At 41.1% G+C, this 144179-nt stretch overlaps 2 protein-coding genes across 2 annotated transcripts; both read left to right on the top strand.

Annotated features, from left to right (window-relative positions):
• Positions 1-32612: 32612 nt before the first annotated feature.
• Positions 32613-56733, top strand: RRP15 (ribosomal RNA processing 15 homolog). The gene is made up of 5 exons (XM_032989460.2): positions 32613-32702; positions 36038-36312; positions 38215-38312; positions 39136-39337; positions 56124-56733. Exons 1-5 carry the CDS (start codon positions 32624-32626, stop codon positions 56274-56276), a joined length of 807 nt encoding a protein of 268 aa, XP_032845351.1. The 5' UTR covers positions 32613-32623; the 3' UTR covers positions 56277-56733.
• A 13877-nt stretch (positions 56734-70610) lies between these two features.
• On the top strand, positions 70611-135739 carry TGFB2 (transforming growth factor beta 2). Its single transcript, XM_032989496.2, has 7 exons — positions 70611-71568; positions 112132-112295; positions 126660-126792; positions 126913-127023; positions 129407-129581; positions 130155-130308; positions 132196-135739. The coding sequence occupies exons 1-7, from the start codon at positions 71226-71228 to the stop codon at positions 132352-132354; spliced, it is 1239 nt and encodes a 412-aa protein (XP_032845387.1). The 5' UTR covers positions 70611-71225; the 3' UTR covers positions 132355-135739.
• The last annotated feature ends 8440 nt before the right edge of the window (positions 135740-144179 follow it).

The raw sequence follows: 144179 nt of genomic DNA, 5'->3' as shown, positions 1-144179 counted from the left end.
TGCCAACTTTCAACAGAGAGTGATTTCTTAAAGTCAAGTCATAAACCCTAAAACTGGGATTTCATGGAGACACTATAATTTATAATACTTCTGCAGTTTTCAATTATTCAGATGCTCATGGCCCAACAAATTGAATAATGAATGGTGTAATGAATTGAACCCTGACAAGATGATAACAGAAAATATTATTAGTCAATACACAGCGGAACCCACTTACAGAAAGATCCTCAAAGAAATAACTTGTTTGAAGGACACATTTTCTCTTGAAATCCAAAAGACTTTCAGGAAAATGTGTGCAGGAGTTGCCATTAACAAATAACCGCTAAAGGCATAAACCTGCAGAACAGTATATTTCTAGTGACCGAACTGTGAATCATAATCATAAATAGGCCAGTTATATTTTCTGTGGATGTAGGTTATGCATTTCATTATTGCTTTTTTTTTCCTCCCTCTAATGCCACAGAGAGAGAAAAAGAATGGCCATATAAATTCTTAAACACTTTAGCTGCAGGCTTAGCCTTGGAGGTGTGATGATATTCCACAGATGCTAAAGCACACAAGTCTTAACAGTATTTAATACATTTGCATCAACACTGCAAGCCAGAAACATAAATAATAAAAATGATAAATATACTATTCAAAAATGGTGATAGGTAATGCACGTTTATCTCCCAGCTAGTACTTAAAGGAGCAGTGCAGGCAGCCAGCAAATGCTGTATTTAAAAACAATGACACAGGTTTAAAGGAAAAAAAAAGAAAAAAAAAACAAAACAAAACAAAAAAAAAAAACCAACCAAAAATCAAAACCAGATTAAAACAAAACGCTATTCTGCATCGGCAAAGAGATAGGTAACTTATCCTACATTTTGAAATTTTATGAGACATTGACCACTGCTTCAAACTAAGGTAAACAACACTGCCATCCCAAGAACTGACCCCAAACTCTGCTGAAAATCAAAATAAGCCTTTTATGGCAATTTTGAAAATACTGGACTAGCTATAAGAGAAAAAAAAACCTGACTCCTGTTAGAGTAGATTCAATGCAAAGCCAGTTATTTGTGGCATGTTTTGCTTGAATCCAGGGTTGGTCTTCAGTGCTAGGTCAACACTTTTACTGGGTTCACCCCAAAGACCCAAATAGCTGTAAACACTGGAAAAGCTGGAAATAAACTTAACAGCTAAAGACTGTTAGTGACTGCATTTTCGCACTACCTATTTTGATTTGGCAAAGAAAACTGGATGGTATCAGAAGTCCCTGAGCTTAGTTACACTGGGTTTCCTCACAAGTTTGGACATTTTAGTAAATACTCAAATTCTTGGGCATTCTCACGCACAGTGGACTCTTACTGCTTCCTTGTGCCAAATAATTCTACCTCATGGGACTATTAGGAAAGAGGTGTGCTTATTTGTTTGAAATAGTGAAAGAAACCGTCCATTTCCAGCATTCTGAAGAAAAACCCCAGTAACCCAGGCACCGGTGGCCAGGTGGCACAGCCTGCCTTTCAGGAGCATCTCCAGGTGCTCTGTTCCTACACAGACACCTCTAAAGTGCAATGACAGCTCATCAAAAAGCTACATTTATTGGGAAAATAGACCTGCACTTTGGAAGTCTCCAACGTGGGCACAGCTCCCACCACATGCAGTTCCCAGCTCGCTGCCCTTCCAGAAGCTCTCACGCTCTCACATTTGTATAAGCTCTCCCTGGACCACCTCCATAAAAATCCATGAGCTGGGTTACAGTGTACAGTGAGCCCAGACCACACAGGCATGCCCGTCCTTTCTTATAAACTTAAAGGGATGTAGTCAGCTCTCAGCAAATAGAAGATCTGTTCTTATGCCACGGAGAAATTCAGATCTCTAGTGTAATACTGTAAATCCATAATTAACTATATGGATGGAAGAAGTAAAAATATACAAATATCTGAACTGTGTGTATATGATTTTTCTTCATTGATTTCCTCTCATAACAGAGGGAAAACCAGGCATATCTGGAAGTTCGGACTAACACTAGCATAGAAAAGGCAAGTCTGTCTTAAATAATTGCCTTTGAAAATGAGATGCTCTATTAGAATCACTGTAATTACACTTAAAAATCACTTACATTTTTATTTCAGCATTTTCAGTACCCTGTTGGTAGTAAGTAACCTCCAATCATAACCTAAACATTAAATTGCACCCTTTGCCTTTCCATTTTTCTTCAGAAATTGTTTTTTTAACAGATCTGCCTCTGCCCTCTTTCTATGAACATTTTTTTCTAGTATTTAACTCATCAGTTGTGGCAGCTTGCATTGCTTATCAACTCCAATATCCCATTATTGAAATAATGATCTAGCAGTAAAAACACATTGATTTGTGTTTACTGTTAATATTTTACAGCTTAAAGCACATTTTTCTAGCTAGAATAATGATTTGCTGCTCTATTCTGTCATCTTATCTCATTCTGAGTAGTTCCAATGAAGCCAATGGGATGGTTTACTTAGTATGGCAAGACTTAGTATAGTACAGGGATATGATTTTTAACTAAAGAGAGAAACTTTTGAGGAATTTTAAATAACTTATCACTATCATCCTTAAGCTCAACTGCTATCGAGGGCAGTGGGAATTGCCTCAGAGAAAGCCTAGTAACTACTTTTATGCAGGCTGAAACTGCTCACCTTCCTGCATTTTTCTTCCCCACAAAATAGCCATGAACTGTGGTGCTAAAAGGAAAGATGTGCAGGGTCCTTGCAAAGGATATGGGAAAGCTCTTTGCTAAAGGCTGACCTGGAAATAGTCTATGCCTCACTTGAAGATGAGCCTCCTGGACACAGGTTCAGCTGTTCTCAAAGGGATGCTTCACCTAAGAGGTATCAATTTCAGCATTGTGCCACCAGTCTAATTTTGGTATGCTAGAGCTCTGCCCCTGCGAGTTGAGGATTTTAAGGGAAGATTTAAAGTCCTTTTAAGGAACATAGCATATAGAAAACGTCAGCCAGCTACTGTTAGAGAAAAATACTGATAAAACTTTTTTTCTAGTGGTATTTTCTTCAACTGTGGCCTGTGTTTGATATTCTTCAGAATTTTTTTTTACTAGATTGCTTTTGTGCCATAAGTCTCTTAACAGGAAAAATACAGCTGTATCTTCATCACTACTTTGTATTTCTCATCCTTTGTCTGGTAACTTTCTAAGAAATGCATTTCATTCGTGAAAAAAATCAGTCATATATGGATGGTGAAGAGCCCCAGGCAAGTCTGTTGTCTTTAATTTCTTGATCTGTATAACGTGTACTGTCTGAGTTCATTAAATAGTTTGGGTTACTAACAACTCAAAATTTTAATAAATTTATCATTTGTTTCTATGCCTTAGTTCACACACTAGCAGTAATAGGCAAGACACTAAAACACTGGTAATATTTAAATTCTGTTATGATTAGTGCTCCAGTATTCTCCAAACATGTTGGGCTCTCCAGATGAAAGACATCATGTAATTATAAAACTGCTATTTTATGATAGTTTCAGCTAGCTCTGTACAATAAATCTTCATCACACAAACTTATCTCAGCTCCTCTTAGGGCTGGCACAGCTTGCTGCTGGTGTTTCAGGGTATGCCTCCCGCAGCGGCGTGGGAGTGGTTCAGTGGTTCTCACCTCCATGCATGCCACCGAGCAACATGCAGGCAAGCGGGTCATGCTGAAGCTAAGAAACAGATTATCTGCATAAATACACAGATCAATATGGGAATAACTTCTAATTCACATATCAGGCTTCTAATGCTCAAAATAGAGGCTCTCTTGAAACTTCTACCCTATCTATCTTCTCGAAGACCTAAAAAAATTACATGAACCCCGTATCAAAGCAGACTGGGTCAGAGCCTCTGCCAGATCCCAGCTATGTGAATTACATACTGCCACTTCAGACTGTTGCCCGAGTGCCTCTCCCAGCCATTTCAGGCAGACACATGCCTCTCTTCACACTTGTCCCCAGGATGCTGCACCATGGGGCCGGGCACAGCCAGGTGCCCTCAAGTGCCCTCATAGCGCTGGGGAAATGTCTCCTTCACTCGTTTGAGGGGGAAATGCTGCAAAGCATGCAGGGATCCCCATGAAATGAAAAGGCCTGTTAAAGTGTCAGATGTTATTTAACATCCTCTTCAACATGTTGATTTTTATATTGCTGTAAGGAGAGGTAAAAACACAGAGGTACTGGGAGATGAGGAGTTACGCTGCAAGTACCAAAGAAGGATGAGCATCCTTGCTCGGAGCCAAACACCAAGGCAACACCTATGGGGGACTCAAGAGTCGTGCTGGGGGGACTCTCCAAGGAGCTCAGGAGCTCACTTTCTTTGGTGGAGCTCACCCTTGCTTTGGACACTGTTTAATCACCCCTATCAAAAAAATTTTTTTTTACTCCAAGAACTCCTAAAGATAATCCAAAGGGTATGCGTCTTGTTATTATTTCAGTAAAACACACACACACTGATGCTTGCACTTGCACAAAAGAAACAACAAAATCAGTAACAGTAATAAATTTCTGGTGCAAAACAAATTGAAACATGGGATGACAGTTTAAGATGAAGTATTTCAAAGAAAAGATTCACTCTTTCTTCTACAAATCCACTCTCAATCCAAGTTTTTTCCTTATCCTATGCCTCCCTCTTCCAATAACCATCCTCATTTACTGAATGGCAGTTCCAGTAGCCTTCAAAACCATAGCACTTGTATGGTAAGTCAAATTCACTTAAGAAAAAATAATGGGATTTTGGGGGGCTTTTTTTTTTGTTTTGTTTTATTTTGTTTTGTTTTGTTTTGTTTTGTTTTGTTTTGTTTTGTTTTGTTTTTTTCTGAGGATAGATACAAAAAGGCATTTTCTGTAAATACTGAGGGTGCCTCTAAGTAGATATTTTTAACTGCACACAGTCCTAATATGACTCAGCACACCAGTGAGCATTCACTTCTTGACTAGACCAGATTTTGCTGTCCTTGCCCTCCAATGGTGAGGAAACATGCCACTGATCCAGAAGCACTGCCCTCTCCAGGAAGACCCTAAGCTTCATTCAAGCTTAAATGTCAAGTAAACCTGGTGCTGGCATTTTGCACAACTATTAATATTAACTCAAGAGCATCTAACAACCTGATGCATGTAATTTATCACAAAGCTAAAACATTTCTGTAGGTACTTTTTTTTTGTATTACTGACACATCACAGGTAAAACCAGTTGCTTACACAGCAGAGTTAAAAAAATGAAGACCCCACAAACAAAAATGTAAGCATCATTTAAAACTGCAAGAATGGCTATAAATACTGTGAGATTGCCTTTCTAATTGTTACAGAAAAATGAAATGCTAAATCATGTTTTATTAAACCACAGCTTCTCCAGAAGCTTCTCTTCCATGAGATTGTCTCATGTTTCATTTTACGTACTCTGAAAACACTGCTGGAATTAAATATAAAATAGGGAAGTTTGGGGTTTATTTTAAATCATGATTCACAGTTAGATTTACTAATCCAGTTAAAACTGAATCACTTCAGCCTAATGTATAAAACAGTTTTATCTAACATGCTAAGAAAGACCAGGTCGATGAACACTTTTGACTTACAGACTGTACTGATCTGATCTATTAAACAGACAGCTCCACTCAGTGAAACTCTGGTTTTGAATGGATTCCTTTATTTTTGGATACAAAAATCTATAATGTCACTCAGAAAAGCCTTTAAGAATGCGTACATACAAATTCAAATGTTTATATATAGTCCTGCTGGACTCAATGGGATTTAATGTACTTAAACACCTGCACCTATGGAGTGTTTTGCTGAATGAGGGACGTACAAAATATTGACATCTGGATTAAAGCATAAGCATCCATAAAATGCATATCTAAATCAAAACTGTAGCACAGTTCTAACTGCATTAAGCACTTAGATAACCCTGTGTACTTGGAAAATTCCATAAGGTGAACATATACCTGGCATATAGCAGCAGATCATCCAGGATTAAGTGTCTTATGTATCTATAGATCTGATACTGAAGCAAAGTCCTATTTGGAAGGTCAAAACTTGGACAAGTACAATAGTTCCAATGTCAAGAAAGGCGGCTTTGTAAAATAATGGCACATGCTACATAACATAGAATTTCGCATTTGTGGAACTGCTTATGTTGGGCATTCTGTGGGGGTGGGGGGGCAGGTGTTACCTGTGCTATGGTTTGTGGGACCCATCTGAGGCCGAGGCATTGCAGTGCTAAACACTGTACTGTAGAGAGTCCCTGCCATAAAGAATGTATTACTTAAATAGGCAAGAAAAGGATGGTAACAGTGGAAATAGAGACAAAGATAAGCAGTTTTGCCCAAAAACTCAGAGCAGACTTGTGCCATGGATGTGGTTGGAATCTGCCCGACTGGGAGAGGGACATGGAAATCTGATTGACAACAGTGTTAGTATTGGGAAAAGGATCAAAGGGAAGGGCAAGTGCCTCCAGCTTCCCCAGAGTCTGGCTCACAATGTGAAGGTGTGTCCCAGCTCTCCCAATCAACTTCCCCAGGTAATACAGCTGAACCATCCCTAAACACAGTATCCTAAACTATATTTCTTAGGGGGAAAAAAAATAAAGAAGGCAAGGAAGTCCTTTAGGATTTCACAAGGAATGCAAATGTATAAACAACTCAGCAACTGTGTAGACTGGTCCCAAATAATTCAGAGATGAATTCATAAACCTCATGGCAGTCCTCTCTTTGGGGTATAAATAACCATACTTGCTTTACAGATGGATACACATCTGCACAGGTGCTTTCTCGAGGCCAGATCCTGAGGATATTAACGCTGTTTAGCACTTTAAGGATGCAGAACCTCACCTACAACAATTTATTGGTGTTACAGCAGAGCTTGGACTGGTCCATAGGACCACCACCTACTCTAGCTACTATTCCCCTGAATCAAACCTACACAGCAAAGAGAAGAAAAAACTGATTCCTACTGAACACTGAATGCAAATCAAGCCATTTGCAAATAAGCACTCAGACCTTATCCAAAATGAATACACTTCTGTACTGGGTTTGAATGAGTGGTGGGGTTTTTTGGTGGCAGGGGAGGGGGCTATAAGGGCGGCCCCCTGTGAGAAGCATCTTGAACCTCCCCCAGCTCCAAGTCAGTTCCACCTCTGCACCAAAACTGAGCCAACCAGCTGCACCTCTGCGATAACGTATTTAAGAAGGGATGTGGTGACAGGCAGTGGGACTTGTGAGGAGGAGTTGCTGCAGCTCCGTGAACACCAAGGTCAGTGGGGGAATGGAGGAAGAAAGGAGGGGGGAGGTGTGCCGGAGGAGAGACCCCCCTGTATCCTGTGGTGAGATGGCAGGGCAGCTCCACACACACACCCCCCGCCTCCACCCATGAAGATCTGTGGTGGAGCAGACATTGATTTATGGTCTGTGTTTTTTGCCTGGTTGATCAAGGTGCTGTGCCCGAAGAAGGCCGGGGTCTCATGGGAAAAGATAGCTCTGCTGCTGTAATTCAGCGCTGGGAGGATTGCAGCATGTGGGGGTGTCCCACGCCGGAGCAGCTCGGGAAGGGCTGCAGCTGTGGGAGGGGATCCAGTTGGAGAAAGTTAGTGACCCATGACGGAGCAGTGTGGGGAACGCTGCGGCCTGTGGGAGGGACTCACGTCAGAGGGAGTTTGTGGAGGACTGTCTTCTATGAGAGGAGGACCACGATGGAGCAGGGGGAACAAGTTCCAGAAGCTCCCCCCACTGAAGATGGAGGAAGTGGGAGCACTGACTGCACCCCCCATTCCCTGCCCCTGCGCCACTGGGGGGAGGAGGTAGAGATATCGGGAGCAGAGCTGAGCCCGGGAAGAAGGGAGGGGTGGGGGGAAGGTGTTCTCAAGATGTGGCAATGCTTCTCACTGTCCTACTCTGTTATGTGTTGTTAGCGTCTGTAATAAATGTATGTTCTTTTTTTTCTTCCCCTAACGAGTCTGCCTTTTGCTCATGACCATAAAGGGGGATTTTTCCCTATTCCAGTCCTATCTCTAACCCCAAGCCTGGCTCTCAGTCCTTTCTTATTGCCAGAATAGAAGGGGAGAGAGTGACTGCATGGTGTATGGATGCCAACCAGGCTCAAACCATGACAACTTCCTTTCCCAACCCCCCACTCTCCCAAGTGGAATATTGAGACGAGAAATATCCTTTCTGGAGTCTTAAAAGTCACTCTCCTATAGTTGAAAGCACTCTATCTGGCACAGCAAGCACATGCATTGTGCTCTTCACTTGTCATTTCACCCACTTGCACCAGACAAAGCCTCCTCTTGTCATAGAGACAAAGTCCAATGCTGAAGGACTCCAGCTTGAAGAGAGAAGACCATTGTGATTTTTGTGGGACTTTGAACAAACATTTAACATCCTCCCTTATTGCTCTCCCAGGAGGTCAGACTTTAAGAGAAGTCAGTGCACCACAACACACAAATGCACTTGCATATTTGAGATCTGTTTAACATAGGCACACAAAAGTCCCTGGGATTTTTAAATCGTAAAATAAACAAGAAACGTGGGGGAAATCAGAGAAAAACTCTCTCTCTCTGATCATTAGTGTAAACCCAGTTCTTGGCACATTATGGAAAATTAGTAGCTTTTAAGAAAGGGCTTTTAATTGCTTAATCTAAGTAATGTGGACAATGGCATACGTGTTTTATTTTAGGGTCTATCTAGCCCACTCAGAAAATGTAATGGACCTAATTTTCATTTAGTATAGGTCTGTGCAGTTCCTAAAACATCTAAATGGCTATTAATTTAATCAGGTAATTTAACTATAGCTCTAGAAAAGGCCACCAGCTAGTTGTCACGCAATGATTATGAGGATGACATTTCTATCCCATGATGCCAGAGGCAGACTTTGATACATCATTTTCTTTTTGAAGGTTAAACTCAGATAACCTGCCTTTGGCATTTAATTAGCTACATATTAAACACTCTTTTAATAATAAAATGATTAAAAATTTTATTGCTTCTCAAATGAGGCCCTTTTAGATAGATTTAATGACTTGGTTAGAGCACTGTAGTTTGTGAACCAAACCTTAGTTAGACCAGTATATAGTATAATGATATGCTTTACAGCTTGCAAAATCTGTATTTTATTCAAATGACTGCCATAATCATTTTGGGTAAAACTTATAATGCATTCTTCTGTATTTTTAAGTATAAGTGTTAAATGTCATTGAAAAGTAACAGAGAACCAACCGATTTTGGGATTTAAAGAAATGATCAAATTCAGGTATAGTTACACTAAGCTGCAGTAGGATTAATGTACTGTATTTTATACAGAAATTGTTTATCCTTTTAAAAAATCATTTTTCACAGTTCAGTATCTGTAAAAAAAAAAAAAAACACATATTCACCTAGCAATGATAAAAAAGCGTGAAGTGGCTGACAGTCTCCACTCTTTATTTGGTATAAAAATGTTAGCAATTTAATGAAAACTGACACAAAAAAGATAATATTTTTCCCATTCCTGCATGGTAATAACAGTGTCATGACTGCAAAATAGCTGTAAAGATAATAATTCCATGGGCTGTGCCCACAGAGCGAATAGTACTATAAGGCAAAGCAAGTACATGGCATTTAAGAATATATATATTTTATGTCTGTGTGCATATAGATTTCTCTCTATACTTAAACCAAACAAGTACCTTATCTACAGATTAAGGTATTTATTAAAAGCTCAACTTTTTCCAGCCAGGAGTTTGGCCCACCAAAATCCCATCACCTTCACAGCCAGAACTAGGTCATCTCCTCACAGGCAGTTAGTTACTGGCAGGGACACATAATGTAGGAATCAACCTACCATCCAGTCCCCCTAAAAGTGGTCCCTTAGGGAAGAAGTACATTGTCAGGACAGCTGGATAAAGAGTGAAGTTCATCTCCAAGTCTGTCAATCTAGCACTTTTCATGAGCATAAAAATGAAGGAGAAAAATCAAGAGCAAACCAAATGAAGAACTGAAGAGTATTATCTTTTAAACTGTACTGCTTTGTTCCCAAGTCTTTGAAGGATTCCTCATCGATTTAGACCCTTCTAGAAAGAAAAGTCTTCCCTCAACATCTACTCAACCCAGTCATGACAAAGTAAAAGACAATGAATTCTTAAACACTCCCTTTACAGGCAGGTAGGACAGATTATTTCCTTTGCCAAGATCTATTTGAAAAGGAAAAGGGGGAGGCCATCAGGATTGTGGTTATGCCCTTTTAATTTTCAAACTGCCTTAGTCCCTGTCCAGACGTAAATTAAGAAAATCTAGAAGTTACTCTGCTTACAGTCTCAGCTGAGGACGCCACAGGGAGTAGAGGTCTACTTCTCTCTGCTTTTCCCATGTCTCCTGTGCAAGGGTAGGCACGCAGCGGTGAAGTGTGCACCAGTGTCCTTCTCACCACTGACATCCACACAATTTTATATCTCGTGTTCAATACAAGAAACCACATATCTCAGGAGTCAGGGCAGATGATCTTGTTGGGGCCACAAGTGTGCCAACAGACTCTAATTGCCCCGATCATCCTCTCGTGCACAGTGTACCTGCCTTTGTGCCTTGGTGGTACATTTGACTGGCTTGTCCTTGGACTTACTTTCTAACCACAGACTTGCCTGGACTGTTGGTTGACCCTGGTTGCTGTTGCTGGACTCAGTCTGCTCTTCTTGTTCCGGTACTGTAGGGGTGAGAAATCCTTGCCCAGGCTTTTCTTGTTGTTACCCTTTCCTCCTGTCTCATCTGCCCTTGGGGAGAAGCCTGCTCCCCTGCTGCTCCCTGACAGGTTGCTGGTGAACACAAAATGCTGGGTTTTTTTAGTTTGTTTTGTTACTGGGTACCTCTGTACGACATAACGTGGAAATAACCAAGCAAGACCGAAACAAAATGAGTTCAGTAATGAAGCCAGCATAGTTGTATTGGAATGATGCTTTTAAGGGGCTAATACATCTCTGTGAGAAGCCTGGGCAGCCTGGCTCTGGTTAACTGTTGAGAGTTACTGTAGATGGCTTCATGCAGCATTATGCTGGTGTATGGACATTCCTAACATGCTCTCTTTCAGCTTTTTCAGGCCACACCTCATTTCAATTAATTAAGACTTCTTCATGCCTCATTGTGTGATATGGCTAAAAGGGTAAGAGGTGCTTTGCACCTCATTTGATGCTTGCAGCATGTAACCCACAAAATGAGATCAAACTTTAGAAATGCTGTCCTGAAAGACCAGAGGTGGTACCATATAGCATATATACATTTTGTAGCCTGGACAAAAGCCTTGCCAGAGAGGATCACTGCAGAAATGTTTCTAGAAGAAACTGCAGCAAATACATCAAGAGAAAAAGATCAGGGTTTCTGTTCTTGGGCAGTTCTTATAAAGGCAAATAGAAAGCATGTAAAATGCTACCATTTCAATATGCCTCCATTTTACTAAGCCACAGGGAAACAGAACCACACACCAAGAACTGAAGGTTTTGGAGTCTATTTCTTCTCATACTTAGAGGACAGATTGCTTAAAGATAGTTTATCACTGGGGTGATGACACCTTGCTGCTTTACACTGCCCTTTTGTGAGGGGTGGGCGAAAAATAACCTCCCCAAGTTTGTCTCTAAGCATGTACAGATTTCAACATGAACTCAAAAAGAAAGATGGTGGGAAAGAAGACAGGTCAAGGATTTTCCTAAGTACTAGATCTACAAGCATCTCAGAACAACAACAAAAAATTAGTCTTTCTAGATTTTTTTTTCAGCAGCATCCATTTTAACCATGCCTTCCAACAATGTTATCCTTTCCATGGTGGTTTTTGTTTTCTGTTTTGTTTCTTCTCTCTTGGAAGTTGAATCTTCCCTTTCAAACCATATAATTCTGCAAGCTATTGCTACTTTCAAGCAGAGGAATAAAACAAGCAGCAAATCTGTCTTAAAATGCAAATGCCCTCTTCCAGTCATGCGTGTGCCTGCTCTGGGAGCATGCCCACCCTCTACAAAAATTCCTAGACATACCAGCCTTCATATTCTCATTTTTCTTTGTGAATAATGACTATCCCTTTTCTTATGTTACACCTCTGTGCCCAGCTATTCAGTTTCTGCTTTTCCACAGGGGAAAAAGCGATGATCTTAATATCACAGGATGATATTGCAGTATATTATTTTACTATGTATCTATGCTGCAAGCGAGCTACTGAATGAAGAAGGTTCAGGCAACACCCTCTCTCTTCTTACTCCTGTTTTGAAAGTATGCAGATTTTTCACTCCTTGAATACTACGAAAGGGCTTCCTAGTGTGGTAGATTACATGGCCAAGAACTAAATCTATACTCAAGCACAAATTGTTAGCCCTGTTGTGCCTCTTACAGTGCCCATCAGGACTAGCTGATGTGAATACAGGTTAGGAATGGTCCTCCAGTAATGCCACCAAGCAGATACTTGGGTATAAGCCTGACTTCAGGAAAGACAACAGGAAAACTGCCTGCAGTGATGCTCATGTTTCACTCTATTCAAATATATCAGTTATAGTTAACTCCAGCTGGATGCTAAAGCTATTTTATTAAGTGTGCTGTATTAATGGTTAAGCCAAGGCAGTTCCTTGTTGCAATGAGATAAGCTTTTCCCTTTCTCCCAGGCATGTGATCCTACACTCTCCAACACCCTATGGCATCAGATCATCATACCAATAAACAATTTACTTGGCAAAGAGAAAGCTTTCTGGTTGCACAGTGAGCTGTGCTGGTTCACTATGGGATCTGACAAGCCCTAGAGCTGTCTTAAAGGCACAAAACTGACTGGGACCAGGATGATCCCTTTCAACAACAGTGAGCCTTTCGATGTCATCAAATTATATCCTAAATAGGCATTGAAACATAGAAAAAAAAAAGTCTCTAGCACCACTCTAGTAGAAAGATGAAACCCAGTTTTAATTTGCTGAGAAAAGGTAGTGATCTAACTTTGTACAAATTAAAGGGTAATCACATAACAAGACTTCCAGTTTTCCAGCAGTATCATATGCTACAGAAGATATCAGATAATACAAGCAATGTGATTTGGCTGTACACTTCATAATTTAGCCCCAAGCTACCTGTAAAGGAGTAGCAAGTACAAAGTGGAGCTGGAAACAAAACACACTGCACGCAAAAGCTATAGGAATTTCAGACATTCAAAAACACATTTCTAATGAATAGAAAAACCCACCAAACCAAACCAAAAAAAAAAAAAAAGCTCTGTATGTAATTTTATAAATTCATTCCCTGACTGAGAACTGGCAAACTATTTGTTAGAGAAAGGACACTAATAGCACCATGCTAGTAACAATCAAAGATACAACACTTTAAAATAAAAAAAAAAATAAAATAAAAAAAAAAAAAAAGGAAGATGAGAGCTCCCATAAAAAAGTTTGATGACAAATTTCTTGGGGTAAATGGAATCTTCCCTTTGACTTCAATGGGCTTTCTGTAAGCAGTCAAGTGACTGAATTTAAGAGGTGTTTTTTAGCTAATATAACTGGAAACAGAAAATAGAGTGACTAGACTAGAGTTGTAGGCACTCAACTTCAAGTTTTCAACCAGGATTTTGTATATAGCATTTTTTTCTTAGTCTGTTCAAAATATTCCAGAAACATACTGAAAATCTGAGCAGTTCAATAATTCAGCTAGTGCACTGAGTGCTAACTGGTAGAAAAAAAATTCTGGTAATTCTGGTAATTACCTTTGAACTTATTGTGCATCTAATCATTGGGAGAGATTCCCAATTTATCGCCATAAAACACATAAATTTAAAAACAAAATAACCTTTGAAACCCTTGAGATCAGTATCCCATCATTTGAAGAAGAGTATTTGGTTTCCTACCTCATTTTTTATGAATAGTAAGATCGCCTTCCCACTCTTACAAAACTTCTCATACTTATATTTGCTTACGCTTTTCCTTTAGGAAGTAGAAAATTCCTGAAGTGGTGAAAACCACTATCGTCTTGATATACCTACTTATAAATAGGAAGTCCTGTAAAACTAAACATACAGTTTTATTCTTCCTTTAGATCTTAAAAAAACAATAGATACAACACACAGAACTGTAAAGAAAAAGTAGTCAATGAAGAAGCTTCTCAAATCAGAAAGATACACATGGTTTGACTAGTAAATTTCAGTGATACTTCTTAAACAATCTCAAGTTACACTATTAGTTCAGCACTATTTTTTGTGATTTGAAATGTTTGAAGAGAAGTCAAGAAGAGACAATAGACAAACAAGCATGCATTTTTACACTTCAGTATTCTTTAGCTCTGAAGTTAATAATGAGGGTTAGTGGCTTTCAATTTCTGGGCTTTTCTAGGTACATTTTGGCAAGCTGTTATGAAATTTGTTTTGCTTTTCTTTTAGATAATTTTTTTATGGCCAGCACTAGAAAGAAGCTTACTGCTAGTTGCAAGCTCAGAAGAGAAATACTGGTGTGGAGTTCCACATGCTTACAGCATGTAATGCTTCTGGCAGACTTAAAAAAAAAAAAAAACAGGAAAGCTCTGTATTATTCAGCTTTTTATTTTCATGAACATGGAACAAACATCAAAAAAAAAGGAAAAATAAAAACCAACAAACAAACAATAACCCAAAACTTCTTGTTTCCCCAAAGCCACCTGAAAAAAAAAGAGCATTTCTTTTATATGAGCCTGAACTTCAGAACTTCAGGCTCTGGTGGCCATAAGAGCTTCTATGGGTTAAAGGATTACCATGGGAAAAGGAATCAGGATCTGCTATCTTGGAACTAATCCATTTAACCCTAAAATTACTTTTTCTCTTCAAACTGGGTGGAGAGTTCCTGCTGAAAACTACTTCAGTTCCTACCAAAAAGTAGTTGCATACTTCCATAAGAATCCATATTTAATTTTGTGTTACTTTTCCTACTATTCTGTGTATGAATTCAGAATTACGTGAACAACTTTCTCTTGAACCCAAAGTAGTAATCATGATCTGAGACAATGGAGTAATATATTCTCTTTCAGCATATACCTTGGCCTATGCCAGAAAGCACATGGTCCTTTTGTTTTATTCCTGGCTTAACATTCAGAAAAGTAAAGAATTGTTCACTTGCAAGTGTTTCAAATCACTAGGCATACTTTAATCATACAATTGCCTTGAACAGAAGGATGAAAGACCAATAGTGACTTCCTTTGTGGTAATCATGTCTTAGGAGTGGCATGGAAGTGATTAGTTTTCTGCTGATAACCCCATCCACCAGTCTTAATATCTCTTTACCTCCAAGACAGTAACTCTGAAAAGAAAACCTTTCCATATGGGTTACACATTCTCAGTAGTAGTCTACTGAGCTCAGCTGCTGTGTTCAGTCACATATACAAGATGTAACACTGCATTTTCATCCCTGAAAATTCTTTGCCTGTAGCAGCCTCTGTTGCAGAAGAAAAGTTTGCTATGACTAGTAAAAGGGAGGTCTTGCTCCACTGAGGAATAAATTACAGGTGTAGAAGTCCCAAAGAGAAAGTGCCACCATTTTTTTGTTAATACAAATTTCCCACAGACATGTACATCTTTTCCTGTGTAGGATTATGGCAAGGATTCTTAGTTTTACAAGATTAAGTAAAATCCAACTTTGCCTAATGACTGCTACCTGCAAAGCATGGGAGCTTTCCTTTCTTTACGAGAAGTACTTGAAACGTTATTCCCTGCCCACACAAACCCAAACCCCAAAGCTGTTGTTTCTCTGCACACTTGCTGCATTGCTGTATCCCCTCAAGGACAGAATCTTGGGGGTTTCATGTAATTTGTATGAAAATGTAATGCTTTCTGGCTCTTTCATTTATGTTATGCAAAGTCAGTATTCTCCTCTCCAGAATTTAAAGCATACCCAGTGAAACTTGACAGGTAAGGGAGGGTAGGTGGAGGAAGGTCTTAGAGGTCTGAGAAAGTGAATATAATTTACAATGCCTAAACCCATAAAATCTCATTAAATATGTAAAGCCAGCAGAGCTACCAGGAGAGGAAACTAGGTAGGGCTGGCCCCAAGCACGGAGGATGTGCTCCACAGAGACTCCCTGGTGACCTTCAGTGGGGAGAGGACTCTGTGTAAGTGAGCTTCCCCGCACCGTGGCAGAAGTTCTGTGTGATGTTCTCCAGCAAGGTGAGCTGCTGGGACATCGCTCTGTTTCCCCTCCCACTTGGTCAACAGTGTACAAATACACATCCAAATGCCACACTTCATCCATCACGGCACTCCTTTGCTCGGGAGTGATTGCTAGGGTGAATGAGAAACCATTACCCTGTTGCATAAGATTTAAAGACAATTTCTGTGAAGTATCCATGAATTTTTGCAGTTTCTGCTATGAATTTGATCATCTAGTGTTTTCAGTGTACAGTCAAGATGTAGGAAGTGTAGCTGGCCCCTAAACTATGATCGACCCCAGCCCAGGAAAGTCCATCATTGGGTAGACTTTATCCTTTTGTGTCTCATGCTGGTTCGAAATCTTTTCCCAAGTTCTCCTAAACCAATTCTAGCAAAACCATTATTAAAACAGTAAGTCAAGGAAGTGCTCTATTTCAATAAACAGATTTTTCAGAAAAATGCCATTTTTGAGCTTTCCAAAGAATATCACACTCAGTCTGCAGATGGGACCCATTTCTGCGATTTCAGTCGGAGCAGAGTGTGCTTAAAGACCCCAGGCAACCAGACACCTGCAGAACCAGATCCTAGACTTCACAGATTAAATCATACATGCGTTGGTCAAACAACACAGAACTGACTCCAAAGATTTCAAAATGCCCAGTATTCTTTAAAAGTAACACTAAATGCATATGATTTACTATGCTACTAATTGAAATCCATCCTTGTGCATTTAGTTCCTTACTATTTCTTTCCCTCCCGACCCCTCCCTCCCCCTTTGCTGTTTGGGTGAAAAAAAAATAATGCACCATCTTGAGCATGGCACTCAGCTTCCCAGCTTTGTTAAGGATATGAAAAACAAATGCTCAATGTAACTGCACTCGGCTCTATGCAGCTCTCTAAAATACAAATCCAGTGAAAGAGCTGTCACAAGTCTTACTGGAAGTATATTAAAAAAAAAAAAAAAAAAAAAAAAACAAACAAAACCAAACCAAAACAAAAACAAAAACAAACCCCAAAACTCTGGGGCTTTTCCTTTGCACGCTTCACATCTAATCAATTTACAATGTGACAGTATTCCTAGAAAACCTTCTTTCTCACCATATAAAGGCCTGGTATTCAAGCATTTTTGAGTGATAATTCAATAGGATTAAATTACACTCATGTGACAGCTCAACCTCACTAATGAGGTACATTTCAGTAAACTGTTGACAGAACTGTCTGGAAGGCTTCTTTAATTTACCAACATGTAACAACATGGGAAAAGCATTAGTCAACTAGATGAAGATGAATAAGCATTGGGGTCTGGGGGCATTTTACATTAACACATGACAACCTAAAAGTGTTTTTGTCACTTGCTCTATTTAGCCCAAGGCAGTCACTGAATAACTGGTACCTGTTAGCATGATTGACTTACCAAAGCAACAGAAGGGATTATATTTACGAATGTCTGTATGGAAAACACGCCAGAGAAATGTCTGTTTTTTCTTAAAAGATAACAGTTGTTTTGTGAGAAGATGTCTTACAGCTACAGCCAGGCTGAAAGAATTTTTAAATCTCCTAAAACAGCCTGTCAGAGTGCTACATCGATTATTTCAGAAGTTCTTTAAGACTACATTTTTTTTTAAGCTTGTTTAAAACATATAATTCCATACAGCTGTTGACTAGCAATAGTATACACATTTTCTGCTTAGTACAAGGTTGTCAGAGAAAGAGAGAAGGATGCAGAGAGACTCCATAGCTTCCAGTAACACAAAACAACTCTTTATGTATATCAGTTTCTACATATATACTGCCATTAGCATGCTTAAATAGAAGCTGAGGGAACTGATCGTATCATTAAACAGGGAAACCAAAATGCATATGAAAGTGAAGACAAAGCAATGCCAGTAACTTTAAATGTGCAGCTTCCTGTAGGTGTAAATCAGCGTAGGCAATTTTAAATGTGTGATGAAAAGTCTCTTGCCTGATGCACTCAAGTGATGTATCTGCTGCACTTTTAAAACTAGAAAAGTTAAATACTTGCAAATAGCTTAAGACTTAAGCAAAACAGGTTGCACCATGACTTATGGGAAGTGGTCTGCTGAAGGAAAAGTCCGTCTTCCTATTTAATCAGGTTGCATATTTAATGAGGGGAAAAAGGGTATTTATTTTATATCTCATTATCACCTGGTGTAATGCTCACAATTTTGTGTGAGTTTACTTCCCTAAGAGGGATTTTCTGATTCAGAATTAAAACATCCCCTGATGGAGGAGATAAAAAGACAAGAGAACCAGAATACAAGTTTTCCAATATAGTGGAAACAAGGTGAACATCCTAAAATAAGAATGTGGTTGAGGACTGAGGGGAGGTAGAAAATTTTGTAGGCTAACCAAAGGAGAAAAATTGAAAGGTTAAATTCACTTGGATGGGAATCAGACCCCAAAACTACATAGCTGTCCGATTACACTGAATTTGAACAATGTGAAAAGAAGAGAAATGAGAGGGGTGTCAATTAACGTTGCCATGAGTAAAGCTGATGAGGTTAAGTGATAGATAACCACTGAGTCTTTTAAAAGATCCATCTTTTCCCATTCGGATTTGTGCTAGTTTGCTGATATCTGTGGACTATCACCACCTTATTTTTTTCCATCTGTACTGGCTGTACTACCTGAACTCACCACTTCTTTTATCTGTTCCTAATTCAAACAAGACTTAATCTCACCACTATAATCTTATTGTCTGTGATCACAAAATCAAAAATCCTAGTTTTAATACCAGTTAACAGCCCTTACCAGTCTCTTTAGCATTTCAGACTGGTAAACATGACTGAACAAAAGCAAAAGGGCTACAGGGGCAACATCTGAGGAGTAATATACATGCCATAGTCTGGGGCTCAGTCCCCTCCCTTTCGCCTCCCTGTCACTTATACACTGACACCCCTGGCTCTATACAACAGCAGATCCATGAAATAGCAGTCACAATATTAAGGATGATTAGAGTGTAGAGTAACCTACACTCTGGTCCCTTCACATCTATTATGAACAACTTCCTACAAAAATAAAAATACTGATGTTCTGCTGCTAGCAGGCACTTTCTTCAAGCCTCTCTGTCCTCCTCCGTCAGCTCTCCCTTCTCAGCTCCCACTGCAACTCTGTACAGCTGCAGTGTTGGTGCTTTGTATGGGCTGTGCTCTCCTTTACAGCAAGTAATGAGAAGCCAAGAACTTTGACTGCATTTGTAAAACTGTTTTGAAAATGTATAGAGAAATGTCTCAAATGACAAATATCCAGAAGGAGGAACAGGGGAGGGGAAAGGTGACTGTCATATAGAGAAGGGCTCATTTAAAATTGCTTCTGAAGACCCTTGCACATTGTAATCCCAGTGATGGTTGACTGAAAGCACTGATGCCACAAAAACAGAGTAGGAAAATAGATGCATGCTGTGCCGATAATGTATCTTTTTTAAGAGTTTGAGTCTCTGGGGCTAAAAAGGGCTGGTGCGTGACTTTGTCTCTCTTTCTTTCTTTCCTCAACTCAGATGCAAGTGTATGTATTATGCAGCAGGCCGAAACCTCTTTATCACAAAAGTTAACTTTTTTCCATTGAGTTTTACTATTTCCTGGAAAGGGGAATTACTTACACAGCTTTCATTACTGCAGCACCAGAGTAGCTCACAGTCCTGGTGCATTCATCCTCACAGAACTATTTGAAAAAGGGGTAACACTCTTATCTACATTTTTTATATAGCAGGACTTAGGCTCAGAAGCTGATACATTCAAACTCAGTGACTTGCCCAACACTACATGAACTTCTCTGCCATAACAAGGCCCTGAACTTGGGTCACTCAGGTTTGTCTATATGGAAAAATCAGCAATTGAAAGAGCTTTCTTTTCAGACAACCGTGCTTCTGAAAGCACGTAATTCCCTTCTTAATTGGTTCTTGGGCCTACCAAATGCCTACAGCTGCCAGATGACACCTTGAATAATCCTCATGATGATATGATCAGGCATATTAATAAGTCTATTGATGGCTTTAAGTTTTTTTCCTGTTCAGCTATTTTATTATTCATAGTTTCTAACTGGGGTGTAATCAGTAAGTGAGACTGAAAAGGCTGGAATGCACCAGCTAGCCAGGAAAGGGCTAAGAGCCTTATCATCCAAAATACCAACAGAAGTAATTTGCCTAGCCTGTCGAAAACACAGGGGTTTGGTTAAGTTTTCTTAAAGCACTAAAATTTCCTAACTGGTCACAAGCTTTCCATTATGTCTGATTTATTCTACTTTGAATCAAGAAGCATTTGCAAATTCAATAAAAATATCAAGGGCAGGATTGTATCCTTAGGAATAATTTCAGCTAGTTTCCTGGGGAAATAGGCAGGAATCTTGTAAAGTTGTTCCTGCCCATGAATACTTGACCACATACAGAAACTACAACTACATTTGTAAGGAGACGTGCTCTTTCAGAAACCAGAGTTCATGGGTTTCCTCCCTATTCCATTCTACCAAAAATACTTGGAACAAGTAGGACGTAAAAAACCAGTCTGATACTCTCTCTAACGAAAAGCAGCTTTTTCTGTGTTTATCCCATCCACTGTCAGAAAGACATAAGAAGGAGGGAAAGTTAAGACAAGGACTGCATGCTCGCTTACTTCTCAATGACACAAAGCAACGTCAGAGCATCCATGAACTTCCTTAATGGGGCAGTATCTAGGAACATCCATGGAGTATGAACTATACCATGTTTTACTCACATATCATGACTTCCTCAGGCACAACAAATGATGCTAGGGAAGTGAGTATAGCCGAATGAGCACAAAGGCCTAGTCATACCTATGCTCTGTGAGTACATCACAGCCATCCAGAAGTAAATTCACCAGTGGGTTAAATTTACACTTCTCTGGCACATCAACAGAATGACTAAATTCATAGTCAGCATTGTTACCCTTTCTCTACAGGTCAAGAAACTTGTCAGTGCAGAACAAGTATGATACTGAAACACCAGGAGGTCATGCACACACAGTGTGGGCTTGCTGTTAATGCTCAGCACCTCCAGCACTGTCCATGGGGCACAGAGCGGAACTCAGCCCCCTGCCTCACTTCAACCCATAAGGGAAGGCCAGCAATGCCTCATCTTCCTCACAGTATTATTGTACCGTTCCAGAGCTGGATCTTGTGGCTATCTTCTCCGTGTTGAAACATCCACAAGTTATTTATTTACTATAAGCCCATCGCTATCCTGATGCTTTTGTTCAGTGAAGAGTCCCCTAAGTCACTGTATTTTTTCCGAAGGCTGTAACACAAGTACTTTACCAGTGGCAGTGCCTTCTGGTGGCAGTATCTGCAAAAATTGCACTTTCCCAGCCTACAGGCAACTGCGAGAAACGGCAGTCAGATCCATCCTCTCCTGTTTGGCTCCAGTTCCCTGCACACGAGACCCATCCCTCTCTCTGCTGACCACCGGTAACCTCTCGGGCCGAGGTGCTGAGCTGAGCTGGAGGTGCCACACTTGCCCACAGGGCAGCTGCCCACCAGTGTGGCTCCTGCCTGCAGATGTGGGCCTGATCACCTGCGGAGCCACGGCCGTAGGTAACACCCACGTGAAGGCATCTCATGGCTAATGCACACACCTGGTGCTCCCTTGGCATCCTCCATGGGAAATGGCTCAGGTCCTAACTTGTCCTTCAGAACGTGTCCTTGCTCACATCTGTGCGGCACCAAACACAAGACAGACAAGAGGCACCATCCCAGAATAAATTGTGATTGTCCTAACAAGTACAGCACCTACCCTGAAAAATCCACATTCCTTGCATTATGTGGCCTTGACTTGCCCTGAGACAATAGCTGGGTGGGCAGAGCATGGATATCATCCTCCATCTCTCAGCTCAGGGAGAAAAGCGTACCCTAAGATGCTATTACTCCGCTCTTCCAGCTCGGAGCACTGACAATTCCAGGTCTCCTGCCCTTATCTGCTACAAGATCTGCCAGCCAAAAGATGACACACATGCCTTGTTATGATAAATTGCTTAATTACAAGTTTGGCAATATGTAATACTTTGTATTTGCTATTATCGTCAAAGCAGAAGAAAATGGAAAAAAACATCCATTACCCTGAGAAAAAAAAGTCCACTGTTACCATAAATTTCTGATAAAGAAATGAAGTAGGTTCAAGTTTAATCACACCAGCAGTAAATCAAATATCAAATTTAAAACAACGAATTACAAAGAGCCTCCTCACAGTCACTTAGCATTGATAAATTAGTAATGTAATATTAAATTATTCATATCTTTTTTTTTTTCCTTAGGACTATAATGATATACTGTACACAGCACTGATAATTTACTTAGGCTGAGTCCATTCATTTAATTATGCTGCTAAACTTGGTAGGCCAATTGGTCATCATGAGAGTTTCCAGGCAAGCTAATCACAAATATATAGAACATGTCCCTTATTGTCCCCAGCGGCTAAGTGCTAAAATGCTATTTAGTGCTCAGAAGGTTAATGTCCTGCTTATGTAAATTGTCCAATTTAACATTCAGCAGCAGTATCATAAATTCTGGCTCCAGGATTTCATTAAACGTATGTTCAAACTAGTTGACCTTAAAGGTTAACAAGCACAAGTTAAACAGGACAATTATTTAACTCGCTTCTTATCAAGAGACTGAAGTGCTCTAGCCATTTAATAGTTATGCATACTTCACAATTAGAATTCTTAAAAGGTCTCTGATAAAGCAGCAGGTCATGAATTTTCATAAGGATGTCAGATAATAACTATTTATCTGCACTTGTTTTTCTTTCTTATAAACTTAAACTTTGATCTTAACATTCAATTAGAAATGATTCCACAGAGAAAGACTAGGTGACTCAAGGAGCCTGTCTTCACATTAATTTGAATCTAAATTAAGCTTTAAAAACATTGCATCCATATTGTCTCCTACAGAAATTAATTCAGAAGTTAGCGACCTATTCTTCGTGCAAAAAACGCTTCAGCCTTTCAGCGCTAGACAATCAAAAAACACTGAATGCCAAATTATTACATCAGGCTAGCTATTGCATTTTTATGTAAATCATGGGCAAAAAAGTCTCCCTATACATCGTGAAATAATTTGTATTATACACAATCAACTTGCCTCTTACTGTGTTAACCAAAGATGAAGACAGATTAGCCGAGACCATTTCTTTTTCACACTGCCCTATTTCTCACACAGTCTCTCTTCCTGAGGCTTTTGTGAAATATGAACAACAGCAGCTCCTGAAAGTGGCTGCCACAGCCACCGCTACCCATGGCAGCGGTGATGCATTGAGAGCAGCCCCTCTGCTGACATTTCAAATCCCCAACTCACAACTTCTAAATGCAACAGGACCAAGTTGTAGCTTCAGGGATACATTAAAACAGTAAACATAGACAAGAAATCTCAGGAGCTGACAGTAACTATATTCCAAGGAAGTTGTAAGAAACGTTTTTATTATTTTTCAAGCTCAGCTGTATGAGGTGATTTTATTTTCAGATAAAATAGCAACTACAAGCAGTTTTATGTTTATAAATCATGCAAGTTCCACAGTATTTTAGAAAGAAAAAATGGGAGAGAAATCAAGTTGTTATTTGAGATAAAATAAGTATTTTCCTCTTTGCATATGATTATGCTTTCACCCAGCACATAATATGAGGAATTTTTCAGTGCAAAATTTTAATCCTGAGGGTGTTTTTTGCAAAATAGGACCAAATGACACTTTGGGGGTACAGCTTATTTTTTTTATTTTCCAGTAATACCTAAAACAAATGCAGGTCAGTTGGAGTAAGTCCATTAAGATGGGAAGTTGATGGGACATTTTTTAGTATTTTATTTTAAAAGTTTCCTATCCTAAAAGGGTCAGAGAACTACACATTTAGGCAGTCAGAACAAATAAGAATAAAGTTACATCATGTAAGCCTCAAGGGGAAGGGACTAATACGCTGTAAGAGCTGCTACTTGCAGTACATTTAAACAGTCCAGGTAAGTATGACACATTCTAATTTTATGAAATTAGCAGATTACTTTGGTCTGGTTCACCACAGTTTTGTTTCCTAAAAGCACCATAATTTAATGATGGCAAAGCAGTAGATGAATACTCATTCCTCTTTCTAAGGGTTACAGAAAACATTGCAGAAATAAAAGAATTTTTCAGCATCCTGAATGTGACAGCATTTTATGACCTCATAGGTGGCTCTTTTTCCAAACTTCATCTTTTGAATTCTGGCTTCAAATTCTTCCTGAAAGAGGACATAAATAAAGCTGAATGGCTAATGGACTAAAAACACTTATGATCAGGTTTTCATAACGAACATTATTAATGACTTCCTTTGCACATGCACTGACATATAGTGCAATACTCATTTCTAAAGTAAGATTTAGAGCCCTATTTGCAATAAAAAACTAACAGATGCTAATAAAAAATTAGACATTCCATTACATAGCTCCACACAATGGATTTCTATTAAGGATAAACAGAAACATTCTATTCTAAAGGCAGAAAGAGCTTCCATATAGCTTCATCAGAAACTCACACATGTACGTGGGATCCACATTCATCTTCTCAGACAGACATGGGTACGTTTCTTTTATTGCTATCAACAGCACTAAAAAATTTGGGCCTGTTTTTAAGTAGTAATGCACACATACATCCTACCATCCTGCTTTAACTCCTCCTAGAATTGTGAATCTTCACACCTGAAAAATCTTCACCACCAGAAGACACTGCGCAGACTCAACTAGGAGGAGATTATGGAAATGCTAATTATAATACGAAGCGGGGATAGGTGTTGAATATGTATAGGCGTATTGCGAAATATTATGAATATGTAATCATTTGCTCTATAAATCTTAGGTAACAGCATCCCACGTTGGGTACACAATAGGAGGAGTTATCCCCTGTGTACCTCAGCGCTGAATAAACATACCTACTTTACAATCTATCAGATTGTGGAGTCTATTTCCGCACGTCAAGGTTGAGAGTGGAGATTACAAACATGGGTGGTTTCTTGCAAAGAGAATAAAGGTAGCAAAGCCTATCCTATAAAACATGGACCTGAGAAGAGCAAAGTAGATCCAAGCACTGTTTGCTCTGAAATGTGACAAACAGCTACACAGGTTCAGCCAAGCCCCTTGTTCCAGTCAGTAACTTCATTTACAGAAAAATTGCGACCCAAGCTTAGTTAACACTAGCATTCAGATGAAAGCTGAAAGAGCAATTTTACCATAACATGTTTGTCTATTAATAATTCCATCATTACAGTAAATCACTAGAGGTTTACAGGCAAGAAAATGAACTTCATCATTAGTAGTTATGATTTTGCACAGGGAATAAAAACACAGTATGAAATCCTGTCTTCCCTGAACGTAGCAGGACATCTGCTACTGAGTTCAGCAGAACCAGGAATTTACCCACTTGTCTTTTATTAAAGATGAAAGACTTCTGAAGCACTTTGAAAAACAATCAAAAATGTTATCTGGAAGTGTGCCTATTACAAGAACATAAAGAGAAGAGAACTTGATGAAAACAGATTGGAGGATGAATCTCTCCAGCACCCATCTTAACAGCACAGGCTTCTTGCTAGAACTACCTCTTCACTTCTCCATGTCCAAGCTTATGTAACACAAGACTTTAGGTCCCTGTAAACATGTTCCAGGCATGGTAAGACTCTTGATAGATCTCATCTTGTTTAAATGAGTCTTAACTATGGTTGTTAGACAAGTTCTCATTCAGCTGAAGGAGTATTTGGTGGATTCACTGATTTGTAGATGATCTCCACTGTGAGGAGGAAGAATTGATTTTTAGAAATAAATTACTTTGCAGCAATACATCTGAATGCAAAGTTTAGTTTCCTTTGTTTAAAGTGTTCTTGTGACCTTACTACTAGCAAAGTTCAGGTTCTTATAAAGATATCATTACTTGAAAATCTGAGAGTACAATAGGAGACCAGTTGTAAACCGATTCCCATTGCGCTTCAGCTGTCAGGAGGAAAAAAATAAAACTTAATCATTTTACAGAAGATTTGCTGACATGAGAATCATGGCTTCTCGTCAGCACTCAGGTGCAAGTAGCACATCCCAGTCACAGCTCGCGTGCCCACAACCTCATATATTCAGGCTTCATCAAGGTAATTATGCACATGCTTAGTAAGCATGTGTTTCAAGCTCACAAGGACTCATGGAGAGATTTCATGTGCTGAGAGTTCACAGGTATATAAGAGTCTTGCTGAATTTTAGGGATTTTAGAAGCTTTTTGAAGTCAAATTTTATTTAGTTGGTTTTACTGATTGGAGTAGGATAACTTATGCAATTAGGGGTTATTGAAGGTAGGTGTACCAAAATCTGTTATTAAATGTAATGTAAAAATAGATGCCGTTGCTGATCTTGTGCAAACCGGTTTGAAAGTAAGGGTCAAGTCCAGTTAAAAAACAGAATTTTCCTGTCTTAAATAAAATATATCATGAAAATTTTAAGCTACTTTAGCATGAAATCTTTCTTTAGCTCTTACACCATTGTACAAGGGCATTATCTCATCCTCCTCAATTATTCCAATACAGTTTTTGGCTAACTCTTCTGCATCTCTATTTTATAATGACTTTTATGGCTGATGTGAAATCACTGCAGGGAGGCTTCACCTGGTTTTGTGAAGACTGTTATCATAATTACTGAAGTAGATTCAAGAAGACTGTACAATTTGAGATAATAATTAGGCATAATTTTAACAGATTCAGGTAACAAATAGATTAACCTTTTAAATAAAAATGTATATAAACTTCCCTGACACTATGCTGTAGTAATAAATGACTCATCTTTTACTTAATCACCTTAGAGAATTATCTTTCTCTGCAGTTTGTTGCTTTATAACTTGTGAGACATACACGTTGTCAGAATTTGCAGGAACTGTCCCTGCACAACCCTCAGTGCATACAAGCTAAGTCACTATTCTGGCAATTTTGTCACTACTGGAGGCTATTATTATTATTTGGGCATTAAACATTTAGGTTATCTTCTACTACAGACTGGCTCAAGCCACAGCCTCTCTCGTGATTTCCAGAAAGTGGGAGACAACTTTCTAAGCTTACCTATGCTTTTCTGCTTTTTCATATTTGGATGTCTGTTTTTCTTCCCTTTTCTAACCATTACCAAAAATTATTTAAAATTATCAGATGTGATGAATATGGCTGACAATAATTTAAATTAAAAAATAACCCCCCAAAGCCTTAAAAATTTGGGTAAAATATTCATTGATGGTTTTATTCTCCCATCTGCCCTCCTTGACAACTCCTTAAACATTTAAAATCTACTCAGGAGATAAAACCACATTTTTGGGGCACAAGCTCTTTTTCTCATTTGCTCAGTGTAACTCCAGCTAACTCCTGTGATTCAGGTATTGATAAAATGGAAAAAATCTGACATGAATTTCTAAAACTCTAGTTACTAGTTTATGTTTTGAACTTGATCCTGTCAGGTAATATATCACTACCATAATTTATTCCTATGAAATATAGGAATAAGAGTGGTTATTGAGCCGGAATGAATGAATGGAATTAGTGAAGAAGAAACAGAGAGGAATTTAAGATTTAGGTACCAGGTACATTAAGGCATTTTATCTCTTCTTCATTTTCTCATATTGGCGTGGGAGAAAATAATAATTACTCCTCAACATGACATAGAAACTTTACATATCTCTTAAACCAGGAAGCTGTATTTCAAATGGCACCATGGTATTGTTTGAAGGCTAATATATAATAATTAAAAACTACATGCAGAATAAAGTGTGTCAAATAGTATGGATAGTTGCAAACTCAAGCACTTAAAGTTAGAAAAACACACATTTAAGATTACCCAGCATTACTCCATGCACACACAATGTGATAACCTGCTATATTCAATGGGCAAGATTTCACAATTTCTTTTTAGCATCATTTTTCAGTCCATAACTCCAAGCCTCACAACCAAACCCCTCTTCTTTCTTTTTTTTTTTTTTTCTTTTTTTTAAAAAAAAATGTTCATGAGAGTTTTTCTTCTTGGCTTTTATATGGTTTTCATTGCTTAGGTATCTAACAGTTATGTAAGTATTCAGCTAAGTCTAAAAACATACAGTCATGTGCACAAATACAGGCATAAAGGTTTGAAAATGTTGTATTTGCCCCTCTTTGTCTCCCTCCTAAAAAATACATTAAGATTTACTTCACTAGTGATTGTGAGGCTCAAGGGCCAAACGAATACCGATGGAAAGAAGTAGGAAGTTTCCACCTGACCTTGCTGGGAGCTAGACTAGAACTTTCATGAGGCAAAACATTTGCAGAGGACCAGGTAGTATTTTATTATGATTTATTAAATGTCAGTTTATATGAGTTTTATTGAATACGAGATTAGAGCAGTAGTTATTATATGACAGCAGAGTCTTCTGTGATTTACTCATGAACTGCTCTTCTTCCTTCATCTGCAAATACCCTGCAGAGTCAGGGGGAAAACACGGCATCAGCTAAACCAAAGAAATGGAAATGAGAATACACGTTTAAATCTTGGGGCACTAGAGAGCTTTATCATGCTCATCTTCTACCTGGTGTTATTGATCTCTTTTAGCGCGGGAATCAGGCTGTGAATATGACCTACAAAAGTGGCAAAGATTTTGAACTTTATTATACTGGCTTGGGATTCAGCCTTCATTGGAACCGAAAGGGCAATTGTTCAGGGGATATGTGTGAGTCAAGGCAATTTGTCCACAAAGTGAAGAGGAAGAGAGCGGTAGCAGCCGTAGGGGAAAGCCGGGAAAGAAAACACAGCTGGACAGATCAGAAACACCGAGCTGTTCAGTTGGGATAATAAGGGCTCAGTACTAGGCAAGCTGAGGATGAAACACGGAAATGTATGAGGGATGCTACAATACTCAATTCTCAAGGATGCCAATAACAATTTTTAGCACAGAACAAGGGATTACATTAGGAATTATCACACTGAAATTATTTTTTTCATTTCTATTCTATTTAAATTTAAGCATGAAGAACTTGATCCAAAGGCCACTGGAGGCAGCAGGTCTCTGCGTTTACTTCCACACCTACACAGTTAAGTCAAAACTGGACTCCTATCTTTAATGCTCTTGGTGGCCTGCACCCAGGATACCCGAGAGGCTATATTCTGGGATGAAGATCACAGCTGATAACTACAGCATGACTGAACTTTTCAGAGTCAGGGTAATTCTGTCTGCACAGGCAAAAGTACCTTTGCACAGAGTGAGACAAGTCTGTGGAGCACTTTCCCACAAGAATTAAGGATAATACAAAACTTTACTACCTTGTTTAAGAACAAGATATGTTCCTCTGACCTTGTTTTCTTTTACATAAACCCACTGCACATTTGGATGTGTGTCTCTGCGTTTGTGTTGAAATGCATCAGGCAAACTTCTCTCCTAGAGACAAAGTGACAACAGGCACATGGCAGACATCGGTCACTTTGCTTAGCACACTGCTGGGATCTATGTGTTCACTGTAACTCTAGAACAGATCAGGACAGAAAGGAGCTCTACCGCTCCAAAGAGAAACCAAATAAATGTTTTGTCTTAATTTTGCTGCTGCTGATATTTTTGTAAGGAGAAATATACATTAACCACTTCAACTGGGCTGTATCCCAGTATTGTTGATAGTTAAAGCCAAAAAAACATTTAACACATTTAAAATCTTAGGAAAAAAATATTAGAATTGCAAATCCATGTGCCATCCTTTCTACAACTTTTTTTCAGACATTGGCTCTGTTGCATCCACAGATCAAAGCTTTGTGCACTGTTTCATTAACCATGGTTTTCCTACAGACCTGTAGGTGCAGAATGGTAGCTTGTGCCTCTGCTGCTCTTCAGACACTGCTGACAGTGATAAACTGGGAGGTAACTGCTTTGTCTGGACTGGAAAGATTCTGTAGGGTGGTTGTATCTCCAGCGTTCCTCAGATCGCAATTTCAATACAGAGAAACATTCAGGCCAGAGTGATGGGAGACAATGACTGTCATTTGAAATAGGGTTTGGCAACAGAGTTGCTGACAAATGCTTCAGGGTGATGTTTGTGGGGAGAAGTATGCTATCATAGATGTGACTTGTTATTTCAGTCTGAGGGAAGAAGGTTCAGACCCATCATTTATTGGAACCTATTACAGGACTTAAACTGGTGATTTTGACATACTTCCAAGACAAATATGCTACCAAGAGTAAGACATGTTCAGTAAGGTGCGTGTGCTAGGAAATGAGGATTGTAATTGCCGTACTGGAAGAGCTTTTTGTCTATGCAGTTTAATAACCTTCTCCTAGCAGTGTCCCTTCTGACACAACGTGATTCAGAGATGAATCATACCAAGCAAATGGTAAGTGTCTTTATCATCGCATAGCAGACTTGACCAAGTGGTTAGTGCTTATTATTGGCAGACACCCTAGGATTTGAGCCCTACAGTGTAAAACATTAGGAATTATGCCTCATGTAAAGCTTGGGCCCCTTCATTAAACATCATGGGGATGTTTATGGTTTCCTTCCTACTCTGCAGATCATAGCAGAGGCCCCAATTTTTCAGCACAGTGTTTCTCGTTGCTTGCAACAATGAATTAGACTGAAATTCTTTCCACACAGCCCTGCTTTGCAGAACAGCTTTTGATAGAAACAGTAAGTCCAATACTGTTTGTCCTTAGCCGGCACTTAACCAAGACGTACATATTTAGCCTTTGTAATCTTTCCTTGTGAAAGAGTTTCCTTGGCCATGTAATAATTTCTGTAATTCTTTTCTGACCTCTCTCTAACTTCTAATTTTTCCACCTGATACTGTGGTAGCAAAAGGAATTTGCTATCTTGGCTGCCACCCACATCATTAGGAAAAAAACATGGAATGACAGAAGTACAAAGGCAAGAGACACTGAGAGTGTAGGGTAGTGACAACAAATATTTAATTACAAAAATACAGGGTGTAGAAATTAGATAGCATTGTAAAGATTTTAAAACCTGCAAAATACTGAAGAATACTCTACATGTAACATTTTCCTCTGTTATTTTTTTCTCAGACACCATCATACGATAATTGAACTTTAAAAAACAGTTGGAGAGCATTAATATCTAGCTATAGCATTGCCTTGCACCTCATTTACAGTATAAGCCACGATTCTTTAAATACATGTTTATATATACAGGCTCTCTAAGGTGTCAGTGAAGGTGCAGAGGAGTGTGCTATTTCATCCATATAATCATGCTAAATGATTATGACCTAAACCAGCAACTGTTTTGGGCAAATCTTCTCAGATATACTACTAGCTAGACTCTTATCTATAGACATACTTTTCAATGACAAAGGTTATCTGTACTGCAACTTTAGGGCTCCAAGGAATCCTGGAGCTTCTGCCTACCAGCATATTTAATTTTTACAATAACAGCAGTTCTTGCTAACTAACTTTTGCTTGTTTAGTTTAGAGTGTTTTTAAGAAAGAAGTTGCCTAAGATTTGCTTCTTTTACAGTTTTGGTGTTATAGCTGGTGCTTTTTCAAGATGTACTTCCCACAGACTCATTAAATTCAGTAATTGGATGACTGGTACTATTACAGTCTGGTCTTAAAATGTGTGTCCATTTACTGGCTGCAAAGTGACAGAAATTAGTGTCACTAAGATAAGAAATTCTCTAATCTAAGGTAAAAGATTTTTTTTTCCTACACATTTTTGGTGACCAAGGAGGTTTGGGCTCATTCCTTTCAGAGATGTTAGCTAGCGCAGAGCAACCTTGAAGACTGGAAGCATCCTCCCACGTGCATCCTCAAAGGATGTCTCTAGTGTAGAAAAGAAGTGTTCAAAATAATATGCGGCATCAGTTCCAAAATCGTAAATGTTTAAGAGGTTGTAGTAAATGTTCACTCGTCTTTTTTTTATTATTTGGCTGAGTGAAAAGCCAACAAAAGGTAATTTCATGTTTTCATTCCTCCCCATGTTAAAAACTGTCCTCCTTTAGGGCGTTGAGGCAGTGTTTGAAAGCATGTCCATGTTTTCTTAGGGACATCAACACCGTGAAAGCGAGACTTCATCTTCCCACCACCCAACCTACAGTGAACACAGCACGAATTTATTTCTACCCTTGGCGCGTTCGCAGTGGCTGCCCGAGGCGGATGAGAATAACCGGCCTGAGCTTCGCCAGCTTTGAGCTTTTGCGGGCCACTCTCCACGCTTCGGACAAGAAGGGCTTTCTCAACACGTGGGAACCCGAGGCCACGGACCAGCATCTGGGCGATGATGACCCCAAAAAGGCCATAACAGCCTGAGGGGGAGAAGCCCTCAAGGTCTCGCTGGGCTTTGCCCGGTGCTGGAAGTAGCAGCCGCCTGACACCGACGGACCTCCCGGAGCCTGACGGAGGGGACACGCCTAGGCAGGCCTCTCGACGTGATTTATTTTTTTTCACTCCTGCAGCTTGTTCAGTAAAAAAAACCCCAGCAGGCCCCGCCTGCTTTGTCCCGGAAACCGCCGCCGCTCGCCTGCCCGGAACCTTTGGAGCCGGAACGCGGTTGCGCGGAGCGGGGGCCGGGCGGGAAGGCGGCCCTGATGGACGCTGGGAAGATGGCGGCCACCGTGTCGGGCCCACGTGGGCGCGGGGTTGCGGCGGGCGAGGAGGCGGACAGCGGTAACGGCGCTGCTTCCCCGGTGGCGACGGGACTGGGGCTTGGGTCCCCCTCTGCTCAGACGGGCTTCTAGGGCCTCGCCAGCCCCCACGCCTCTCCTCTCTACCCCTTCTGAGCCCGCCGGTGGGCCGCGGGCCCTCCTTTCTTCCTCTCCTGCGGGGTCGGAGCCGGGGGCTGGGCCCGGCTGGCGCGGGGCGGCGGGAGCCTGCCGGGGCCGCTGCCCGCTCTGGGGGGGGGGCAGCGGGGCCGGGGCGGGTGGCGTTTCCGCGGTGCTGTCGCTTTCGGTGGCTCTGCTGTGCCGGCGGCAGCTCCTTTGTTCTCTGGGCCCACCCGCATACCCCCCGCTGCCGTGTGGCGCAGGGGTACCCCTTCCTTGGAGTGGGGGGAGCGGTTGGGCAGAGCTCCGGGGTGCGGGGGGCTGTGTGTCTGTCTGTGTCCGTGCGGGCCGGGGAGCTGCTTCCTGCTCTGAAGGAAACCGGAGAGACACGCCGGTTGCAGTAACACAGAGTGTAAACACGCTCGTACTCCAGCCTTTACACGTGATTCTCCACTCGTTTTTTGCCACTTTGTGTGTTGTGATGGTATACCTAACTAGTTGTGATCTCCTCTTAATTATAAAATGTAATTGGATTTTTTTTTTTTTTTCCCCCCTCTCTATTTTGGGAGATGTCAAGGTTGTGGCCATTTGGAGCCGTAGCTCACAGTGGTTCTGTCTGGTTTGAGGGTCAGAACTGAACCCAAGGGGAAGCTTTGTGTGGGAGCTTCTTTCAGAACTCATTTCTAAATGACTGTTGTTTTTAGCAGTATGTCTACACCTAGATCACTGAGCAAGTTTAGAAGAATAAAGTGTAGAGATGCGTATCTCTACCCCTGCCCCATTTAGGATTTTTTATATTAAATCTGTGCCAGGCTTCAATCTGCAGTTCAGAATAGAGCCCGAGATCCTAATTCTGATAGAATTAATCTACTTGATTTACTTTGAAATACCTTTGCTTTATCTCATGGTGTCAACAGATCCTCTGATGTATTAAAGAATAAGTCATGGCTGGTTGTTGAAGCCCTGTTCATCTTTCTGTAACTGTTAAAAGCAAAATGTTGTTGGTATTATCTAGCACTATCCTCCCATTTTATTGGCAGAAAATATTATGTAAAGGAGACTAATATGTGCTTTTTCAATTTGCCTTTTTACGTCTCGTGTTTTTGATGGCTAACTGAAAGTTGGCCCTAAGAAGTGTGTGGAATTCAGGTTTGGACTTTTGGTAGCTGTTAGTTCCTATATGTATACAGCCACAAGTAGGCATTAATTCCTTGTTTAAACTAGATAGCAATATTGTAGCGCGGACAAAGCTTAGGGGTGAAAACTTGACAAATTGTTTTACATGGAGGAGCCAGGATGTGGTAACACTTCTGTGTATTTACATGGAATGGTTTGAAATTTTTTTTTTTTTTTTTTTTTTTTTTGTTGGAAATCAGGTTATGGAGACATACTGATATCATAAAGAGGATGCCATTAGTAGTTTCTGAATGTGTTGAACAAATTTGCCACTACTGAATTTCCAATTTATAGTAAGGACTGCTGGAAAAAAAAAAAAACAAAACAAACCAATTTATCCTGTGTGGAGCGTGACACAACACTCCGTTCACCTTGGTCATAGTAAAAATCATATTGATACAGATAATGAGCAACCATTCAGTAACTATTTCTCTTCCACATTTGTGATGTAAACATTTAATCTTGCTTCTTTCCGTGATGATATAACTGAATGATCTCTAAGCCTCTAAACATGCCTGGGTGTTAGAGGATTTGTTTTACGTTGGTTAACACCACTGTTTTGCTGCTCTGTTAGGCTTTTTTGCTGGATCTAAAAGGCACTTGGAGAAGGCAGAGTAAAGAGTTAGTCTTGCAACAGAGTATATGTTTAAGTAATTAAATAGGCAATTCATTGATAAGGAATGTCATTAATAGCTGTCTGCATGGTTTTATGGAAAACAGATGTGAGGCAGTCCTGACTTCATTCTCTTCATGATTTGGTTGATAAAAGGTAGTTCATGGGATGTAGTAGTGTGCTTTACAAAGTAAAGCATTTGGCTCAGTAGTACTTAACACTGTGATTTTAAAATACTCTTCAAAGTAGTGTGAGTGGTAGGTAGATGACAAACAGTCAGCTGGTATCTCAGAGTTGGTGGGATTTGTCCCCATGCTGGTGGGACTGTGGAGGTGTCAGAAATCAGCTTCCTTCATCTAGCACTTGATTTGCAGCCTTGAAAGTTGTATATAACGTAATTAATTTAAAATTTTCAGGTGACACAAGTATTAGTGGAATGGTAGTTAATAATGACAGGACACTTGTATGCTCTGCTCTTAATTATGTGGTAAAATGGATCCACTGAAATAACCAAACATATTTTAGCACACCCTAAACTTGCAGCCTGTTTCATTTAGTTAATCATCTCTGCAGTTAATTATTTTTGCTATTTGACTCACTGAACAGACTAAGGAGGGAAGTGGTAGATTCTTTATGTGTTTGATTTGCTGTCTAGGTGGCTGTTCTCCCTAGTCTTGCTGATGCATAGTTTCAAACTTCACTATTTAAAATTCTTTGTTTTTCATTTTGAAAGGGGCATAGTGTAAGGAAACTTGAATTTGGGGGTGTTTTATTTGTGTATTGAGAACTTGAGCAGTTACTTATACCAGAAAAGCTCAGTGCCTCTGGTGTCTTTTGATCTACCTGACAACTCTCTTGATCCTTTATTTCCCAAAGCAGTCTCCCCTCTGTGTTCATGATGTTTAGGTAATAGTATTTTTGCTGGCATTGTTTTCCTTGAGCAGATTTTGCTTTCATGTAAGAAATTCCCCCCTTACCTCCAATTTAATCTGTGTGGCTGTTTGCATTTAAACACTAGATGTCACTGTTGCAGCTTGTATATAAGCATGTACATACATACATATCTGCATACATATGTGTGTATATATGCATTTATAAATTATAACTTTTGAACTGGAAAATACAGGGTCTTTTTCCCCAAACTTGCCACTCCTAAACATCAAAATATTAATTGATCTAATAATAAATTTCCAAGGCTGCCTTTTCCCTTTTACCCAACCTCTTAAATCATTTTAAATCATCACTGAGATGAGCAAGGACTTGCACTGGATACTTTCTAATAAATTCATTATGGTGGTGTATTCCTGCTTGAGGAATTAATTGTAACAGCAAGCAGTACACAGCCCTGAATTTAGATAACATTTACATATGGAGCAAATTAGTAAGGATCTATCACCAGCTTAGAAACAGAACTCCTGATACTTTTTTTTGCTCCCTTTTTGTACCCCTAGATTCAGAGTTAAGCTCAGGACTTCCAGAAGACAGCTATTCTTCAGGAGGTGAAGCCCTGGATGGTGATGATGAAGATGAAACAGCAGCCCTTGGCCGTGTGGTTGAAGAGGCAACAAGCTCCAAATCTGGCCCAAGTGCAGGCTGGGCAGATGCCATGGCAAAAGTGCTCAACAAAAAGATTCCACAAAATAAGTCTACCATCTTGGCCAAGAATAAAAGACTGGAGAAGGAGAGAGAAAAGTTAAAACAAGAAAGGCTGGAGAAGAGAATGAAGGTGAGAAAAAGATGCAGTATTTTGTTGTGCAGTCACAGTCAGGGGGATACATCCAAGATCCCCTCAGTGGGGATTTGGGCGAGTGCTCTGAGACTGTCTCAGTTTTGGAATCCCTCCTCCACAGTGATGTCAAATGGCTTCAATTTTTTTACTTTCCAGACAGTCACGCTGTAGGGCTTTCTCCCTCACTGCTTTTTCTGGGCCATCATCAGGCTGTTCTTTGGCAGCAGAACTGTTCCAGTCTGTCAGCTTAGGGTGTTTTTGTTGTTGAGATGGTGAAAGGATCTGCTTTAAGCTTAGTTTTCTAAATGCTGTTGTTAATTTGGGGTATAATTCATTTTGTCGGCATTACAAGTTGAAATAGTTCTCTCTCATCAAAAGTGAGAGGGAGAAAGAGAAGAAAATTGCTTTCATTTAAATTCTGCTGCAACTTCCAAAATCAAAGGCCTCTAGATTGAGATTGCAGTAGTCATTGATGTGGTTGTGAATCATTGTTTGCTTGTCTCGATGATTTTCTTGGTAGGAGTTTTCTATTACAGCGTCCGTGCCCTAAATTGCTTCTGGTTCTGAAACTGTTATGAAGGCAACAAAACTATGTTGGCAGTTAAGTCATTTGTTTGTGTGTCTTTAGTGGAACTTTTAATTCTAGGCTGTGATTGATTTACCTTCAGGCTAAAAATACATTAATAGTTCTAATGTCTTATCTTACTGGTTCTGTTTCAATAGGATGAACAGGTTATCCACCTGACAGTCTGGGACATGCTGTGTTTAGGCCACGGCCTGCCTTTTAAATACAGAGAGTTTCAGTACAGCATCTGCTCAGTTATGGTTGTCCTATATACCTGTTCTCATCCAGTAAATATGTGGGAGTACTGCAAAGCAGAGGTGGGCTGCAGGTCCCCAAATTGACTTGTTTACCCTTAGAAAAACTTGAGAACAGTCTGCCTCCTATTAATTTCTTGCTGCTGGAAGCTACAATAGGGCAGTTCTTTTGATAAAAGCCCAAAATTTGGCCATAAACTCACAAATTTGTAGTTGTCTGCCTGGAATTATAAAGATGAGGACTCTGAAATTCCATGAAAGACTTCTTGCATAAAACAGACTTGATGCAACATCACCAGGCCTAGAATACTGTTAAATTGTTGAAAGCGGTAGGACAGAATATTTCACTACCTTACTTCTGAATCAGAGTCTGGGAATATACAGTGTTCTCCTATTGTAGCAGAAAAAAGCTGTTGGTGTTTTGGCCCCTGGTAATGGGAAAGTGGATCAGTTTGGTTTTGAAAGAGCTTCAAAAATCAGACAAAAATCAGTGTTGTGCAGAGGAGTTGTTCGGTAGGCACTTGTTGCTCTTCCTGATGTTTGAGTTCTGCTGGTTACAGACTTTGCCATGTGTCGCTGTTGGTTACAAGCTGTATCGTGATTAATTGAGTGGGGGAAGTCCAATTCCCAAGGTTCAAAGTGTGACATACCTGTCTTGATAGACCCAGGATTTTATTATGTATAAATTTCTCTGTGATCACCTTGTGAAGTCTTGTAGTGGAAAGCTGTCTTTGAATAATTTCCTTGTCCGTAGTAGTCCATGTGAAAGCATTTGAGTTCTTCTAGACTTGTTCTGCTTGTCTTGAGCTAGAGGTATCACCCTGGTGTGACTCTTTCCTAGTTTTTGTAACAGAAGGCAAGTGATTCTTTGAGATTTGACTCTGGCCCCTGGTGTGTCATTGCAGGAGAGTTGCCTCACACCTGTTGTCCAGCCCCATATTGGAGCTCCCCTAAGCCTCAAACCAAACTGAGCTTTGTTGATTTACTTTTTTTTTTTTACCTCTTGCTACATACTCTATCAGAGTATGCTGCATTCTCAAATGCTGCATATTGTTTCACATAACAATATTTATAATGCAGCTTAATAAAAGGCGGGAATGGGAAATGATGTGCCGAGTGAAGCCAGATGTTGTCAAAGACCGAGACAGAGAAAGAAATCTCCAGAGAATTGCCACGAGGTAAGAGTTTTTTCTGAATGCTTTCCTTAACTATATGTATATTGCAAAAAGGAGAAAAAGGGGAAGAAAAGGCTTGCGCAGGTAATCTGTTTCCAATCAGATTGAACTCTTAAGAACTGACTAGCCGGAGCCGAGTGGTTTATATACAGGTCTGCATTGTACAGTATCAAGTTCAACAAAAGATTTCAGAAGCTTTATGAAAGAGTAAAAATTTAGATGGGAATGTAATGTTTGCTTAGCAGAAGTGCTTTGTTGGATCCCCTCATTTTGGTAATTTAATTCTTTAATAATGCAAAGCAGTTGTTTCTACTCCTGTTTTTTCCTCCTCTGCAGAGGATTCGCCAGATCCACTTCTGTTAAGTTCAGTTGCCTGTTCTGCATTGTGGTAGTTTGGTCTCGCAGAACTAGTTGGATACCTTGATGTGCTGTCTGTGTATCTCCTTCCTCATTCCACTGCCTTGTCCCCCTACTTCAGCTGCTCTTAAGATCTTGCTTGAGGAATTTAATAACTGATTATAGGACAAGTAATATGTTTCTGGGAATGAAACATGCTCTTGCGCTGATCTCAGTGCCATGTTACCATGCTGACTTTAGGGTCTGAATAGTTATTTGTGGATTTGTTTGTTACTGGTTCCTAGCAATAAGTCTTTTGCATTGTAGTAAATGTTACTTCCTAACTGATTTGAGGTTCTGCATGACCATTTTGGGGAGCCAGAAGTCATCCATCGTCTGCACTGATTAGTTGCTTTGATAGAGGGTTCATTTCTTTAAAGGGAACTTGAGTTAAAAACTTCTTCTTTTGTTGTTTTTTTCCCCACCCCAGAGGTGTTGTACAATTATTTAATGCTGTCAGGACGCACCAAAAGAAAGTTGATGAGAAGGTGAAGAAAGCTGGGAGCTCTGACAGGCAACGTGCTAAACTGCTGTCATCTGTTTCAAAGAAAGATTTCATCAATGTTTTAAGAAACATGGAGGGTGCTAAAGGAAGCAAGAGTCCTGCTGGAAAGGCCACAAAAAGTAAACAGGTAGGCTTTTTCTGGGAGAAAAAAAATGCGTACAAAGTACCTTCTCAGTATAAGTACTGTCTGTTAATGTGCCTGCTCTTCAGAACAGATGTTATCCAAGTGCCTGGGTTTTTTTGAGACTACTTAAGAAGGGAGCAAGTAACTCTTAGCCTGTTTTCCCTGTTTTTTGAGTATCAGGGTAAATACACTGGAAGTTATTCTGATAAGACATCAAGCCTTGTGTACCAATAACTTGGTTTAGCTATGTGTTTAAAAAAATAATACGAAAAATTGGATTTTTTTCTTGGATTTTGCACCAATCATGGAACAAAATGCTAGATTTTAGTGGGCTGTGCCGTTCAGCATTTGGCCAATAGTAGTTATCAGCTCTTTAAAATTGCTAAAGGCATGGGGGCTCTTCATCTTACGCAGTGTATTCCTTGTGTGTACTTAGAGTTTTGGGCATTTCAGACTCACTTTCTCTGGATGATTATGGTATCTGGAACTGGAAGGCTTTGTCATACAATTGAATACTGCAACAGAAGGAAACTGAGGCATATTAAACATTATATGCAGGCTTTTCTTTCCCTGATTCTGTGTGTGTGTTAGGCTGATGTGCCTTCATTGCTGTTACGATGTTTTGGAAAGAAGTATTTTAACACATTCCACTTTTTCCAAACTTGCTCAAGAGAGACACAGTGTAGTTTGACTCATCCAAATCTTTATCGGTTCTTTCAACTCACCAAGTAGCTCAGGGTTGAAAACAAGTTGCTCAGACATACTCTTTCTCGTATTTCAGAAGCTGCACATTTTTGAAGTGTATTTGTGTTCAGGTTTGAACTTTGTGCTTGGTAGTGGGTGGAATACTTCTGTTGGCCGAGACTCACAGCAGTTAACTAAGTGCTTTTCTGTGCCAGGAAGAAATACTTTAATCAGTTGGGAGACAACAGTTTGTCATATGTTTTTTGTTTGTGTGCACTTGGGGAGCATGCTGAAACACTGCCTGGCGTGAAGAGCTCATACAATTTTCATGCAAGTGTAACATTAAAGTATTTCTTAAATTCTTTGGATAATGAGAACAATTTAGCTCGGTGCTGACACTTTATTTCTCCTTAAATAATTCCAGCTTGCTTGTGTGGGTGGGTGGGGGCCATGCACGTGTGGGGTTTTGGTTGTGTGTGGTTGTTTTTTTGTTTTTTTGTTTTTTTTCCCCCCTTACCAGGAATATCAGAACATTGTAGGGATAGCAGGGCCAACTGTTACTGTAGTAGACATTGAATCAATAGCTGAGCAAAAACTGGGACCTTTTTTCTTTGTGTCAGATTGTAGCAGAGCAATTAACTAATTACTTCATCAGAAAACATACATTTTGAATGTTTCTATACAATGCAAAAAAAGTCTTATTTTGGCAGCATCAATAACAGCATATTTCCATAAAAGTGCTATGGAGATGCTTTAGATGCTGGCTGGTTAGTGTCAGTTTTGAGTATTGATGTAGGTGCTGCTTTCACATTGCTTTTGAACAAAAACTTCACATTTTTTGGAGTTTTTTTGTTAATATAAGGCTATACTTGTAGATTTGGGTTTTTTTTGTTTGGGAAAAGGGGTTGGGGCTTTGGGTTGTTTTTTTAAAGTAGCCATCTCTGCTTGGATAGACCACCCCCTTCCCTCTCTCCCTTCTTGCATTTGTTTCAGTGACTCTCCTTTTAGTACTGAACCAAACTCTTTAATAACTGCTTTTCAAAGCTGTTCCTATTCTTATTTTCTCTCAAGAACATATTTTACCCATTTAGCAGGCTCCCATCCTTGTAGTTGTTGATGCTTGAGGTTGAGGCCAAAATCTGATCTTCAGTCTCCTCCTCAGAATTACACTAACATTTAGCCACTGAGCAGTACTGCTGGCCTTCAGTGCTGTATCTCTGCTTCTTGGTCTTTGAGGGTTTTTCAGAGGGTAGTAAGCAGGAATGAAGCTTTTGGGTGGTGAATTCCTTGCAGTTGGAGTTTGGTAGATTGTTTGTGCCATCTGAAAGCTTTTGTTTGTTTTGTGGGGTTTTTTGTAGCAGCCTGCTTTCTTTTTAGCAGTTGAGAGTATGGCGTGTATTTAATTTTTTAAAAAGAGGGGAGAAATACATTTATTTATCTCAACAAAAACAATGGAGGAGATGCCAATCCCAAACTCCAGGCAGTCTGCCATCAATTAAAATGTAGTCCAGAACAATAAAAACACTACCCCACCCACATAAAAGAAGCAATCATCAGGAAGAACAGCAGAATAAAGTTTTACCAGTGAAAGCAAACATTTCTTGTCTCAAGCTTTGTGCTATGAACTATGAAAGGAGACTTGACTATTTCTGAGAATGGGCAAATGCTTTTTCTTACTCTGCAGTTGTTTTTGAATACAAAATTTGCTGCCATATTTTCGAAAGTTTGGTGGCTTCTTCCAAATGTCAGGGGTTGTTGAAGAAACCCTTTATAAAGCTCTGTTGTGGTTGACTATTTAGTCAGATATATGTATGAGTGAGAAAAAGAAACTAAATACGCGGTAAAGGCCCATCTGTATCAGTGGGATTTCGTGGTAGCACAACCACTTAAAGTTTGTTCTCTATTTCCATCAGCTTCATGCATTGATGGGAAGGACGGGTAACCTGTGCCCTGTGAGAACGTTGTTTATAGTCTTTGTATACTTTAGCCATTGGCCTAAATAGTACTTGGGGAACACCCACCCAATGTAGCTATGAAAGAAAGACTCTAAGGCTGTGAAAATTTTCCTGTGCCATGTGAAACTGTAGTCCTTCTTGGGGTTTTGTGTGCCCAGATGGGAGTAATTACTTTTCTGAGCTGGAGCCAAAAGTTTTACCTTTCATATCATTAGCTATTTATCAAGGTATTTCTTAATCCTTGCTGAGCCAGCTGACTTGTGTAATATTTTTCCGTTTTTTTCCAAGGTACTGTACGTGATACTTGCCTCTGAGTAAGATCATCTGTTTTCCCTCCCTTCACCACCTTATCTGAAAGCCTTGCAATGTGGGAGAAAAATGTATTAATTTTATTAAAAAAAAAAAAAAATGTTTGTTGTGTGGGTGGTGTTTGGGGAAGCATTTATTGGGAGATATCATAGTATGGCTTGGGTTGGAAGGGACCTTAAAAAATCATCTCTTCCAACCTGTGCCTGCCATGGGCAGGGACACCTTCCACTAGACCAGGTTGCTCAAAGCCCCGTCCGATCTGGCCTTGAACCCTTCCAGGGAGGGGGCAGCCGCAGCTTCCCTGGGCACCCTGTGCCAGTGTCTCACCAACCTCACAGTAAATAATTTCTTCTTTCTAACTAATCTAAATCTACCCTCTTTCAGTTTAAAACCATTGTGCCTCATCCTATCTCTACACCCCCTGATAAAGAGTCTCTCCCCAGCTTTCCCATAGGTCCTCTTTAAGTACTGGAAGGTCACTACAAGATCTCCCCGGAGCCTTCTCTTCTCCAGTCTGAACAACCCCAACTCTCTCAGCCTGCCCTCTTAAGGGAAGGGCTTCATCCCCTGATCATCTTTGTGGTCCTTCTCTGAACTGGCTCCAACAAGTCCATGTCCTTCTGATGTTGCGGGCCCCAGAGCTGGATGCAGCACTGTAGGGGGGTGTCTCATGAGAGCAGAGCAGAGGGGGAGAATCCCCTCCCTCGACCTGCTGGCCACACTTCTCTTGATGCAGCCCAGGACAAGGTTGGCTTTCTGGGCTGCGAGTGCACATTGCTGGCTCACAGTTTTCCATCCACTGATACCCCCAAGTCCTTCTCTGGAGGGCTGCTCTCAATCCACTCATCTCCCAGCCTGTATTTGTGCTTGGGATTGCTCCGACCCATGGGCAGGACCTTGTACTTGGCCTTGTTGAACTTCATGAGGTTTGCACGGGCCCACCTCAAGCCTATCCAGGTCCCTCCGGATGGCATGCTTTCCCTCCAGCATGTCAACTGCGCCACAGAGCTGGGTGTCGGTGAGCTTGCTGAGGGTGTGCTCAGTCCCACTGCCCTTGTCACCAACAAAGATGTTAAACAGTGCTGGTCCCAACACTGACCCCCGAGGAACACCATTCGTCACTGCTCTCCACTTGGACATCGAGCCGTTGACTGCAACTGTTTGAGTGCAACCATCCAGCCAATTCCTTATCCACCGAGTGGTCCATCCATCAAATCCATGTCTCTCCAATTTAGAAAGAAGGATGTTGTGCAGGACAGTGTCATTTGCTTTACACACGTCCAGGTAGATGATGTCAGTCATCTCACATGAGAGCTTTCGGTCTTGTTCAACACAGTCCTTCCAGACCAGATTTTAATTTCAGTATGTGTTGGTTGTATCTTGCAGCTTCCCACCTGTTTCATACTATAAGAAACATTATTAAACTACCGGTTGTAAAAAGGTACATATCAGAGATGTCATCTTTCCAGCCCTAGAGGCTGAAGTCCTCTTTTTAGAAGAAATATAGAAGTAGGTAGTGGCAGTAAAGGATTCCTTGCAGGAATCCTTTGTTTTCTTTAGGTCTTGAAGAAACTTCTGGGTGCTCTTAAAGTTATGGGTTAGGGAAGTATCTTTGCTTTCAGGGTTGAATGAAGTTTCTGATCAGAGTTGCACATACATGTTGGCTGATGTAGTGAATTACATGAGGTCTTGAAATCTTAACTGTAAGAAACAGAAGAAATTAAGAGTTAACATTCCCTGAACAGCCTCAACTCTTCTCTCTTGCTGCATGTCAGTTACAAGAGGGTTGTTCAGTACCAGAAGCTCTGGTCTTGACTTTTTCTTGTCATTTATGCTACTCCCTGTAATGCATTACTTCTGGGTAAAACGTTTTCTAGTAACATATAAGTAACTGGCATGAACGTTACTTTTTGTGGCAGGCGTAACCTGCACTCATCAACCTTGAATTTTGAATTTGGCCTTTGTAGCATGGTTTCTGAATCCCCTGTGTTTTCTTCAACTTGTAAGTTTTCTTACACCAGATTTGTTGGAGAGCATTTCAGTGGTAGGAGAGCAGGATTTCCTCATCTATTTCAGTAACCTTGGTCCAAATTCTGCAAGGTAGTTTTTCTGTAAACTGTGCTGACTACATGACTTGGGGGTAAAATTTGCTTCCTGTGTTGTGATGGCATCTGGAAATAATTGATGTATGGGTCTGAAAATAGTACCTATTCTAAAATAATTTATTGATGGGAAGCAAGATGAGAGGAGAATAATAAAAGTGCTATTTCATATCAGCTATTGCTCATATGGGACTTGAAATAAAATGCTTTTCCAGAAAAGTTCCTTCTGCCTGAAGTGTATTTTATAAAAGCTCCTAGTGTTTGGTAAGTAATTTGTAAACACAGTGATTAGAGTCAGGTTTTTTGTAGGTTCTTCTTTTATTCATAGGACTTGTAATTTTCATAAAAATTGTAAGCAGTAGTTTGAAGATTGTTCAAGGGGACGAGGAGTACTACACTTCTGACTTTGACTGCTGTTCTTGCTGGGACAGCAGAAGTGGCAAGGGAGCTTTAATTTTTCAAGTTAGATGGGGGGGGATAGAAATGTGCTTTCCAGCTTACAAGTTACAGTCAGATAATCTAACTTATGAGAGTGACTGCCTTCTTTTTCTTGCAGCTGCATAAGTACTGGCCATTGGCATGTTGATCAGCTTTTTTCCAGTTTCTACAGTGTAGAAATGGGGAAGGGGAGGAAAAGAAAGGATTCTTTTAATCCATATACCTGTTTGGAGGGACAGCAGTCTGAACAATTGCTTCAACCAGTTGTAGGAAATAGCTTGTTTCTGAAGTATGGATGAAGGCATAGACAACTTCTAGAAATTTGGTAAGGTGTATCAACACTTCTTTTAAAAGGAAACCTTTTTTCTTAGGTGATAATGACATTGCAGAGTAGCAGAAGCTTATTACTACAGCTGTTGTGTGCTGGTTTTATAGAACTAATTGAAGGAGTAACCAGGCGTGCATGTAATCCAGCAGATTTGAGGGGGCAGCCAAGTATTAATTTAGTTCAGCTGCAGCCAGAGTAGATGTGTTCTCCCAGTTTTAATAAATGTCTTCCCATCACGTCACAAACTTTTCATTTGGATTCCTTTATAAGTCATGCATTTGTATTTGCTTTTCCCAAATATGTGTGTATTCTCTTGAAGGTCACCTCATATATGTTTAGAGCTGATGCTTCTAATGTAGTTTTTGGTTTTGTACCAAAATATTGCTGACCACCTAATTGTATGCTGTATTCTGATTTTTATCCTTAGGAATAAATGCAGTGCAGCCTGACACCAGCTTGCTATATCCTAAATTTCTTGTGTTCTTTAAGGTAAAGAGTTGTTGTGCAGTATTAGTTGTTGTTCGATAGTGACAGTTTTACTTTAAATATGTTTACAGGAGGATGTATTGACTTACCTAGTTTGGGTCATCAGCAGGGTTAGGTTTTTAAGATGTACAAGCTCAGTTCCCTATCTGTTGCCATAGCTGCTAACACATACCTGTGTTAATATGGGGATGGAGGTCTTTGTCAATATTTAAATATGTATTTGATTGATAGATATCAAGAACTTGACACTGTGAGTTCAACTCCAGATAAGAGGATTAAGGGCTGTGTGATGGCTGTATTTCACTAGGTTCACCCTTTTCCCCTGTGCTTTTATCCTGAAATTTCCCTTTCTGCTGTCTTTTTCAGGTACTTGATTGGAAGTCAGGAAGGGAAAAAGACTGTGATTTTGCGTTCTGTTTCCATCAACCTCTTTTTCTTCATCCTCTTCATGTTTTATGTTCCTGAAGGTTCTGCACCTGAGGGGCAAGCACGCAGCCCGGTGTCCAGGTGCCTGATGCAAGAGCAGCCCTGACAGCTGCTCGCACAGAAAGGCCAGTTCCCTGTTTGTCATCACGAGTCGTGCATGGCCCAGTTTAATGCTGTCCTCCATGATGCAGATAATATGTGATAGTGAGGACAGATACTTTACGAGAATTTGGATACAAAATGCCTATTGTATCTACTTAAATGATGACCTCAGGTTTGGAGACGGCAGTCCTCCAGATGTTTATAACTTGGCTGGATCAGGGAAAATGACCATGGAGATAGCAAAAGACATGTTCGCAGCTCCAAAATACATCCTTAACTGATTTTTAAGTTCAAAAAGAATGAATGATGCGAGGTTTTAGTGGATGCCTATAGGAAATGTCTCTTTCTTCCTTAGAGCTATAGACAAAATATTTTAAGTTTGTCTTTCTGTGAAAAGGGATGAAGTGATTTTAGTTGAAACATCACAAAAGCCTTCAGAATGAAGCAGTTGAAGTTTGGCAAATTTTGTATGCGAACATAAACAGGGACTTGTGATTGAAATGTCAGGCAATACTGGGACAGCTTCATCTGTCATATTTCAGAGTAACTTGCCTTGCTATTTGATTATTAGTACAGAAGGTACTGTTTTCCCAGAAGATGTTGCAAGACTTTTTTCAGCAAAACTATGTCTAAAACAACCACATTTGAAAAACTTGTGGTATACATCTTCTTTTGATCTTCCTGTAAGTATACAAAGCACAAAAAGTCAAATCCTATTAGACTTTTATCTGCTAAATTGAGTTGGAAGCCTTGTAAAAGCAGCTCTCCACTTTTGGCTTTGTTTGCAGCTGTTATAGGCAGGGCAGTGTACTTAGAGAAAAATATATCTAAACGATTCATACAGTTTTCTAAAAAAAATGTTCTCTGGAAGTAAGAAAGATTAGGTGGAGCTTGTCTATCTGAACCAGTTTGTTTCCCCTGCTTGAGCATTTTCTATGGGAAATTATCTTGAAAAGTGATTCCCTTACTTTGAAGTTTTATTAAGGTATAAAATGTTCTGATTTCCAGAGTGTTGAATTAGCAGATGTGTATTATAAATGACCTTTGTGGGCACCTACTCATTGGTTTATCTTAGTAAATAGACTTTTCAGGAGTGGTGGGTCAAACTGCTTCCAGCTTCCGATGGTTAGAGGGTTGCTGAATTCAGTACTTTTCTATGGGAAAATCTGGCCAGTTTTTAATGAGTGCTTGAAATGTACTGAAAGCTTAGAAAATACCGTGTTTTGGGGTTTTATAATAATAGTAGGTTTAAAAATTACACTAAAGCTGTCTTCTTGGAAAGATCTGACCTCTTTTCAGTTTGTTGCTGAACCCTGGACAGTGTTCTGCATGTGGTCTGTGTCATTTCTTCTCCACCTGCAGGCATTGGGAAAACTCATACAGAAGTGTAGAAGGAGATGGAAGGGTCGGAAATGCAGAGAAAGGGTAAACAGATGGCTAAAATAGGGATTGGGATTGCAGATAGTTTACATGTTCCCTCTTCGGTTTTAAACTGATTTTAGAAAGCGGCCTGGGAGTTTTGAGGGGTATGGTCTGTTCTTTAATGAGCTTGCCACTCACCCACAACCATGTGAGGGGAAATTACAGGAATATGACATCAAAAAGACTTGGATTTTCAGACATTTAGGATATGTTGCAGAAGCTCTTTAAGTAAAAACAGGGGCAATAAGGGTAGAGAGGATTAGCCAGACAAGCTGCTTAGTAGTCATAAAAACTTCAGTATTTCATATTTAGTAATAAAAATGCACAAAAGCTAATTTGTTTTGTTTTTGTTTTCCTCTCTCCCCCTCCTGCCTCAGTTTTTTACATCCCTGTACTTTTTTTGGGACTCAAATGTAAGTGGAAATCCTTGGTCAGGAAGAGGAGGCTTTTTATTAGCCCCGCTTCTTCCTCATCAGCTACTCTGAGAGATGATTTCTTAACTGCTGGACATGAAGGACTTGGTCATTACTGTAGCCTTCGTTATTTGAGACAAGCTTTTGGGACTCACTGTGTTATGCCTCTTGCTGAATCATAATGAAAAACAGTGGACAATTTAAGCATCATTTGTAGGAAATAATCTGAGTCACATTCAGATTATTCAAAAATATGCAAACTGCTAATTTATTCTAAAAAAGGATCAAAAAATGCTGCAAACAGCTGTGGGCCTGAATGTTTCCTTACTGTGCCAACAGGCAAGCTTTTCTAAAAACCTGGAGAAAATTTTAGGTGCCCAGCTGAGATGATGCATAAGTGTCTTGCATAAATGGGTGACATCTGAGAAAAATCTGTTGTGACTCGAAAATGTTTGTCTAGACAGTCGAAAGACATTAGTACTTCTGAGAGATAGCACGTTTAAGGCCTTAGTCTTGACTGGATGCTTTTTACTAGGAACTCTTGCTGTATCTGCATATTTTCCAGATACAACTCAATGGTTTGGGAGCCATGCAACTTGCAACAAGGATGTTGTGCATCTGTGTAATGTTTAGGCTGATCTTTAAACTCTGTCATGTCTTAATTATTGCAGGAAATACACATTAAGAAATGTAGGACCAGCTGATGGAGAGAAGTCTTTTTTTTTATCACTTGTAAGAAGTTGTGTGGCATTTCTTTCAGGGTTGAAATGCTAAGTATCTAGAAAAGTTCTTTCTTCCTTTATTTTGAATCCTGTCCAAATGGAAAACTTCCCAGTTCATTATTTTCCTTTTAGGAATAACAATGGAAACTGGTAACGAGTCATCCATATAAGTTTGCTCTTGGTAATTAACCAGTATGCTTTTTGGTACAAAATGAACAATATTTTGCAGACTGGTTACTTGAGGCTCGTGATTAGCTAGCATGGAAAGCTGTTCTTTCTGACGGACGGCATTGTCTTTTCCAAGTCAGAATTATGATTCAGCTACTCTGAATACCAAAACTTGCTATACAAATTTTTGTCTGATAAACAATGAAAGTGTAACATACGTTGCTTTAAATACAAAAGTCTTGATCATATGTTGTTTTCAACCACAATACTCATTGGGTCTTTATGTCAAGGATTAATTTATGTTAGTGCTATGCAGTCTTTGCTCTAAGGATCTTATCCTTCAAGCAGATGAAATACGAAAGCAGTGTGGAGACTTACAGATGAAGAAAGGGTAGGAGTAACAGGTGATGGTTAACAGTATTACTGTTAACTAACAGATAGATAGCAGTACTATTAAGACAGTAGTAGCCAGTATGGTAGGCATACTAATTTCACCATCAGTAGTGTAACAGCTGATAAACAGGCATTGCAGATGTGAAGGTGAAAACATGTAGATGAGTATGATGAAGCAGTTTTGTTTTTACAGGAGGTAAAAACAGCTATGACTGAAAATGAGCAGTGATGGCATACTGAAAGTGTATACTGTCTGGAAACTTTCTGTCCCAATGTGTTGCATGATAGCCTAATACATGGAAAGTGCTATTTCTCTCTTTCCAGGTTTCTTCTCTGTAATAATTTGCAGTCTACCTTGAGCTAATTTTTATTCGGTTCCTATTTAAAAATGCTTACTTATGGACCTTTTTTCTTTTTTGTTAGTGGAGTGTTTTGGCTTGACAGTTGGAAAGACAGTGAAGTAATTACTTGATATTCACAATATTGACATTTTTTCTTGTATTTTACAGAACATGAATTATAAATTACAGAATATATTCCACAGGGGGAATTGTTAGTATGGGTAAAGGTAACAGTTCATACATGTGTTGTAACTTAACTAGAAGATTGTATCATTAGGTGAGGCTTATTTTCAGGTGAGGTTTTAATTTATGAGTTTTTATTTTCTGTGAGTAGCTCCTGGGTGTAGCATGCCCATGCTGTTTGTCATCTCATTAATATGTGTAAAGGGAATCTCGATGCCAGTATGGCCAGCCAGTGTTTTGCAGCATCATGTGGTCAAATTCCATGTGCAGTGGAAGAATTTCCAAGACGGCTGCTATCAGAGCTGGAACACAGCACGGGCTGAGGAGTTCCAGAGCACCCTGTGTGCAGAAGGGCCCTGTGTTACACTTGAATTCTTAAGAGTTTTGCTTTTTCTGACAGAAATACTGATCTATGAGATTTCTGATGAACTAATGCTGAGGAAATCTGTTCTCTCATAAGATCTTTCTGTGATTCTTCTTTGCAAGTGAGCATTTAATAACAATGCTAATGATTTTTCTTCTTTGCTTAAGTCCAGATGATTGCTTATTTTTAGAAATTCTGTAATTCAGTTCTGACCCCTCTAAGGTTGGGGCATGTTGAAGCCTCTGTGTGCCAACCCAAAGCATTCCTTCTCATTCACACATCCCCAGTTGTAGTAAACCCTAGAGGAGGATGAGAAGATGGGGAGATTCCTCATGCAAGTCATTAAGCTCTGGGTGGTCTTCTGGCTGTGTTTAAAATGAAAATCAGTATTTGTTGTGCTTGTAGTAATAATTCCAGTGTGTTACTTGCAGAGAAGTTTGAACAGGAACATCAGGTTTCAAAACACACTGTAAAAAAAATGTAATTCTTAGATTTATTTACTAGAAATGCTAGTGCAGATTCTGGTGTGCACAAGAGACCTTGTGGTCTGAGTAAATCTCCTGTGCCGCTGTTGATATCCACAGTATAGTGTCACTTTGAATATACCAAGGCAATTTAGTTCAGTCGGTCTAATTTCTCATTCAGAGAGAGGATGCAAATGAGTATTGAATAACTCTCACCCTAAGGTATAAATGATTGTACAGAATTATGCTTCAGCAGAATAGACTTCTGTTGTACGGCTTGCATGTTCTGCAAGCTTGAAAATGCTTCCAAAGTGAGTTGCTGTAAGACTTCAGCTCAGAAGTTTGAGATAGTAGCAATATAGGATATAGTCTCAGTTTCCAGATCTGTGGGTATTTGTTTGGGTTCAGGAGTACATCAGAACCTTTCTCATAGTCAGGATCTCACCATAATTCAAACCAGACAAAGTGACAAGCACCACTGATACCTAAAACCAAGTATCATTTTTCTGTAAAAATCATTACATTTTGTTTTCTGCTTACATTGCTCCTTTAGATACTTAGTTGCAGTTTTCTTTATTTCTTCCCAGCCTAGAGGAACCTTATTTTCTTAACCTGTGATCTTGGATATTCCTGAAAACAAATTTAGGAGAAATTACTATGCTGGTGTTCTTTGTTTTCCATTTCTTCACCATCTTCTACCAAGAGATGTTTTTGAATTTTTTTTTTTTGAGATTTAACACACCTCAGTGTATGCCTATGGTGGGTATTTTTTTGAGCTAGGTTTAAATAGACTTGCTTGGAGATAAGAAACAGAATAGCAGCAGTCATTCAGAGCAAGATGCAGACTAGCAGGGAAGGTAACTGTCAGATATATGCGAGAATGCATTTTGGCAGTTACTCTTTTAACTTCTTCGTCATGACAAAAGCCTCCCTGTATTTCAAGGTCTTAGATGTTTGTATTGAGTAAAACGGAGGAACCTGGGGGGGCAGTTCAAATTAATTAGACGTGTTAGAATTGTTTTCTCAGGGCTTAAAGTTGTTGCTTGAGAGATATTTATGTTAGAAATTCCTTCCCTGACAGGTACAAATAAACGTTTATTGTATGTGATGGTAAATAGAGAGATGCCCCTGCAAGCTCTGGCATTTCATCTTGTGCATGGAGCAGAGGCGTGGGAGCCCAGTGTGCTGATTGTAATTCCTAGGTCTGAAAAAATGTTAATTTGTTAATACCCTGCAGCTACTGTCTTCCGGACACAGGCTGTAGGGGAACCTCTGCAGTAATGTAGGTATGTTTGCTGTTTTGCAGATGCAGGAACTGGGGTATGTTCAAGTGACACGAGCTAGTGGAAAGCAGAGTGAAATGCCATCTTTAATCTGCGCACTCGGGTTTCAAGACACATCTTTTAATGCTGTTACTTACCAATAAAGCATTATGGTACTTTGGTCTGCTTATGCATAGGGTTCTGAAAAACTGACAAACTTTCCTGCCCTGGTTTTAGGATGTTGCTGTGCCAGTAAAGCAACACATGTAAATGACAGCAACCTGTGACTTAAACTGAATTTAATTCCCTTAAGTTTTCAAAGGAAGCAGGCTTTGCGCTAAGGCGCTTGTTTGCAGGCTGAAGCAGCTATGTGCAGTTACACATATCCTGGTGCTGCTTCTGACAACTTCAGAAGGGGGTAGAGAGGATCAATCTCCCACCTGAGTGGCAGTGCAGCTTGCCACAACTCCAGTGTTGAGTTTGGCAGGTCTCAGTGGAAGATACTTACTGTAATTTCATTTATTAAGAGTGAATTATGTACCCCAAAGTTGTGCAGTGGTAAAGAAGTGAACAAAACCAGGGAGGTTCCTAACTTGACCTTGATCATATAGCTGCTGCTGATGCCACAGGGCTTTCACAGACCAATTCCTCCAGAAGCATCCAGGAGGCAATTCCAACCCACATCCTGCAACAGATGGCTGTTTGTTCTAGTTGACAGACCTAAGCTTTGTTGGTGGGTAGGTGGGTGGTTTTATTAGGACTTGGCTAAGGATTTCAGTTCATCTTGTGCAGATTTTAGAGGGTATGTCCTCAAACCGGAATTAGTTTGGGAAGTATGTCCCCACTACAGAGCCCTACTTGCGGCAGACTTGAGCTAAGGCTGTACTAGCTTAGATGGTGCACCAAGCAGGCAAGATGGTGTTTGTTTTATTTGTATGATCTCATTTCAGCTGGACAACTGGTCTGTCCCAGCAAATAAGTATCTACACTACCGTCACCACACTGTGCATTTTGGTCTCTCTTATTTTCAGCTCATGGTAACAAGCGCATCACAATGTACCAGTGACTCCTGAGATACTTCACAAACTGCTGCCTCAGATCTTTTGAAATAGGTTGCCACACCTTCAGCCAAAGAACAAACCCATCCAAAAAAGGAGAGGAGAAAAGCAACACAGGAATTTTTCACTCCTTGCCTTACTAAAGGATCCACTTCATGTAGGATTACACACTAATATTTATATAGCCTGCTTTGTTTTTGTTGGGGATGTTCAAAGGGGACTTCAGTGTTGTAGTGAAATGTGGGAGATGTGGATGAGCAGCTGACTGGAAGTTCAAAAGCAGTTGTATAGAATGAAAGCTGGTTTATTTTCCACATGCCAAGAATCAGTTTTGTTTTATTTAGATGAAACCAGATTATGGCATTGAAAATCCAAGTGTATTAACATTCTTACATAAAGCAAGTTGGGAAGCGATGTTACAGTTGAACTAATTGTTAGTTATACAAATAGTCTTGCTGCATATTTTCTTAAGACTCCAAGAATGTTTTGTGATACAATACGTTTGGGGAGTTTTTATTCTGAGGGGAAAATAGGGCAGTAAATGACTTAGGAATGAAGATATTAAATGTGGGGTTTTCTTCACTTGAGATCACGCTTAAAATTGATTAAATATTTGCTTTCAAGCATTTAATCTTCATCTTTGAGGCACAGACATGCTACCTCTGATTTTCTTCTTCATCTTGTTGTAAAGCTCTATTCAAACCTTTGTGGTGACTTACATAGTGAGTAATGCTATGTAGGATCAGCATCCCTCTTTTGTTGAGGTCCTGCTTTTGTCCTGTTGTTCGCTTGACATAACCAGAAAGAAGGGCTAATGATTGCTGAGTAGTAGCTTGTGATGAATTTGAGCGCTGGGCTTTTCAAACCCTGAGCCTTTCACTGTCATTGCTGCCAATAATTACTGCTTCTGTACTGTTCAAAAAAAAAAAAAAAAAAAAAAAAAAAAAAAAAAACAAAAAACAAAAACCCTGTTCTGCGCATCTCAGGGAGGAAAAAAAAGGAATCTCTGTTGGTTTTATTATTATTGAAAATAATAAAATCGAATTTTTTGTAAGGAAGATGGGATTTTTCCATTTAGGTATTTCAAATTTAATGTTGTGGCGTGTTTAAACAGTGATTTCTAAAAGGTCTGGGTTTAAAAAAGAAAAAGCTTCATGACTTTTGTAATCTCTTTGACCTTTTTCTACTCTGCAAAGGTAAGCATATAAAACAACTGAAATACATTTTAAAATGGGGAAAAAAATAAAAAGGTACCCTCCCTTTGTGTCCCAGAACATAGTACCTGTGTTTGTACTAATACAAATTATTCCCATGTGAACATCTTAAGGTCTGTCTAGGGACATAGTTTATCTGTAACTCTTTAATTCCAGGTAATTGATTACCCTGTCTGAGATGATTTCAGGCTTTACTGGGTATAGCATTTGAAGTGACTCACTGCAAGAGTGGAAGGTGGTTAGGAGTCATACCTTGGGGAAGAAGGGGGTTGCTGGGATGTGAGAGGTACTCTTAGGAGTTGGCATTAATGAGAGCAGCTGTGAAGACAAAAAAAAAAAAAAAAAAACACAACCCAAAACAAAACACAGCGCAAACATCTTGAGGAACAGCTGTAGAGTTTCTCTTTTTCTTGAACTGGGGCCTGGGAAATTCCTTTTGGGAAGGAACGTGTTAAGACTTGTTACCCTCTTTTTGTGAGAATAGTCTTTCAGAAGGAACTGCAGAAGTCACATTCAGCATTTCTCCTTTGATTACCTATTAAAAATACATATCTTGTTTGTCAGACTTTTTACACTCAGCTAACTTCTCTTGTTTTGATACAGTGTGTTAGATTTACAGTGACGGGCCTGCATTCTCTGTTCCTCATTTCTCCTGCTATTAAATTCTATATGCTGCACTCTCCCAAAGATTGCACAGACATCAGCTTAAATATGCTGTGGTTTTACATATCGCATATTTCTAGATGCATGACAAAGAAGAGGCATGGACAAATGTCCACAGCGTTCATACATATACTGTGGGTTTTGCATCTGGTAGGCAAATCTGCATTGGCAGAGGGTGCTGTAACCAGTGGCCCCCATCCACTGTAGGGTATCAGGAGTTGGTAATTGCTTAAACTAGGGTGAGTCAGTTGAGGTCTGTCCTTTTGAGCAGGGCAGTGGGGAAAACACCTGAGATGCCTGTATTATTAACTTTGTTTCAAAACCCTGCAAAAAATAAATTATTATTTTCAGTGCCCCTGATTCCACTTTGATAGGACAATTTTTTGCTTGCCTGCTGGACACTGAGCCACGTTGTTCTTCAGAAGTATTTTGCTACTATGACTTAAAGTACTGAAATCCTTCTTCAGTACGTTGAACAGGTTTTAGTATTTTCCTTCACTAAGTGGGAATAGCTTCAAGCTGTTATTTAAAACTGCTGCCACAGGATGGGGCTGTTGCACTGCCCAGATATGATCTGTCATCAATTTGAATTGCAACCGAGCACTGTTTTCAGTGCTAACCCTAAAACTACACTCCTGTCACTTTTCTGTATTGTTCACCAGTCCATGTAGTGTGGCCTCAGTTTATCCACTTTCAAGAGGTAGGAAATTTGAAATAAGGTGTTGTTGGCTTGCTAAGCGTAGATCAACTTTGTTTCTTTTAGAGTCAGCTTTGCATCACATGACAAGCTCAGGTAGTGAGGTAATAATCCACATAAAGGGGATTTGGTTCATGTATCGCGGAATATGTTTAATATTTAATTTGAGGTTTTTTAAGCCTTTATTAAATCCATATTTGTGTTTTAGAAATGTGCCAAAAAGTGTTCTAATGAAGCAGCACCTGGGGGTTAATAAATGATATCATGAATCCATTCTGATTGCCAAGAAAGATTTTAATAAAGGAAGCCATGCCCAGGGTTGACTGTTTCATCCATGAGGAATAATTGTTTTGTTTCCATATTTCTTTTATTGGTTGAGTAAAACAAGTTTGCTTTTTAGCATCAAGTCATTTATAATTGTCCTGCATGTCTCTGTGTACCATTTGCATAAAGATCGAGCCCTCAGCAGGTCTGCCTGTGCAAATTGTAAGAGTGTGAGAGCTATTATTTTGATTGCATGAAGAGCTTCCATCTTTTACTGCCTTCCACATTCATCTCATTTTCCTCTGTTTCCTTTTCTCTTCCCATCATTCAGGGTAAAGTGAAATCTGAAGAGGGGCCAGGGTGGAATATACTGCGTGATGACTTCATGATGGGAGCATCTATGAAAGACTGGGACAAGGAAAGCGATGGAGAGGGCAGTATTGAACAAGGAGGTGGTCTGAAACAAGAAGATGACAGTGACTGAATGAAACTGAAAACCATTCAAGATAATGTTTTATCTTCTTAACTTTGTTTGGATAAAAAGTCAGCATTCTGTGAATGTACAACACTTGGAGGATATTTCTTTTTTTTTAAAAAAAAAAAAAAAAACAAACTTGCACAACTTTGGAGTGTTTTCTCCTCTGTGTCAAACTTTTATTTAATATAGCTTCATTTGCTATACTGAAATCCTGAAATATTTTCCAAAACATGTATAATTTTCAACATATTTCCAAAACATTTTGTACAGTCAAAATAGTGGCACCTGCCCAATGAAAGAAAGATTTTGCCAAGGTCATTAAAAGTTTATACATTAGTCATGGCAATTGATGTATTAGTGTGCTTGCATTTCCAAATCAGTGTTGCACTTTGAAAAGTTGTTAGCAATTCGCAATAGAAATGGCTTACAATAAACACAGAAATGCCGTCACCTTGTAAAGTTATCGGACTCATATAGTCTCTTTACTACTTTAGCCAGAAAGGGTTTTGTAGATAATAAAGAAAAGTAACCTTTAATGTGATAGTTCTGGTCTTGAAGCATTAGTTTGATTGGAGACAACTTTGGAAACATAATTTAAAAAGAGAGACTTGACCCTACTGATTGGCTTTTATATTTTTATATATATATTTACGTATGTATGTATGTTTTTTCCATTGCAAGTCTGAAGTTGTATAAGGTAAGAGACTGGTAAGAGAGGAAAGGACAGTCATTGCTGTTGTTTTTGTTGGAGGAGAGAGGGCTTTTCTAGTGATACCACACAGAATTGTATTCAGTGTTGCTTCTTTTGCAGTTCTGGTGTTCTGGCCTTTTTCAGTAAGGAGCTGGACCTCTAAGATACATCCCGTGGGTTTAGTCAGCTATAATGCTAATGCCACAGGTCTGTAGAGGGTCAAACAAAAGCCCTTCCTCTTAAGTGCATACTGTAACAGTACCAAATTCTGGAAGCTATCTGTCAGCATAACACTGTTGGCTTTAAGCTACAGCATTTTCTCCTAATTAGTTGTTTGGTTGCAAAGGTACAAAAGCTAACATACATAATAAAGAGTATATTCTGTATAAGCATGTGCATACAGAAGGAAGTGCATTGTGTTTAAGGTGTTCTAAATGGGAGGCTGGAGTCGATTTCTGCTGCCTTCACTGTTCCAGACTGGCTGGCTGGTGTGGTGTCGTTTGTTTAATTTTGCTATCACATTTCCCCATTTGCTATGTGAAGAAAATGCCTTGGGGCCTATTAATTGATACTGAAAATACATAGTACTATTCTGTCTGTTTCTACAGATGTCTTGCATACAAACCTTTCTTTGTACCTGCTTACATGCAAGATACAATTAGGAGTGACTTTCAAATTTTCAGTCTTCAGCATTGAAATGTGTGGTAGGACAGTGGATTTAGATTTTTCTAACAAAGGCATTGAGGAGGGGAGAGGGTTTGAACTTCGTGTATACTGCAGGATATAAAATATACATAGAAATGGCAGAGAAACCCATCCTAACACCTGGCAATGGTTGTGTTATCACTAGCCTATTCATCTGGTATAAGTTGTAGCATAATTCTTTGAGGAGAACTCAAAGCTAACAGCAGAAGTGTTTAGGTTTTCAAGCTGTTTTGAGTGTTAAACATATTAGATATCTGAGGAGACATTAGTACGTGGCCTGATATTTATTATCACAAATGAAGGCATACACCCAAAATATCAAGTGACAAAACCACAGAAGTTTGACATACGGTTATCCCAGCTTCTGAAGGCTAGACATCTGTATAGCTGTTCAGCAAGAGCTGGCATCTCATTAGTGCCATACAAAAATACACTACAATGAATTTTGAGTCTATGAAGCAGCATAATACTCTAATCTGACATTGCTTTCTGTCTACAGTGTTCAGTTTACTTCGTGTGGGAAAATTACATCAGCACCCTTAAATCTACAGTTGTTCTCTACTTTGATATCACCAGTCTCTGCCTGAGATCAAACTTTTGGAAAATAGTTTTTCTTAGGAACTACAACATCCTGAGGTCATTATTAAAAATGTCAAAATACTTTCAGAATATTTCTAGAACATTTGGGTGTTTATGAATTTTATTTGTGCATTTTTGAAGTAATGTGTTAAAGCACTGAAGTGCCACTTGTGTATTTGATATAATGATGTTGCTAAAAATACCTTGAGCTTCCATTTCGTTTAGAGCACATAGCAGTACTTTTTGCCTATAGGTGGAGAGCATTTCTTGCTTTTTAAGAAGCATAATACTCAGATCTTTATATATATTGGATAGTTTTTTGATACTGCACCTTGCCATTGCCTTGTCCTTTGGTTATGCCATATGTGGAGAAACTCATTGAATAATTTAAATTAGCAGCTTCCTCCAAAAGAGAAATAAGCTCAGGGCTCTAATGGCAGGTCGGAGTGGTATATTTTAATTTCAGGCATTTGGTGGCTGATTTATTTCACAAGTTTTGTTTTAATTGACTAGTAGTTCAAAGAATAGCTAAACCCTGTTTGGCTCAGACACCTCCCAGTCTCCTCTCTCAGGGGTGGGATCAGCTGTCTTACCTGCCTTCCTACCCACTTTTTGAATAACGTTCTTTCTTTTTGATAGCTACCAAGAACAACCTTCAGCAGCTTTTCCCAGCCACCAGAGTACTCAGTCTGTTTTGCCTGCTCCCATGAATATCTCTGCTAAAGCAAAGCTGAGCTGCTGCCCTTCATTCCAGAGAGCATGAATCATCTCAACTTTGTATATTTCTGTACCTATCTATATAAAGCCAATAAGGATGGGGTGGTTCCAGTTTTGTTAGGCTTCAAGCCAACTCCAGAGTATGTAGAGTTTAATATTCTATGGATTGCATGCAAAGCAACAAAGTTTTGTTTAATAAGAGAAGGCACAGGGTCAGCTCTTCCCCATGTCTCTTACCCTCTGGCCTAATTTCACTTCCCATTAATTGTGCTAACTTTTTTCAGCAAGGAAAGCATGAGTTGGCCTATGGGGGGGAAAAAAAAAAAAAAAAAAACAAAACCAAAAACAAAAATCCAGCAAACATCATCTTGCTTTTCTTCAGCCTGCTGTTAGGGGAAACACTTTGCGAGTGGTGGTGGAATATCCTTGTTGTGCCTGATGCTACTGCACCACAGCATCTTCCCTGCTAAAACAGGGAGGGAAGAGCTCCCAGTTCTGCAGCTGCGAGGCAGGTTCTCCTGGGTTTGCAAGCTGAGCAGGACAAAAGAGCTGGAGGCTGCTTCCTAGCAGAGATAGGGCTTTTTGTGTGTGTGCTTTGTTTTAAAGAGAGAAATAAATTGTTTGAAGGCCGTAAAAGTGTTTTGACTATCTGATGCTTCCAGAAGAAGGTGGTCTGTAGGGCCACATCTGTTCAGAGCTGGCTCGGTAGCTGTCTCCAGGGAGGAAGGCAGAAGACATCTGGCATACAACACGCTGCACAACTTAAAATGACAAACTCCTCATTCTTGTGAAATGAGTCCTGGCATAGCTAATATCCACACAGAGCAGTCATCAATGTTGTTCACTTCCAACCCCTGCAAATTGCTCAATGATTTCTTCAAGACTTGCTGAGGTAAGGAGTAAGAGGGCCAGGAGAAGGCGTGAGGTAGTGAAGACACTTAGGATCTTGTTAAATAGATAGGATCCTAGTGCTAAATAAGAGGTTAAATTTAGACTCTAGGACCTCAGTGGCAGACGCTGGAGTTTTTGGTTAACAGATGGTGGAAGACTCGATTTCTTTTACTGCTCTTCTAAGGCAGTGCCTTTTAATCTCTTGTCAGTACGTAAACCTCAAAGATTTCACCCTGTGGACGATCTAGCACCTCAGGGCTTTTCCTTAATCATTCTTTTCCAGACTGATAGGGGTGGCTGATATTTCTTAAACAAAGCATTTTGTTTTCAAAGAGATCTTTTTAATTGCTTTTCTGTCTTCAGGGACATATTGAAATAAAACTCCAGTCAAACTGAATAGCTTCAACACCAAAGATGCTTGTGTTTGTGTAATGCTTCATCTTTTGGAATTACTTCTTTTTGTTTAAATCCATGTGTTTAATCTGTTGGATATCAAATTGTAAAAAGAATTGGGACACTTTCATCAAGCCTTCACATGACCTCATGAGTACAAATGGCTTCCAAGAGGCACTTTAGAAGGTGATTTTTAGGAATACTCATAAAGAGTATGATTTCTTCACAGGGCCTCAGTCATTTCAATAGCCCATTCTCTCATGTCAGTGAGTGAACTTTTTGAGCATTATTTTGCAACATTTTCTTAGTGTTTCTTAATTCTGTTTTCAGTGTATGTGTTGTTAATTGTGAACTGCTAACCAGGATCAGACTTGCATTGAGGTTTGATACCACTAGGATTTCTTACAGACATGTGTTCCCAGAAGTAGCTAAATAATTAATAGAAATAGTTGACTTAAAAGATACACTGGTCACGCTTCTTATCAGAAACTTAATGTATAGTTTAGAAATGGTTAAATATACAACCTGCTACTGTTATGTACTAATCAGGCCTTTAAATCATGTCTATTATAGGTGTGTGTGATTACAGGTAGAAAGTAACAGAAGGTTGTTTGCCATAGCTTTAAAACCTGTTTGAATACTGAAGTACTCAAAGATTCCACCAGCCATTTATGAGCCTTTTATAAACTGCATTATGAATGTAATGTTTGAGATTGTGACAAAGAGCCGATGGCTATTCAATCACTGTTGCTTTTAACTTTGTTTTCTTATCCCAGTAAAGGAGGATGTTCCCATTCTTGTTTAGAACAGAAGTACATACAAGTGTTTGCTTGATCTGAGCAAAACGGTAGTGAAAATCTGTCCTGATTACATGGATGTTTGCATTGATTTTCAGGTTGTGTATTGTTTATCTAAAGAGGATTTTCTTATTTTTTCAAGTAATCCATAAATCGCAAAGTTTTGTGGGCAATGATGTTTTAGAAGAGTAGGAAGTTGCAGGTAGAAATACAGGTGTCAGCAGTCCTGGACTTCATTTCCAGCTCTGCCAACGGCAGAGATTTCTAAGAATACACTTTTGAAGCAGCCTTACACTTGCTCCCAGGGACAAATACTGGTCTGCATCCATTTCAGGAGGGGTGCCTGAAGTCAGGCAGCTGAATGAAACTAGCTGTTGCTAGCGGGCTGTGTACCTGAGCTTACTGCTTTCTGTCATGGAGACTGACATAGCTGCCCATAACATCCATACGGTCACCACCTCGCAGTGCTCCTTAGAGAGGAAGGGTGATCACAGCCACATTGTTAGCCTTTCCGCCATCGCGTAGGGCTGCTTCCTTGGTTACAGTTACAATCCCAGTGAGTTTCAAAAGAGTTTATGGTTCATAAGTAAAGGATGTCACACAGCTACATGTTAGTAACAATAGTGTAGCTTTGTATACAGCTGTTTTTTAGGGGAGTGGACTACTTCACAGTACCTGCTGAAATCTTGTTATGTGCTTATGAAAGAAATACTCTTTTTATTAAGAAAAGGCTTCATAAAATTCTCAAGTGGGTGTCACTTCATAAGAGAAAAAGACTATGAAGATTTTTCAGAACCGTCAGGCAAGACCCTTATTTTAAGGGCTTGTTACTCTGCCAAAACAACGCATTAGACCTAAGGATAAATATACTTCCAGTAAGAACACTGATCAAACAAATCCAGCTTGGGTGGATGATATATTGACATTCATTCTTGTGGATTGACCAGTCAGGGCTTACAAGATGTGGAACACCTTCCTGATGTTGTACCAGTGCAATCAGCAGGTCAGATCAGGATTGCCAGTGCCACTGCTGTTCTCTCCATCTGCTATGTTAGTTACTTTTATTGCCCTTTTTTTTTTAACTGCTGGATTATTTTAATTTTTGGTGTCATTGCCTAGAATTAAAACAGAAGTGCAATATATTTTTTATAAAGAAGATAGTTCAAGTAAGAAGGGAAATGAATTGCCTATGTGTCTTTCTATAATGTCAGTATTATGCTTACCAGAGATAGACCGTTGTCTTTGGTTCTCATTCACTTCAGTTACTGTTGAAGCATATTGTTGGACCATCTGCCTTGTGACGAATTAATTTCTTTTCGTATTTTAAGTTCCTGGAGTGATGGGTCTGTGGACTAAGGTGCTGTATGTGATGTGGTGCTGGGTCTGCCGTCTGCATTGTCAGCCAGCATGTAGGCCTTTCTAAGCCTTGACGTAGCTGTTAATGAGGTGGATGTTTTAATGACACATTGTGAGAGTAGGCATTTCAGCTGTCAGTCTATATCCATGATGGAGAAGTTTAGAAGTTAACGTCCAAAGGACAGATTGGACTTTGATATGTTTAATGAAGATAGTTCTCCCATTCTTGGTATCTGTACTTATCTGTTGTTCTAAAGCCTTGTTTACACAATACCTTATTTCTCTAGAAAATGTAGGACTCAAATTTGTGCAAAACCATCACAATTCTTTGGATCTTATGCTTTTAAAGATCTTTGTCCTTAACCCACAGCCTGCCTTGGACGATCGGGGAGATGCTCTCAGGTGGTCCTCCTGGAGAACACTTCACTGAACACGCTCCCAGTGCAAACCACCCAGCTGGGGCGATCATTGGGAGTTTCAAAAAGGGGTGTTGCACAAATTCTTGGCGTGCTGTACGCCCGGCCGGGGCCTGGCAGATGTGCAGGTGGAGCTGCTCCTCAGCCTCCCGGGGCAGCCTGGACCCAAGCCGCTGCCTCGGTGGCACGAATCGGGAAAGTATGGAACATCTCTGTCAGGGCCAGGGGCTTGGGAGCCCTGCTGCGGGGAAAGCTGAGCAATTCTGTAAATCCTGTAGCCTGCTGGGTCCACAGGGCCCAGCTGAAAACCAGGGGAGTAGGTGTCTTTAACCGCAATCCTGTCTAAAAAAAAACATTTATTCAGGAGAAGTAGATATTGAACACCTTTGCCACTCCATATAGGTGGCCTCTTCTATATCTGGCTCTAAAATAATCTAAATCTGGCTCAGAATGATCACTATCATAGAAATGGGTCTTTCTGTTCTATTTCTAGATTGAGTCACCAAGCTCAAAGCATCTGGCTGGAAAAACATAGTTTAATCAGCCATTCAAGAATACTGCTTTCATTGATTTCAGTAGCCAGGCCTATAGAAAATGGGTTTAAAAATGTGTAAGGCTGAGAGCAACACAAAGACCACCTCTGGAGCTAGTTTGGTGAGTGCAGCACAAAAGCTGGGTATTGCATGAGTTTTGGTTTGTTTTTCTTGAGGTAATGTAAAACAATGCATTGCTTTCTTTAAGCTCACTAGGATCATCTTGAACACGTGTTGCTTAAAAAACATTAGGAAAAAACATTTCCAAAGGTACATTACCTTATTAGAGCTTTTCTTCTGTGCAGACTGTACAGGCAGGTTGTGCAAAGATGGGATTCCAGACTCAGGGCTGTTTGTTTTTTGTAGCTGCAGAATATGACTTAAAATATGGCATTACTGGTTGATCCATTTTTGAAGTTACTGCCAATTAATCCTGCTCTATATGTAATCTTCTTAAAACTTCAGCACTGCAATTTGGTGCATATTCTATCTTGATTTATGCAATTTTAGTTTGTTGGATAAACTCCTGTAGATGCTCTGTTAGGAATACAATATTTATAGGTATCATTTGTGTGTTACTTAATGAGGTATAACCCAAATCATCATCACTGAGCAGTTCAGAAATAGAAGACAACAGCTGTAATACTGAGAAAGAGATGCAGGTCAGGAGTTCAAACACTGAGATTAAACGGATGACTTTTACTCTACTGTCTTTACTTTGTCATGCTTGCTATAAGTAGACATCAAGACCCTCTGGTATATAAACCACTGTGCTTATATTTCTCCCTCCTTTTTTTTTTTACTATTTTTATTTTTAGTTGGTGAATCTGATCATTTTCTTCTGCCGATATTTAAGTCTTACTGGATTTAGTGGAAACAGGATTTCCTGTGGTGATTAAAACCACAGGTGCTAGGATTAAGGAAGGCCTTTTTTTGGTGGTACATAGACTAAAACTGGAATGATACAGAGAAGATTAGTGTGGCATCCTCAGGGCTGACAAGCAGATTTGGAAGAGCACATGAGGGGATCAAAGTCTGGGAGGTGTAACCATGGGGGAGCTTCTCTGGCATTCACAAAATTTTTATCAAGACTTCAGTCTTAACTGATTTACAGATGGGAATTGGCTGTTGGAAGCAAAAACCTCTTTGGATGCAGCACTGATGTGTGCAGCCTTTATAGAAAACATGTATATTTTCAGGATATGCTGTTTAGACCATTAATCGTTGCGTTGCTTCCCTAATGTCCAGCTGTGCTCTTTATAGAGAGAGGGCAACTTCACTACAGGGAAGCTGTTTTCTGGGTTGTCAAATCCAAGCCATGAAAGATGTAGGTAATAACCCTAGCACTGAAATACAGGCAAATGGTCATGTTCCTTTCTGTTTCCTTTTTCCTCTTATCCATCAGAGTTTTTTGGTTTTGGTTTTGTTTTTTTTTTTTCTTGGGCAGGGTGCAGAGTTACTCTAAGGGGCAGCTATAATACCTCAGCACCTCCTGAGCATTTCCCTTTACTTAAAATTTTAGGCATTCTGGCTTGAGGTGTCTTGGAATCGGGATCCTGTCTAAAGTTCCTTTTTGTTGTATTGCTTGTTTGTTTGGGTTTTTTTAAGATGCCTTTTATTAAGGTACAGCTGTAAACACACAGATCATACACTGCTGTGTGGACATTACAGCTTGCTGTAACACTGTGTTCTCACTTGGAGGTGGTGGTGGTGCCATTCTGTAAGATCACAGAGGTGACACCTGAATGGCTCTTTGGACCAGATGCTGTTAACTACTCTTGTGATTGTTTCCACTGAAGTTATTAAATCTATTTGTACAAATGATAACTTTTATATATATATATATATATATATATATATATGTATGTGTGTGTATATAAAAATATATTTATAAAATATATAAAAATATGTGTGTGTATCTATAAACTATATATAGAAAAAGTTCTCATTCCTACTATGCATAATATATATTATATATTCATTCCTACATATATAACATGTATAAAAAAATAAAAGTTCTCATTCCTACAAATGGGTTCTCTATATATATATATCAGACACACACCTTTGATTTGCAAGTTGACAAGTAGTTACATACATATATGTATATACGGATAGCAGTCTTGCGTGTCAAACAGCATGTTCTATAAAGTAGCCTTTATCTTCTGGAACATGAATGTTGCTGGAGCAGGCTGTGGTTGTGTGAAATGCAATCCTCAGGGCAGTGGGGCTGCTTGTATTAGTAAAGTTGGGAGGATTTGCTCTCAAATTCATCTAGGCATTACTGCACACACTAATGAAATGTGCAACACCGAAGCACGGACTTCTGCTTCACTAAGGATAATAAACAGTAAATTCTAAGGTTTTATTATGTTATATATTATAATTTTCCATTATTTGTCATCTCCTCTTTGCCTCACCTTTATTAGGTGCCACCTTGTCTCTACGAGTTGAACCTTTGTACCTGTACTTTTATAAAAAGGAGAATTCAAAAGTTTTTTGCCTGGCACCCTGCATCAGAATAACTGAGATTCTGCACAACCACAGTTATGGCTGCAGATTTCTGTGTGTGCCACAAAGAATTAATTGTGCAATCATCCTGCACTCGTCATCAGTGTGAGAGTTTACAAAAGTCACCTCTTAACTTTTAAAAGTTATTCCTCTTCCAACAATGTTCTTCAGTTTATGAAATGTGGCCAGCCACCTTACTTAATGACCTGGTCGTCAGCAGTTTTAGAAAGATTATTGCCTTTGTATTTCGCACAGCACATTTGCGTATAACCAAAACAATCTAAAAAGAAACCACAAATTGTAAAATCCTGACCACGTAATTTTTAAGTTAATAGGAAACATGAAACCTTTACGTTTAGTGAAGTAACTTTCCAGGTGTCCCTGTTTTTCTAATAAACAGTTACTGTTTATTAAAAAAAAAAAAATCAATATATAAAAAGACAGTATTGTAGTGAATTAAAAGCTCCAAAACAGATAAGTTCTGTTCTTTCCCTGTATGCACGCTAAGGGCTCATTCCTGTTTTTTGACTTACAAAGCTTCTACTGATAGCAGCCCCGCAGGATAAGTCCGTTTCATAAAGGCACAGGGAACAGATAAGTGTAAGTTGAGTTAAACTTTAGTGCCTGATAATCCCAGCAGCTTTTGAAACTAACAGGTAATCATTAAATGAAAACTGCTTGGGAATGAATAAAAAATAAAAAGTTTTTCAGGCTAAAATACAAAGCCATAATTGGGATGATTTTGACAGATGTATCAGTCCTGAAAATGAAAAGTAGAATGTGGGAAGTGGATTACCTGTGCAGAAGGGCATGTCATTATTGAATTCTGACATTACTCTGTATCCAGATTTGTAGAGTGCGCATAATTTGGCTCTGTCATTTCTGACAATTGCTGATTGCCTCTTCTGTGGGTTGCTCACTTCAGCAAGGTAGAAATGGCACCTATTTAGAGTCTAGTTTGCAGGACTTTTATGAAAAAAAAAAAAAAAGCCAAAATACCCCCAAAAAAACAACCTTAAACGTGCAAGGGAGAGATTTTAGAAATGAGATCAAGTATATCATGATGTATACATTCCAGATTTTTTCCATTTTCAAAATGGAAAGTTGGTGTTTATGAATGTCGATGTGCATGTGAATGATCTGGCTAGCAGGGAGGTGTCCCTTCCTGGGGCAAACCGGAGCGGCTCAGGCTCATGCGATGGGCCTTTGGCAGCTGCTGCTGGGGGTGTAGCTCAAGTGGCTGGGGATTTTGGAATGGAGAAGCCGAAGCCTGTCTCTGCTTCTGCGCCTGGGAAGTCCTGCCTGGCAAAAACATCACCACGGTGATACCAGAAAGTTTTAGGGAATGGAGCTGTGTTGCAGTGGTGAGGCAAAACGCAGACCTGCACCCGGGTTAGCCTGGCACCCTGCGTCAGGCTAAATGGGTTGGATGAGAAGCAAACAGGTCCTCTCAAATATGAGAACAAAACCAAGAATGATTGATTGATTTATTGATTGATTGATTGATTTCCTAGCTAGGCTTAAAGACTCTGAGGAAACATTGCCAAATCAGAAGGAATCTCAGCAACTTTCAAAATCTAGTCGGACTGGTTTGCTGTCAGCCTGGCTGGATCTCTGGTGGCTTACATGGAGGGCTCCTCGGGAGCTTGGACCTCCAGCACCTGCGGCTGCGTGCGCAGCCTGGCCGGCCGGGCACCGAGCACATGGGGGTTGGATGGCCTCTAGCAGGGCACCTCCAAGGCTCTAGGATTTGTGAAAGACACTGTAAAGTTTGGGGTGGGTTGGTTGGTTGGCTGGTTTTTTCCAAATTGGAATAAAAATAAACTTGTAAGAATCAAAACACTTTGTGGTCTGGCAGGGCTGTATCTGCGGAGGTCTCCTGAGAGATGGTGGAAAGTTTCCCACAGAAGGAAGGTGTCGAGCACTGTCCCTGTGGCCGCTCAGAAGCCCCTGAGGCAACTGGGGGGCAATCCATTTACAGCAGTCAAGTGTTACAGGGCCATAGATGCTGTGTAAGGAATTTCTTCATGGTTTCAGCTGGAGCTTTTGGAGGAAATAATTTAATAACCCTTTTCTTCAGAAGTATTTGTGGTTGAGGTACCTCGTGTAACAGAGGTGATTTCTCATCTGGTTAGCAGCGGCAGCGGAGCTGTGAGATGTAACAGCTCGAGGAACTGTCCCCTTGGTTCTGTACAGGTGTGCTGCAGAAGTGAAACCAGCTGAGTCTACACATCGAGTGCGCTTGTTTATTTGAGTAATTTTGGAAACATTGCCATTCCTGATGCTGCAGCTGTGTTTTTGAGGTCAGTAGGAGCAGGACATTGACATGCACAGCAGTAAAAGGGTGATGTTGTGGCCTTGCAGGAATTTGTAGATGTAAGTGGAAAGCATCATTAACTCGGCATCGGGAGGATGCAGCTTCTCTCGTCTCTGTAGCACTGTACGTACCCACGCGCTCACTTTTGAAGAATGAAGAGTAAGCTTACATACCTGTAAATAATATATTTTCTTCACTCCTTCGCCTCTTGGAGAAGCTCATCTTTGCTGGTGCCCGTGGCAGCACTAGGTTAGCTGGCCATTGGTGCGAGGTTCCCCTCCAGCAGCGCCCTGCAAACCGCGCACAGCAGCTCCATGCTGCTGCTGGGCACCTCCACCACCCCGAGGAAGCGCTTTTCCTCACAGATGTGCCGGGAAGGAGAAACTCGCTTTTAGTTTTGGGGCTGCCCTTCTCGAGCTTCAGGAAACGTTGGAACGTTTCGCAGAAAGGAGATGGCTCCTGGGATGCTGTCAGCTGGAGGAAGTCTGTGGTGGTGGTTGGCTGGTTTATGCCTTACACGTTTCTGGCTGTGCTTTCCCAGGGACCCTGGGCACCCTGTCTCGCTTCTGTTACGCGCCTGTAGTACCTGTAGCACCGCGGGCAATGAACGGCCCAGCTGTGCTGCTGAGCAACTGTGGCCCTTTGAGTACCTCTTGTATGTGTTTCTTCATCTCCGGTAACAAAACAGAGGTTCCTCAGAAACAGCCTCATCCCACCTAGGAGGGCGTGACTGGCAACTCCTGGCAAGTAATGACTTAATTCAGAAGGGAATATTAGGGCTAGTATTCCCCATTAGGGCTAATGGGCAAGAGGAAAGAAAAAGGCTACTTCATCGCTTTAATGTTGGTGTACTGGGGTGATAAATGGACTGTGAAAGAAAAGCTTTATGGCATAAAGTTGAGGGATGCCTAGTTGACTATCAATTAATTTCCCGAGGGCAGCTGTCCTTTCGAGGTCAAAGCACGAGCCATTCCCCATCCACACGTGCCAGAGCAGGCACAGATGGAGCCCGTGGTGTTTGCTGTGGCCAAAAGAGGCAGCGGAAAAATTGAATTACAGACGCAGCCTGAGCATTTGGGGCTCGGGAGTTTCTGTCAAGTGCAGATGAGGATGTATTTGCACACTTCCGACAGGAGAGGAGACCTGGGAGAAGGAGCAAATCCTCCCCATCCCTCCTCCCCCTCCCTGCTCGGCGGGTAGCACCAGTTACCAGCCGCCTGTCAGCGGGGGAGCAGGAAGAATTGCCCCAAAACACACTTTGCCCAAAACCCAGGCAAATGGCAGCGCAGAAGACCGGGCCGATCCTTTCCCTTTGCCCCTGAAGCCTTTCACCGAAACGCATCCAAGCGGTTTCCAAGAGGCACGTAATTCTTCCTCTGAAGGAAGGGTCCCGTTATTTGGGACCCATCGCTTTACTAAGAGGTGCGAGAAAGATGAAAGCCTTCCTTCTAATGCGTTTTAATACAATAAAAAAAAAAAAAAAAAAAAAGCAGCAGCCTGATAGGAGTTGCTTTTTCTTCTCGGCTCCGGGCTGCCCCCCCAGGGTCGAGGAGGCTCCTCGCCCGGCTGCGGCGAGTCCCAGTCCCTCGCCGGTTGCGCGGCGGGGAATAAATACCCGGGCGGCGGCGCGGCCGGCGGAGCCCTCCGCGCCCCGCGGCCCCTCCACGTCACTTCGCGGCGAGGCGAGCACGTGGGGCGGGGAGACCTTATAAATCTCCCTCTCCCTGCGCGGCCGTGATGTTATCTGCTGGCACCCGTCCCCTCCTCGCAGGGACAGCCGAGGGGCCGGGGGCAGGCGGGGGGCGCCGGGCGGAGCGCTAGATCCGCCGGGAGCTGCGCGCCGCGCCGCCGGGGCCAGCCCCAGCCCCGCGGCGGGGAGGGGAGTGGGGGGGGCCCGCGGGGTGTGTGTGTGTGTGTGTGTGTGTGTGTGTGCTGGGGAGGGAGAAGAGCGGCGGTGCGCCGCGGGCAGCCCCGGGCGGCCGCTCCGCGCCTGCGATCCGCGGGAGGCTGTCGGGGCGGCGGCGCTGCCGCCTCGCTGATTTTGCGGCGTGGGGTTGGCGTTTCGGAAAGGAGGAGGAAGAGGAGGAGGAGGGGAGCTGGAAAAAGCTCTGCAGCGCTCAGCGGCGCGGGCGGGGGTGGGCCGGTGCATGCGGCGCGGGGCGCACGCAGCAGCCTGCGGGACGCGGCCGGCCGGAGGCTCCTCGCCGCCGCCGCCGCCGCTCCCTGCCGCCGCCGCCGCCGCCGCCGCCGCCGGGCCGAGGCGCCTCCGCGGGGCCGCCGCCCGCCGCTCCGCCGCGCCGGGGCTCGGCGCAGCCGGGCGCACACGTGCGCGCCTCAGCCGGCGCCGCCGCGGGGGCTGAGCGCCGCCGGGCGCGGGGCGGTGCCGGGGCCGCCCGGGGCCGCTGCCCGCCCGGGGCCGCTGCCCGCCCGCAGCCTCCGGGCGCGGCGGGCGCACGGCGGGGCTCAGCGCCGCGGCTCGGCTCGGCTCGGCTCAGCGCCGGCACCCGCTCCCCCGCCGGCCGCGGCAGCGCCCTGCAATAGCCATCGCTGCTGCTGCTGCTGCTGCTGATTCTCCCCCCTCCTTTTTTTTTTTTTTTTTTCTTTTTTTTTTTTTTTTTTTTTTTTTCCTCTCGCTGCTGCAGTTTTTGGTTTTCCAGCCGGCTCCGCCAGCGCGCTGAGAACAGTCTCTTTTCCATTTACTTGATTCGCAGGTTTGTTGATCTGTTCAGGGGGTTTTTCTTCCCCCCCCCATCTTTTGCTGGCCGGCTCACTCCACCCCCGAATTTTAGCTAGTTGTAGCAACTTGCTTGCCCCTTTTTTTTTTTTTTTTTAATTATTGTTGATATTTTTTTCACTGACGCCTCCCGTGCGTTTTTCGATTGCAAGTCGTTCTTGCAGTCCGTTTTTTAACTGCATTTTGTCTGCAGATCTTCCCTTTGTTTGCACACATCCCCTTTTTTATTTTTTAATTTTTTTTTTTTTTTTACTTGTTGTTGTTCGTTGTTAAAGTCACTCTTTTTTGGGGGGGCGCTGTATTTAAACACTTAAAATGCACTGCTATCTCCTGAGCGTGTTTCTCACCGTGGATCTGGCCACCGTGGCTTTCAGCCTGTCTACCTGCAGCACCCTCGACATGGATCAGTTTATGCGCAAGAGGATCGAGGCGATCCGGGGGCAAATCTTGAGCAAACTGAAGCTCACCAGCCCCCCGGACGAGTACCCCGAGCCCGAGGAGGTACCCCCGGAGGTCATCTCCATCTACAACAGCACCAGGGACCTGCTGCAGGAGAAAGCCAACCACAGAGCCGCCACTTGCGAAAGGGAGAGGAGCGACGAGGAGTATTATGCCAAAGAAGTTTACAAAATAGACATGCAGCCTTTTTACCCCGAAAGTAAGTCCTCTGTGTTTGTGCCTCTGTGTGCGTTTGTGTGTGTGTGATTTCACCCCCGAGGCTTGGCAGTGCCCAGCACCTTTAAATACCAGCCCCATGCCTCATCATCTGCCGCCTCTGCTGGGTTTGTTGCTCTTCCCCTCCACATCCCTTGGTGGCAGCTTCCAGGGTTTCGTTTAGGTGCTCGAGCATGCATATGCCTGGGGAGGGTGGGTTTGGGGGGGTCAGCTATCGTCCCGTCCCATCTCCCCAGACCGTCGATGTTTCCGATCCCCTTTGAAGTCACCCGGGAGCCCCTCAAGGTGCCTCTGCTTTCCCCCACACGTGTTGCTGGGCGAAGCTGCCCCCCCGCCCAGGATCCCCCCCGTGCCCACCCAGCCCTGGGTTTAGCTCCCCCGCAGCCCCGTGTGCAGCCTCCCAAAAGAGCCAACATCTTTCCGCTGCTGTTGTTTCCCTTGGAGTGTCTGGATCGGGCACGCTTCCATCTCTCCATAACTGAAAAGAAAAGGAGGTCTTTTTTTTTCAAAAAAAAAAAAGTCACCGGCTCCTCTCCCGCCTGCTCCCCTCCAGAACTTTGTCCCGCGGATTGCTATTCACATCGGTGCTTGGAGAGGACGGGCACACAGACATCCTCTCTCCTCTTCCCACTTAAACTAGCCTCCCGTTTCAGTTCATGGGCGCTTTCATTTCAGGTACAGAAAAAGTTTTCCCTTCTGGGTAGCCTCGGTTCTTGGAACCTGTCTCAGCCCGTCTGCCTTTTGCTGTTTTTAACGACCTTCTGGTGATCCACGCCACGTTTTGCACAAAAAAAAAAAAAAAAAAAAAAAAAAGGGGGGGTGGGGGGTGGGTGGGCGGTATAAATGCTCTGTGCTGACCAATTCCACTTAGAATGATTAATAATCATAACGATGTGCCTTTTTGTTTTGGTAGTGAAGTTTAAGTGTATAGAAAAAGAAAAAAAAAGCACCGCTCTCCCTTAAAAGAATCTAGATCATCATCATACTGAGGAAAGTGAAATACCAGAAGCAGAAAATAACTTCACCGTTCGCATATCCAAAACCTAGTCCCTACTCCTTCCATTTAGCTTGCTTGTCTCTCTCTTCCCTCCCCCGCCACTTGATGCCCTATATACTTGCTCTCTGTTTTTGAAAAGCACATACCTCTTGATTAAACAGATAATGCAGCCATCTTGGTAACTTTATCTTAGAGTTTCTAATTGCGTTTTCCCCTTATTTATTTTTAGTTTAGCAAGTTGTAGCTTTGGGGCTTGCTTGGTCTTGCATGTGATAGTCCTAGGATGCCAGCCAAGGTATCTGAACCCCATGCTTGGTGCAGCTGCCTCCCTTTCTTCCTTTTTTCTTAAATGACAGAATCAGGTACAGGACATCCTGGCAGTCAGAGCCATTTTATTATTGTAATTATAGCACCATCTATAATAGCTGTGATAAATACACTCCACCCTTGTTACCTTCAGGGAAGAAATCCTTTTTTTATTTTTTTTCCCTATGAATATTTGGAGCCAAGTGGGTATGAGCAGAGAGGTTCACTGTAATTCATAGCCATAGCAAGAACACAGAAATCATGCCTGTTTGCCACGTTGTTATACTGTAGTATTTTGCCGGTGGTTTTGGTGGAAGTCGGCACTTTGTTTTGAGACCTGTGAGATTATGCCCTGAGCAGAAGAATGAGCACCTCTGGGCAAAGGTTAGGAAGACCGATAGTGCCGTGGCTTGTGGAGTTGACCCCGTAACAGTGAGTCTCTGCAAATTGTAAAATGCATCTGTCCTGAGCACGTCTGTCCTTTTTCCTCTCACGAGCAAACTACAAAGGACCGGTAGTCCAAAATGCAGCTGCATGCTTTCCAGAAAATTAAAATATCTGTGGTGTGTGACTTGGATGGTGTTGACAAAATAGGATCTATTTTTAAAATGTTGTCAGAGGCCGGATTTGTACTGAGGTATCGATAGAGGTTTTGGAAGAGCAAAGGAGATTGCAGGTATCTACCAACAGAGTGCATCAGACGTTTGGGATCAGAGGGCCACTCAGCAGCAGATCCAGTACTACTGTGCGAGGGCTGTCGCTAACATCAGAGTAAGTAGGTTAACTGTTTTTCCACTGCTCTCTAGTTATGCTGGATGGAGTGAACCTTTCCAAAAAAGACAGAAAGGAAGAAATCGCTCCACCATATTTTAAAGGAAGAAATTGAAAGCACAGTTCTGGCGGCCAGGGGTGCTTTATCCTAGACGTCTCGGAGTGAATTTTTTTAACTCTACGGTTTCTGCTGTGTTGGAGGGAAGCAGGAGGGAGAAGGGGATCAGTGTGAATGCACTGGAGGTCAAAAGCTGCTGGAAGGAAGGCATGGGAAAGATCAGTGGTTCAGTTTTTACCACAAGTTGTTAGCGTTCAGTAACTGACTACAACCCAAGTATTACAAATATGCTCTAATTATACTCATAGTCAGCAATATATCACTACAGATCGCTGATAGGTCTTTGTGGGGCATTTTGTAAAGTTCAGACTAAATATTTTTAGCAATGAGGAGATTTAAAAGGAAAACTATAAGAGATATTGTATATACCCTAAGGCATATTTTGTCTTAAATATTATCCTTGGCCAACTGTACTGTATAAATACAGTAAATATGAATAGAACTGGCAAGATGCCAATCTCCTGGGATGAATTTTAGTCAAGAAGGTATTTATGGGATATAAATAATACTGTGTCAACATTTAAAGAAGGGATCTGATTAGTTTTGAATTTATTCGTATTAATCTTTTCACATGCTGTTAGTTTAAGGCTCAAAGTAAAGTTATGCTAAGGTTTACTGATAGTTTGCACTGAGGAAGTAAGGGGGCATCTGGCATCTGGCTTGACAGTCCACTTGAGGTTAAAGACACATCAAGTCAGAATATATGTGGAAATTCAGAGAGCCGGGTACTGCTGGACCCGAAAACAACAGATGTGAAAAGCAGAGGCGGAAAAAAATACTACAAAGGAGTTTGGAAAAAACAAAAAGCTTTTGTCTGTCAAGCATGCCTGCCTGTGTTGTGCTTATGACAGAATGGATTAGATATTGAAAGTTTGAATCTCTCCTAAGTCCAGCTGGCAGTCAGAAATCGAGTTGTTTTATGGGGTGGTTTAAAGAGAGATGTGGGATACGGACGCTGAGCACAACATCAGAGTGAGTTCTTGCAAATTCTGTGCCAAGGCAAAGTTACCTGAGTAGGTGCTTAATACTGATTTCTGTGAAAGCTGGATCACATTAGACATTTATTGCTTATCGGTTCTTCATTGATTATCTAGGGTCTGACACTTAAGCTAGTCAGTTATTTGAATCTGAGTGATAATCACCATTGCACTGATAAGAAACAGAAGTGTAATGCTAGCACAGGTAAGGATTGCAAATTGTAATACTAATGCGTAACTGGGATGCCTGAGGAAAACAGGCAACACGTGCGTGCGAGGGCTGGGGTCCAATTCTGTCATCTTTGTTCACAGCAATTTCTTTCACGGTCAGTGAGCTGGTCGGTACCGATGGTTTAGAGCTAATGCAGGTAAATTTTTAAGTTTTCTGCATTCTTGGAGATAGGTCTGTAAGTACTCAGTAGCCTAAGAAATCACAGTTCTGGCTTTGAGCCTGGTTTTTCATGGATTTTAAACCACTTTAGCACGAAGGAGCCTCCGCGGGTTCCAGCCTGCACTGGGTGATAGGGGTAGTCGTTTTAGGAGCTCTGTACAGTGAAAATTGCATAGAAATTTACATAGCCCATCATTCTGCTGAACATTCACCTCATGAAAGACAACATTATAAACTGGCTGGGCACAATGGCATGCTTCTACTTTATCAACAAGGACTCGATTTACCAGAAATGATACGTATGTGGGCTCCTTGTCTTCAGGGTACCAGAATTAGGTGTTCAGGAGCGGCTGTGCTCCTCATCTGCCGGCATGGACTGCAGCGTTGCCGTGATGTTAACAGCTACGGCTGTGCAGCTCGTGTGTGTTTGCATTTAGCAGAACACAGAACTTAATCTTTCAGGATTTCCTATGCTGTTAATGATATGGAAACAGTCTCAGAAGGAGTACCTTATTTTAAAACCTTCTAGCTATGTTGGCCCTGTGGTCATGCTCTGCAGCACCTCTTGTAGGAGGTGTGTGCCAGGCTTGCTCTGGTTTGCAGAGAGGACCTAAAGCAATGCAAAGGCTTCCCCGAAGAGAGATGTGGGAGGAACGGTTCCTTGCTCCTTGTTCGTGAATGGCACTTACTGCAGTCTTCCTTAGGTGGTGATGAAAAACCCCAGGAAATTGCAAATGGGTTTAAAAAGGGGCAGGGTAATTTTCTGGACAGTAGTCCTCTACATACCGAGAGGGATAATGAAATAACATGCTCTGGTGCGCTAACAAGGGGCAGTTGAAATCAAGAGCTCTCTTCTTCCACTCCCACTCGTATGGAGTGGGGTGCACCATGCGTGTTTCCTGCCTGCCCTGTGAGTCACCAGTGACTTGCTGTAATCAGAGCACCGAGCTGGGAGAACAGGAGCCCCACAAGCCAGTCTGGCATGGTACATCGTCCCTGTGTTTCTTCCAGAGGATGAAGGCTACAAAAAAAGCAAAAAACCCATGACCCCCCTCTTTAATGCTGCGAGGTCAGAAGATCTGCAAGACAGAAATGCAGAACTATATTCCCAAGTCCTTTCTGTAACCCTCCATGAGTTTACCTCTGGTGTCTGTTTTGAAGAGGCACTTTCACTCTTAATTCAGTGAGTGAAAAGGTTGGATGTTCATCGCTGCCGCCCCCCCATCCCCTAGCCCCATTGTCAGTGTGAGTGTTTTACAGTCCCAGAGACTTATCTGGAAACGTGCCCTTGTCTTCTGCTCATGGCTGGAGGTGTGCAGGGAGTGCCCAGAGCTCACACCACTCTTGCTGGCTCTGCTTAATTGCAGGACTGGGTGAAAGTAGGTGATTGTGCAAAGAAAGCAGAGCATCATCTTCGTTAGCTGCTGGTGTTAGCCTTGCTCATCCTTCATGCACTGAGAACAGTAGTGGTCATTAGGATGGCTGTGTTACTTTGAAGTTCCTGCTTCCAGCGCTTTGCTGTTACTTTGAGACTCTTCCCTGCACCAGAGCTGAGCAAAAAGATGAATGAGAGCTCCTGGCTGTCGCCCTCAGCGAGCTTCTTCAGCATGGTTTTGAAACATGTGCAGAGATTCACACACATGAATGGACTCATTAATATTAAGGCTCTGTGTATGCCTAATTAGCTTCCTGAATTGGGGCCCAGTTTATGGTGTGTTTGCAGGGATGAACAAAGCCAGACAGTTCAAATCACTCTTGCTGTGTTGAAATCTGTCATTTGGGCGTTGGAGCCCCGTGAGAAGGAGATGCTTTACAGGGTTTTTTAGAGAGAAAAGAAAAGGCTCTTCAGTACTCCTGTGTTCCCGGAGAAGGCTGACCCTGTTAGGCAGCTGGCTTCTTTTGCCTTCTCAGTGTCTACGCTAGACTGCTCCTGTATTACAGATAAAGAGAGGAACCCCAGGGTATGGTGACAAAACGAGTCATGAGTGAAGACACACAAATGTTTCCGTTCCTGTTGTGAAACCACATGCTGCACATTTGCAAGCAGGCAGTTTCTAGCTTGAGGATCATAAACTCCCCAGGTATTATTTAACGTTCAGTAGGATGTTTCTGCTGATTTGTTTAGACTAAAAGTTTGTTTTGGTTGTTTGCTTAGGGAAACTTTGTATCCTGGCTTCAACCAGAGGCTGTTGCTTGTTTCCCTTTCAATCTGTGATGTGGACTAGTAGGTGCCTAGCTCCAGCTTCGCTGTTGAGTGCCGTTAGGTAGGAATCTATCTGAAGGAGCTATGTTTCTTAAAACAGCCCCCACCACGCTTGCCCTCGCTGTCCTTGCTGCTGCTAAGTGATTGCAGCTGGGTACCCAACTGTGCAACATACACAACTGCAAGGTGTAGAGGAGAAACTCAAAGATCTGTCTGTGACAAGAGGATGAGGAGTTGGAAAAAAAAGCTTAGTGTGAAAGGTTGTATTTTATTTTCTTCCAATGTGACCAGTTGTTTTAGAATTTATGAATGACTCATGAGCCTGTTTAGTGCTGTGGTTCTCTTAGCTCAAATGGCAGAGGATTGGCCCTGGAGAAATGAAGTGCTAGATCTGGCTTCGTTAGACCTGTCTGCTGAGCAGTTTTTTACATGTTTTTGGTGACCTGCAAGTTGGTCCAGAGTAGAGATGTTGCCTCTTTGGGTAGCATAGCATTCTCTAAACCAGCCAAGTTTTCCAAAGGGAACTGCGCAGCAGTTTGTGCTGCTTGGAAAGCTCCTGGTGCCTTGCGGAGGAGGTCGGGTGGGATGAGTTTAGGCAGCAGTGCAGAGAGGCTGCTCGCCCACTGTGGAAAGACAGACTCCACTAAAATACATCTCACGTTGCTGCTTGGGTTCTCTGGCACCCACGTTTGGTTTCCAGGAGAGGCTAGACCTCACAGGCATCCCTGCAGCAGATTTATGGCTGAGAGCATGGAGAGGATCTTTAGACCATCTCTCCCTCATTCAGGTTTTAATTTGGACAATGAACGAGGGTTCCTTTTAATTTCATGTGTGATTCTCATAGACATGTTCAGGATCTTCATTGTAGAGCTGAGCTTTTTTCCACTGAAACTCCCTTAGGACAGGAGCCTCTCTTTGTTGGCATGTAAGACCTAGCACAGTGTGATGCCGACTTCAGGTTATTATAATTAACTGTATAAAGTATAAATGATAATTTGCCCTGATAGCTGACCCTGCTTTCAGCTGGTGGTTGGACTAGATGTTCCTTCTGACATGAATTAATCTGTGATCCTCGTAACACCACATTTTAATACAAGAAAAACAACACACTGTGTTTTAACCTCCATAGGGTGGTCTTGATTCAAGTATCACCAAACTTCTAAAGATTTGTTGTTTTCTGTCAATCCTGGATTTTTCCCTCAGCTGTAGCTTTCTTGCACCAAAATGTTCCTGTTCTTCTCTCCCTCTGCACCCATTTTTCTCTTACTTTTTTTGTGTGAATGTTGTTTGTTAAATAAGCATGGTATGTTGCATGAAAATAGGCTACTGTTTCACACTTCAGCAAAAGCTGTGGCATCGTTTTAGGTGACCTGAAGGGGGAAAGAAGGGAAATGTTGTGATACTGACCTTCCACTTTGTTTGTTTGGCTCCTTCCCACCATATCTAACTCACACTGCACTGACAAATACTGCATCTGTCTTGACAGGCGAGTTCACAAATAACCATTCATTCATAACTTGGAGCTGCTGTAAGACTCCTTATGGGTTGCTTAATCTGACAGTTGTGCATTTGAACCGAGACTTTGAAGAAAAGACTTTGCAGAATGACCATAAGTTCAGTCTGACTTTGTGAAAACTAAGAGGGAGGTCTTGCGTGAAAGAGGATACTGTACTTAAGTATATGTGTGCGCGTGTGTGCATGCGTGCACACACGAGCATGCATATATTTAAGAGCATTAAGACATCTGTTGTTGCCAAAGTCCCAATTGGAATGTTCTGGGAAAGATAATTTAATTTTTAGCTTCTGGATTCATTTCAGTGATGGTAATTTCAACACTTCCTGGGGAGAGTCTATCAATGGTTATGTGCATCAAATGCAGCAGTAAATCTGTCATTCTTTCCATTTCAGTTTTTCAGGCTTACAACTTCGTTATTTTTCCCTGTTTGGCCAGTGTTGGTATCCAGTGTTTTCCCTGGCTTCATCTCTTTTAAACCCCTGCCTTGAATTTTAAAAGACAAGCTAAGCCTGTTGAAGTTCCTTCTCTTACTTGTTTTTATTTACGTATAGCATTAGCAATTCAGCAGCTAGCTCAGCTGAAATACTGGTGGTAACTTATCTTTACCGTAGTGATGATTGAAAGATAGGAATCAGAACATGTTGGCTTTCATTCCTGGGGGTGGAAAAAAAACAAACCAAAACAAAAAAACCCCAGCCCTGTGGGTGGACTTTGTACTCAGGAGGCTGAAAAACTAATAGATCTGACTCTTTTGAAGTGGTCAGGGAATACCTAGCAATCCCATACTTGATGAAGGCTTCTGCGCAATAATACTTATTAATCCTGAGCCCACAGCTGTGTTTACAGATGATCTCTGATACCCCAGATTGAACTGAGAGTTGCCCTCGCTTATTTGAGTGGACATTGTCCAATGTGTATGAAATGATTTTTTTTTGAGGGGGTGGGGGGGGGATGTCTTTGGGTAGACAGTCATAAAGATCTTCTCCAGGACTGCCAAGATGTATGGTAGGAAGAAGAACACCTGCAGAACTTTCCGTCTTCCAAGTGACATGTAAAAACAATGCAGCAAATTTACCCTTTTCAGATGCAGCAGTGGGTTGAAGTAATGGCAGAAGTGGCTGGCAAGCACAGCGTGGTCGGAGTCTAGCCTTGACCAGAACCTGTGGCAGGCTGCTGCTCCTTGTCCCACCTCTGCTTGGTCTCAGGTGTGGCCCAGGTTAGCAAGGCTGAGAGACATCTCTGCTCACCCATGAGTGTGATGATGGAGGTAAAACTCTGCCCTTTGCATTGCAGTTCTTGGCCATCACGCTTCAAGGGTTTGGTGCAGGAATCGGTTCAATTGACTGGGTAATACCGAAACAGAGCACTTAAATTTTGCTTGCTAGGTATTTGTTATGGATACCAGGAGTCAGGTCCACAGACACATGCAGTACTGGCAGTTCATTTCTTCATCCATGGGCCTCCAGACATATAGAGGATGTTTGTCCTCAGGAAAGGATAAGTGATATATTGTATTCTCCAACATGGTGAGGCATCTTAAACTGTTTGGAGATGTGTTGGATCCATGCAGATCCTTGATGTTCTCATTCTCGCTCAGTCTCTGAGAGATCCAGCCCAGTTTTCTTGGCTGTTGTAGTTGGCTCTGGGCCTCCCTGGCAGAGCAAGGGCCATATATGTCTTGTGCCAATCACTGCCCTATACTCAAATTTTTCCTGATGCACACTTTGGAAGTGGCCACATTTCACCCTTGAGGTACACTGAAAGATGCCTGTATGTTCCATTTCTTGCGTTTGTTGCATGTTTACCTAGCTTATGATGGCAGGCTATTGCAGCAGACGTGTATATGTTCTTTAGGTTTGTGAGTGAGGAACAAGTTCTAGCTTCCTTGAAAATAAATCTGCTGTTCTGATCCGGTGGTGTGATAGGAACTGAGAGGCTCCCTGCCAGGATATACAGTTTGGAAAGCAAGAGAGCTAAGCAAGCAGCTTTGTTCCAGTTATGGTGGACTTTAGAATAGACTGTTGGGGGGCTGAGCTTTCTCTCCCTCTTTGACTCAGGATTCCTCCATCCCAGCTTGCATTTCTCCCTGATGCTAGAAGTCATGTATTTGGAAATTTCACATTCCCCTTCCTAATTGGGGAAGAAAAGAGCCCCAAAAGGATCTAGAAAAAGAGGTCTTTATAAAGGTGGCCAGAGTCTGAGTTACAACAATATCATGTGTCTGAAGGAACTTGCCTCCTTCCAAGTTGGAGACCTATTATTTACCCATTTTATTGGGAGACTTAATTTTCTCTGGCTGGAAGTGTATTTGTTGAGGTAGAGTCTGGAAAGGAATCTGCCTCATGCACACTTGCCACAAGGCCAGCTATACATGTGATACAGTCAAACCTTTCCATTTTTCTGCCTTTCGAGAGTATGTTCCCCAGTTTAAGGGCCCTGGTCCAAAGCCTGCTGAAAACACTGGAAGTCTTTCCATTGACTGCAAAAGTCTTTGGACCAGGTATTAAGTGCCATTCCTTTGTTTCAGGGAACGGCCACATCTTCAATATACATTGGGATGTATTACTGTAATGTGGTGCTTTCCCTTTTACTGAGTTGCCACTGGAGATGTTCTTTTGCATAAGGATTTGCAGGGGGGTAAAAAAAAATCGCTTTTAAAAATAAACACCTTAGTAGTTTATTGATAGAAGCATTTGATGGTAAATGTCATCTGGGAACAGCATATGGCAGCAATATGTCAAGAATTGCAGAATGCAGAGAAGGAGGCATGAGTTCATGTTCTGTACTTCTTAGGTATTCCACACCTCCCCCTGTCTAAAATAAATGGCCATCTGACTGCAAAGGTCTTGGCAAATAAACATGCCATAATATATCTCCATCATCCTCCCTACAGCAAGTTTTTGTCGAGAAGCTCATCACTCCACATGCAGAGGCTTCTTATAAACATGTGCAAAATCAGACCTTGGCGCCCAGAGCAGGGAAGAATCTAAAAGCTGTGAATAAGAATGTGGCAAATCCTTGTGCAGTGGACTGTAGAGAAAGGTCAGGGATAAGCCAACAAGGTGTTTTTATGTTATCAGTAAAGTCTTAAAAGTCAGTCTAGAGCTGGAGCCAGGAGGACAACTTCTGACAGTCAGTTTGCTGCATGATATATGCTGAGTTTACAAGCTGGAAAGCCAAGTAGTTTGGGAACAGGAGCTGTGCTTACAGCATGAGGGTGCGTGTGGTTTTACATAAAGGCTCTCTGACTTGATATGTTTCAAAGTGGCTCACGAGATAACGAGTTAACTTTTGAGGTATGCTTTTTTGTATGGATGAAAAATTGGAGCAATTTAATTTGAGTCAGTAAAGCCACTCCAGATTTTTTCCTTGTGGTGTTGAAACTGGAGTCTGTGCAGTGATTGTTTAGGCAAGCAGAACAGTCATTGTGGCTGGGGTTTTAAGCAGCACCTAAAGGAGTGGTTCCTTTGTAGCCTTTGAGAATCCCAGCCTTTTATTCACTTGAAGCCTGAGTCAGGTAAATCTGCTTTGCTTATTAGAAATGTCCTGAATGCTGTTCTGTATCATGCTATATACTTTCCAAAGCCTGGGAGGACTCAACATCCACCACGGGTTGTTATGTTTTTGTTTGTTTGTTGTTAAAAAAAGGAAATAAAAAAACTTGGTTTATATTTTATCTGTGTGGTATTTCCTATGTCCTGTTGAGATGAGATTTGATACCAAGCCATTTGACATGGGATATGTAACCAAAGGGCTCAGTTCTTGTTTAATCTAAGGCAGTATTACAATGTCACAGAGTATAAAGTGCCTCAATGTAATGACAGCTAGACCTGCAAGCAGGTTTCTGATTGAACGTGAATGTTGCCTTACAACTGAAGGAGATACTCAGCAGAGGTGAAGTGTTCTTCTCAGGGTATAATGTTCCAGGTCTGTTCACACTGATAGCTAATGACTAATTGATATCATGATGTACTTTAGAAGGGATGAGACTGACATTGCTCAGGGAGGCTTTGAGTTATGGTAGAATAGATACTTACTGATTAAAAAATCGGGAAACCATCGTGATGGTCTTTTGGTTTCCCTACCTGCATTTTCCAGGCCATTGAGTTTTGGTGAACTAATTCGTTTTTGAAAGAGAGTTCACACCACTCTTGGTAAATTATTCTAGTGATCAATTACATTCAGTAGAAACAAACATCATTGTGTTTTAGGTTGCTTAGCTTCAAGTTCTAGCATTTGAATCTTGTTTAAACCTTCACTTGCTATTTTGAAGAGCTGTTATCAAATTTGTGGGCATTGTGTAGACACCTGCAGAAGACGGAAATTTTGCAGAAAGGAACTGGTCTGGCTGGGAGCAATCTGGTGTGGCTGCTGGAAGACCTTGCAATGAGGCAGCCAGGAGCTCAGCATGGGCTGCGTTACCTGACTTTGAGCGTGCTTCAGATCCATAGACTGTGATCAAGCCACAGCTCTTTTAAGTTTGATATGCTGTGCTCCTTGAGATACTTCCTAGCCTTTTCAGTTCAGTATTGGACACTATTTCAACAGTGGCTATGCTATTATCAAGTATATGTATGTGGCAGACTCTGCTGTAATTTAGTATTACACAGTTTATGCAGCTAATTTCAGCAGTAACTTTGCCAGAAACCCTACAAGGAGAAGTAAAAATTCATACTTGGGTAATTATCCACCAGGGTCCTCCCCTCCCCAAGTCCTTGTCATAGGTGCTGACTCTCAGGATGGAGTCCTCTATTCTGTAAGTATAGTCTAATTTCTCTGTTCTGGAGTTTTACTTTCCTGTTGATTCTACTGATACTTACATCTTGATAACTCAAGATTCAAGTCACTGTATTCATAATGCATCTTCTTCATTATTTGTCACGTCCATAATAATGGTTTAATATCCTTCCAGGTGATGGATAAAAATATTAGATAGTAGAGTACAGTAAAATAAGCCTCATGGGACCTTGTTAGAAGCTTGTCTCTCAATAATGGTTTGTTGTTTATCACTGTATGTTGAATCTCATAAAAACACAACACTTTGATTCGTTTGTTGCCTGGCCATGCTGGTGTCCTCTTGTTCCTGTTTCCTTATGAAATCATTATGTAGCACCAGTTTAAATGCCTTGCAGCTATCTAAGTACATTATATTAAAACAGTTTTCTTACCAATAGGACTACCAGTGTCACTCACTAAGATACTGGACCAGTGGGATCTGTTTTTCTTGAGCTGATGTTAGTTATACTCCCTAAGTCTCTCTGAGATGATTATCCTTCCTGAGCTTTGCATATTTCTTCTGGGATCAATATAAAGCTGACTGTGTATGTGAGACAGCATGTGTTGTCCTGTTTAGGATCGTATATTAGCAAATAGGTTCTGCCTCAAATCCTTAAGATCTTTTCCAGTGTTTAGGATTTATTGAAAGCTACTTTTAATAAATTAGATAGTTCCTTGGACAGGTCTTTTAAAAAGTCTCGATGCAAGTAACCTGGTCTTGCTTGTTTTACAATGTCTGATTGTAGTACTTTTTGAGTTGCTGCTGGAATAAAAAAAAAAAACCCAAAACAAAAACAAACCAATCTTTTCACCTTATGATTACCTGGCTTTTTTATCTACAGAAGTATATTTCATATTTCTATATTATCTCAGCAGTTTTTATCTTGGATGAATATCACTGTTAAGCTTCCTTTGTACTTAAGTAAATCTCATCTTTAAGTTTCTTGGCCATGAGGCTGATAGACCCCTTTGATTTTTCTCATCCGTTGTCTGCAGTTCTTATTTTCTGATGTATAGTAGTGCTCAGCAACTATTACTTTTGTTTGTAATATATAGTTGCTTTTTCTTTTTTCTTTTTTAATTTTATCTTCTTATGGTTGCATTTGGCTTCTGTCAGAGTTTTCTGATCTGTGTGACTTTATTTGTTGATTGTGGAACTGTGTCATTTCTACCTGTCCAGCAAACTAAGCATATGTCCGTTATCCCTTGCAGTTTTCTCTGCAAACAATTCTGTCCATCTGATTCAGCTCGTCATTTTATTCGTCTTTTTATGACTGTCTCCTTCATAACACTAAACCTGAAGGTATGCAGTTCTTTGGGACTTCTTGATTTTGTGCAGATCATGAGGTGATCACCTCTACCTAAGATATGAATCTTTCCTGTCACACCTGGGTAACCAGAGCACCCCAGTCCCATCTTCAAAGCAAACTGGTACCTACATCTGGCTTCTTGAAGGTGCTTAATTGTTGAAGTGCCAGGGGCCTAAAATAAGGGGTCTGTAGAAACCAGCTACTGTATCTCAGCTGGAACCAGATAGAAAGGTGTGGCGTGGCAGAGTTGGTTGCCCTTGTGCTGGCAGTAGTGGTGCCACCCACAGCTCCTAACTATAGAGGAGGAAGTAGATGGTGATGGGTTATCTAGTGCTTGTACAGTTGGCAGCTCTTCCCTCAGAGAAGCAAGGGGCCAGGCACTCCAGCTGTGAGGTTAATTCTGTTGCCAGAAACCATAGTTTTGGAAGGCAAATAATGTTTTGGGGTTTCTTTTCCATGTTCAATAGCACAAGACATGGGAGACCTCCAAGTCACTGTTGGTGACTCCATGTTGCAAAGTAGTTAGTGGAAGTGTTCTTCCTACCCCGTGCAGAGGTCTGAGCCCTTAACCTACAAGGAAATTTCTCTTGTGTTAAAAATAGTGTAGAGGGCACAATAGATCATAACTCATCCTAGCAATTGGGACTTAGTGAAGGGACCTTGGAATTAGCAATATCTGTACTTAAATAATAAGAGTTGATACTCTCACTGAGTCCATTCTCTTAACACTGAGTTGGAGCTAACTCGAGTAAGTGTCTTCAGGGAGCAGTTGTTTTTTCACAAGTTACTGTATAAAAGAGAATGACCAGGTATTGAACAATAATATTCTCTTTGATAGCCATGATTCAATAGCATGATTTGGGGCTAGTTGTACGTGAAGCTCTGTAGATGAGCTCCTCCAAGCTTTGTTGTCCTGTACTGTTTGTTCTGCAACTCCTAATCCTTCCACGTCCATCTCCACAGTAACCTCTGGGCTCAGTGAGCAGCCTTGTTTTGCATGCAGCGCATGAAGCGTTTTAGGGATCTTCAGAAGTGAGCTGTCTGCGAGCTTTCTAGGCCAGTTGGGGTGAAAAGTAGAGGAAGGAGTTGAAAGCTGAGCACCTCCACATGGGCAGGCGGGAGTGCTGTGTGTTTCCTGCACGCAGGCAGGCGGTGGCACTGACTTCTACTGGCTGGAGAGTTCTCCCTAAGAAAGGTTTACATCTCTGTCCTTTTCTGTTCCTGCTTTACACTGGACCAGGGTGTAAATCATTTTAATTGTAATTACTGTTATGAGGCAGGAAAGATTGCACCATTTTAATGTGGTTAAAAACTTTCACTTCCCTCTGTCTCTAACATTCATCTATTACCCACTGTCTTTATCTTAATCATTTAAAGATGTGTTGCCTGTACTTTGAGTCTGAGAGTCTTGACTTCTCTGCAACGCAAAAAACTGTACAGTTTTCTTTTGCCTTTCCTTCTCCGTTACACTTTTACTTCTTGTATAATTCCTTTTTTTTTATTTCTTTTTTTTTTTTTTTTTTTTTTTTCTCCCCAGAGTGAAAGGGTTGGACAATCCAACCTGCTTTTCTTGAAAATGACTTGCTTTCATTTCCTCCTCCAGCCAGGGAATAGTTTGGAAAGGCTGTTCTCTGGACCCTTGGCCGAGCAGGAGAAGGCAGCCAGCTGCACTGCTTGCCAGGGGAACAGGAGCGCTTCCTGGCAGAGGTGGGGCGAGAGGAACAGAGCCTGTGCCGTGGGACTTGCTTTCATCTCCTCCGCTCTCTGCAAGGCAGTCCTGAAATTTCCTGACCGCTTTCAAGTCTTCCAGTTAGAACAGCTGAGCAGTGAGGCCCATTCATTTAAAATAAAATAAAAAAAGAGGAGGAGAGAGCAACTTGCTCTTATAAATAGCAGTAGATTAAAAATACTAATCAGTGCTGGGCAGTCCAGTACAAGTTTCTCTGTGTGTGATTTTGAATACCCAGTAAGGAAAGATGGGTGCTCCCACATGCCTGGCCACCATTTCGATCACCCTGTATAAATCCCCTTATTGTATAATCGTCCACATGTGGTTCTCCTGTTAAGAATAGGATCTAGGGCTATGGTTTATCCTGTTTATATTTAGCATACTTAGGGTTGGATGCACGCTGTAACATTCTGATTCCTGTACCTTATTTTTTTTTCTTTTTCAAAGTTCTGGGTATGTTTGGATTTGTGTGTTTGGTTTTGGAGCCCTGAGTGTTGCAGAGTACCTGAGCCCTGTTGGTGAGATGAAGTGTTGGGCAGGAGGAGTGCTTCAGCTTTGCATTCTGGCTTTGGGGACCTGCAGACAAGTTGCTGTCAGCAACGCTACAAATGCTTCACTTTGTGGAGTGTTCTTTGAAATGAAATTTTGCAGGTTTCCTGGTAAAACTTAGTTCCTTGGTTTCCCTTGTTGGGGCCTTTATCAGAAATACACAAGTAAGAAGAATTCTCTTCTAAGCCTCCGAGAAGAAATTCAGAAGCATCTATCCTCTTTCATGGTTTCGTCATAGACGTGTTTCAGAAGAGATCCCAGTTTGAAAATTACTTATGTGGTGAAGGCTTTCTGTTATTTGCCTCCAAGTCTGACATGCCTAAATCTGTCACGGTTGTCTTGCCTTCTTCCTAAGGCGTTTCAGAGATACTTGGGGATGTCATGGATTCTCATGCTACCTTTGTAAGTGATATATTTCTCTGTATCTGTACTGGTTCAGCTTTTACAATGAACCTTGAGTGAAGTCAGCAGGTGATGAGGGGTTCCTAGCTTGACCTGAAGGCACAACTGACAGAACCACTGGTGACAAAAGGTAACTCATCTGAGGAGCTGATTGCCACACTTGCATCAACAGTGATGGGAAACCTCAAAGCAGTACAAAGCCTCAGTGTTGTGATGTAACTTCTTTCGTGCTCCCATGCTGTCTTCCAAGGTGGAAGAAACAATTTGTTTGACATATGGAAGAAGCTTTGTTTTATCTGTTTTTGTGAAAGTCTGGGTATGGTGAGATGAGCTTTACAAACTTCCAGTTTGGACTGTTGCAATTCATGCTCCTCAGGTTGAACTCAAAAATTGCCGGTGGCTGACTTGGCTAATAGCAGCCAGTACCATCAAGAGCAAATATATCACTTGTGCTGCGCAAGTGGCATTTGCTCCTTCAGAGTCTTTCTGGTAGAGAATTCATGTTTCTGACTGGAAGTTGGAAAGCCTGTGAGAGCCTGGGATCCTTCTGCCTTAGAGACTCAAGTAAATACCAAAATACCTATCTTACTTTTAGCATTATGAAGCATCGGTACCATTTTTGGGTACTGACAGCTAAGCAGGTAGGCAGGAGCACTCTTAGCTCAAGGGTATTGGCAGCTCTTCTGTGTTGTTTATGATTTTTTCATCACTTTTGACAAGGAACTTTAAACTTTTATTGATGTCACCAAAGGAAAAAATCTACATGAAAGCAGTCTTGATCTTCTGTGCTGGAAAACTGAAAAAAGAGAAAGAAGTTCACTCTTGATATTATTTTTTTTATTTTTTTTATATATATTTCTTCCCCCCTTTGTCTTATTGAGAGGTGCTAAGTAAAACATCCATGGATAGGAACAGTCCAGCTGGGGAGGCTGTAACTGCCCACGTTTGGTGATTCAGGGCTCTCCACAGCTCCTAACAGAGATCTTTTTCTTTGCTCCCATTCTGGTTCTGCTAGTGCATCAGCCAACTTTCACCCTGTATTGCAGCTGCTGACAGAGAGGTTTTCTGATGTGTGGAGCCAAGGGCCAACCACAATTTGTCCATGTATTTACAGGGATCATTTCACTCCAGTAGAAGCGTGGCCAAATATTTCTTGATAGAAACATGCTGCATCCATCTAACAACACTATCCAATTGAGGCAAAATGAATAATGCTGTAATACTTGTATTACAGTAGTTGCTCAAGCCCCAGTGAGAGATCAGGACCCTGTTGTGTGAGGCACTGTTGGTCTTGCAGTACTTCTCCCAGCCCTACAGACCTTCCTGTCTAAACTGACAAGTCAGATAATGATGCTCCATGGTATAATCAGTTGCACTGCAAAAGACGTGTATGCTCGAAACCAGAGACTTTAATGTGATCTTAAATATTTCTTCATGTGATAGTGTTCATCATCTCGCGGGTGCACCAGTCCAGCGTGTTTATCTAGGAAGTGATCGTACATGAGAGATGAAGAAATATCATGTGTCATTCAGTGCTACTGGTGTTTTCTTTGTTTTGTTTTGGGTTTTTTTTGCAGGGCCAGACATTAATCTTGGCCTTACAGCCCCAATAACTATTATTTCTCATCAACAGCATGGTGAGTCTGAAAAGAGAAATTAGAGTCAAGAGGATATTTTCCCAGAAGATTACAACAGTTATAATGGAGGTCAAACTTTTGGCTTTAACTATTGGACTGTTTCACTTTAAACTTGAAATGCATGTCAGTGAAAGCAGCAAGTTCAAAGTTTAGCATGAAATAATGCCAAAGACTAAGGAAAAAAACCCCATATCATAGTAATTTTACTACAACTGTGCCATCAGTCTTCACACTGAATATAACTTTTCAAGCAATACAACAAGCAATCCCAAGATAATGAATCACCAGTGGAGGAAAGTACTGTACAACACAGTATCCTAGTTTGGGGAATTCAAGACCAGGATGGAGTATCAGTTGTAATTATTAACTGTGTTGTTTTAAGCATGAGCTTGATATTAATACTACAGAGAATTTACTCATTATACTTGCATTATATATTTCAAATATCCTGGTATAAATTCTTTTAACACAAGACTTATGTCTTTAACTTAAGGACACTTCCAGTTTATTAACTAGTTGCAGCAGACTTCCAAGAGCATGAACCAGGAAAGGGAATGCTTCAAAGAAACATTGTTAAATTTTTAAGTTAATCTGTCTGTATGTCTGTAATTAATAGCATGTAGAAATCATTCCCACAGGAAGGGTTTTAGAAGCTTGTTGCTCACTCTGGCTGTAGTGGGAGCTTTCTGTGCACTGCAGATTCAGCTCCATGCTCCCAGCTGCTATGACCTTGATGCATACTGGGCACAATTGGAGGTGGCTGGAGGTCAGGTCTGTTAATGTTAGTAAAGTTCATGTATTGATCTGCACCCTCTGGGACCTGACCTAATGACATACATTCTGGAATTACTTTGTATAAATGTATCTGACACATATAGTTATCAGTAGATGTATTCATAACGTGTGTTCAGGAACACGAGCCGTTTGCCAACAGACAGTTATCACAGAAGAAACACAGAGCTTGAGGGACTTCAAGAGTTGGTTCCGTGTTAGAAGAGGGTGTAGACGGTAGCCATGATATTCCAGATAGGTATTTGTGTAACCTGTTCTTAAAGGCTTCCAGTTACCACCACAGCCTCCCTGTGCAACCCGTTCTAGTGCATCATCGTTATCCTTGCTGTCTAAAGGTTTTTGTGGTATCTAGCACAAGCCTTCCTTGCTGCAGCTCAGAACTACTCATGATTTATCCATTGTGGACATTGAAAATGGATCATTCCCCTGCTTTTTGTGGCAGATGTTTACATACATGAAGGCTGGTTTTATGTAACACCTTTAGTAGTCTCTTTTGGCTGAGCAACTCCAGTGTACTCATTAGTCCATGTTTTATAGATCTGTAGTAATCTCATTCCTCTGCAGCACCTCATTGAGTAGATGCTTCTATATTAACTAGGAACCACAGACAACTGCTTTCTCAGGGCAGTTTCCCAGTCTTGCAACCTACCTACTCTATTTTGTCTAGACCATATATCCCCCATTTGTTAATGGGTGTGTCAGTATCCAAACTTACTGAAGTCAAGATAAATGCCATCTGTGGTTTCTCCTCTATTTGCAAAGCTTATTATCCAGTCCTAAAGGCACTTCAGGTTGTTTGGACACTAATTGCTTCTGACAAGTCCATGTGAGCTGTTACTCAACTCCCTGTTTTCTTCCAGGTGCTTACAAATAGTTTGAATATTTTTCCACTCTTGTTCTGTCTTTAATTCCTCACTACTACTTATTCCCCTCGCCCTTTTTTTTCTTTTTTTTTTTCCCTTTTTTTTTTTAAAATAGATAGCATAGGCTGCTCTTTTCCAAACTTCACACTATATTTATTCTATACTTCACACTATATTTAAAACTATCTTTTTGTATACGTAACTGTAATTGCTACTAGAAGCAATAAGGAACAGTAAAGTAGATAAAGAGTAATGTATTAATTTGCGGCAGACCTTTTCAAAGTTTAGGTAAGTGTAGAAAAATGTGCAGGGGTCCACAGTCCTTTGCATCCTAGGCTGTGCATTAGACCTGCTTTGCTTGTATAAGAAAGGTAGAACAATGGAGAGAGGGAATGAATTTATCTGTGCCTGGGACTCCGCCTCTAATAGTGGTCTGTGTCTGAGGGTTTTTTATATTGTGCTGTGGCCCTTGTTCACAAACTGGTCAATTAATTGGTTTGTAGCTTGCTACGTACTTGAAGTGAGACAGACCTTGGGTATCCCTTCTGTGGAAATATATTGCAAACAGCGAACTGAGGTGCTGTCTGTGTGTGAAAGTCTCTTGTCAAATTTGAGCAGTGTCACGATCATACCTTTTGTTTTGTTTTAAAAATCAGTCTGAGAGATGAAGACTAGCATTCTGTAGTATCTTTTACTCAGGGACCTCCACCTATGCCTACAGGAGACTATCAAATGAGAAGAATAGAGCTCAGCTCTGACCCTCCCCATCTTGCGTTACTATTGTTTCTTTTTTCAGATGGAATTAGGATTTGATGCCCTTTCAAAAAATGAAAGCTATGAAAAGAATGGAGAAATAACTTCTAAGCATTTTCTCTCAGGCCTCTGTTTTGAAATAACCAAATGAATTAAGAAGTAACTTTTTCATACTCTTTTCAAGAAATCAAAACAAAGCCGTATCATCTTTCTGACTGAGCTTACAACATTGGCTAGGTTTGCTATGCCAGAGCATAAAATTGATATTTATGAGAAACATAATATTCTAGGTTCTTTGGACTTTGTTTCCTTGGCTAGGGACTACTTGAGTTTCATGCCAGCACAGTACCTGGCCCTGGTCTCTAGGACAGTGGTGCTTCATCTCCTCCAATTATTAGTGATTTCCAAGGATCATTTTTTCCAGTGGCCTATATTTGATCCCATGGATTATGTTACTTTGCAAATGAGCTCATCTTTTTTACCTTTCTTCTCTCTTCCCTTTTGCTTCAAGTCTCAGTGGCTCCCTGTTCACCTAATCATTAGATTAGCACTTTGGTAGCTTATTTTCAAAATTAACTATGTGTTCATGAACTGGATCCTTAGCTGACAAAACTTCACACAGTTGTGTCTACTGCAAGGGAACTGCCCCGGTTTATTCCAGCTGAGCTGAGAGCAGAGTCTGCTTCTGGTGTGCTTGCACTGTATTTCATTTAATTCCTTTTTGAAGTCAACTGCAAAGTTTTAATTTTTCTGAGTGGCAAACCTGGAGGGTAGGTGTGCTATATTTAATCTCCCCAAAACTTGTTGGTGTTTCTATGTGAGACGTCACTGATTACTCCTTCCTTATAGAAAGTATAGTTAAGAGCTCAGCTATATACATGGTGGGGTAGAAGATGAGGTTACAAAGGATCTGCTTGGCAAGTGGTCTGTTTCTCCACCATTGCCAACGTGTCCTTTTTCGTTTACTTTTAAAGGCCAAGTGTAAAAGTTTTTGGAAGTTGCCATTTGCACTACTTTTAGAGGCCACCTGAGTTACTGGTTTAAAATAGACACTTAACTGGCAGCTACATTTAGGTGAAGTATAGAATCATGTCAAACCAAATAGTAAACTACACTGAATATCACAGTCTAAAAAGATGCTAATTAATATTTTTTTTTTTTTTTGGGGAGGGGGGGGAGGTGTAAGTTCTTCACTTTACTCTTTCTGGTCCACTCAATTGTCTTCTCAGTTTTTATCATCCAGAGCCAGGAGTGCCTTAAACCATAATGCAGCAGTTCTGTAACTTCTCTTAGTGAGAAAGGTGGACTCCAACGTAATGATATTACTGTCTGAAAAACTGCTGTAACTTTTTGATGTTTACATGCTTCAGATGTCTCTGCATGGTTGAGTTCTGACACATTGCATTACTTTTCATATAGGTATTCAGTCTTCTTTGTCTTTCATCAGACTCTGGAGCTGCTAGATCTACTTGCTTAGCTCTGACTACTCTCCATTTTTACATTATCCTAATGTAAAGAGATGTCCAGCACTGAAAGGAAGGTTTTTTTTGTGTGTGTGTGATCCCAGTTAATTTCTGTAGTAAAAGACTTACTTTCACCTTTCCTTGCAGTCTGAGAGCTCGTTATTTTTGCTGCAGCGTTGCAGTGAGAACTCATTTATCTTCAATACGCTACCAAACCTTGTTGTCTTGCCATGTCCTTGCAGTTGAACCAGTTTTTTTGATTATTTTCTCAGTCATTTTAATGTTTGTGACTACTTTTTATTATGTTTTTGTGCCTTCTAGATTCCAGTAATGCTTTTGTGTATTTAAAATAACCTATTGTTATGTAAATTTGAAAATGGCAAATGTTTGTTCTTTGTTACTTGACATGACAATAGGATGGTTAGCTGGTGTCCCATACTTCTCATTTGAATATGTGATCCTATAGTGTTATAGTATCTGTGTATCTAATGTACAAAGCCAGGAAAAAGGCATCACCACCTCATTATTGATGTAATTCACATGTGCATTTTGAAGACACCTTCACTGTGAATTCTGAAGTTCCACCTCTGAAATGTGGAGCTTTTCCTTTCGATAGTAAGTCAGCCTTGGGTTGGGTAGAGCTACAGTAGTCCTGCAACATACTGTGTTTTGTGTAAATATGTATGATATTTTACTGTCCGGTGTTCTTTGATATCAGTGTTTAGAAGGACTCTGCCTCCAGGGTATGCAGGCGGTACTTCAAACAGCACACCCACCTCAACAACAAACTCTCTGAACAGTTCCCTGTTTCACAACCTACTTTCCAGTGTCCTTCTGAATATGGTTCTTGAGAAGCTTGAGTATCCGGTGTAATTTGTGCCAGTGTCATATAACTAAAGCAGTAAAGGCTATTTGTGGAGCCCTACTTCTGTAGGCACAGGTCAGCTGAATATCTGCAGAGCCCCACCAGGAGGAAGCATGACTAATAATGCATGTAGAGCAGAAAATTTAAAACTTGCTGTGAAGAGCCACCATAGTTTTCATGCTCTGTTGAACGAATGTGTTTTCAAATCATTCTTTAGGTTATTCCAAGAAGCCACTGATGCATTCTTAGTCTGTTTTGATCTTTAAGAAATGCAGACGTTGACTCTGTAATTGCTATCCATATTCATTATCGCAGTCATGGTGTTGTATGATGCAATTTGTGGAGCTCTTTCACTGAATGTGATCTCTGTCTGGAGTCTGCGTTAGTTTTGGATCCTTCTGAATCATAAATGGTCAGAACATCTTTTTCTAATATTTAGTTGGATATCATCTTGTTTGTCTGAAATATATATTCTTTTATATTTTTGGTTTCCTTCTGTGCATATATATGTGTATGTTTGTACGCACGCCTCTTTCTCTAGTGATTTTTCTCTCAAACACTTACACATGCCCAAAAAAGCAGAAAGTAAGTTGCTTGCAAATATGAAGCCATTTTTTTTTTTTGCAATTACTTAAAAAATTGTAAAACAAAATAGGTGAAACTTCAGGTAGAGGTAGAGTTGAAATTAAGTGAGCTAAAATCTCCATTAAAAATAGTAGGCAAAAAGTAATCTATTGTTAAGCTTGGGTGTAGTTGCATTGTCTTGGTGATATTGTGAGCCCACTTGTGATGTGTGTCTGTACCTGTCTCTTGGGTACCTCTGGTGTAGAGCTGTCTTGCACCATGGTTTTGTTATGATGTCTCCTTCAGTGTCTGATAAAACTCGCCAATAAAAAGGAATCAGAAACTCAGTCTTGGTGATGTGTGTCTAAAAGCCAGTCCTCTGCAGGTGAATCTGAAGCAGGTGGCCACACTCCGAGTGACTGATATCCATAGTGTCTCGGGGAAAGACGTTTATCTTGCGTTTTGGAAAATCCAACTGGATTCCATTGGGCTGTTTTATTTGGATGCAGAAAAACTAGTCTAGCCTTGTAAACCTGAACAGTCAGCTATGAATAGCACAGATCAGTGCTCAGTATGATATGAACTTGTGCCATTTCCTCATGTGTTAACCTGTCACCAGGAGGGGCCACACTGTAAAATAACAGTCAAGTGTCTGTAATATCCTATGTTACCTTGTGTATTGTGAAAGGAGAGTATGTACCTGCAGCAGCAGCTGCCATGGTGAACTGTACCATTTTCTGCTTGTTCTCCTTATTCCCCAACTCTCCTCTTCTGTTCCAGACACTCAAAGGTTAAAATATAAAAAGTGCATATATTGTAACAAAAAACTTAATCCTTTTTCAATCTGTATATGATTTTACTCCAGACAAGGCAACTTTCCAGATTTACATTAACCAATATTTGAAATGGGGTGGTTTTAAAACTCAGAAAGCTGTCTAGGACATCTTACTATGTTAGACTGAAATGTTTCAGAAAAATTATCTTCTTTATTTTTCATTCTTTTTTTTTTTTTTTTTTTTTTTTTTTTCTTAAAGACTATCAGCAATAGCAAAGTTTTGTAACAGCAGTGACAAATACTAGAACTTGAAAAACTCAAACTTTTGACTATAGTTTTTTGGCAGTAAGTTTTTTAATTTTTTTTTTTTAATTGTATCACTGTTCTGGAGTGAGCTGGGGTGGTTCTCACTTGCTCACAACGACATTATATACTCACTCTTAATGCGCTTAGACCAGTAAAGGTTGGAGACCCCAGTTTAGATCAGATCAGAAAAGGGAGGTTTTGAGTAAAAAATAGATAGACTGCTGGAATCAATTCTAGTCATCAGTATCTAGAACATTTCTAGCACTGGGTTAAAAAAATGTTCAAATGGAACAACAGGGTCTGAGAAACAATGGTCTTCTCACATCTTGCCACTAGTCAGAGGTTCTTGCATAAATGTCTGGGCCAAGTATTGGTGTCTTTTCAGATTCAAAGGGATTTTGCATGTTTCTACTTTGTATTTTGAGAGGTAAAACCTGTATTTCAGTCCAGGGCAATGCAGTTCCAGATCTGGTGTCAAGGAGAGACTGAAGTGGAGAAATGAGTTAACAATATTCTATGTTTCTCTCATGTCTAATATTGAGCTGAGATCTATTTATTGCCTTGGCCATCTCTCCTTCACAACAGCAGAAGGTGGGAATCTTTTTGCCCTTCCCTGCTGGTGGCTGTGGCAGACCATGGCAAGATACTGTCCTCTGTGCACATGGCAATCTCTCTTTACCTGCCAGTAGGGTCACCTTACCTGGGAGCAGTTTGAGTGGCCAGGCTTAATGGTAAAAGGATTCTTCAGCTGCTGGTTTAATGTACGGGGTTTTTTTTTAATTATTCTGTTTAGCCTTACCGCAGCTGTCCTGCAGGCATGTCATTATGGAGTAGTCGTCTTTCCTTAGTTTCAGCAGAGAAACGCACGCCTCACAGGCGAGGAGGACAGTGAGCTTTCATGCTTCTGAGGATTACATTAGCAAGGCATAACTTTCTGCCTCGAGGTATGTGAGCACCATATAGCCTATGTGTAGATTAGTACAGTTATATTTGAGGTAAACTTTCTATCACTAAGATGACTGTTGTTAATAACACCACCTCTCAGAGGAAATACTGGACACTTCTACTTCCCATGTGTTGTGTAGATGTCTGAGTTGGGTCATCTTTGCTCCTTTCAGAGACACTACTAATTCAACAGTGTTACAGCTTCATCCAGGTAAAGCATTTAGGTGGACAGTTCTGTAATTTGAAGTAAGATGGTAATCCATTTACATTTAGTTACAGTGCCACTGAGAAAGTTCTGAGACCACTGACTGCTCTGGAAGAAGCAGAAAGATGGGTCTATTTCTTATCTGTGTTTTGAATTCTACACACCATATTATATTTTTTCCACATCCTAATCTATAAATGCTTCTTGAACAAGTCAGTGCATCTTAAAGTCTTTACAATGTAGCCAGCTATACAATTCAGTGCTAAATATGTGTGGGTATGTAGGCATGGCCAGACATTGCTTTCCCATGGGAGAGAAGTTTTTAAGATGAGAATCCTGTCTCTTCCTAACTTGTTGTGCTGGACATGAAGTATCTAATCCATGCAGTTAAGTTGGTAGAAACAAACATTAAATTCAGGAGAGCTCTTCCAGCCTTAGGGGCCTTGCAGTTCTGAACAGAGCACGTGGAAGTTAGCATTTGTCAAGACTGAGCCTGTACAGACACAGCCCTAGGTTAGCAGGTGGGAGATGCTTGGAGCTTTGCTTCCGAAGCCATGCTGCATGGTGCCATTCAATAATGTTTGATTATAAAAGGGATTTGAACTTAACTGTTGATTTATGACTCTGTCCTTATTCTTCAGCGTTGGCAAAATCTTTTGCATGTAAGGAAAAGGCCAGGTAAATGCATCCTGTTCTGCCTTCCTAGCTATGGAAAATAGCTCTGAGCAGATGCCTTCAGTCTGACTTCCCTAATTCGTGCAATTGTAGGGCTAATTATGCATAAGCAGGGCAGTGGTCAGATGTGTGCCAGATCCCCCATCCGGGAAAGGCCTTCAGCTGGCTCTCAGTGCCATTCTGTAAACCTTGTTACAAAATGTCAGAGGTTTGCATGCACTGTTCCTTGCTGTTGTGCAGATGATGATGTCACAGGGAAGGTACCTGTAGGCAGACAAAGCATGACAAAACAACCTTTATCTTCTTTCTCTTGTCTTTCATTTAAGAAGGATGATAACAAAAATATAAACATATATTCCAGATTGAAAGGTTTTTTCGAGACACTGTGCTTTTCGGGGACTCTGAAGAGGCAAGTAGCACTCATCTCTTCCCTTAGAAAGGTATTTCTCTTAACTATGGTTTTGATTGGTAAATGATGTTTATACTGTCTGGGATTTAATATCTTCTTTTGAATTGAACAAAATCAGTCAAATGCTGTTTGGCACTAGGCAACAAAATACATACATTGAGATGCCAAGAAGAGACTCTGCTGAGCTTTAGATGTTTTACGTTCCAGACCTGTTACCTTGCAATTGTAATATTTAGCGGATTTCAGTCCAGCTGGAGATGAAGAGCAGGCCTGTGAACAAGAGGAGAATTTAGGGAGATTTTAAGCTTGAGGGAGAAAAGCGTGAATGAGCTGGTACATCATGCTGAATTCTTCCAGGGTAATTGACATACATGAAGACATGTAAAGAACAATCACTCGTGGGCAGTTTATTCAGGCTAAAATCGACGTGCATGGCAGTAAGAGAAAAACAGGAAAAGAAAGGGGGGAAAATATGAAAAGTCTACTGTAAACCTGGAGGAAAAGCCCCAAACTTTTTTGTTTGCAAACATTAATGGATTCTTACAAGGGCACAACAGTAGTTTTAACACTTCTGCTCCTGTGCAGACTTTGCTTTTGTACCCAGATGGCTTTGTCTACTCAGGGGACTTCTCGTTTGGAGGAGATCATGAACCACGATTCAGTCAATGCTTGAAGCCTTGTTTACAAACAGAGGTGGTAAATGAGCAAAACTGAATGGCGGGAACTCATAAACATTTCTAATCTGTGCAAATCAAAATCCAAAGCCTGAGGAGAATTGAGGAAGCTTTGCAAGATCACCCCGATACTGCATGTTTCAGTCCCATGCAAATGCTGCTGCAGAATGATTTCAGATTCTTGTCTACCAAACCAAAATATCAGTGAGAAGCTGGATCCAGTTCAGTTGGACTTTATTGGATTATGCCTTCATGCTATTGTAGCTGAAAAAAAATGCTGTGATTCCAAATATGATGTGTAACAATTGTGCAAATTCCTTAATCCTGTTTTCCATTCATTTATGTAGTAATTAAAACCATAGACCTGGAAACTGTTTTCACAGGCAACTTTCATTTGCAGAGGTCTATTTAATTTAGTATATTTTACGACTGAATATTCAATTTTACTTTCTTCCCCTTCCAGTAGAGAGCGAAACTTGATGGTGTTACCTTCATTATCAATTTGTCCATTGGCTCAGTTTCTTGCAAGTTGTACATTATTCCATGTGCAGAACATGACAGTGTAATTGGGAGGGGAGGGTGGAGGCTGGTATTTAATTTTGTTCTCCTTAGAGGGCACCATAAAATGCTGTAATGAAAGAATAATCATAAGCTTAAGAGGAAGGAAAGTTTTAAGGGACTAATTGAAGAGGAGGAATGGCTGAGTGGTTTAAAGGAATGAAATGATGGGAGAGCTCCAAGTGAGATGAGGCAGCAAAAGTACAAGAGCTATACCACCAACTGCAAAGAATGATAGACTTACACTTAAAACCTGTGGTCAGGGGGCTGTATAAGTATGCAGATAGAGGGAGGAAAAGGATAGCTCGTGGTTTGTTCAGGAAACAGCAGTTCAAAGGTACATCGCCTTATGTGCGGTAGTCTGCAGCCATAGGTAACAGGCAGTGCTTTGTGCTCCAGACCTATGGCAGTAGGACACTACCCCTTCTAGGTCCATGTTAACAGGAAAAGCAGCTTAGGACATGGTTTATGGTATACTCAGGACAGTCATCCGTGATAGAGCAAAGACCACTGCTTTACTGGGTTCTGTGGGATGCACTGTTTAACTTGATCTCCGTGCAAGGGATCTATATTAACCATCTTCTGTCAGTTAAAACTGTACTCTTCCCATCTTAAAAAGAAAAGTTTTTTGGGAGGCACTGGATGGCTCTATCTAGACTGGAATGTAATCCAAGGCTGGGGAGGCCCAGAAAGCGTTAGTAGCAGGTGGCTGTCCATTGGCCAGCTTGAGATGAATGGGATATGCTCAGCCTTGGAGGTAAACCACTGTACGCGCACAGAAAGTTGATGCACATTTTCATCTCTCTCACCAGGAGATTGAACTGGAAGGCCACTAACAGCATAGGCATGAAAGCTATCCACCACTGTTGCTCCTGCACAGGCAAGCCCTCTCTAAAACACAGGTTAGGTAGGTTGGGAAAGCAGTAATAAAAATCACATTGCAGGTGAGGAATGCATGAAGGATTTGATCCTGTGAGCTCTCCTCAGTCTGAGAAGCTTCATGAGGACTGGATTCACCCTGTTCTCCCTCACTGCTAGGAGCTCTGAGGCAGGAAAGCTTTTAAGCATGTGGCTATGTGTGAAAGCTCATGGGATGACTTCAGAAGCCCTGTGTTTAACATGAAGCCAATGCCTATGCTCTTTCTGTGAAGCAGAGTGGTAGGCTTCTTGCCCTGTTATCCTACTAGATATTCAGAATGACTTTACCACTTACCTTGCATGCATTCACTTCCACTTGGTTGAACCACCCTGCAGATGAATAAATGGGGAAATAAAATGTTTGACTTGAAAACAAGAGAAGCGATACTTGGATTATTCTGTACTAAGGTAGAGAGACACATAAACATAGCAGTATGAACAGCTTAAACTGAATTGTGAAATAGCCTGAGAATGTCTTTTTGCTGCCATTTCCTTGATTTCAACACCATCAAGTTTGTCATGTATGACGGCTTTGTGGTTGTTGTGACACTGTTGGAGAAAATTGGATTTGGGGAAAGTTTTCTTAGTTCTTTAAATAATTCAAAATGTTTTCCAGTTGTGTGTTTTTTTGTTTTTTTTTTTTTTTCTCTTCAGCACAGCTTTGTTCTGCATTGGTACATCTTTTGTAAAGTAGATTTTTGTAGTGTTGTGTCGCTGTGGCAGTGTATAATCCTCAGGATATATCCAAGGGATTTCTAGCCATCCTCTTGGATTTCATAACAATAGTTGTGATTAGAAGCCTTTCTGCACAGAAAATTAAAATGCAGATGCATATACACAGGCTTAAAAAACAGCTCAAGTCATCCAGCACTGAAGACACAAGTTGGAGCCTGTGGTGAGCATGTTTGCTGTCAGAGTGCAAGCTGTACCAAACTCGTGTTTAGCGAATGGCCTAATTTTACAGGCGTAGACATTCAATGGGCAACCACAGCTTACCTAAAAAGAAGTATTAAGTTGTTTTCCATGAAAAGGTAGCTTTGAAAACATACTAGCTTGATTTCTAGCACTGGAAGCGTACGCCTGTGCTTCTGTCCAAGGATCAGGCTTAATCGTGGTCCTCCTCACCAGAGCTGCCTTCCAGGGTCCCAAAAAGACCACCCTGGTCCCCAGGTCTGGGGGGGACCTGACCCCGGTTGTCCCCGCAGGACCGCTGTCCTGTGGCACTCACGAGTGACCTGACCCTGCAGGCTGGCTGACCTCTGCCTTCTGCATTGCGGGAGGAGTGCTGCTTGCTTCGCCCGACTTGCGCAGCCGCTCTGGGCGCAGGGGTGTCCCGCCTGTGGGTGGCAGGTCCCGCCGGGGCTGCAGGATGCCTCCATCCCACCCCCCGCCTCAGCCGCGGGGCCTGCGGGAACCCTGGGGCGGGGAGGAGGGAGAGGTGCGGGGCGTGGGCAGCTGCGTGCAGGCGTGCCAAGCTCCTCTTGTGTGCTGACGGGGAGAAGAGATTTATAACAGAAGTAAATTTTTTTTGGTGAGTCTGATGGATTCAATAAAAGTATGTCTGCACAATATATATTTTTTAAATATAGCTCATTAGTAAATTGGCACTGAGATAACACTGTGAAGCCAGTTTTAATCCTGCTGGCTGGGCTGTCAGTGCAAGTGAAATTAATGAGAAGGGTGCCAGGAAGAGGAAGGATTTTGAAAACATAATAAGCGTACATAGACTTTTTCAAAATCACACATACATCTAACCTTACACCTAATCTGCTGTTGAGAAGGTAAAGTGTTTTCTTAGATAAAAAGTATTCAAGGTTACTTGCATTTTGGGGGTATGATGACCCCTTAGTGGTTTCTAAGCACTGCAGACAGCATCCCGGTGTCTGTGTGTAAAGCAGGGGGATGTACAAGTAATGCAGCTAGACTTGTGATAATGTCTGCCTCTTCAGCCCTCCGATAGAGAGGTCTCTAGTTGCAGATTGCTGCTGAAGATATCACTTCAGTAGCATGCAACCAGAAGAAAGTTTGGAAATGGAAGAGAAAAAAGGTCTTTGTTAGGAGGAAAACTGTTGGTCAGTCTTGTGAACAGTGGAAGGTTAATCTGATCTGGTTTAAGTCACTGAGGTCATTGCAGCCATAAAAACGCAACTGAACAGTACCAAGTCAGGTCTTACTTTACCATTGAGAAAGGTTTGTGTTCCCTCATGAGTTTTTTCTTTTTGACCCCCTTTTTTTCTTTTCTCCCCCTTTTTTTTAAAAAAAAAAAAAAGAGGATATAAGTGATTGTACTTGTAATTCTTGCTTATGATTCCTAGCTGAAAGAGGAGCTGCCCTTCATGGAGAGAGATGAAAGACACTAGGAGTATTTTTCTTACATTCCAGTGTAAGTAGAATAGCAAAGTACATACCTGAGAAGTGTCCAAACACAACACACATCTATTTACATATTTGATTTCAGTGGTGATACATGATAACCTGGGATTTCATTCAAAGGATCCTGATGGGGATTTGAAAGGAGTTCTTCTTCCCTCAATGTTCACAAAATAACTGCTGAAAGCTGAAGGACCTTTTGTTGGCAAACTAAATTCACAGAGAACAGGAGGCAGAGGGGCTGGAGACATTTTTCTTGTGCTGAAAATCCTCTCTGTGCTTACAAGAGAAGGGGTAAATTTCTGGCCCTTTTGAAAGCAATGGGACCGTTTTGTCGGTGATTTTAGTGGGACCAGAACTTCATTCATGTTTCGGAGAGGCTTTGGTAACTCTATAACTTATTTTAACGCCTGTTGATGGATTCAGCAGCTTTTCTGTTAGCTCGTCGTGTGTCTTCCCAGCAGAAAAGGATCTGTCAGCTCCTGTCGGGTATGCATGGTGATAGGCTTGCTATGATGGCATCTGACCCAGGGGCAAGGGACACATATGAAGATGTGGTTTTTCTCTGTCACTATTAAAACTGTAGTGTTCACAAGCAGCGATGAGATTAAAGGGGGTTATGTTTGAGACAGTGAGTTGTTGCGCTGTTTCTTTACCCCATATGTTTTAACCTGCCACAAGATTAAGATTTCTTTGTTGAGAAACAAAGATAGCAGTATGGTTTGTGTTTACATTCCCTCTTGGCTTCTTTGCATGACAGGTGATGTGTAAATAGGACTTTCAGAAGAGGACAGTTGAGGTCAGACCTTTCAGACTTTCTAAGACGTAGATATTTGTAAATGCGGAATGATAGTCCGGAATAGAAAAATCAGCATTTACGGCTCTCCAGAATACTCCCAAGTAATTAGGTTATCCCAATTAAGGATTGCTCAACAGCTCAAAATTTAGACCTGAAAATAACTCTCACGTGATGCATCAGTGTTGTTCACATTACCCAGCCTGTGCATTTCAGCATGGATAAGGGGAAACAAGCCAACAACCTGGAAAGTTTTAAAGTCAAGCAGAGAGGGAGGGTCTGGTGAGTTCACATGAGGGAGTTTTTCTTCAGGAGATTAATTTTCAAGCAGTCTTAAAGGCAGGGGCAGAACGTGTCCACTGAGCACCATGCACCTGAGGGGGACTTACAGGTGTTGCCATGCAAGGTGCTAGTTTAACCCCATTTCCAGCTACTCCAGCTTTTGTAAATAGGCAAATAGCCTTTTTTGCTCGGAGAGGAAGATTAGGCATGGGGCTGTGCTATGTGTGCTGCTTTGTCCTGAGAGGGGCCATCCTCTGGGAGGGACTTCATGCTTCTTTTTAAGAAATAGGAGTATTTGGCAGTGGTCACACCAAGTCCACCTGCGTTGGAGTTTTGGTTTTGTTTTCCTGAAATGGGACGGACAGTTTCCCTTTTCATTTTAGCCAGAGGTTTCAGTGATTTCAGCTGGCTTTTGATCCTCCTCCAGCTTCAGAGGTTTGGATCCAGGCAGTTGATTCAAGGCTCAGTGCTCAGTTTGACTCTTCTATAAATTAACAGTCAGAGATTTGTTTTATAGCAGAAGTGGTCTTCTGGGCAGTCCTTGCTTTCTTCAGAGTTGCAGCAGTGCACTTTCTTAGAGGAATTCAGGCTTATTGAACTGAACGCACTCTCAGGACAGGAGAGTTTGTAAAGGACCAGGATTGTGGCTTGCAATTGCCTCAGGACTGCCCTGTGGCTATACAATAGTAATAACAGAAGGTTTTTCAATCTCTGTGCTGATTTACCTTAGCATACATTTGAAGATGTAAATTCATGCATGCAGTCTGTAGTCCTTACTTTCAGGTGTCTTCCTGTATGCTCCACAAGTGTTTCTTTTTTATTCAAGACAGCCTGCATAGGCAACTGATTTACTCCAAAATAAATTTTGTAGCTTGTCTGGAAGGACTACATATGTTTTTCTTAAGTATTTTTCTCCCATTCCTGAAGTACATTCAAATTTTCTAATTTTCTTTGCAAATGAGCAGTGATGGGGAGAGGGGAGGCGAAGAGAGAAGGTTAGACTAGCATTGCCCGGGTGATACCCCGCAGTGCTTAGAGCCTGTCCCTGAAGAGGGTTATTTTGTGTGCATTGGTTTCTGATCACACACACTGGTTAGTTCTTGCTGCCTCTGCTCTCACAGCACATCACTTTTGTGGGGTGTTTGGTCTTTAGTGGTTCAGTCAAGGAAAACATAGGAGCTGATCACACTGACACCCCGCACAGACCAGTGGACCAATACTGTATGGAGCAGTTGGATGAAGGCTGGAAATGATACGCAATATCAAAAGAAATGAAGGGGGAGGAAAGATACACTGGATTTTTCTGACTTTTCTTCTTTTTGGTAGATTTTTTTTTTTTTTTTTCTGTGCACCCCAGTGGCTTGGCCTCTAATCCTGCAGATACGGTTTTGAATTTTTTTAATCATTGATAATTTTTACATATGAGGCTACACTCCAGCTCATAGAGACTGACAGAATTTTTGCTTTATGTTTTTGTGCAAGGTGAGCTAAGGAAGAGGCAAGATTTAAGGTGAAGGTTTTCTATTAGTGTCAGCACCCACAGCTGGGGCTAACTGGCAAAGAGAGATCCAGCTCCATTTCAGTGCCAAAATGCAAAACTGATTTTCAAAAGATCACAAGAACAGTTAGGCCCTTCGAAAATCAGGACAGAAACTTCCAGTTAGAAGGCTTCATTCTAGGGACATTTGGAAAAATAACAACAAAAAGAAACCATCAAAATACTGGGTGCTAAACACTTGAAAATCTAGTCTAGTCATCAAAGCCTGGTTTAAAGCACAAAAGAGGTTAATCCCTTTCTCTTTGCTGTATATTACCATTCATAGCATGGTCTGGGAAGGGAAGCTGGGTCTTTCTGTGGGAGCCTGCGCCCACATTAATTCTGCATCCCCTTGCAGCAGGAGTGTGTGAGGCAGCAACGCCTTTCTGTCATTCACAGGAGAATGGTTGCATGGACTTTGGTGGAGGCTTTTGGTCATCTTCTTGGATAAGGCAGAATGTCCCTGCATTTTTTCTTGTCAGTATTAAATTTTACTCTCCTTTGCCTTTTGGGTGATAAAATAGCTGCGAATGTTTTTCAAGAAGTGTTCATTTCAGGGAGCTGTTCTAGCTCAGACTTCTTGACTGTTGGTGTTGCACCTCACAGAACAAACATACGTGATGTTGGCTCAGCAGTTTTTCTTCATATGGTACCCTTCAGAGAGGGAGGAGAGAAGAAGCCATAGCTGATTGTTCCACATAGGTATTTTCCTTCTTTCTAGCTGGTGTGGGTAGTATGGATTTTTTCAGGATAAACAGTGTTTTGGAGTAAGCATACGAAGACCAGTAGCTTCATGAGAATAATTGTGAAAAGGCGGCAAAGAGAGAAAGTCCAATGGAAAAAAGGATTTAAATGAGGGCTTTTTGACTGATAAGACTGACTTAAATCAGACAGTTGAGTGATGCAGGAAAATCACAGCCCTTCTTACAGTGGTTTCCAGACCAAATTAAGGAACATCCAAAGTCAGTTTCAGCTGCAGCATGTAAACACAGTTGAGGTTGAACTTACAACATGATTTGGCACAGCCCAGGGAGAGCAGTTTTAAAAAAAAGGTTTAAAATGGGTTGTATTGTTACAGTCTTAAAACATCAGTGGTAGCTTTTCTTGGCAGGGTTTGATGCCCACTGTAGGACTCGTGTCCAGCTCCAAGATGCTGGTAGGTATGAAGTGGCACAAATTAGGGGGTGTGTAATAAGATGCCCTTCTCTTTGCATCTTTAAAATTACCCACAAAACCAGGACTTAACTCGTTTTGTACCAGGAATCCCATGCAGCAGTTTTGCTATGACAACACCAATTATTTGAGTTTTATTTTACTACTTGTCTTTCTGAAAACTTAACCTAAACTTTAACTTAACTGTATGATTATCCAGTGGCCAATTACACCATCTTAGTGTCCTAACTATGCCAGTTGCATTTTGCCCCAAAGATGACTGCAGGATGTTTTTCACCATTACAGAAATCAGGAGTACAAAAGACAATTATGTAAGAGTAAAAGTCTTCAAACTCCAGAGCAATAGGAGTACCTTGAAGGTATTAATTAATTGGGTAACTGGAAACCAGACTACCAGATCACTGTGATGTTGAGGTCATAGCTTTGACTAGTCATCTTTTGATTCAGGCTTGGTGAAGCAGTGAAGAAGTAGCAGCAGAACCAGAAGGCCCTTGTTAGATTTTGAGTAAGGAACACATAATTTCATAAACATATCTTCAGAAAATTCCATCGTTGCCTCATTGTACCTATCTCTTCAATTTGGAGAATGTCCTGGGGTTGTTTACTTTTCATACATTGTCATAGATCTTAGTAGCTTTTAAAAGAGAAATAGCAAGTGGTTCAGCAGTGGAAAATGTGTCACAAAATTCGGTAATTCTTTTCTAAACCCATGCCTACCCAGACCTCCATTGGTCTATATTTTTTGCACGTGTTGAGCTTGACAGAGATGGTGTAGGCAGAAAAAATAAACCATGCATTTGTGCTATGTGAGCAGTGCCGAGTGTCTTTGCTCTGAGCACTCTAGTCTGCTAGTGACATTTATTGAGTCTTCGTAGCCAGTTTATGGCATAATTACGTGTATGTATGCCCTGTTGCATATCAGGAGCTCGATGTGTCATCAGTACAAAGAAAAAGTTAATTAATTCACGAAGTAGTTACTGAAATACGAGAAGATCTTCAGGATTGGCTTCTGTTAGTGTAACTGGTGAAAGAAAATCATGTTTAAAGAGCTGCAGCAGGAGTCCCTGTAGGAGTGAGGTTTTGTTTCTTTGGTTTTTTGTCCAAGCAAAATCACTCCAGGACTCTGAAATCCCCTGTCTTACTTAGCGAAGTTGCATTGAGGGTTTCCTGTGTGACTGCAGGGACAGGTCCAGGGGTCAGTATCAGTAGAGAAAGAGGGAAGTGGTTTCAGATTTCAGTCTTCAGTTGTTCTGATGCTCAAAAGGGTCATCCAGCAACTGGATCCCCAACCTGTTCTCTTTCTGTCTGTCTTTCTGATGAAGAAAGCTCTTTATTTATGCTCGTCTGTTTCTCTACTTAAGTGTCAGCATATGTACGTGCGGTAAATACCAAGACTGAAGTTGTCAAGGAGTGTGGAATTGTGAACCATCTGTGTCCCCTTGCTGCGGGTAAATTACGTATCTAGAGATCATTCAGTGGAAGATTCCTAGCTACTTGTTCTGGGATGGGTTCTTCACCAAAAACAGGTGCAATAACAGACATTGTGTCTTGCACTGCACTGTAGGTGCCCACATACCCTGTTGTGCGAGAATTGCTGTTCCAGAGCCATTGGGCCTCAGCTTAAAGCCTTATTCACTGGGTTCCCAGCACTTTTTTTCGGACTTTCAGTGCAGTGTTCCTCCTCAATAGCAAATGGTTGACGGCAGTTAAAGGAAATAGCTCCTTGGCAGTCTGTAGGTAAAAACTGGAATATTGGAGGAAGTCTTTTATACTGCTTTTGTACCATCTGACTTTGAAGCCCTGCTGCAAGAGGCTAGAAGCGATGTCTGAGCAGAGAGCAGCGCAAGTGTTTCTGTCCAAGAGCACTGATTAGCTAATGGATGTGCTCATAACTTAATGTCACAGCAGGATAGAGTTTCAGAGCTAATGGAAAGCTGATGTACAACTGATTTACCTCTGAGGGCCAATCCCCATTCCCAAATATAACCTGTAGGCCTCCGTAATTTAGTTCACTGTATTTATATATCCCCTTTCATAGCAGAGAGGCGGTTTCCAGCAGGATTCTGCAGTCACATCAGGGTCAGGAGGGGTGAGCAGAGTAATTATCCATGGGCTTTGGGAGCCCAGATGCATTAAACAAGTTTCTAATTTCTTGGAGAGACTTTCCCTGGAAAAGAGGAGAGGATTTGTGACCCGAGTGTGCCTGACAGGAAGAACAGGATCCTGCTGGAAAGATGTGCTGTTACAGCTGATGAGCTGCCCATCCTTCCAGCAGCCTTGCACATGCTGCTTCACTTACCGCGTCTGGATGTCCTTAAAAGCAGCCTGACCCGGCTCATGGCAGGGACCCGTATGTTGAACAGAGAGTAAAATTCACACAGGGGGAGAAACGATGTCATATTGTGCTGCTTGTTACAAAAAAAAAGTAGGATTTGCTATCAGTGAGCTGAAATCTAAACAGCCTAAATGGTCCTAATAGTTGGAGGGGTTAGGGAAGCTTGCCAGAGCTCAGAAAGCATAACAACTGCATTTAATAACAATCAAGCTACTCTTATAAATATTTGCATGTGGTGCTTCAAAGCCTACTACATGGTCATTCATGTACTGCAGTTAGAAAGACGAGAAGGGGAAAAAAAAAAAAAAAAAAAAAAGAGGGCGAGAAGTAAAGGGCACTCCATGTTTTGCAGCTGCCGTAATAAAGAATGGGCAAAGCACCAGAAAGAAAAGAAAAAGGAAAAGAAACCCTCCAAAGTTTAATAAACACAAAAAGGAATAAAAATAAATCTTTGGAGCATTTATTACAAGCCCTTGATGGAAGGATTAGATTGAAGCTCTCAGCCTTTCCAGTGTGGGTGTATGTGTGAAGTCGGCCTGTCTGGCCTCTTCCAACAAGAAAAGAAAAGTTGTTTACATTTCCTAACTTGGACTGTGCATATAATTGATTTTTTTTTTTTTTTTTGTTTCAATAGCAAAAATGAAAATTCAGAGGGGAAAAAAAGCCTCATTTGGATACAATTGAATTTAGGTCTTTTTCCTCGCCAAAACAAAAACGTAACTCTCAGAAGAGCTGTGTCAAATGGAGTGCTTTGTTTCTCCTGAAATGTCAGTACACACAGTACTTGTGAGGAAAGCGGTGGCAATGCAGGCTTTAGTTCATCAGACACAACTGTGGAAGGCGAGTGTCATCCTTTTATGCAGGAGATTCCTGATCTGGGGAATATCTTCAGCATGAAACAAACTCCTTCCATTCCCACTTTCAGTTTAAGGGAACTTGACTCCATCTCGCGCTCCTTCCAGGAGGAATGCTTGGGGGTCTACGTGCGGTTTTGGACAATTGATCAGAGGATGTGTTCAGTCTTTCCTATTGACGATGCTTCAATTTGGAGCAATGCTGAAGACTGTTTCTGTCCTAGTTGCTGGCACAGGAGCTTAGAGGATACTGGACATTGAACAAAGTCAGTGAGAAGCACAGAAATCGCAGCTAAACTTCTGATGCTCAGTGTTCAGTAGGCTAAAGGGAGGAGGAGGGGGGATGCTGCCTTCGCCTTCACCAACTGTGTTTTTTAACTCCTGTATCAACTGTACTGTGATGATTGTGATTATGATTATTACAGCTGGAAGTCTTCAGTTTTTTGAGGGTTGAGTTAATGAATAATTTAAAGATGATAAAAATGGAGTATTTCATTGCATTTACTATTCCCTCTCTCCAAAACAAAAGAAGTCTGTGTTTTCCTAGCTACAGGAAACATATTGATTTAATTCCACTCATTAATGATAATGGTTCAAAGAATACTTAAGGAGCCTAGTTTGTAGTGGGGTAACTCTATTTGCAGACTAACTTGGTCAGAGTCATCCTGGCATCTACTGGAGTCATGAGGCCAAAACCAGCGGGGAGTCCAGAAGTGTCCAACTGAGTCTGAATTGATACAACTGTCAGGTTAAGGTGGAGTCACAAAGAGAGATAAATTGCAGCATCTGAGATCACTTAAAGTCTAATCCAAAAGACTTGTAGACTCCATAGGGTTCTTTCCATTCCCTTAAAGATTGTTGCTAGTCTCAATTCTCAGTGTTGATTAATTTTCATGTAAACCCCAATTCTGCAGTTAGCCATTCTTTTTCAGAGGAAGGGTTCCAGCTAGTAAAAAAACCTATTTTTTTCAGCTGTCCATGAACAATGCCTTTTCCTAAACTGACTTCATGTGGATACTGTCGTGAACGTTAGAATAAAGAAATCAAATTTCTTATGTGGGTTTTTGCAAGATGTAAAGCTATTTTATAAGAGCTAAAACTTCTGTAAGACAAGAATCCATTCTTATTCATGGTGGGGGTCCCATGCCTGCCTTCCAGTGGAAGGTAAATACCCGTTCACTGTGTATATGAATGTGCATGTCCAAACCCAAAAACTTGCCTATTGAAAGAGTACTCCTCTATATTTTTTATATATGAGAGAAAAACTGTGAATGCAGAGATGGCTCAGGAAAATCCATACAGATACATATTCACAGATTTGTAATGTACAGTATCTAAAATCTAGGAACTGAAAAGAAAGACTACAAATACAGCACAAGAAAGTTCTAGAAGTAAGTTAGAAGCTAAACATAAATCAAAGTGACAGAAGTGACAGTTAAATAGGACTTTTCAATCTAAAGTAAAGTCAGGATGAACGGGGTTTGTCTGTGCCATGATAAGTGGCAGGCTGCTAGTTTGGCTTGTCCACAGGGAATGAAATAGTAGGTTGATGCCTCAAATAAATGACAGAGAAGGGCAACTTACAACTCATCCTGGAAGCGTCAATCTTATATATGCATATTATTATGCCAAATTACATTCCTAGTAGGATTAGGTTTGGCTGAAGAACAAGTAGTAGTCTCAGAGCTTCCTATAGCAGAAAAATAAATTGAAGAGATTATTTATCTCTTAAATGAGGATACAATCTCTGAACTAAGTAGCTTTTATAAGAATTTGCAAAATGTATTGAAATGAAGATCATCGTTGCATAAAGTTAAGCTTTTATCAGAAGACCTTCATTTGGTATTTTGAGAGAGACTGACACCAATGTGTTGTTTCTGGGAGAGAGGAGCAGTTCTGATGTGGGTGGTCGCTGAACCTGTCAGGGTCACCCAGCTTGTGCAGAAGTGCTTTGCTGCCTAGCCTCAGTCAGGGTTTACAGCTGGGAAGGAGGAAGAGACTGATTTGAAACCTAAACTGGTATGTTTAACACTGTTCTTGAAGGCTTGAGTCTATTTTTCTAACTTTTTTTTTCCACTTTCCCCCCAATACATAATGAGAGGTGGTTACGTTTATGGTTTTTACTGATTCCAAGTGGTCAGAATTCATGTAATACTGTTTATAATGTCTACTATCTGCTTGCCTTTTCTCTCCCTTCCTTATTCCTTTTCTCTTCCTACCCTCATCACTATAACCAGAATGAATATTTTATTCCAATAAAATCCTTTAATAACTCAATATGAAACAAAATCTGAAACTGGCTAATTTGTGCTTCGTATTCTGGGAGGAATAGGGCTTCAGAGAACATACAGATCAGATGAGTTGCTGTTACTTGTCATCTTAGCGGATCCCTGTGAACTCTGTGCAAGTCTGAAGGCATTTGCCAGATACCAACTGGTATTATTTTTTCCCAATTTATAAGCATCTGGGATTTTCCACCAGTATGTTGAAAGAGGGGATGTTTAAATGCATGACCTGAAATAGAGTTGGAAATAGTTGTTAATCTCTATTAATATGTTATTCCTATAATCAAACACATGTGGGGTTGGTTTGGATTTTTTTTATTAAATTGTTAATAATATTAAATTGGCCATTGGAAACTGAATCATGCTGCAGATATTTCCCTTACTGAGGCTGTCTTGTATTACACTGTTTGAAGGAACAATGTATTATTAAAAAAAAAAAATAATAAAATCAAACTGCCTTCTTGCAGATGCCATCCCACCGAGCTATTACAGCCTTTACTTCCGAATCGTCAGATTTGACGTCTCGGCGATGGAGAAGAACGCCTCCAACTTGGTGAAGGCTGAGTTCAGGGTCTTTCGCCTGCAGAACTCAAAGGCGCGGGTCTCGGAGCAGCGGATAGAGCTGTACCAGGTATGGTGGCACCTCGCACGCGTCTTCCTGCAGCAAACCTGCCTTGTACCTGTATAAGAGGTGAAACAAACCACAGGGAGAAGTGGTTGAGCCCCATCTTTCCAAAATGACCTCTTATTTCCTGTGCCTTTCCTAGAAAGGACTTTATTCAAAACCGTATGAAGCTGAAATGTGCAAACTTTTTCTAATAATTGTGCCACAGGACTCCGAAGTTTCAGCATATAACAATAAGGGATGGAGTAAGACATCAAACAGGTCATCCCCGGGTTCTCTGTCTCCCAACACCTGGCCTGTACTGTCGTTTACACAGGAGTCAAATTCCTCTCTCTGGCCTGTATTCAGGAGAAGCCTGTTAACAATTCCTCGCAGAAATGGCGTTGTTAATAATTGAGTTTGAAAGCTTAGCAGTTTCAGACCTGGCCTCTGTATAGTAGCCCAGAGCTTGAGGCAAGGAAGTGGACAAGAGGGGTCTTGAGGAGTGAGGAGGAAGATGATCCCGTGACTCTCTTACTCCTGAATGCTGATAGGTTTGATGTCATTTAATCTTTAAAAACTAAAGCCATTAAAGTCACTTATATAGAGTCTGTGCAAATACTGCCTAGAGCATATTTCACTTAAAGCATAGTTCACTTTGCTGAGAAACACAGCAACCAGAAGGGGCTCAGCTCCCAGCAGTTGTATATTGAGTAAAATTCGTGGTTGTTCCAGCAACCTGGGATTTGTTCTGCTGAAAACCCTGCCAGATAGGGTATCACCTTGTAAAAGCTTATTCAGACCCTCTTTGGCTCTATTCTTGCTGCCATCATTAGCTGTGCCCAAGCACTGCCCTGGGTTTGCGGCACAGTGGAGTCCGGTTCAGATCCAGTGAGTGCAAATTTGAGTTATTCTTCTCCCTCACTTTCAACGTTCACATTTTCCTGCCTGGTCTGGTCAAGTGCAAGCCAAACTTGGAGCAGAGAGGGGGGAATTTGGGTTCACATGCTTGCTGAAGTGACAGTACAAGCCAGCCTTAGAGGCTGACAGTAGTAAAAGGTACACTGGACTCTTTAGACATTGTTTAAATGTCGGAGAAGGGTGATTCCCAGTTGAATGTGGTTCAGGTCCACAGGTGGTCACTGGGTGCTTGGCTTCATGACTGAGACCTGGTGGCCTTCCTTCCCAAGGACAGGCTGGAAGAAAAGTTGAGTAAATAACGTGTCATTTGTTAAAAGAGAAAGCTAGGAGTCTAATGAGTGTCGCTGGTGTTGTCCATATAGAACAGCCGTCACAGAGAATTGCATGAGTCTCTGTGTTACTGCCACACCAGCCTGTTGAAACAATTGTATGTTCTGGCTTGACCTCACTGTTCAGACATCCTAAAAGGAGTTGATGGCATCTTCGTGCTTTCTGTTGTTCTACTTTTGAGAGCTGTTAGTCAGCCACCTGAAGGGAGTACAGCTGCGGTTGAGTGAGCGCAATTCATTGCCTCTCTGTGTTTGAGGAACTTGGGATGCAAAGGGTTCAGTGGAGGTAGGGAAGAAAGGGCCGTTACTTGGCTGGGATTTTGCCTTGTGATGAGAAACAGCTGGATCTTATTTGAGAGAGCCTGACTCCAGCAAGCCTGTGCCCATGGAAATGACTGACACCTGCATCCAGGACAGGTACTTGGGTCCTTTAGATAAATATGTAGCTGATGAGTAAGGCAATTTCTTTTTTAGGCTGGGTGGGACATACTGAGTGAAGTGTTAGGTGAGTAATGAGTGCAGGTTATTGTAGGATTAGGTCTTTTCTCCACCAACTAACAGGCAAGCCAAAGGCAGCGAGCTCTGAATGTGTGTTTGTGCCAGGCATATTTTAGACGTGTTACTTTGCTTCTTTGCCTGTAGAGAGGTAAGCTGTCTCTGGAGGATTCTCCTTGCAGAGCACCTATTCAAATAATAAAAGCTGCCTGTTAGTTGCTCTCTCTGCTTCACTTCTTACAGGCTCCTGTAGCCGCCTTCTGCTGGTTGCTTTTTCTCCACTTCAGTCATATTTATTTCTTGCAATCTTGTATGCAGCTCTCCCCAAAACCTTGTATGGAGATACTCTCTTAGCTCTGTGATGGCCAGTCTGAAATGCATGGGTCCCTTGCCAGCAGCTCTACTGCAGGAGCATCAGAGACCCTAAATACTGCTACATCTAATCTCCGTCACAACTCATGGAGTTACTCTGCAGTGTTTAACAGGAAAAGCAAAAGCAGGGAGAAATTGAGGAGGAGAGATCCATGATCCTTATGAGTCTCTTCCAACTTGAGATATTCTATGATTCTATCACATATTGTAGGACAGTGCTATAGAAAGCATCCTAAAACTTAGGATATGAATTTTATACATTAGAAATAAGAAAATCTAGGGAGCTGAAGGTGAGGAAGAATGGGTGGGAGGCATTGGTGCCACAGTGATGCTAGAGGAGCTTCAGGGCTGCGTAATGATAGATTGATAGTGCAACTAGGTGTGTCTAGCAGGGGAGGAAGGTACAAATGTGGGAGGTAAAAGGGGAGAATGAGAAAAATGCTCATTTCAGTGGAAGTGGGAGAGGCAAATACCTTCTATAAGGACTGAAGACTTACCCAGGTACCTTTGCTTCCAGCATGAGAAGCCATGCATGGAGAGCGAGCCTCAGAGGAGATTGCTGGTGGAGTTGGCAAGTGCAGCCACCGCTGCTCCTCCGTGCATAAGCACTGCTTCCTGTCGTGTGAGATACGTGCTGGGCTTGCCAGGGCTGTTGTGCCCAGAAGGAACAATGTGGTTTTTCATCTTGCATAAGCAACATTTAATTATTAGGGTTTGTTTTTGGTTTTTTTTTGTTTTTTTTTTTTTATTTCTCCCACCAAGCTTGGGGTTGCCTAGTGTTTTGCTTTGTTGAGGGAGATCTTCTTGATGAGGGTTTTTGAAATTCCTCTCATACCCGCAGTTCCAGAGAATGATTGTTCTATGTGCCCCCATCTTTCTCAGTCAAGTGGGAAGAGAGGGGCAGAAGTCTTCTGGAGAGAGTCAGAGCTCTCTTACGGCTCACTGGGAAAGTGGCCGTCCCTAAACACATGCAAGTCTCTTAATCTCCAAGAGCTCTCTGATTTAGTTCAGTGGCAGTTTAGTAGTAGTATATATACCAATGGTTCAGAAGTGACAGTATTACTCTGAAGGACTATTTTAGGAACAGCTAGAGACAGATGTGCAGGGTAAATGGAAAAAATCAGCAAGCAGAACATAAATATTTTGTTTCTTCTCCTGATTCTTTCTTTGTGTGGTCCTCTGACCTTACAGATCTACCCCTTAAAATGAAAAAAGAAATGCAAGACTGCACCTTTTCGGCTAAATTTTCCTCAGGCAATACTTGGCTCCCTTTTCCAAACCACATCAGAAAAGGACTTTGTGTTTTCCTGCAGCTCTTGTTTGCACTGACTCCGGGAAGGCAGTCTGGGGCTGCTTGGTGTGGCAAGCCAGGGCCGTGCCCCTCGCTCCTGGCCCCCAGCGTGGCAGCAACAGGAGGACCCTGTTCCCACCTCAGAGACAAGGCTGGAGCAGACACAACCCCGTCATATTTATGCTGGGACTGAGTGGTTGTGGATCTGTTTGCCAGGTCTGCTGCCTGCTGGGTTTCTCCAGACAGTAGGTCCTGGAGATTAATTCTCATGGAGGTACCCTGGACATGTCCATGAAGCCAGCGGGCAAGTCGTAATCCCCGAGAGCAGAAACTGTTGCTTTAATGTCTGTTTTCACCCAGAATACTTCTCTTGGTATTTAAGGATTAGTCAGCCACATCTGTGTGTTCCTGTGTGGATGAGAAGCGCAGTGCACATATTAAGTAGTCTTAGGATGGAAAATAGTAAAACTCACAGAAGTAGGAATTAAGTTTCTTTTATAAGGCTAGTATAAAATCTGCTGTCTCTTCTTGGCTCTGGTTAAGTGAAGCCACAGTGAATTAAGTTCTTTAAAGGCACTATTTTTTCCGTTGTTTCTTCTGCCTGAAAGTGAGGGTTAATCTGCTGGTGGTGCTGCTGATCATCAGCGCATTGGAGAGTGGGAAGCCAGAGGGAAGGAAGGAAACAGCATGATGGGTGAGCGATCTCTCATGCTTCTCCTCCCTGTGCTACATTCGCTCTATGTGCTTTTCAGCGTGTACCAAGACTTCAGAAAATATTAAGAGGATAAAGTACTTTCGGGGGAGGGAGGAAGAATAATATTAAATAAACAAGTTTTAGCATCCTCCAGTGGCACTTGCTATATTTTTAAAGATTTATGACAAATGCAAGCTTTATTGGAATTTGATCAGATAAAGCTCAGTTGTTATGGGAATGTCTTTGTTCATCAGTTTTCTTGCCTGCTTTGAAGACTTCATCGCATCTTTCTTTTATTAAAGTGCTTCTGTATTTATGAATAAAGTCCCTGCACCCTTCAAAAAAAAGCTTGTCTTTTATGAATAAGCATTCCAAAAAATAAATAGGCACCACCACAAAGCTGGATAAGTGGAAACCCTTACAGGGTGAAAAGCTGTCATTCAGAGAGCACTGTGGTATTGTTTTTAAGGTATTTTTATTATGTACAGACGGTCAAACAATAACAACTAATAATTACTTCCTATGGAAGCAGTGCCATGTTTTGTTAACACATCATAAAGCATCATGAAAAATGCAGCCAAAGCACTGTTTTTTATTGTCATCGTTATCTGAAGCTGGTGTGGGTGGGGGTATGTGAGAGGCTGCGAGTAGCAGGGGACGTACCACAGGATGTATCAGAGTGCAGGGTTGGAGCAAACAAATGGCACCAGGTTAAAGCCTGGGAGGGACATCATATTGCAGTGAACAATTTGAAGCGAGCAGGAGCAGACCTTTGGTCTTTCCATGTCGAGGAGGGCCTGGTCAATGCCGAGGGCTCCTGTGGAGCTTGCTTGTGGTCTAGGAAGGACTGTCTGTTCTCCAGACAGTAGTAACCCCCGTTTCTTTAAGGGCCTGTGTCCCTGCTTGGAGGTATGAGGAGGAAGATGCTGTGGAACATATTACCCCATTATGAGTCAGATTTAAATTTAAACCACAGTCGGTTGTTCAAATACTTTAATTTCAGACAGTGTTTTGTCTTGTTTTTCAGTTAGGGAATAAGTTTAGAGTGAGCTACTATAGATTTGGGCCAAATCTCCACGGTGCAAATCTGAGGCAATTTACACTGACTGCAGCAGAGCTACTCCAGACTGATCTCCTTATAATCAGGAGCAGAGAGGCCTTGCTCTCTTTTCTTGCCAAAAAGTGCCGTCTCTATTGCCACGGAAGAAAATACCAGGAAGAAGGATTTATGGCTGTGAGCTGGCGCAGGATGTCTGTATTACAGATATCACCTGGGGCATTTGATTTTAATTGACTGCTATCACTGAGACCCACATCTAAAGTAGTATATTTGGATGTCACAATTTATGTATTGCTGTCCTGAAACCAGACTCTTAAGATCTGAAAGGTTACAAGGTTATGTTAAATGTCAAATGTACAGTGCTCTTTGAAGTGCCAAACTCAATATGAAGTGTGGACCTAGTAACTTTCTATGCTACCAACCTCCTCCTCCTTCCACAGCCCCCTCAGCAACAGCTCAGGACTAGAGGAAGTTAATTTGCAATATATTTCAGTCAAATTGCTGCTTTCTCCTTGTTTCAGAATCCTTTTTTTTTGGTTGAAAATACTGTGTCCCTTACAAAAAAAAAGTCAATATACTGGAGACCACGTATAGAGTACCTTTGGCAAATAGTCTGTGAGCATTGGTGAGGGGAAATATTTATCACTGTGTCATATTCACTGTGATTTGAGAGCTTATCTCAGATGCAGCCACCTCTTGCCAGGAACGGAACAGTTATTGAAGTCAACTTGAAGAAATATATAATATCCCCATTAGCTACTGGCACGAGCCAGCATGTACTCCCAGCTCAACACTGCTATGTGTAGAAATCTGGGGCACTGAGCTGATAGATTTATTGCCATTTGTGGTGTGCGCACATTATAGGGAGCGTAGGAATGCAGGACATGGGTCAGAAACCAGCTCCTAAGATTGGGTTCCTGCTTTTTGGGCTGCTGTCTGATGGGGTGGCCAAGCCCGCGTTATACTGAGATATGAGCAAGTTTTAACCAAGCACCGGAGCACGGTAGATACTGGGCTGAGGATCATCAGGTTGGCTTGCTGGCCTTGCGCTAGGGAGCCTGTTGGAGGAGGGAAGGTAATATTGATGGTTTGGGGTGATATAGGAAGTAATGAATCTTTGTCAGAGAGAAGCCTATATGAAGAAGAATTGATGACAGAAGAAAGTGGAGGAGGACAGGAGTGGTGTGGGTGGAAGCCTGTAGGTGTTGGGAGGAGAAAACCACAAGGAGAATCGTGACTTATGGAGAACAATGCAAATGAGAGGAAGGGAAGGAAGAGGAAAGACTTGCGGAAGAAGACAGCATCTTAAAAGAAGCAATAAGTTCAAATATTTAGATAGCAAAGAAAGTTGCATGCCAAAATTTTGCAGCAAAATGCATGTGAACATGAGATGTGGCTGTCAGAGACAGGACCGAGGAAGAGGAAGGGCTTGGGAGACCTGTGCATAAAGGGGAGATGAATACAGGAGTATCCTGCAGGATCTAGGGGATTTGGCTAGAAGACAGGGGAACCCACTCTGGTTTTGTTGACTTTGGCTCCTCTTTGTTGATATTTTAATAAAACATAATGTGCCTCTGGCAAGTTAAAGCTAAATGCTAGATAAGTTTACAGGATTTTTTGTTTTATTTTGCTTTATTTTATATAAAATCTTTCTTTGGAGCTATCTTAAAATCTCCTGAACAGCAGGAAATTGCACTCAATATTTCAGAATCTCCCAGGAGTAGGACCCCAGACCCTCCATTCTTGTTTATTGCTTGTACAATGCAGAGCCTTCCTGCCTGCCTAAGCATAAATCAGCCCGAACAGCCTCAGGGCTGTATACCCAACTTACATTGCACATGTTTCTTCAGTGGCAGGAGGAAGGCCCTGCTTGGGGAACAAAGGAAGAGGAAATCCCTTCTCAGGATCCATTCTCTTCCCGGAGCTCACCCCCTCACCACAGGGCAATGCAGTGAGTCAGTCACAGTGATTCCATAATGCATTTGACTTCCCCTCCATTTTTTGACCTGCTTTAGCTGCTCATCTCTTTACTCCCCTCACACTTCACCTTCTTTTACCTTTAAGCAAGTAGCGGCCAACACTGTAAGAGAATCCTACTGCAGCTGTAGCCCATCCAGATATAAAAGGGTTTGGGTTATGTGTGCAATATGTTCTTTTTATTTGCAAGCTTTCACAAAGAACGTGTCTGGCAAGTTCTAAGCAGATGGATCAGAGAGCTATGGGTTTTTTGAAAACTTTGGCAAGTACTCTCTACCTTTGTATTTTGGCAGGAATTCTGCATCTCATATACTAGTCTCTAAAGATTCTGCCCTCAGTTTGAGCCTGATTCGGAGACCTTTGCAAGTATTGGAAAGACTTCCATTGATAAGCAGGGGGGCTGTAAAGCCCTTTTAACTTGATGGCACTGAAGGCAGAGTCTGAATTACTCTTGCAGGAGTGCTCACAAGAAGAGCTTGAAAATTCACACTGAGAAATTTTGTAAAAATGCACAGTCAGTCTCTTGCACTAGTGATGATAAGAAGCTAGGATTTTGATAGCCAGTAGATTCCGAATTATCTGGTAAAAGGTACTATATGGAGACTTTGCACTTTACAACATATGTTTCCACATATAATGAGTAAGAAACTGGAGAGGTTTGCAACAGAATTAAGGGTTTGCTTATCCTTGTGTCCAAGATAGGATCAAAGACCTCAAACTCAACCAGAGAGTGAGAAAGGATTGAGAATTAGCATGGTCATTTTTTAACTTTAAGCTTCAGAAAGTGCTAGATGAAGTCCCTGAGAGCTGTCTGAGGACACCTTTGAAATCTGGAACCAGGCAGCAAGTGAATCTTTCAATAAGGTGAATAATGTAAGAATTTGGAAACCACAAGTGGCTGCATATGCAGACCTTGGGAATCTGGTTATTCCGCTGCAGAGTGTTAGGCTGGAGTCCCCTGCAGGTTTCTTCTAGTTCGGAAGAGGCTATCCTAAATGGCAGTTCTCAGCCATGGTGTTGTGCATAGCTGAACTTATCTCTGCTCTCATGTTAACCAGCATTAATACATCATTTACCACTGGATCTCTTTGTTAGGGCTTATTTACTTTGAGCTTTCAAGTACATGTCAGGTTATTTCCATTATTTTAAAAGGCCCTTGAAGTTCCAGTGGAAACCATGGATAATGACTGATAAGTAAGAGAAACATGAGTGAGCCTGCCAAGATGTTGTAATACACAGGAACATCGCAGGAGTCTGAAATGACAAGGAAGAGAAGGAAAGGAAGGAAGTTATCAGGGAGCCAGAAGCATCTGGAGGGAGGAGATCAGACAGTCCAGAATAAATGGAGAGGAAAAATAGATTAATAGCAGTTTTTTACAAGATAATGCCATATTTACTGCTATTCAGTGATTGCAGAACCCACGCTGGGTGACAGCAGTGGCCATCCCAAGTTCCAGGGCAATGCAGCAGACAGGATAGATATTTTTAAGTGGCCATACGATCTTATTATGTTTTGAAAGTTCATCAACTTGTTTTAAGAAACTGTAAGTTGCCAAACATATTTCCTAACATTCGGTGATTGTAATTCTCAAAACCAGCTATAAAATGAATGCCCTTTGTTGTTGCTAAAGCTTGGCCTTTGATGTGTGCCTAGGGTTTTCTTGGCTGCAGCAGATGAATGTCATTGATGCATCAGCCTGCGTATCATCACTGCTGAACCACATTCAGTTTTTTGTTTGTTTTCTTGCTTGCTGGGGAGGTGATGAATTTATTAGCCAAAACTATTCCACTGTAAATTATACTTAATTGTAATTTTCCTTTTCTTCTGCATCTGACTGTGGTAACTATAGAAGACAAGAAGTAGTTATTGGCCAGTAGTTATTGGAAATAAACTAAGCAAGTTGCTGTTCTGGAACTCTAGTTATTTGAAAGAATGAGTGTGTCTGTCTTTCAAATTTTTTCCTTTTATGTGTGTAATGAGTCATGAAGACAAGCTGTTCTGGCATCTGGTCTCAGTGGTTATTGTCTAGAATACATACACTAATGTGTTCATTCAGTTATCCCCTGCTTTAGCTGCCTATATATATGAGTAGGGGAGTAGGCAAAGGAAAATTTGAGCAAAATAATTACATTTCTATTAACAGAGTCTTGAGTTTTGGAGGGGTTTTGTTTTTGAACCAGTATAATGACACTGATGCTGAATGCTGCTGTTCTACTTGTATCAGCCTGTGATACGCCCCTTTTTTTAAAAGAAGCCATATTTCTGCTAATTTTGCAAACATTCTGCTTTGTTTATTATCAAGAATTACATAGTGTTCTCAGTGTACTTTACAGTTTATGGAATACAGACTAAGACAATCCTTGTCCTTATTTTTATATTCAGAACTGTGTGATAGTTACTTGAGAGTACAAACATGTGTGCATATAAATAAACAGTTTCATCCTCCAGTATTTTAATGAAGATTTCAGCTACCCGATACTTAAATTTTAAAAAAATGTATCAGATAATACTCTGCATTTGATCTGAAAAATAAGCATACCAGGTGACAGAAGTAATTTAGAGATCAGTATTTTCTGGAAACTCATTTGTCATTCTTCTGAAACCAGTTTGTGACAAAATTAAAACTTTTCACGGTGAATGCCCTGGTCATGGTGATTTCAGATATGCTTCCAAGACAGCATCATGGTCTGGCCTCCTTTCATGGGTGAGGAGGAGCACAGACAAATCTCTGCCAGCAGAGCAGAGGGTCTCCCCCTGAAGACTGAGCAGAATGCCTTTGCATAACCAGTGAAGAGTAGATTTCAACAGGATTTATAAAATACCAGAAATCTGGCAGGCCTGATGAGGGTGGCATGTGAGTGCTGTCATCGCCAAGATCCCCGACTGAGCTTCCTAAACATCTGTAGCTGTACAAGCAAGAGCAATGCTTTGTTTGCATCTGGCTGCTCCATGAACCCTTTCCTGTAACTAACTGCATTATTCGTATATTCACGTGTTTGTTTTGCCTTGATCCGGTGGCAGTAGCTGCATGTATATGATATCTAGAGGTCTTTCATGGGTATTTGTAAGTCTTTTTTTTTTCCCTGGGTGTTTTTAAGAAGGGTCAGAATATAAAAAAAATGATGACGGAAAGGTTAGCAGTGCCTGTAGAAAAAGATAGCTAGAAGGCAGGACTTAAGTGTACAGGATACTTTGTCAAGAAGAGGTTAACAAGTGTTTGAGCTATTTGATTTCCTGTGAAATGGAGGAATCCCGTACAAAAAGAGGGTAGGCAAAACCTACCTTAGAATATAGATCATTGCTACTGAATGAAAATCACTCTGCATACTGTGCTAGAAGTCTGCTGGGTAGCCTTTTGGCAACACTTCTACCTATTCAGCTCATCCCCACAGAATGTGATCATCTGCATATGTTCACTATTAGAAAAGGCAGCATTGCATTATCACTCTGTTGAAAGCAACACCAAATAAACAGATATACCTGGAAGAACATCACCATGTTCAGAAGCTGCAGAGATTTTGCACAACCTAAATTTTTAGTTTGTTGATTTTGAGCTTTCACTCATACACATGTGAAGGTGTGCATGCTCGCACCTGCATGCGCACAGTTGTGCATCATCAGCTGCTTGTGCATGCAGGTGTTGCTCATAAGCGAGGGAGGTGAGGTTGTGTGTGGGGAAACTCTGTCTCCTACTCATGCAAGTGATTAAATGTGTCATCTCTATGTGCAGGTGGTGTTGCACACTACTTCCCCCCCACCCCGAAAGCCCCAGCCATCCACGTCATGACCCACAGGCATACCAAACTCTTTCTGCCTCTTTAAGAAGGGAGTGTTTGATCAAAATGCCAGAAGGAAATGAGAAGGGATTAAAGGGGAAGTTTAACTTAGTCTTTCTTCTCTCCTGTGGGATTTTTTTTCTCCCTTGTCTTCTGTTAATATGTTGAGTGCACTGAAAACTCTTTTGCACAAAGGCCTATTTTTTAGGCTTTCATTTAGCTCCTGCAGATACAAGTTGTGCAGCAATGTTTCTGATAACAGTCTTTGATGTGGTTGCGATGGGCTAGGCATAAAGGTAAGGCAGTGTTTATAGGTAAAGGTAATATCTCTTCTAAAACCAATCAGTATAGTTGGAAGAAGTAGATAAGCTTTCAAGCACAAAAGCTGCAAGGCACAGAAAAGGCTTTTCTTCTCTTTTGCAACTAAACTAGTTGATCTAGTAGGAAGAAAGTATTGGAAATACTGAAAGAGTAGTTTTTTAATGGGAATATAGGCTTGAGGGTATATTGTAAGAAAAAGGTGTGTTGCTAAAGGGGAAGGTAAGACCATAAATGTAGTGTGAAGTACAAAGAAGCAAACCAAAGGGGGGAAATGGCTAAACCAAATGGGGGAGAAAACCTAAAATGCTTATCTCATGTAATAATTTCTGAAAGACTCATTTGAAGAATGTATTGTAGCTGTAAAAATTTCTGATAGGTTCCTATAAAGAGGCCACTTTGTCACCAGGTAGAGTGCGATTGCTTCAGTGTGGATGGAAACATAGAATGCAGTGTAGGAAAAGAAGTGAAGAGTCCTTCATCAGGTTATTTTGTTGGAGGAAATAGACTCTGAGGATCCAGCCTAGGATTTTATCATCCGTTAGTTTTCTACACTTGCAATGATGTAACACAAAAAGAAGGAAAAAACTGAAATGGTGAGGCTAGATCATTCCTGCTTACAAGCAATTAGGTTGTTAAGACCATACATCACCTTAACACTGTAAAGATGCTTAGCCCAGGATAAGGAGATTGAAGCAGAGGTCCTAATTTCACTAAGTATGGCACTCATCGAATTTAACAGCTTTTTGCTTAAGAACCACTAGTGCCTGTTTAACCCATGATGTTAATTGTGGAAATTATACCATACTTAGTTTATGACTTTTTAACTCATTCTTCATAATTTTCTCCCTGAACATGCAACAAACAACATGGAGAGAAGCCTTACTTTCAGATAGTGTAGATACCATAGTATGGATTATATCTAGCTCTTTTAATCCACAGTGTCCATCTTGTCCCACAGTGTCCTACAGTTTTGAAACTTGCAAATACTTTTCTTGTCATTCAGTTCATTGGTGAGGATGGATGTTCTTTGTACCATTGGATACATGCAGTGATGATTTATTGAACTTTTAGAAATGCCGTTCATGCCAGGTACACACTGCCAACCCTTGACTTTGTCTTTTGACAGCAATGGGATTGGGATAAAGACATTTTACTTTGGATACCAAGGTACAGCTGAGTCTTCAGAACATATCTAAGACCAATTATAGTTAACATCAGGAGATTGCTTTTGGCACATTACTTTTAGATCCTTACATCACTGCCAAAACTGAGGTATGCAGTTTCTGGAGTCTTTGGAAAGATATGACTGTGCAGAAAGGAAGAGAAATGAGCCAAGTTCTTGTGTCCAATTTGCCTCACCCCCCCCCTCTCCCCCGCCCCAACACATCTTTGCAGAATGACAGCTGCATTACATCCTCAGAAACACTTGAGTTGACCTGATAAAGACCAAAGGGAAGGCAAAGTTATATTTGTACTTCTCTGGGACTTTCCCAGCATTGATTACTGATTCTCTCATCCCTCTGGCCTTTGGCACTTCTGAGCAATGGTAGTCCCCTTGCTGCTGCCAGACTCTCTGTAAACAGTTGTTCAAACACTTTGTTTGAAGGTTGCCTCAGAAAAAGGAGTCCCAGTGTTCAATGTTTGAGTGCCCTCGGTTTGTACTGGAGAACTCAGCATCGCCTACTAGGGGCACTTAGTAATTTCTTGGACTTGGACCAACATCTCATGTCTTTTTGCTAAATGTGTTGACCAGAAAGAAGGCAAAGAGCTTGTCATGCTGCTGTTCTTCTCATAAGACAAATGTTATTGTGGGAACTGCACTGTTGGCCTTTGAGAGGTCCATCACTCCCTTTAAATAAATAGGGAGACTCTACATGTTGGACTGAATATAGCCTTTTCAAGCCCGCTTTTCTCTTTAATTATGAAAAGCCTAATTTTATCATGATGACATAATTTCACACCTCTTTTGAAATATTTTTCTTTATATGTGTTATGCAGTTTCACCATTGTTTTATTCCAGAAGTAGTTGCTAGATGTCAGGTTGGTCTGGGCTGAGAAAATACGAGCAAACAATGAGACATTGTCAGTTACTCATTTAGAGATTAACTTGGATGGTTGAAGAGAGGAAGAATCCGAAAAAATATATGAAGTCGCACAAGTGGCATGCCAAATGTTACAAAGTGATGTTATCATATGGTATCTTGATTGGAGTTGACTTAATGTTGCATGGCATTCCAGCTTCCTGCATCGCAAAACTATCAACACAGTAATAACCAGGAAACCAGAAACCTGTTAGCAGCCAAAAGTCCAGTTGTTTTTATCCTAGAGTTAGGGTAAATAATAGCAGGCTATGCTTGTGTGTGGGAAGGCACTCGCTGAATTGTTTAGATAGAAGGAAGACTGTGGGCACTTGAAGTTCTAGGCATGCAGTGCCGTGTTTTGAAAGGGAGGGGCTGGGTTTCTTTTGTACAGGTATTTTTTTATTACATGCTCAGTAGCAAGCTTTGCTGAAAGTTTTGACACAAATACAGCTGGTATCACAGTTTGGATGGAAGCAACATCGCCTGTTGCACAAATCCATGTGTGGTCACGATTCACACCAGGCTGTCTCTGCATGCCCCTGGGTTACCTGTATGGACAGTAACTTTTTTTCTGTTTAATGTATGGCTAGTACCTGAAGTCATAGGGAAGGCTGGAAGCATAAGTCAATACCATACAGATTAGTTATGGGTGAGCAGTATAATATCTTTGGTGTACAGACTACATTGTACAGGCTTTACTTTAGCAGATGATATAATGTGCAAGTATTACTGAGAAAGGTAAAAGAGCCTCTTTTGATGTTCTACCTTGGTATGATCTCTTGACCACTTGTGTAGCAGGACAAGTTTTCAGGGCAGTATTTCTGTGTGATTTCTCTTAGGAAGGAATATGTGATGGCATGTTTTACTTGGGAGCATAAGCTGATTTCATTATGGTGTTTTTTATATCACTTTATTCTCCCCATGCACCCTAAGAAAATTCTTTCTGTAAACGTGCCTGAATGTACATCTGCTGCATAGAGGTTTGAGCTGTAATGGTTTATGTTCGTGGTCCATTTTAATAAAAACCAGGTAAATATTAACCTGTAGGCAATCATATTTGTTGTTTCTTGCAGGTTCTAAAATCTAAAGAATTATCATCGCCAGGACAGCGCTACATCGACAGCAAAGTAGTTAAAACAAGAGCTGAAGGAGAATGGTTGTCTTTTGATGTCACCGAGGCTGTACATGAATGGCTCCATCACAGAGGTGACAACAAGTGCTCTTTGCCTTCAATCCTGCCCCAACTTCTCCTCCATTAACTCAGCAGTATTTCAGGGTCATTCTCCATGTGTAAAAACCAACTCCACTTACTTCTGTGTTTTGCAGACAGGAACCTTGGATTTAAGATAAGCTTACATTGTCCTTGCTGCACCTTCGTGCCTTCCAATAATTATATCATCCCAAATAAAAGCGAGGAGCTTGAAGCAAGATTTGCAGGTAACAAAAGAAAAAAAATTTTTTGAAATGTTGTGGTACTTACTAATTGAGGAGGGAAACAAACAGCCATTACTGCCTCTAAATGGCATTCAGCTGATTGAAAACTTGATCATTTGAGAATCTTGATTCTCAGCTGGTAGGAAATGGTATTGAAGGCACAAGGGTAAAACTCTATCAGCTGAACTATTCTAAAACCAGATGGTGTGAATAAGCCATCTCATTCTGTGCATGCAGTTTCGATGTTCTTAAGTGTCTGTGTTATGGTTTGCAGCATGCACACCAGATATACATACAATTGTGGATGTAGGAAAGTCTTGTTGCACAATAGACCATCCACTGTTGGATAGTCATGAGAAAACTTGCTGAATATTTTCAGAATAAACCCTTTGACTGCTGTCCATCCTAGCACTGTAACAGTTCAGGATTACTAGAGATTATTGCTGGAAAGCAGAATTAGGATGGTGTTTGGCACACGTGTGAGCTGCTTGCAGTAGATATGTGTGTGAGCATGGTGCATTTTATGAGTGTTAAACAATACTTGTTCTGGCAAATTTCCAAAGTACAGGTAAGGCAACAGTTGGCTGCTTTGCTTACAGAGGCACATTCCTTTGTCCTCACTGAGTACAGAGGGTCCCAGTCTTTTTAATTGCCTGCACACATACTTCCAGCTCTTCAGGCACAGTAAATAACTCCAGCTACTCTTTTGCTTTTTTTTTTTTATTATTATTATTTCTTATGGTTATGTCAGTAATATTTTAAATTAGCCTGAGCAATGGCATCAGTTGCTTTGGGAAGAGCTGAACAATAGATGCCAGATGTATATCTATAGCAACAATAGATGTATCAATGTCCTACAGTGTTTTACTGCCAGAGCGTTGTGAGTTAAAGAAACATCAGTGGTGTGTCTGGCCATGTGCTCCTACTTCCAGCAGTGGAAGTCTGATTTTCAGGTGAAGTCAACAGAACTACATTATTTAACATTGATTATCTCTATATACCTACGTTGGCATGTAGAATTTATTGAAACATATCTGTATATTAGTTACACAAAGTATTTTTTATGCTGGCAGTTAGCTTGGTTAAAAACTTCAAGATTGAGTGGGCATTAAAAAGTAAACGACAACGTGTAGTTAGGGTTATGGATATATGTGCTTCTTATGAACAACAGACAAGGTGATATAGAATAAATATATCAAGGTCACATAAGCTTCCTTGTGTTTTTAAACCATTAAAGTTTCAGTTTCGAAGAGGGAAATGTTATTTAATTGACCATGCTATAGTTATGATCCAGCAGTACATATAAAACTATGGCTATATTAGAACCAACCCAAATTCTCTTTATACAGTTCTCATTTATTAAAGTATATCATGATTTGGTTCATTTGTTTTCCAAGGATTTGGCTATATTCCTTCTCAAGTATTAAGTTTTCTAACTGTTGTTTCACTGCGTTGGAATTTTTTCTCTAAGTAAATACATGTACTGTACATATGATTAAAGCCATTGTGTGTATTTAAAAAATTGTTAGTATGATATTTGGTTGCTGTAATTGCAAATGTTACAAACAGAAAAGTGTATCTTCTTAGATAGTATCATCTGGTTCAGGGCGTTAATTTTCAAAAGGGTCTTAGCAACAGGCATAGCATGAGCTGTTTAGACTCCTAGGAAAGGCTTGTCTTTTGCCTGTGCTATTGTCGTGATAAGAAGCTAGTAAGGCAGTTAGTGTTTCAAGAGAAAATACAAAATGTGAGGTCATTGATAGACACTTCAAGAAGAATATTTTGATCAATGTCCTTCCTATGCCCATACAAAAGAATAGCTAGAATAATTGGTTTTCTGGGGAAAATTAGCAGATTTAAATAAACTGGTAATGGGAGACAGAGAATTTATAAGCATTAGAAGCATTGGAAAGAGGTAAATGTGATAGAGAAAAATAATGGGGTGGAAGTAAGCAGTGGGAAATGCAGGTGAAGTATCCAGAACAGGTTTAATGGTGTTACAAGGTTTTAAAAGCTACATAGCTGTTAGAAGATGGGAATATTGCCCCAGGTGATGATAGCATCATCGCTTGGGGCATTTGAAACTAAACAATGAAGATGCAGTGATTGAAGTAATCTTTTCTGTTACTCATTTCAACAGTTCTGGTAAATGTACTGAAATGCCATTAAATGGCTGTGAATATGGGAGGGCTGATACAATAGATAACATGAGAACTGTGAATATGTTAGGGATCCTGGGTTGAAATTTGCCCCCACTTCCCCAGTAAACATGCGCAGCTGACACCATCATTGCCCAGTGTCTGAGAGAATTTTTTAAAGAGATAGTTTATTTAATTTGTGAAGAAAAAGCAACACAATGTTTATCACCAAAATGTATTTTTTGAAGGTATTGATGACTACACATATTCCAGTGGTGATGTGAAAGCTTTAAAGTCCAATAGGAAAAAATACAGTGGGAAGACCCCACATCTCCTGCTAATGTTATTACCCTCCTACAGACTTGAGTCGCAACAGCCCAGTCGGCGGAAGAAGCGTGCTCTAGATGCTGCCTATTGTTTTAGGTAACTATGCATCCACATTCAGTATACTTACATAGTAGTACCAGCCTGTGAGCTGTAATGCAATTGCTTATCATTGTTTCTTTACGGTTGGCATTTATACAGAGTGTGGACCCTCATCTGCAGACCCGTGGGGTCTGTGTGCAGCAGGTATCTACCCAGCAGTCTGCAGTCCCACAGAGAGAAGGGCAGATGAGGAGGGCTCTGACCTTAGAAAGCAGAACCTGTGGTCCACCTGGGATGATTCCCAGATCCATCAGCCCCATAATTACAGCCAAATTGTCACCTCCACTGTGCTCACATACTCAGAGGCCACTTGGTAGGACCTGGAGAAAAATACTTACTAGTCCTCCAGGGAAACCATTAGCTTTGTCTGTATAAGCAAGTCCTGCCATGTCTAAGCATCTGATTTCAGTTACAGTATGAGCTACTGTTGATGTGATTTGGTGGTGAATTTCTGGGACTCAGACTTGTCTGCCTGTAAAGCATCATTCAGGGAGCAAGCAGCTGGGTTATTTTAACTCCCTGTGTTGACTTTGTTATGACCAATGTGTTTGTCTGTATTTTATTTCCCAGGAACGTGCAGGATAATTGCTGTCTGCGTCCACTTTATATTGACTTCAAGAGGGATCTTGGCTGGAAATGGATTCATGAACCTAAAGGGTATCATGCTAATTTCTGTGCAGGAGCCTGCCCATATTTGTGGAGCTCAGATACTCAGCACAGCAGAGTAAGTAATGATTTTGCTAATTTTCAGATTCTATTTTATAACTGCAGGGTAAAATATGTTTCTAGGACTGACATCAGCACCAATGCCCAAAGCTTATATTTATTATTTCAGTAACTAAGGATGATGAAATGTGGTCCTATAGAGGGATTTGCACTTGGCCTCAAGCTAGTGTTGAAGCAGTAGGAATGTATTGGCCCAGAGACTTCTTTGTAAATGTGTTCATCCATATGACATGTGGATGGATTGAATGCTTTTTGTGAATATGAGCTTGGTCTAGCTTTGGGAGGCTGCCTGGGAAGTGCACATGAGTGGAAGACAGCACAGTGAATTGGGTCAGGAAAGGCACTGAGGGAGGCACCATCAGAGTAACAAAAGGGCTGAGTCATACCACCTGATTATCACCTACTTTTATGACCTGCCATTTTTCGTTGTTACTGATACGCTACCATGCTGAATTTCATGGAAGTGTACTGATGGATGTGCTTCTTTTACTTCAAAAGATGTATTCATTCTTGTATTTTGAAAATTTATATGCAAAAGAGGAACCTTGTGTTTGGGATGCCGAAGAACCAATAGTTGTCTGAGATGGGACTTTTTATTTTAAGGATTAGACGTGGTATTTTAGCCAGCTGCCTTAGGATGAGTAGTATTCTGCTGTGAAGTGCTTATTTCTCTCAACTGCCAATAAGGATGTCTAGACAGTGAATGCAAGAGGCAGACATTTGCATCACAGTTGTCATAAAGTAAGAATTTCAACCTCAAGTCCATACTAAGAATGATGTCTCCCCTTTTTCAAGCCTCCCTTAAAATACCAGGTCAGTGAGAGCCAGCAGGAAGAACTCTTCATGTCCAAGGGGCAGCTTGCTTTCCCTTTGGTCTGTAAAGCCATGATAGCATGTTCTTCATGAACTTGAAGACCCGGGTATAGATAGCCTTTGTAGCTGTCACTGGCTGTGGCATTGTACTATTAGCTATGTCAGCAGGCAGAGGTACAAATAAGGTAAGTATGTTTCCGTGCTGGTGTGGAGTAGTAGTGTACACATTTTGGAGCAGCACTTGTTTTTAGAGGAAAGAGGAAGAATAACTGTCATGGTCACAAATATGTGGTTTGGATAGTTGCCCAAGGAGTCAGAAGTTGCTTAATAAAGTAGTTAGTGTTACTGTCCTGAACAGATCTTCTGTCTCTCTAAGCTGAAAATGTTGTGTTGAAGTTCTAGGAAAAGGTCACTTGGTGTTTGGCTAACACATTAATGGCATCCTCAGAAATACCTATGCATCATCAGCGGGTAACCCTACATACTTCCCTTGCAGAGAACCGTGCACATGAATCCAATGTGACATAAAGCACTAGCGCTGCTAACTTCACCACAGCTGATTCTCAACAGGAGCAACTGCAGCTTGAGTTCTGGTGCTGGCAGCGTAGCATTAATGGATTTAGTAAAGCATAGCCAGAGAGGAAAAGCAGAGGAGTGCTTATGCTCTGAAGGGCTCTCTTCTCCCTTTGGTGAACTTGTAAAGCCAAAATCATGTAACAACAAATGGCAACCTGAAGTCACAGATAAAAACCTTTCAGTTTCTACTTCCCATGTCAGAACGGTGTGCATGTTGATTCAAAGGGCTCTGCTTTCAAGGCGGGCTCCAGGCATGTACCTGTTTTGAGGTTTAAGATGGTATGGATAAAAACCTTAGGAAACTCAGGCAGACTGTGACACCAGATTGAACTGGAGAAGCATAAAAAATGTTAAAATCCAGGAATCTTCATACTGCTTTCAGTGGGCTTTCTCTCAGGCACTGTGGGAGGAAGCGATGCAGAAAGGAATTTGCTCTGCAGTGGCAGGAACGCAGAGGTAGCTGCCTTAATCCCTCTTTTTACCTTTCTCCTCCTAGGTACTCAGCTTATATAACACCATAAATCCAGAAGCTTCTGCCTCTCCGTGCTGCGTGTCCCAGGATTTGGAACCCCTCACCATCCTCTACTACATTGGCAAAACACCCAAAATCGAACAGCTGTCCAACATGATCGTAAAGTCTTGCAAGTGCAGCTAAAGGATACCCCTGAAACAGCATGACAAGTGTGTATTAAAAAAAATAACCAAGGAAAAAAAGAAAGAGAGTGAGAAGAAAAGAAAGAAAAATGAAAACCCAGGTTCATCAGTGTTAAAAGAAAAAAAAAAAAAAAAAAAGAAGAAAAAAAGCGGTACTAGTCTGAACTGTTTGAAAGTTTGTTTTGTTTTATTTTTTTTAAACTGGCATCTGAAGCAAAACATTGAAGGCCTTTATCCTACATTTCACCTACACATAGTGTGAGATAGACAAGAAGCAAAGTTAAAGAAAAAAAAAAACCTTTTAAAAAATAAACACTGGAAGAAATTTGTTAGTGTTACTATGTGAAAGGAAAAAAACAGGAAAATCCCATGAAGTGGAGTTGCTGTATCTGTCCCGTGCCTTACTTGATCTCTCTGTATTGTTACGCAATAGGCATCCTACCCATTCCTCTTAGTTGTAGAGTTAACAGTGCATTATTTATTTGTGTGTAAAAACTATCAAATGAACATTTCCGTATCACCATTGGAAAAAAGAAAACCAGCCAATGTGGACAAAGTGGAGACCAAATAAGCTGCCAGAAATACATATAAAGCCTAAAGGAACACAAGCTCAAAAGAATCAGAGAAGTAATGGTTAGTTTAGTTTGATTAAAATAGAAATCAGTTATTACATTATTGAGAAACTCTGCCTTTAAAATACATTATTTTTCATGCCAGCTGCCTAGAGAGGCTTCTTGTAAGGTCTCAAACCGTTGTTTTAAATACTGAATAATTTACTAATAAAGGACACTCTGTTTCAGTCTCAAAGACAAGTCTATAAGATTTTTTTTTTTTTTTTACTGTAAATGATTTAAAATGTCAGTTTAGTAAACCAGTGAAATATTTAACATGTACTGGTCTAATCTTCAGACCTTAATATGTTGCTGTATAGCTATGCTATGGGATTTTTTTGTTCTTTTGGTATATGTAACCATACCTAGAGTATTACAATAGGTGGGTAGTAAAAGCCAGCTTAATTGGAAACATATCTGTAGATCTCTATTTGTAAACTATTAAAAAATTAAGTACTTTATGTGTAATGTGTAAATTTTCACCATATTTTTGTACTCTGTAATACTGTCAGCTCTCATGAGTTTGAATTTGAATTTGGGGCTCTTTTTGATCACTCAGAATCATGTGTTTCCCTCTAGCTGGCCAGTATGAGTAGAGTCCCTATATTTTGACTTGCACTACAAATACATGTTTTATAATAATTGCTATACATGTGCTTTGTATATTGTTCATCATTATGACATAAGCTACCTGACTCCATTTGTTTTTCTGTTTTATAAAAAGGATGGATTAAAGCGATCTCTCCCTCCCCCCCTCCCGCCCTTCCTCCGTTGACCCCGTTTGTAACACTTGAATGCGATGCGGTTCAGATTCCCGGGCCCTTTTATTACCCTTTCGGCTATCGGCATTCAGACAGATGGGCGGGGAGCGAGGTGTTGGAAGAAGAGATGTCCCAGCCTGGCTGAGGCGAGGCAAACCCTTGCCGAGAATGACACTCACCGCGGTGCAGAAGGCTGGTCGGAAGCGTCTGCCGCAGCGGTGCCCCGAGCGGGGTGGGTTTGCCGTGGGACCGCGTGCGTCGGCCTCGCGCGTGGCCGGGCCTTGCCCCCGCAGGCAGCCCGTGGGACCGATCCTGCTCCTGCTGCAGCTCACAGAGGGTTTGCCTTTAACTTCTGCAGCAGCACAGCAGGTCCCTTTAGACTGTCGATGCGTGTGTAAGGACTTGCGGGATCAGACCCTTGATTTTTGTGAGTTTGCCTTTTTTTTTTTTTTTTTTTTTTCAACTGAGTTCACAGTAAAGCTTCTTTTAAAAAAGGAACATGGGGTTCCTAGGATGTTGTTGTTGTCGTAATAAATATTGTAGAGGGAGTAAAAAAAAAAAATTCCACCTCACATACTTCATTTAAAAAAAAAGCCCCAACCTAAATGAGAAAAAAAATCATGAAGGCAGCGCATTCAGTTCGTTTCACACGATGAATGGTTTTGCACAGCAAAGCTGGAAAACTGTGTTAGAAACATACTACTTGGATGAGAAGGACATTTTCTGTCAGTGACGCGAGCGGTGTCGGGAGGACCCTCCTGAGCTCGATGTTGTCAGCTCCAGTTTTAAGTGCAATTTCTTTGGCTTCAGCAGAGCACTGATGCAAAACTGAAGTGCTGCAGCGGCTTGCACACGCAGCTCCTCAGGACTCTGGTTGAGCCTGTGCTTATTGCCTAGATGGAAACCTAGCCCCACAGATGATCTAATCCCACCCGTCGACTCAGCGCAGAGGAGGAGGTACGTTAGGCTTCTGATTTATTTAGTGAGTTGAGATGAACAAGTGAAAAATCTGTCCTGCTAACACTTGCTTGAGCCAGACTTACTCCAGTGAGAAGATGCACTGAACTCAGTGAAACTCCTCAGGGTAGTAAATACTCTGGATTTTGCTGTATACGGCAGCAAAATTAGTTTTATCAGGTTCAGTATGAGAACTGTATTTTTGTTGGACAGGAAAGGAGACAAGGATGAACACGTTTTACAAAACTTGAAAACGTTTTTGCAATTCTCTGCTATGGGAATGCAGCTCAAAACCGGTTTTGAAGCTTTGAAAAAGTGGAATAGGAGGTAGCATAGTTGTCCAACCATACTCACTATGCGCTGGACGCAGCTGAAAATTTCAGTTTGGATTTGGAGTTTTTCTCTAAATTTAAGTATAAAACCTTATTTCTGTAAGTCTTTACCCCAAGGTTGAATACTTTTTTTTTTTTCCTCAAAATGCACTGATAGTATTTGAAATACTCTATTACAAAGCTCCTACATTTTTTTTTTCCAGTCTATTAGGCATGTATTTCCCTTTAATTACCAAGGATGTTAGGCTTGATCCTACAATGTGCAGAACTCATAGGTGAAATTCCCCTCTACAGAGTGGGGTAATGTGAGTCCTAAGCACTGCTCAGATCTGATGTAAATCCCCCTCAAATGATGTTTAGATGGGTCTGCAGCAGCTCAAGGACTTCATGCCAGAGGCCTTATCACAACGAGGTAATTGCCAATGCCTGAGCAAAGTCCCTGAGAACTGGTGGGAAACGTTCAGCACCTTGAAAGATCAGACCCAAGGGGTTGACTGGGGCAGAGGGGGGATCTTAGCACTTAGCTGGGTGGGGTAGGACAGCATTTTCTGTGTTTAGCATCGATACAATTGTATGGTTGGCATGGTTTAAAAGAGAAAAAAAGAAAAAAAAGGAACTTAAAAGGACAGCTGTGTTGTACTTTGGTGATCGATTACTCTGTATTTTAACACATTGTATGTCTGTTTTTGTGGTGCTCTAGTGGTAAATAAATTATTTCAATTATATGCTGGTGTTGCTTTTGTATGGCAGCGTTCTTCTGGCGAAGGTGATTCCTCAGGTCTGGCTCAGCCTAAACCCTGCAAAGCCGGATTAAGGGTGTGATTTTAGTGTGTGTGACCTTGACGCGACCCAGCACAGGCTGAGGTGAAGAACCACCATCAAGGGTGAGCATGAATCACGTCTGCATTGAGAATTGCTTTCCCCTCAGCCACTGCAGTATATTTCTTGGCCTATAGGCAAGAAGTGGCTTCTGGTTGAGTGCTCTAAGCAGCAGCACTGCTCCATGTGTGTGCAGGAAAGGGACTGCCCTGGGCAGGAGCGGTGTTACCCCACGGCCCCACTGTCCCTCCTCTCTCACCAGAACCATGCTCTGGCAGTCCTGTTACCGCAGGCACCAGTTTTGGGGGCTTTCCTCTCCCAAAGTAATTTCTTCCTCGTTTCTGTGGTGCCACTGGAGGTGAGAAGGTGGTCTGTTTCATGAATTCCAGACACCGAATAGTCCCACGCCATTGCATCCTTCAGTAGAGCTCAGTGCAACTGTTGGTTTTGTACGTTGTGCAAAATAGCCTACAATGGGATGAGGTGAGGTATTGGAGGAGGGGCATCAGACACAAGCTGGAACATGGCAAATTCTGGCTTCATGCAGGGAAAATATTTTTACAGTGGAGGTGGCCAAGCGGTTGAACAGGTTGTCCAGAGAGGGCATGACAACCTCATCCTTGGAGATGCTCAAAACCAGCTGGGCAAGGCTCTGGGGAGCCTGTTCCCACCGCCCCTGCTCTGAGCAGGAGGTTGGGCTGGAGGCCCTGCAGACCGCTGCCCACCCCCATGAATCTGCGAACAGTTGTGGTCCAACCAACCACTACTTCTGTCACTGGCTAAAAGAGCACAAGAAACCCCAGCGCTCAACTGCCTCAGCTATTTCAGTTTGCCAGCAGCAGTAATGTAGCCATGTGAAAGTGGCATTTTTTGACAGAAAATAGGATTCCCTAGTTTGTTGTAAGTCTCTCTCCATGCACTCCGCAGTATGCAATTGCATTATATAAGCAAATGAGAATATGGTGCCTGGTATTGCAGCTTCTCTTCATCAGATTTACTAAAGCTCTGGTCACTTAAATAACTAAAACTGATGGGAAGAGGGGCTTCAAGATTGAATCATTACTTTTAAAACTGATAAAATCATATATGACAATGCTCCCAGGCCAGGGACTGATGATGAGAAGGGGTGAACATCTGCTCTTCATTGTGCCTTCTCTGGGATCTAAGGGGTGCAAAGCATTTCTTGGCATGAATGAAAGAATATGTTTATGCCAGATTGTTTAATGTTGTGCAAAATTATAACAAATGGACCCTGTGGTCTGTGAATGTGTGTTTAAGAATGCAACTTGGGATGAGCATTAAAAACAATCTTAGGGGCCATTTCACCACAATTACTCTCCAGCCTTACAGTGACCTACCTTAATTGATACCAATGAGTTTGTACTAGCATAAAGCAATGGTCCTGCAAAAATTGTCAGATACCAATTTTTATTCTATTTTTAGCTACCCAGCTATGTGCTTTGACAGTAATGTAATCTGCCATCCCATTCTTATACAAGCTAGCCCTCTTGCAGTAAGGTGAGAATATTTGCAGTACTGTCTGCATTATTTCTGAAATCAGTAAATAGCAGGAGGGTTTGAGGATGAATATTGATTGGAAATTTTAGATGGGAAAGTGGTTGTGATGCCTGTAACTGAGCTGGAACAAAGTGGAGGGAACACAGTGTGCTAAGAGAGATTTTGCAGCGTGGGGCTGAAAAGATGTAAGCTCTCCCATGGTAATGAGATTTATGCAGAACATTTTGATGCTCGGCTTGTCTTTTCCTTTCACTAACAGCCTCTCCAGACTGTATCAGTGAAGGCCTTTCTGCTCTGCTTGAATCAAACTGTGGTTAATAAATGTGGAATATTCAATATAGGAAAAAACCCAAACCATGTAAATGTCTTGAAAACCATTTTTTAGGCCAAAATCTGTCTCTTAGATCAGACAGAACAGATTCTATGAGGAGCCATGAGTTCTGGAAGAAAATAAACCAAGAGGTTATGTAATTATATGTGGTTATAAAGTAGATGTGAAGTAATGTAGTTGGCTTGTCAGTGGGTATGGGTGTAACAGTAATTTCTTCATCTGTATAAAAATAAAATTAAATGGAACAGAAAGCTGATGAGAACTTCCAATCAAATTTGATATGCTCATTTAATGAAGTAACCTGCTGGAATCTAGTGCAGAACCCTTGGGGTATAAACCTTTCTTAAAACATATGGTGGTCCAAGAAACAAATATTTCCTTTGAATGGGATGTTTTAGTGCCAAACCAAGATGATGGCAGGAATGGAGGAAGGGTCAGTGGTCACTGATCTCTGGGTCTCTGCACTGTTTGCACAAAATATAGGCAGGTCCCAATTAAAAGGTCCACACAATTCACACCAAAAACATTTTCCACAAGAAAGGGAATGGGGAAGATACAAATGGCAAATGGGACCCAAGTCTCTTTTTGTTCAGTGATGTACACCACGAGGCTCAGAAAGGAGTTGAGTACTATTTGATACAACTAAGTAGAGGTGGATCAAACCAAAATATTAACGTGCAAATACACATTTTACCAAAGTCAAAAATCAAGTGTTTGAAGCTCTGATGTAGTCTTCAAACCTAAACCCCTTTTACAAAATTCTGTTAGGTTCAATCCCTACAACTGGTTTGTAACCAAACTTTAATCACCAAATTCACTGCTGGGGTGTGTAAGGCTTTTAGCTTAAGATGCCAGGAGTTCTTGCACTTGAATAGCTCTGAGCATGCCAGATACAAGTCTCACAGTATAGTCTTGTATTTTTTTTCCCAAACTCAAAGATGTATAAATCTAATTGTCATTCATAGTAATGACAGCCAGAGACAGTCAAAGTGTCCCTACACATCAAATTGGTTCCCAGAGAACCAGTAGTAGGACACCACAACTTAGGTCACCTTCTTCAGTGATTAAAAGACCAACATTATGGGACTATGTAATGGGGGTTCCTGCCATCTGATGGAACCCATGTGAAGCGAATTGATGGCTTCATTCCATCGTTCCAGTTCCTAGTGTAAACTTGTTGGCAGTCTCCAAGGACATGCAGACTAATTTCATCCATCAAAAGCAGAAAATATCTTTTTCCGGAAAAAAAAAATGCTTTTTTTTTTTTTTTTGCCTTTAGAAAAATGTAAATATGAAAGACAAAATATGCAGCAGTTCATGGGCAAGTTACGCATTCCTCTGCAGTGTGTAACCTGTTCTCAAAGAGGTGGTCTGGATCAATTTGTGAACATTTGGGAGGGAATTCTGGATCTGGAGATATTCTGAAATATATTGTTTCCTCTGCTTCTTCTGTGAAACATTCAAGTACAAAAAAGCCAAAAGACTGTAAATAAGAATATGAGCTGACTTTATTTTTTTCACATTGATATCCAGCTATGATGGATAACACAGGAGGTGAATCACTGTGGATCTTGAGTGTCAAATACAGCCAATTGATGTACGCAAAGTTGGGTCACAGAAAGTGGAGCAGGAAAGAAGAACACAACATAAGGTTTATGTCAGCATAAAGTATAGGCCCTGCGTAAAGTCACAGGAAAACTGGAGTGGTTTTTGTTGTACTTTTTGCTTTGGACTTGGCTGTGCTTCCATAACACAAAGAGCTGTTCCCATTTCTCATCCTTTGTCTTGGAATACGGGTGTCTTTAGGGAGGTAGGAATTTACCTAGGAATAACTGAAAGTCAGTGATACATTTTGAGATCATTATCAGTCAGGAGATGTAATTTAAATGAGCTGTTAACAAGACCCTAATTAACTTTTCCTGTAGGCAAGCACCCCTAACTGCTCTCCCAGCCTCTGTCTCTTATTTTAGTATTAAAAGTTTCTCCACTGTTTTATGATAACAGATGGTGTCTATCAGGCAGTTGATATCTCAGCCAGTATCCCAGGGACCAAGGAAGAGATCTCAAGCATTCAACCCATGGGTTTCTCTAGTGCCAGGTCTCTTAAAGCAGTCCTGTAACACACCAGGTGCTCTGCAGGTTGGGCACGAAGCAGGACCTCAAATGCACTCTCATCAGTGGGCTATCCCTGTAAATCATGCAAAACCAGTGTGTCTTGGTCTCCACAAGTCCCTCACGAACTCATTCAAACTACTGTCTCACTGATCAGACCTCCTCCCTCACTGTAAGCAGTGTAGGCAGAATCAGTGACTCTTGCCCATGCCAGGGAAAATCTGTACTCAGAAGCTGGTGAATGTGTATGTGCAAAAATGCATGTCACAGGTTGCACATATGAAAACCCCCTCTACACACCTGCAAGCAAGAATGCACATAGCAAGAAAGGAACGAAACAATTAATGCTTGATCCATTTCTGTGGATGTATAGATTAAAGTGGTAAATAGAAATTTAAAATTTGCATTGGACTGTAATGTTTATATAGCTTTTTTTCTGTATTCGTAAGCCTCTGCCTCTATTTGCTAAGTACCTTTGCACTTTCTGTACAGCTTCACTAGTTATATTCTTAGCAGTCTTACTGTATAGCCCCCGGGAGGAAAAAAGGAAATTTCAGAGACTGTTTCACTTCTGGGCTACTCCAGTAATAGTAGGTTGCTTTTGTAACTTGTGTTGCTGGATGCAGGAAATTACTTTTGGAGGCAACTGAGTTGAACTGACTGGTCTTATTCCCAGCTTTCATACTTCAGCTTTACTCCAGCACAACTATTTCAGCAGGGGACAAACCAGGCTTTAAAGTCATTTGGCTAAGAACAGTCAGGCTCAGTTTGCCATTTTACTGGTGTCTTCACACAAAGCATGTGTGCTTGTAAAGTGTTTGAAATTTGATTGCCACAGTAGCCTACATGAAAGCATCTATATTACATGTTTGAGTTTATATTTGAAATCCAGAAAAATGAAGAATATGACATATTTCTGGAGAAGGAAATTGATCTTATTATCACTTAAATTGGTATCTTTTACAAGGTGTTGCTGTCATTTTTATCTCATCCAACAGTATTGAAAATAACATTCTTTAATGCTGGATTCAATTCTTGTGCTGTATTTATTGCATGGGTATATTATATGGCTACAGCTAGGGGAAACTAACCTTTTCAGTTGCTTATAGCTTTCTCAAATAGTTCTTCCGGCTGAACTTTTGATATTGGAATTCAGCCCAGAGATAAATTTATCTGCAAAGTTTTATCAGACTTTGTTGAGATATCTTTGACTTTTGAGAGAACAGGTAAGTATATTTGCCTTATACTTTCCAATCAGAAATGCTGTGCAGTCGTAGCTCAGCTTGAGAGAATTCAGTCATTCTCACTCTAGGTTGTTGGGGTCATATAGTCAGAATAGTATACCAGTTTTCATTTCAAACATGAAAGCAAGTTTCCAGTGTTCCTGAATGTAAAAAAATTCTTGAAATCATGAGCTGTGTTGAATTAACATGGTGACATCTACTTGCATCTGCAGAATAACTGAAACAGAGCACTGGGTGAAGTTGTTCTTTTTGCAGCTTTTCAATGGAGAATATGCTCTCTTCAGAGGAATGGCCTCAACTCCACACCTCTGGCATACAGCAAAAAAGTCTCTGAAGTGAAACAGTCACCTCCTTTCTTTGGTTCTTAAGAAAGAAGAATTATAATGTCAGGTTTTCAGGTTCTTGTTGAGAAAAAAAAAAAAAAGTCTGAAGAAAAAGAAATAGCTAATCATCTAAACTGTTTTCAGCCTTGACAATATCCTCTCAAGAAATAACATAAAAATGTATTTGTAGCATGAACTGGTCCATGTGTGTAAGTGTCCTAATGCAAAGCCTACCCAGAAACAGCCCAGTCCCCTCCTGTCTCTGGTAAGAGGGAAAAGCACCTCAGTGCCAATACTCCTCATTGGCTAATGGGAAGGGAAGACAGACACCTCTTAAAGATTTTAGCTGCACTTCTCATTTCCAGTGGGGATTTTATTCACTGCTGAATAGTGGCAACCTGACAAGAGAATAAAGCTATGATGAGATAAGGTAGAGCTCAGTAGAAGACAAACTCTGTTCAGACACACCTTGATGTTCAACCACTGCCTGGCCTAAGAGAAAACTTAAGCGTGAAGGAATCTCATTCAACAAAAAATGACCACAAAGAACAACTGTAAGCTGCATCTCCAGAAAGGAACAGGCAGAATGAAAAGGTTTTATACCAAACAAAGACCTGCTTAGGAAAGTGTAAGAGCAGTGACTACCTCTGTCAAGGCACTAAAAAAACGATGACACATCCCTACACTGGCCAGGCACTGTGTGGGAGTAGCTTCATCACAGTCTAGTTTCAGCTTCATCATGAACTTGGGTTACTTGCTGGTATGCGTCTGTCTCCGAATCTTGATTTATTCCTTTGAAATCTTTTCAAGAGTTATCTGCCACAGAATGTGTTTGTATAAAGGGATGAAAAGTAGCAAATGTCCAAATAAAAAATAAAGGTCAATCAGACTCTTTCTGTGTGAATCATCATTGCACCCATATTTCCTTCTGGAATAATTACTGGATTTGTTTAGAAGACTGTGATTCTTCTGCTTTATTCCAAATCTGTTGTAAATTACATACTAGAGGTTGCATATACTGCATATTTGTACTAAAATATTTCCTAATCCATATAAAAAATTTTTGGTTTGATCTAAGGGACATGCTTCCAAAAGCTAAAGGATAAGTCTAATTCTTGTATCTCTTCCTTCTGCAGCCTGTCATCTGAGGTTTGATTGTATCAATGCCATGAGTGCATGGTGTTGACGTTCCTGTATCTGATATAGACATCTCTTGAGAAAGAGTGTGGCATTGAACTGTGTCCATCAGTTTGCCATATAGACCATCGATAGCTAGGAGGCACACATGTGACACTTAGTAAAGTGGGTTGGCTTGAAGCTGGGTTCTCCCAAGTCAGAGAAGCCTCCCAGTCTCCTAAGATTGGAGCCCCATTCTCCAAAGTATTTCTTAGGTTCCCAGTCACAACCACCCCACCACAAGTCTGCCTACCAGAAACCAAACAGGCTGCTGAAGACACCTTTCATGATGGAAACAGAGTGGGAAGGCCAGAAAGCTCTTAGATCTTTTTATAGACTTGGCAGCCTAAATATATTCACAGCTAAGGAATACTTATATTAATACAAGTATCCATATGCAATAATCAAGTAGGGCAAAACTATTCTTGTCTCAAAAAAGCAAAGAAACCATATGAAACAGACTTGTTAAAAGGGGGACAAAAACATTACCTCCAAGTAAACCATAATGTTGGCACTGATGAAAAGCCATCAAATTTCCACCATTCAATTAACATCTTATTTGTTTGATTACTGTATTTCTGTTTTTTTAAGGTAAAATTTGGTACATTCACTCAACTTTCAAATCCAGTGCCGATTCCCTGCTTAAATGAGAAATATTGTATTTTTATGTTACTAGTTTAATGCAGCAAGCAAACAGAGATCAAAGTATCTTGAGAACTACATTTAATTATAATCGCTGCCACAAATGCCAGAGCAAGATGTGGCTCTTTCATAAAAGAAAACACAGTAAAACAATATTATGCAGTTTACAAATTCCATCAAACCACTGTACAAATAAACAATGCTACTGAATCACACAACAAATCATCTTACAATTAGGCCACACAAGACCATCTGGTTTACAAACCAGCCTACGAGCCAAAGAGGAAAACTTTGAAGATAAATATTGCCATATGTGGAAGCCCAGGAAAAATATTACTTACTAGCATGGAGCATCATTTTGAAATGTAATTCTCCATGGGAATTGAAGATTTCTTACTGAGGCTAATCTGTTTTGCAAGAAACCTCACAAAATGGAAGCATAAGGTATTACAGATAGGCCCAGAGACTGTGAAGAAATGAAAGCACTTCTAAAGCAGCTGGATTTAGCCTGTCTTCTGGTTGAGTACCTAAGTTAATTTGGAAGTTTCAACATTTTCTCCGTCCAGGATATTTGTCTCACTGTATAAAGGAAACATCCTGTTATTTCTCAGTCAAAGCGTACTGATAATAGTAAAAAGTAGAATTTGATCTCCATGAGCCTTGAATGGCTAAAGTAAAATTATTTTATATCCTGGGTTGAATGAGTGGTGGAGTTTTTTGGTGGCAGGGGAGGGGGCTATCGGGGCGGCCCCCTGTGAGAAGCTTCTCGAAGTTCCCCCAGCTCCAAGTCAGCTCCACTTCTGTTTGGGAAATTCAGCCAATCAGCTGCGCCTCTGCGATAACATATTTAAGAAGGGACGTGGTGATGAGCAGTGGGACTGGTGAGGAGGAGTCGCTGCAGCTGTGTGAACACCAAGGTCAGTGGAGGAACGGAGGAAGAAAGGAGGGGGAGAGGTGTGTTGGAGCAGAGACCCCCCTGTATCCTGTGGTGAGATGGCAG

This window comes from Tyto alba, unplaced genomic scaffold, assembly GCF_018691265.1.
Source record: "Tyto alba isolate M040663 unplaced genomic scaffold, T.alba_DEE_v4.0 Super-Scaffold_16, whole genome shotgun sequence".
In the NCBI taxonomy this organism is placed as follows: Eukaryota; Metazoa; Chordata; class Aves; order Strigiformes; family Tytonidae; genus Tyto; species Tyto alba.
This window is presented reverse-complemented; position numbering and strand designations above follow the sequence as displayed.

Bases quoted from the DNA above. Each gene is read 5' to 3' on its own strand.
- RRP15 (XM_032989460.2), top strand. From the start codon at position 32,624: ATGGACGCTGGGAAGATGGCGGCCACCGTGTCGGGCCCACGTGGGCGC. The intron at 36,313-38,214 runs GTGAGAAAAAGA...TTTATAATGCAG, and splicing joins GGCTGGAGAAGAGAATGAAG to CTTAATAAAAGGCGGGAATG. The intron at 39,338-56,123 runs GTAGGCTTTTTC...CCCATCATTCAG, and splicing joins AGGCCACAAAAAGTAAACAG to GGTAAAGTGAAATCTGAAGA.
- TGFB2 (XM_032989496.2), top strand. From the start codon at position 71,226: ATGCACTGCTATCTCCTGAGCGTGTTTCTCACCGTGGATCTGGCCACC. The intron at 112,296-126,659 runs GTATGGTGGCAC...TGTTTCTTGCAG, and splicing joins AGCGGATAGAGCTGTACCAG to GTTCTAAAATCTAAAGAATT. The intron at 127,024-129,406 runs GTAACAAAAGAA...TATTTTTTGAAG, and splicing joins GCTTGAAGCAAGATTTGCAG to GTATTGATGACTACACATAT.